The following is a 144,179-nucleotide window of genomic DNA, read 5'->3' as shown; positions in this document are numbered from 1 at the left end:
AGATAGGAACTTGCTCTGAGATGCCTTTTGATATGTATCGCTTGGTGTTGAGGTATCCAAAAAGCTGTAAAGTGAAGTTGTGGGTGAAAAGGATGGGTACTTCAATTTGGAAAATAGGTTTAGAAGTGACATTAAGAAAGGAAGTTGCTCTGAAATGCCTTTTGAAAGGTATTGCTTGGTGTTGGAGCATTCAAAAAGCTGTAAAGTAAAGTTGTGGTTGAAAAGGATTGGTACTTCAAGTTGGAAAATGGGCTTAGAAAGGACATTAAGAAAGGAACTTGCTCTGAAATTACTTTTGAAAGGTATTTCTTGGTGTTGAGGTATCCAAAAAGCTGTAAAGTAAAGTTGTGGGTGAAAAGGAAGGATGATTCAAGTTGGAAATGGGTTTAAAAGGGACATTAAGAAAAGATGTTGCTCTGAAATGCCTTTTGAAAAGCTTTGCTCGGTGATGAGGTATCCGAAAAAGCTGTAAAGTAAATTTGTGGATGGAAAGGATGGATGCTTCAACTTGTAAAATAGGTTTAGGAGGGACATTAAGAAAGGAACTTGCTCTGAAATGCCTTTTGAAAACTATTTCTTGGTGTTGAGTTATCCAAAAAGCTATAAAGTAAAGTTGTGAGGGAAAAGGATGGGTACTTCAAGTTCGAAAATGGGTTTAGAAGTGACATTAAGAAAAGAAGTTGCTCTGAAATGCCTTTTGTAAGGTATTGCTTGGTGATGATATATCAAAACATCTTTATACTAAACAAAGCTCTCCACTCTAAAGATGATAAAACCATAGAAATAGGTTGCTTGTAATGAAAGCATGAGATGAAGTCTCAGAAGAAATTGGTGTTGTAAGAAAGATTAATCAGATGGTTTGACTTAATTTAAAAAAAAATATAGACTAGTTTATTAGTTTTGTACAGTATAGCCCAGGTTCTGCACAAAAAAGACCTTTATTGGACATAGCAGCTAAATATATAGACTTGCATGGGACAGGCTACTCTGATAGTCACACCTTTGAGTAGGCTAGTCAATTTTGAGTCACACCTTTGAGTAGGCGAGTAGACTAGTTTATTAGTTTTGTACAGTATAGCCTAGGTTCTGCACAAAAAGGTCTTTATTGAACATAGCAGCTAAATATATAGACTTGCATGGGAAAGTTTAGTCTGGCAGTCACACTTTTGAGTAGGCTAGGCAATTTGTTTCTGGGCATCACCTCTCCTTTTTGTCTTTATTATAATATTCTAGCTCATGTTTAGGTCAGGTTCTACAAACTTTAATTTTGAAATGAATAGCCTAGCTCCAAAGCCCTCTTTCCAAATATCAATTCCCCCTTGTTTTCATTATAATGTTTACGTTTAGTTACCTCATTCAAAGTTTCCTATTAAATAATATCAACTTGATTGATTAAAGTAGCCTACTGCTTTGAAGTAGGTCAGCCCCCCTCCTTGTTATCTTTATTAGATTATTCCAGCTCATGTTTAGGTCAGGTTCTATAAACTTTAATTTTGAAACGAATTGCCTAGCTCCAAAGCCCTCTTCCCAAACATCAATTCTCCCCTTGTTTTCATTATAATGTTTATGTTTAGTTACCTCATTCAAAGTTTCCTAATAAATAACATTAACTTGATTGGTTTAAGCAGTCTACTGCTTTGAAGTAGATCAACCCCCTCCTTGTTGTCTTTAGTATAATATTTAGCTCATGTTTAGGTCATGTTCTACAAACTTTAATTTGAAATGAATAGCCTAGCTCCAAAGCCCTCTTTCCAAACATCAATTCCCCCTTATTTTCAGTATACTGTTTATGTTTAGTTATCCCATTCAAACTTTCCTAATAAACAATATCAACTTGATTGGTTTAAGCAGCCTATTGTTTTTAAGTAGTTCAGCCCCCCTCCTTTTTTTCTTTATTATATTATTATATATGATAATTAGGTCATTTTCTACAGGATTTAATTTTGAAATGAACATCCTAGATCCAAAGCCCTCAGTAAAAAGATGCATTCCCCATTATTTTCAGTATAATGTTCAAATTTCTGTATAATCTTGTTCAAAGTTTCTTTGTAAATAATATCAACTTCATTGGTTTAAGCAGCGTGCTGCTTTGAAATAGAGCAGCCCCCCTCCGTTTTTTCTTTAGTATAATATTTTAGCTCCTGTATAGGTCAGGTTCTACAAACTTTAATTTTGAAATGAATAGCCTAGCTCCACATCCCTCTGTCCAAATCTCAATTCCCCCTCGTTTTCATTATAATGTTTATGTTTAGTTATCTCATTCAAAGTTTCATAATAAATAATATCAACTTGATTGGTTTAAGCAGCCTACTGCTTTGAAGTTTAGTTATCTCATTCAAAGTTTCCTAATAAATAATATAAACTTGATTGGTTTAAGCTGCCTACTGCTTTGAAGTAGATCAGCCCCCCCCCCTCCGTGTTGTCTTTAGTATAATATTTTAGCTCATGTTTAGGTCATGTTCTACAAACTTTAATATTGAAATGAATAGCCTAGCTCCAAAGCCCTCTTTCCAAACCTCAATTCCCCCTTATTTTCAGTATAATGTTCAAAGTTCATAATTGCCATCATTCTAAATGTATCCTGACCCTACTTTCAGATTTCGATAAGAAAATAGCTTGTTCTTAAAAGATATAATAAAGCCCTAAAAAAGTATGTAAAATGGGGGGGGGCTCAGGGGCCTTTGGGATGCCGGTGGCCCTTTGGGAGCCCTGGGGGACCTTTGAGGATCGGGGGCTTCCTTCGGGGTTGGGGTGGGGTATGAGGGCCCTTTGGGGTTGGGGTTGGGGGATTGGAGCCCTTTGGGGTTGGGGTAGGGGGATCGTTGCCCTTTGGGGTTGGGGTAGGGACCTCACGACACTGTTCAAATGGAACTTGTGTATTATAACGACCACAGAGTTTCACCCTCAAATTCTCTTCTAAAATCATCTTTTAAAATGTCTCTAACTGTTTCGCCGAAATAATTCCCTAAAATGTCTAAAACATTTTCGCCCAAATAACCCCTAAACGTAATTTCAGCGTGTTCCTTTTGTTTTTCGCATCTCTGCGCTGTCACATTTCAAATTACTAAGAAACCTGATTCCCGTGTTAATCTATTCATCTTTAAGATGTTTCTTGGAGAATTGTTTCCATGGCGAAGTTTTATTAATATCTTTTTTGAGTTCGACCAGTAGAATTGTTTCCGGGGCGAAGACATTAATGACTTGGATCTATTCCTGGAGAATTGTTTCTTTGTCTTTTCATTCTCACTGACAAAAACCATAAAACAGACATAAATTGCTGTTGACATTCATTAATGTGAGAAAATTCCTGTTTTTTCATTCTCACTGACAAATACCATAAAACAGACATAAATTGCTGTTGACATCCATTAAAGTGAGAAAAATACTGTTTTTTCATTCTCACTGACAAAAACCATAAAACAGACATAAATTACTGTTGACATCCGAGAAAAACATCAAATAAATTGACCAACACACATAACCGTCCAAGAAACAACCATAAATGTGAGAAAATTCCTGTTTTTTCAAGTGAAAAAAATTCAGTTTGTTCATTCTCAGTGAGAAAACCATAGACCACGTGGTAATCGTGGGAGTAGCACCCCCCTTTCTACTGACAGAGTTTTTGGTTTGTTTATATTTAATCGAACAAAAAATATTTTAATCGTTGTCTTCAGTTCCTACACGAAACAACAGTTATTTTGCATAATATGAATTTTTCCGTTTGTAATTTGATTCGTAACTCCCAACGCAAAGAAAGTCAGAAATAAAAGAAGAGTTCACACAGTTCAACCACAAAAAATGTTAGCCTAAAGGTGTTTTGATGGGTCTCACAAGTCCAGGCACGTACAAAGAAGTTTTAGGGGAAGGGGTCAAACAATAAAAAAAAATAAAACTCATTTTCAAAATGAACTACAAAGTAGATATTTTTTTTCTCAAGAATATATGAATATAAGTGAACACGAAAGGCACAAAAAGCATTGGGTTTTGCGTAACATAAACACCAAATTTATCTAGGTTTTAAATTCATAAACGGAAAAAGTCGATGAGTTGAGGAAAACAAATAAAAAAGATCAAATTATGCAAAAACGAATCAATTTTTTGCCCCGAATTTTCACTTATATTTAATATTTTCAAATTTTTTATTTTCCAATTTAAAAAAAATATAATGTCTCATCCAAGATTACAACCTAAGTTAACACAGCCTCAAGATGTGCTCGTGCCATTGTGCTATACTGATAAAAGTGGGAAGTAACTGAACATTCGAAAGTGGTTAAAAAATAGTTCACAAATTAAAAAAAAATTGTGTGACAAAGAAATAAAAGGAAGATGGAACAAAAAGATCAGTGAGTTAAAAGTAAACTGTAAACCTACCCTACACAGATACAAGACTGTAATCTTCTTCGTAAAAATGGGCATTACTCTAGTTGTCGTTTTCTAAAGCCAAATATTTAGTGACTGTCCTTTTCTGAAGAAAACATTCCAAGCACATAAGCAGTACCATTAAACTATTTATTTTATACTATTTCCAAATATCATGGCCTCTTTTCTGAAAATACACCCACCCCGCCCCCTGTTGATCCAGGATATGGCCCTAGGAATATATTAAAAAAAATCGACCAATAAAATTTTTACTTTACAATATGAAAGAACACGAAAGAATGTAACAAGAAGGAATGTCATCAGAAGATTCGCCACAACGATGAAATGTGTTTATACAGTTATATATGGGACCGCAGATGGGGAGGGAGATATAATGTCAGAAAAGTGACCATGATATTTGGAAATAGTTTAGCATAAAATAGAAAATTCCGGCTCAACTAACCAATCACCCTCCTCAATGCTTAGATATAACCAAAAAATGGCTCATTTTTACAGTTTTATATATTTTGTCAAAACCAGCTGTTCATAATCCCAAAGAAAGAGCAACTTTTGTATATAACCTGATATTATATGAAACCAATCAGAAGGGGGAGGGTGAGGTTATGGCGGAAAGAAATAATACCGGTACAATCAGTACTAAACGATTATATAGTATACGCGCGAGACAAATGCTAAAGGAAACTATTAAGATGCGTCTCAGTCAGAAAGAACCTGGGACATAAAGCGTGATTTGTCATCACTTTCAAAACACTTGGAGTATTGTAGTTTGGGGTTTTGGGGGGGGGGAAAGTACCTAGATTAGGTTATTTATTTAATTTAAACTATGCTTTAACCCCCCCCCCCCCTAATGTGCAAATATATAGCCCAAATTTGGTTTAAAATTTTTATATTTTCACCATATTTTGTTTTATTTCATTAGCATTAACTAATGAAACTAGCTCCTCCATATAGTTTTAGTATGACTGTTAACGGAACAAGATTCAAAGTCAACTGATAAAATTGAAAGTTGGTGAGGTGACTAACTGACTATTGTCACTTGTCACTAAACAAATGATAATCGTATGCTCATGAGAGAGAATGTCAGCTTAACTTACTATACGAGTAAGCGAAGTGGGTATTTTCTCATCCTAATAACTAAGTGATTGCTTGATAAGATTAAATGACCGTGATTAAATGACCGTGACCGTAACGTAAAACATACCGTTTTATTTAAAACGTACCAAAAATGAAACGAAAGTAACCTTGATGGCAACCCTGGATTCCAGTCTAAACAAGGTGCAACACGCATCATTCCATAGATTTTCATTTAAACAAGGTGCAATGTGCATATCTTTCTGCTAAAAAGTTTGCAGTGTAAGGAGTCGGAAAGGTATGGAATTGTCAAGGGCCCAATTTTTCCTTTGCAATATATAGATTAAAACTTTTGCATGATTCTTAATTAACAAGGTGTAACATGCTTTTCTACCAAAATATGCTTGTGAAGAACATGCATCTACAGAGTTTTGGCCTTTGGCCCTATGGCCTCCCCCGCGGGTGTTACCAATCCTGTGGCCACTTTTCAATGCTGTTGATTATTGTGAGTGAAAATACTGTCTGAAAATTCTAACCTGATGCCTGGGGTCTTGGGGGAGATGACAAGAGGTAAATGAGGACGTATGGAGGGGGAGCTTGCTATCCTCTGATCACTTTTGAACCTCAAGAAGGGAACTTAAATTTTCAATTTTTTAATATATCAACTCTTTCCACAGTCTTTAAAGCCATCTGCTTTTAATGAGGTGGCCGAAAAAACAAAAACAAAAATAAACTCTAGAAAAACAAATAATACAAAGGAGACACAAATCACTATACTAAGCCACGCATTATAGTGACTCTGATGTAGGCTTATATGATAGTCGATGAATTTGAAACTGATTAAAAATTTGTTCCCTTTGCTTTTAAATTATGTCTCTTTAAAGATTGTAGTTAACGTTTAGTCCCGTTTACATCCATATTATTTCAATGCAATATAAATTTATTGCAATTTTACTATTTTCCGTATGCCATTTCATACAGAAATTATGGCCGCATCAGTAGCTTAAATTGAAAAGAGGAGGGCTATACATCCCATCCTACAAGTAGTAAGGCTATATGCACTTTCAACCCTAAACGCAAACCTACGCCTGTAGCACGGAGATGTGTGTAAATTTTCAAGTAATTGGGTAACCAGGGTCATTTAGTGCCGGTCCTATTAAGGAAAAGTTTTTCTTATGTAGATTTCTAGTTCATGATATACAGGTTTTTTTTTTTAGGTTAAATAAGTGGTCATTCATATGTAGGTTGTTTAGTAGGTTTTTTTTTTTTTAAACTTGGATATTCGTTTCATGGGTTTCATTAATAGAACGACTAATGTTTTTGAAAAGGGTAATTACTTCTTTAGTTTACGAGATTTGCGAATTTTTTGCGGAAAGGTATTTGCGTAAAGGTATTACGATGGTTAAGAATGCCTCACGGGTGAAACTCCCTTTTTTCGAAAATCGGGCTCCCTGTTTTCAAAATCCCTTTTTCTTCTGAGCCTTGGAGCATTTGGTGGCTAGATATTAAACTTAATGAAATTTATATAATTGCAATTTGCATAAAAACCCAATTCCTGTCAATTGTTATCAAAATTCCATTTTTGAGTTTCGCTTACTATTGAGTCGTATCCCCCAATGCCACCTATGAAAAGATTATTTTAAAATAAACACTTCAAATTGAAAAAAGAAACCATAAGCAAATAATCTTAACAAAGTTTAATCTCTTCCAAAAGAAACTTAAAAAGTAAACAAAGTCAACCCATTTCTCACTGGCAAATTCCTACGATATTTTGGTATTTTTGCGCTAAAGCATTTGCATGCATCCGCTACTTATAAGATCTCCCATCGCTTTTTAATCCGATTTGAATTCAAAGTGGGTCCCTTGCAAAGTGTTCTTTGAATAGCAAGACTTCTATCTAAGATAAGAGATTGAAAAAGGAAAAAAGGATTTATGATAATTCCCAAATCTCTTCCCAGAGGTATCAAGAAATAGTATTTGGGCGAACCTGTTTTTGGTCATTTCATTGAAACACTTAGATGTTTTCCAGAAAGAATTTGAGGCTGTTCTATTTGCCCAGTGTTGTGAAGTCCAAGACCCCCCCCCAACTCGAACGGATATCGATCCTCCTACATCACAGGAAGCGCCCGGGTCCCAAGGGTCCTCCCCGGGAGAGGGGTGGGGAGGAGGGGAGGGGAGGGGAGGAGGGTTCTAAAAAAAGGACCATCCAACATTTTAATTGCACTTTAATTGTTGATATGGATGGAGAAAAAAGTTCTTTTCTCTTACAAGCATTTATTTAGCCCAGGTCAACTTCAAACAAATCCGTTGGCAAAAGACACAGGCAAATACGGATTATTGAGAAGGTAGCACCATCAACCGCCGACATATGGGATTCGTGTCCGTTAACTGAAGCCGAGGAGCAGGTGTTCATACAGCATACCGCGTCAGTTGAACGATGGTCAAATTTCATTGAGAATTATAATGAAGAGGCTCAAACAATCGAATTGGACCCATATTTTACATTTTATTTTAAAAAATTTTCGGAATAAAACCATTAGTTTTTTTTTTATCAGGATGCGTGTTTATTTGTTTTTTTTTTAAGGGGTGACTGTATCGACCCAGAGGTCCTAGAATATTGAGAGAGGTCTCATTCAAATAGAAATCAAAGGTTCTAGTGTCCTTTTTAAGTGTACTAAGTATTTGGATGGTAACTAAGCCCCCTCCTAGGATAATTTTTTCCCAAGGTAACTAGATTAAAAGTTTGAAATTAACATCTTTATTAAAGAAAATCTAATAGCTATTTCTTTCAGGATGATTTAATCCCTCACAATCCTGGGAGGTGGACTGTAAGTTATGAGCTTTGTCCATTGTTTGCATATAGCTTTGGTTTTTTGGAATTATACAGACGTGTTCATTTTATTTTTTTGGTCGAGGGTGGAGTGGGGGGAGGGAGTTACGTGGTAGGCTCTCTCCAAGGAGGAATTTTTCAGTGGGGAAGAGAAATTGTCTATTTAGGTGGTGTCAGATTTCCCAGCACTATTTAAAAAACGATAAGAAACTAAATTTTAAACTAAAATTTAAACTAGAAACTAGTTTAAATAAATAAAACTTTCAGTTGAAAGTTTTTCAACTGAAAGTAAGGAGCATCTTTAAAACTTAAAAAGAACAGAAATTATTTCGTATATGAGGGGGTTCGCCCCTCCGTCAATACCTCACTCTTTAGGCTAAAGTTTGTTTATTGCTGTCAAAAGAGCTATTTATTCTAATTAAGCGAGTTTTTTGATTCAGGGGTCATTTTTAAAGAATTGGAACAAAATTTGAACTTAGCGTGAAAGGCGGGGTGTTGAGGAGGAGGGACCCCCCCTAATCTACTTAATAATTTTGGTTCATTTTAAGTTTTAGTGTTTCTCCTTACTTTCAGTTGAAAAAAATTTGTTTAAATCATGCAATGAAATACCCTGTGATATCTTTATACCCCGTGATATTGTTATGCTAAGCATTCCAAAACACGAACATGCTTTAGCGACCAAAGCGATTTTTTTTTTTAATGTTTATTTACATTGTGATCTAGAAATTAAAGGCTATTAAATGTTTCACAAGTTCAAAACGGTTTATATACGACTCGAATTTCACTTTAAGCAATTGTAACAATAGTAGATTTTCAACAGGTGATAAATCTTCCATCAACTCATGAGTAGAAAATACACTTTTAGATCCAGCATAACAGGGAACACACTTTCATATTCAGCATGTAGGAGAACCATAAATGGTCACCCACTAAAGAGGTAAGTTAACCGTAAATGGTTATTGGTTAGTGAACTGTAATCTGTTTGAGTATGATAAAAGCTTTTGGAGTACTACATTACGTTATATAAACAGACTGGGATTATATGATAGAGTGATTACACCACTTAATAATACTGGTCGGGAACTGAGAGATGTCCAGGAGGAAGTCAGTGGAATATGCAGCTTTTTAAGAGTTGAAGCACTCTACGTAAAGGGCAATGTACCTACAGATAAAGTTTTAATTCAAAAGTTTGACCCCTAGGATTCCACTTTTCAATCTAGAAGAGTTTAAGTGTCCTAAATTTGAGGGGGTTATCACCGTCCTGAAGACGAGGTTAGGTTCTTCGCACAGTGGATACCTAAGAACATACCTGATCGTGATAAATCCATAAGACATGTTAAAAACTATTTTATATCATGGGACCATCGTTTGTGGATGTTTAAGAGTGAACTCTAAGTACTATTTTTATGTAAACATTTGTTGTTGTTTTTTTTTTCTTTCTCAAAAAAAAAAAACTTTTTTAAAAATTCGAAATTTTTCAAATTTATTTATATTTTTACTTTTTTAAATAAATTAAAATTTAAAAATATTATTAAAGTTATAACAATTTCGCTCTGTGAGTGGTCAGAGACACGATGTGAGTTCCCCACCGGTATTCTATGACCGGTTATTGACACTACCTAATCTATTGCATTTATTAAATCAGTATTTTTTACGCAGTGGAATGATGAACACATACGTCATATCTTTAAAAAAAAGTGAAGATGGAGCATTTTGATAAAGTGTGTTTACATAACAAGGTTATTGTAGCATTGGATGTTGACAAAGAGAAGTATTTAAACTTTGAAACAAGTACAGGTTTTATCACTATTGTAAATGTATGCATGCATTGTCATGACAGTAAGGAATTAAATTTCTTTTTAATACCGAAAAAATTACACTCTTATGTTTATGTTTATGCGAGATTGAGATCTCCAGAGATGATTGGACTCAGACAGAATGCCAACATAAAAATAATCATTGATGATAGAGGACAACTCCTTGGTAGTGTTGCAGCTAACACATTACCTACTGATACATACAATCGTCACCTTTCGGGTATTAGCATTCAACGGAAGATCAATAAAAGAAAGGCCTACTCTTCTACTATTATCGTAAACCATATCTTGTCTACGTGCCGAAACTGTTACCTGTGTAAAAATAATGTGATAATAGACAGTGAAATTGCGAGAAAAATAAAAAGGGCATTGTCAGGAAATATCACGATGGAATATAAAGATGAATTGATGAAAAACAAAGCACCAGCAAACGTTACTGCCATTGATCAAACAGTCATTGATCCAAATAATACCAGAGACGAAAAGCATATTGAACCTGTTGATGAGACACCAGTAAAAATTGTGTATGACTCAAAATGGAATAACGATTATTCTACTGATTACGAACTAAGAGAAGACAATAGCTAAAATATCAAGAGAGAACACGGTGAAGTATTTTATGGAACAGATTCAAAATGTCCAAAGTTAATCATTGATATTAATAATGTATCATAATATAATTATTGTATTAATATTCTACATAGCATTATTTCATTAAAAATATATTATGCATTACATTGTTATGTGTTCATTATTTTTAGAGTAAGCTAGCATGTCAAACGTTTAGAATGTCTAATAAAACGTCGGAGATGTAAGAAAAGGAATTTGCATACATCTATTGTCAGACACATGGGAACAAATTCTTTCTTGAATTCGCCTCCTGGATAAATAAAAAAAAAGACATTTCATTCAAGAAATTATGAAGAAACTCTAAGTAAGAAACAAACTCTTTCTTGAAGTTACCTCAGGGATACACAATGCAGAAATTTCATTCAAGAAATTATCAAAAATTGTAAGTAAGTAGCAAATTCTTTCAAAAATATGTTAATACGTTTAAGCAATAAATATCTATAAGCTTAACCAGTCTTTATTCTTTAGGATAGTTTTATTCATTTCATTAAATTATGAAGAAATTGTAAGTAAGTAACAATAGCTTTCTTGGATTCTCTTCCTGGACAAAATACAGATATTTAATTCAAGAGATCATAATAAAATCGCAAGTAAGTAATAAAGTCTTTATTGTTTTCACCAATTGGATACACAATACTGAAATTTCAGTCTAGAAATTATGAAGGAATTGTAAATATGTAACACACACTCCTGTTACCTCATGGATACACAATGCAGAAATTTCATTTAAGAAATTATCCAAAACTTTAAGTAAGGAGCAAATTCTTTCTTGAATTCGACTCCTAGGTCAGTAAACAAGACAATTCATTAAAGGAATTATGAAAAATTGTAAGTAAGTAGCATATTCTTTCTTGAATTCACCTGCTGGATAAACAAAATGACATTTCATTCAAGAAATTATGACAAAACTCCAAGTAAATAACAAACTCTTTATTGTTTTCATGACTTAGATACACGATGTAGAAATTTAATTCAAGAAATTATGAAAAAATTCTCAGTAAGTAAAAATTTCTTTCTTGAAGTCAACTCTTGGATACACAATACGAAAATTTCATTTAAGAAATTATGAAAAAAACAAAACAATTTCTTTCTTGAAATCAACTCTTGGATACACAATACGGAAATTTCATTCAATAAATTATGTAAATATTTGTAAGTGTAAGTAACAAACTCTTTTTTTTTTTAACTCTTGTATATACAGTACAGATACTTCATTCAAGAAATTATGAAAAAACCGCAAGTAAGTAACTTTTTTTTTCTCTTTATCAAAAATAATTTTCACTTAACTACACGACGTAGAAATTTAATTCAGGAAATTAGGAAAAAATTCTCAGTAAGTAACAATTTCTTTCTTGAAGTCAACTCATGGATACACAATACGGAAATTTCATTCAAGAGTTTCATGACTTAGATAAACGATGTAGAAATTTGATTCAAGAAATTATGAAAAAATTCTCAGTAAGTAACTATTTCTTTCTTCAAGTCATCTCTTGGATACACAATATGGAAATTTCATTCAAGAAATTATGAAAATATTTGTAAGTAAGTAACAAACTCTTTATTGATTTCACCTCTTGGATATACAGTACAGATTTTTCATTCAAGAAATTATGAAAAAATCGCAAGTAAGTAACTTTTTTTTTCTTTATCACAAACAATTTTCACTTAGCTACATGATGTAGAAATTTAATTCAAGAAATTGTTTAAAAATTCTCAGTAAGTAACAATCTCTTTCTTGAAGTCAATTCTTGGATACGCAATACGGAAATTTCATTCAAGAAATTATGAAAAAATTGCAACTAAGTAGAAAATTACTTCTTGAATTTACCTGCTGGATAAACAAAAAAGACTTTTCGTTCAAGAAATTATGACAAAATTCTAAGTAAGTAACAAACTCTTTATTGTTTTCACGAGTTAGATATACGACGTAGAAATTAAATTCAAGAAATTATGAAAAAATTCTCAGTCTAAGTAGCAAATTCTTTCTTGAATTCACCTGTTGGATAAACAAAAAACATTTTTCACTTAGCTAAATGATGTAGAAATTTAATTCAAGAAATTATTGAAAAATTCTCAGTAAGTAACAATTTCTTTCTTGAAGTCAATTCTTGGATAAGCAATACGGAAATTTCATTCAAGAAATTATGAAAAAATTGTAACTAAGTAGCAAATTCTTTCTTGAATTCACCTGTTGGATAAACAAAAAAGACAATTCTTTCAATAAATTAGGGAAAAATTCTAAGTATGTAACAAACTCTTTATTGTTTGCACTAGTTAGATATACGACGTAAAAATTTAATGCAAGAAATTATGGAAAAAATTCTCTGTCTATGTAGCAAATCCTTTCCTGAATTCGCCTGTTGGATAAACAAAAAAATATTTAGTTCAAGAAATTATGAAAAAATTCTAAGTAAGTAACAAACTTTATTGTTTTCATTAGTTAGTTATGCGACTTATAAATTAAATTCAAGAAATTATGAAAAAATCACAAGTAAGTAGCTTTTTTTTCTCTTTATCACACACACCTTTACTTTATCTAAGCGACGTATAAATTGAGTTCAAGAAATTATGAAAAAATTCTAAGTAAGTAACAATTTATTTATTGAAGTAAACTCTTGGATACACACAATACGGAAAGTTCAGTCAATAAATTATAAAAAATATTTGTAAGTAAGTAACAAGCTATTTATTGATTTCACCTCTTGAATATACAGTACATATACTTCATTCAAGAAACGTGATTAAACATATTTTGTATCTACATGCTAGTTGTATACCTTTCCTTGGCACCTTTCCAAACGAGAAAGGGTTCCCCACTGCTTCCTACACATTGCGAAAAAGTGAACAGTATGAAAACCCCACGATTTCAACCTGACTGGTTTTTTTAGTGGTCGATCAGGCGAGATATGTAAAGTCGACATCGCTTTATTTAATTTTTTTTAAGGTTCATTTTGACGAGGGTACGTGCGCGCACGTAACCTCGTCTAAATGAACCTTAAAAAAAATTACTTACTTGCGATTTTTTCATAATTTCTTGAATGAAAAATCTGTACTGTATATCCAAGAGGTGAAATCAATAGAGTTTGTTACTTACTTACAAATATTTTCATAATTTCTTGAATGAAATTTCCATATTGTTTATCCAAGAGATGACTTCAAGAAAGAAATTTTTACTTACTTAGAATTTTTTCATAATTTCTTGAATCAAATTTCTACATCGTGTATCTAAGTAATTAAATTCTTGAATAAAATTTCCGTATTGTGTATCCATGAGTTGACTTCAAGAAAGAAATTGTTACTTACTGAGAATTTTTTCCTAATTTCTTGAATTAAATTTCTACATCGTGTAGCTAAGTGAAAATTGTTTTTGATAAACAGAAAAAAAAGTTACTTACTTGCGGTTTTTTCATAATTTCTTGAATAAACTATCTGTACTGTATATCCAAGAGGTTAAAACAAAAAGAGTTTGTTATTTACTTAAAAATATTTTCATTATTTCTTGAATGAAATTTCCGTATTGTGTATCCAAGATTTGACTTCAAGAAAGATATTATTTTTTTTTTAATAATTTATTAAATTAAATTTCAGTATTGTGTATCCAAGAGTTGACTTCAAGAAATAAATTGTTACTTACTGGGAATTTTTTCATAATTTCTTGAATTAAATTTCTATATCGTGTATCTAAGTCATGAAAACAATAAAGAGTTTGTTACTTACTTGGAATTTTGACATAATTTCTCGAACGAAATGTCTTTTTGTTTATCCTGAAGGTTAATCAAATAAAGAATTTTATAAATTCTTAAAATTTTTTAATTTTTTACTTTACTAAATGTATTTTTTTTTTACACAGGATGATAATTAAATAAAGACTTTGATAATTACTTAAAATTTTTGATAATTTATTATATTAAATTTATTCATTGTGTATTAATGAGGTAACATGATTGTGTTACCTATTTACAATTCCTTCATAATTTCTTGAATTAAATTTCAGTATTGTGTATCAAATAGGTTAAAACAATAACGACATTATTACTTACCTGAGATTTTATTATGATTTCTTGAATTAAATATCTGTATTGTGTCCAGGAAGCGAATTCAAGAAAGCTATTGCTACTTACTTACAATTTCTTCATAATTTAATGAAATGCATAAAACTATTCTAAAGAATAAAGACGGGTTAAGCTTAAAGATATTTATTGCTTAAACGTATTAACATATTTTTGAAAGAATTTGCTACTTACTTACAATTTTTGATAATTTCTTAAATGAAATTTCTGCATTGTGTATCCCTGAGGTAACTTCAAGAAAGAGTTTGTTGCTTACTTAGAGTTTCGTCATGATTTCTTGAATGAAATGTCTTTTTTTGTCTATCCAGGAGGCGAATTCAAGAAAGAATGTTTTCACATGTGTCTGACAATTGATGTATGCAAATTACTTTTCTTACATCTCCGACGTTTTATTAGACATTCTAAACGTTTTATATGCTAGCTGACTATAATAATAATGAACACATAACAATTTAATGCATAATATATTTTTAATGAAATAATGCTATGTAGAATATTAATACAAAAAATATATTACGATACATTATTAATATCAATGATTAACTTTGGACATTTTGAATCTGTTCCATAAAATACTTCACCGTGTTCTCTCTTGATATTATAGCTATTGTCTTTTCTTAGTTCGTAATCAGTAGAATAATCATTATTCCATTTTGAGTCATACACAATTTTTACTGGTGTCTCATCAACAGGCTCAATATGCTTTTCGTCCTTGGTATTATTTGGATCAATGACTGTTTGATCAATGGCAGTAACGTTTGCTGGTGGTTTGATTTTCATCGATTGATCTTTATATTCCATCGTGATATTTTCTGACAATGCCCTTTTTATTTTTCGGGCAATTTCACTGTCTATTATCACATTATTTTTACACAGGTAACAGTTTCGGCACGTAGACAAGATATGGTTTACGATATTAGTAGAAGAGTAGGCCTTTCTTTTATTGATCTTCCGTTGAATGCTAATACCCGAAAGGTGACGATTGGATATATCAGTAGGTAATGTGTTACCTGCAACAGTAACAAGGAGTTGTCCTCTATCATCAATGATTATTTTTATGTTGGCATTCTCTTTGAGTGCAATCATCTCTGGAGATCTCAATCTCGCATAACCACCAACATAAGAGTTGAATTTTTTCGGTATTCCAAAGAAATTTAATTCCTTACCGTCATGACAATGCATGCATACATTTCCAATAGTGCTACCACCTGTACTTGTTTCAAAGTTTAAATACTTCTTTTTGTCGACATCCAATGCTACAATAACCTTGTTATGTAAACACACCTTATTAAAATGTTCCATCTTCACTTTTTTTTTAAGATATGACTTATGTGTTCATCATTCCACTGAGTAAAAAATACTGATTTAATAAATGCAATAGATTAGGTAGTGTCAATAACCGACCATAGAATACCGGTGGGGAAGTCACATCGTGTCTCTGACCAATCACAGAGCGCAATTGTTAGAACTGTAAGCATATTTTGACATTTTAAGTTATGTACAAAAAGAAAAAAATAAATAAAGTTTAAAAATTTCTAATTTTTAAAAAATATTTATTTTTTTGAGAAATAAAAAAAAAACATCAACAAATTTTTAAATAAAAATAGTAATGAGAGTTCACTCTTAAACATCCACAAACGATGGTCCCATGATATAGAATAGTGTTTAACATGTCTTATGGATTTATCACGATCAGGTATGTTCTTAGGTATCCACTGTGCGAAGAACCTAACCTCGTCTTCAGGACGGTGATAACCCCCCTCAAATTTAGGACACTTAAACTCTTATAGATTGAAAAGTGGAATCCTAGGGTCAAACTTTTGAATTAAAACTTTATCTGTAGGTACATTGCCCTTTACGTAGAGTGCTTCAACTCCGAAAAAGCTGCAAATTCCACTGACTTCCTCCTGGACATCTCTCAGTTCCTGACCAGTATTATTAAGTGGTGTAATCACTCTATCATAGAAACCCAGTCTGTTTATATAACGTAATGTAGTACTCCACAAGCTTTTATCATACTCAAACAGATTACAGTTCACTAACCCATAACCATTTACGGTTAACTTACCTCTTTAGTGGGTGACCATTTAGGGTTCTCCTACATGCTGAATATGAAAGTGTGTTCCCTGTTATGCTGGATCTAAAAGTGTATTTTCTACTCATGATTTGATGGAAGATTTATCATCTGTTGAAAATCTGCTATTGTTACAATTGCTTAAAGTGAAATTCGAGTCGTCTATTAACCGTTTTGAACTTGTGAAACATTTAATAACCTTTAATTTCTAAATCACAATGTACAGAAACATTAAAAAAAAAAATCTCTTTGGTCGCTGAAGCATTTTTGTGTTTTGTAATGCTTAGCATAACGATATCACGGGGTATAACGATATCACAGGGTATTTCATTGCGTGATTTAAACAAATTTTTTTCAACTGAAAGTAAGGAGAAACACTAAAACTTAAAATGAACCAAAATTATTACGTATATGAGGGGGGTTCCCTCCTCCTCAACACCTCGCCTTTCACGCTAAGTTCAAATTTTGTTCCAATTCTTTAAAAATGACCCCTGAATCAAAAAGGTCGCTTAATTAGAATAAATAGCTCTTTTGAAAGCAATAAACAAACTTTAGCCTAAAGAGTGAGGTATTGACGAAGGGGCGAACCCCCTCATATACGAAATAATTTCTGTTCTTTTTAAGTTTTAAAGATGCTCCTTACTTTCAGTTGAAAAACTTTCAACTGAAAGTTTTATTTAATTAAACTAGTTTCTAGTTTAAATTTTTGTTTTAAATTTAGTTTCTTATAGTTTTTAAATAGTGGTGGTAAATCTGACACCACCTCAATCTAAACTTTATCTACCACCATTAACAAATCCACCAGGTAGAGATCATCCCCCTTACAGCCCTCTCCCACCCCCTCCCTCGCCCCAAACAAAAAAAAGAAAAAGTCGGTATAATTACAAAAAAACAAAGCTATATGCAAACAATGGACAAAGCTCATAACTTGCAGTCCTCCACCCAGGAATGTGAGGGATTAAATCATCCTCAAAGAAATAGTTATTAGATTTTTTTGAATAAATATGGCAATTTCAAACTTTTAATCCGGTGACTTTGGGAAAAAATGATCCTAGGAGGGGGTTTAGTTGCCGTCCAAATCCTTAGGTCACTTAAAAAGGATACTATAACTTTTAATTTATATTTGAATGAGACCTCTATCAATATTCTAGGAGCTCTTGGTGGATGCAATCTCCCCTGAAAAAAAACAAATAAACACGCATCCTTATAAAAAAAAAAACTAATGGTTTTATCAAAAAAATTTTTTAAAATAAAAATTCAAAATTTTGATCACATACGTTTTTTTTTCCCTATTCATTATTACTATCAATTAAATTTTAACATCGTTCAAGTGACGCGGTATGCTCTATGAACACTTGCTCCTCACCATCAGTTAACGGACACGAACTCCATATGTCGGGGGCTGATGGTGCTACCTTCTCAATAATCCGTATTTGCCTGTGTCTTTTGCCAACGGATTTGTTTGAAGTTGACCTGGGCTAAATAAATGTTGGTATGAGAGAAGAACTTTTCTTTCCACCCATATTAACAATTACAGTGCAATTGAAATGTTGGATGGTCCTTTTTTTAGAACCCTTCTCCCCTCCCCTCCCCCTCCCCTCCTCCCCTCCCCTCTCCTGGGGAGAAACCTTGAGCACCGGGCGCGTCCTTCGAGGGAGGAGGCTCGAAACCCTGTCCGAGTTGGGGGGGTATCGGACTTCACAACACTGTTCAAATAGAACAGCCTCAAATTCTTTCTCGAAAACACCTAAGTGTTTCAATGAAATGACCAAAAACGGGTTCGCCCAAATAATGTTTCTTGACATAGCTGTGAAGACATATTTGGAAATTATCAAAAATCCTTTTTTCCTTTTTAAATTGCTTATCGAAGATAGACATCTGGTTATTTAAAGTCCACTTTGCAAGAGACCCACTTTGAATTCAAATCGGATTAAAAAGCGATGGGAGATCTGATAAGTAGCGGATGCATGCAAATGCCTTAGCGCAAAAATACCAAAATATCGTAGGAATTTGCCAGTGAGAAATGGGTTGACTTTGTTTACTTTTTAAGTTTCTTTTGGAAGAGATTAAACTTTGTTAAGATTATTTGCTCATGGTTTCTTTTTTCAATTTGAAGTGTTTCTTTTAAAAGAATCTTTTCATAGGTGGCGTTGGGGGATACGACTCAATAGTAAGCGAAACTTCAAAAATGGAATTTTGATAACAACTGACAGGAATTGGGTTTTTATGCAGATTGCAATTATATAAATTTCATTACGTTTAATATCTAGCCGCCAAATGCTCCAAGCCTCAGAAGAAAAAGGGGTTTTGAAAACAGGGAGCCCGATTTTCGAAAAAGGGGAGTTTCACCCGTGAGGCATTCTTAACCATCGTAATACCTTTACGCAAATACCTTTCCGCAAAAAATTCGCAAATCTCTTAAAATAAATAAGTAATTACCATTTTCAAAAACATTACTCGTTCTATTAATTAAACCCATTAAACGAATCTCCAAGTTTAAAAAAAAAAAACTACTAATCAACTTACAGATGAATGACCACGGGTCTAACATAAAAAAAAAACCTTGTATATAATTACCTATAAATATAAGTCATAAAAAATTGTCCTTAATAGGACCGGTATTAAATGACCCTGGTAACCCAATTACTTGAAAACCTACACACATATCTATGCCTCAGGCGTAGGTTTGCGTGTAGGGTTGAAAGTGCATATGGCCTTACTACTCCTACATTCTTGAAAAGTACTTTTTGAGACATTTTCATTGAAAAATGTTTTCTTTTAGCATTATCATTGACAAAACTGTAACACAACGACAAATTAGCCCCTCTCAGTTTTAGAAATATATTTGCCTCCCTAAATTTTCGTGGATTGATGGCACTGGGCTATACCAAACTACGGAAAGGATTTTCTGACCTTGAATTGAAAGTTTTAATTCCCCTTTCAACACGAACACCAACCAGAGGAGTAGGGAAGTCCTAATAAATATGAACCCACACCACTGCTGCCATCTACAATTGAGTCTAACGCCGTACGTACATAATTTATTCAAGGATTATTGATCGAGTCTAATGGGGTCAATGCTTCCTTTTTCAAGGTCGATTTATTTGTTGTTTCTAGGTGTAATGACTCCGGGGCGAAGTTTGCACATGCGCATTAACGGGACAATGTATTGATCGACTCGAGGGGAACTGGATTTCTGAGAAATTGATTACATAATTGACTAGGACAAGAGGGGAAGTAGATTACTGAGAAATTGATTACATAATCGACTAGGACAAGAGGGGAAGTAGATTTCTGGGAAATTGATTAAATAATCGGCGGGGAATTATTGATCCAAGAAAGGGGAATTAAGAAACATTATGGCTTCTTTGATCTTTAGGTCTGAGGGATAAACGGTCTTTAGTGACAGAGATAAATTGATATTCTATTTTTAAATACGGCTTCTCTGATCTTTAGTGACAGAGATAAATTAATATTCTATTGAAGCCTTAATAGAGTAACCAAGAACACCATAGACATGAAGAGATTAACGCGGGAATTTTTTCCTGGGAATTTCAAATGTGACAGCGCAGGGATGCCAAAACAAAAGGAACACGCAGAAATTACGTTTAGAGATTATTTGGGCGAAACCGTTTGAGACATTTTAGAAGATGATTTAGGTGAAACAGTTTGAGACATTTTAGAAGATGATTTGGGCCAAACAGTATATCCAATGGGGTATTCCCGGGAACTAAAGTTTATTGCGTTGAAACTCATAACAGGGATTTAAAGCAGGCGCGTAAAGGGGTGCCTACACATTTTGTAAAGAACAATTTCAAAAAGAGTGTGTACTGAGAGTGTGTAGAGAGTAGCCTAGTGCCGAGAGCACAAGTGGTTGCAATTCGCCCTCTACAGTATAAAAATTATACTGTTAGAGTGGAAAAGAATGCAATGTCATGTATATCCGACAAAGTCTTTTCTGCTCGAGAATGGTGTAAATGTACTCCCCCACGGCCACTACCGTATTTCAGACCGCGTTGAATGCATGGACTATCGCAATCAACTTGGTCTGGATAAATTAACTTAACCCAAACCTAACCTTACCCAAACCTAACCTTTCATTAATTAAATGCTCCAACATAATCCAACCTCACCTGATAAATTAAATGCTCTAACCTGCAGTGACTGCGACTGTTGCATACAGTTTTTCCATAGTGACCCCGGGGGATGGGGGGTCCCGCCCGCGGCCGGTCTTTGGCCCGCGGTTCCCGAGGTGGGGGGGGGGTCTCTCCCGTAGCTGGCCTTCGGCCCGTGGCTCCCGGAAGGTGGGGGTGTCCCGCCCGCGGCCGGCCTTTGGCCCGTGGCTTCCCAGAGGGTGGAGGGTATAAATTCATAGTGTTCAACTGTGCTATTGTTCGAGTTCGTGTTTTTTTATGTGTTGTACAAATAGTGTGCTATTCTACAAAAATGTGTGTGTGTGTACAAAGAGTGATGCTGGACAAATAGTGTTCTTGCTGGACAAAAAGTTTTTTTTTATGAGAATAAGTGTTATTGTTGTACAAATAGTGTGTATTGTTCTTGTTGAACAAAAAGGTGTTTTTATGATTATAAATATTGTTCTTGTTGAACAAAAAAAATTGTTGTTAATAAATGTTGTTCTTCTTATTCTTAAACAGAAAAGTGTTTTTGATAATAAATGTTATTGTACAAATAGTGTTGTTCTTGTTGAACAAGTGTTTTTATGTTAATAAATGTTGTTCTTGTTGAACAAATAGAGTTTTTATGTCGAATAAATGAATGAAATATTGTTTTTGTTGTTCTTGTACTAGATAGATCTATGGGAAAATTATTATTTATTCATTGGACATGTATGGTTTACAGTTAGTTGTAGTCCGACTGTTGCCAACAGCACTATGTATCAATTTAAAACACCACTCAAATCGTTTCTGTGTGGTCCATCAATGTCGGGGAAAACGAAAAATTTAGCTAAAATAATTCAAAATTGTAATGAAATGTTTTTGGAAAAAGCAAAGAAAATTTATTATTGCTATAGTATTTGGCAAGAGTCCTACGATCAAATAAAATCCATTTCCACATCCACACCAATACAATTCATACAGGGACTATGTTTTCAATAGCGTTGAAACCAACTCTTGGCTGATTATTGATGATTTGCCTGAATCCATGTAACAGTTGTCACAGGAAATACTACAGATGTTTACCGTTCGCTCTCATCATGAAAACTTTTCCGTAATTCTAGTTCTACGCAATCTATTTCATCAGAGCAAATGTTTGAGAACCCTTACTTTGAGTTGCACCATCTATATTATCTACCGAGTTGTTCGTGATTCTTGCTCGCTAATAACTCCCAATAAGCAAATATATCCCGGCGCTCCCAAATTTCTGCTGTCAGCGTACACTCAGGCAACAAATAAGCCCTACGGCTACATTTTGTAAGATCTTAATCAGAGCACACCCGAGGATCTACGTGTAGTCACAGATATTTTGGACAAAGAAATTACTGTATACCTTCCGGTGAACAGTAGAAAAAGCTATTAGTTGTCATCATGACACTGAAGAAACTACACGAACAACGGCATTTATTTTCCGTTTTAGGTACTTCAAAACCTCCATTCAGGAAGGCCATACTAAAACATGGTTTTGACAATGATTTCATTAATCTAGTATCTAAAATTTGTTTAAATTTAATTGAGGTTAATGTGCACTTGCCAGAAGGTATTAGACAACAGACAAAGCAACATCGTTCCACTGTACGTGCCTTGGCTTGCAAAAACAAGGGAAAGATTTTTAAAAGAAAATGTCTCCTTCAAGCGGTCGATAGCTTTTTTACACTTTTACTGCCAATAATTGCAGGACTTGTAAACAGTTTTCTTTAAGGAAGGGCTAAACCCTATAAATTGACGCCATTTGAACTTGTCCTCTCGCCAGTGGAACACTTTGAAGATAATCTAAGCAAATCCATTAATGATGAGAATATTACCGATAATAAAAAGCTAGTTTTACATCAAGAAGCATTGCGACGTGTGGAAAAAAATAGACCTTATCGTGAGCGATCCGCCGCCGTCACCATCACAGATCCCTCTAAACAGGAAACATCTCAAGATTCCGCAGTGCAATCAAAGGAGAAGGAATTGAATTCCATAGTGTCAACAATTGGACACCTATTACCAGTGACCTATCGAGAACAGAGTAAAAGAGTATTAGCATATCTCATGTTGGAAAGTGTTGATCAAGTTCAAGTTGACAGCGTAGGGAAACGAATTATAATTCAGGGAAAAAGTTATAATCTACTTGATTTAATTTATGATATGTCGCCGAATCGTAAAGGATTTTTATCATTTGACAATAATCTATACTCCATTCTAAATGCATCAAGCTTCCCCAAAAGTCTTATTTGTAATAAGCAAATTCTAAAGAAACTAAGAAACTATAGTCCTCAAATAACATCAACACCACCATTTAAAAAAGAAGAAGTTTAAATATTAGAAAATAATAGCAGCAACAGAAGTGATTTTATAACACCAATGGCTGCTAGACAAAAGCAAAGACGTATCTATTCATCCTCCGGTTTGCAAAAGGGGAATGGACATTGCACTACGTGTTTGCGTTCAAAATGGTTGAAGTTCTGAAGCATGTCTATGAATATATTGGTGAAGCGGGAAGTCTAAGTTCCCCCACAACGCCTTCTAAAGTTGCCTCTGGCATAGATGGCAGCACATTAAAAAAAGCAAAGGAGTATCTAGAAAATGAACCGAGTTACACACTGCATTAGAATCGCAGGCTTCGTGGCAAACAATATCGACAAACTAAAGCCTTTTTCCCTCTGCATATAATGCAAACTGATCTTTTAACTTTAGACACGATTCAACGGCGTCACAATGCACCCTACAAATATATTCTAGTGGCAATCAGTGTCTTTATTCGCTATGCCTATGCCATTCCATTGCAATAAAAGACAGGTGTTGAAGTTGCTCGTACTTTAGAAAGTATTCTTGAACAGGATTCATATAGAAAAATTCAATCAGATCGCGGTAGTGAATTTGTTAATCCTCATATGCAAAAGGTTCTATTGAAATATAATACAACACTCTATCATAGTCACAGCCTGATAAAGGCTGCATTGGCTGAACGATTGATAAGAACGATTCGACTATTAATTTCAAGATATTGTACACTGAAAAATACTGCTGCTTTTATTCACGATTGAGATAAAATCATGGAAATATATAACCATCGACCACATCGATCATTGTCCAACTCAAGCCCTCGGGAAGTTCATTGCAGTGAAAAATTCATTTGCTGCTTTTCTAAAGCAATATTTCAATGGCAATGAGAAAAAATAAGAAATTCAATATTGGTGATACTGTTCGAATTAAAAGAACCAACAATATTTTTGAAAAGGGGAATTATTTATGGAGCACTGAACTTTTTAAAGTGTCCAAAATCCTGGACACTGAACCCATGACATATCGGCTGTGAGACACCCAAGATGATGAGATTCTCGGTGGTTCTTATGAATATGAATTGCAAAAAGTTAGAAGCACTAGTGAAATTAATCAAAGTGAAAATATATAAAAGAGTCATACTCGTATAGATCAGAAACCGCTGCTTCCTCACTGGCTAGGATACAACTCAAATTTTGATTCTTGGGTTATTGTTGAAGATATTAACAATGCCCAATGATTTCTATGTGACTTTCATGTCCATTGTTTCTGATCCTCTCTACAATGACTTGAATAGAACAAGTAATTTTTGGACGAAACTCTATCCCACCATCAAATTCGACGGCCCATATGAAGTGTATTCTCAAAAATACATATGATACCCTGAGAAAAGATCGTAAATATGAAATAAAAATTAGACCCTATGACTGGCCACCACCCTCAGGTGATCAAGAACAAATTCAAAAGATCAATTGGATGAATTATCCATATATTGAATTACCCTATGAAGAACTCACCTGCATGAATGATTTATGTCGTTCTATTAATAAAAGAATTTCCGCACGTAAACAAGGAGCTTTTAATTTCAACTATTCAAAGGAGAAGGGCAAGATCTACATTAGCTCACCCATTTCTGATGAAAAGGTTATTCTCAATGATAATCTAAAAGATGTTCTTGGATTTAAGCTCAATATAATCACTGGTAGAAGTGCTGGAAACACTAATTTCATTGTTGAAGACTACCTGCCTGCCTTCTCCACGGACACTTGTATATTTCTCTACGCTTCATTTGTGGAAACATCCCGGGTTGGCATTACCAATGCTCCCCTCCTACGAGTTCTTGAACGAAAAGCCGATCAAGAATATGTTAATCATTACAATCTAAAGCATCTTCAGTTTATTCCCGTAAACACTTTCTATTTGGAACTCTGCCAATTAACACTAAGAACTGACTTAGGTGATCCGCTAGCAATATCAAAAGGCTTGGCTGTGATTACATGCGACACATCGTTCAACAACAAGATGTCTAATAGAAAAGTGGTATTCATTTGTCCTGATATTGACTGCTATGTTAATACTCTTGGCCCAAAACAACAGGGTAATGGAATGGACTATTACAAAGGTCGCTCGTCAATGTCTGGCTATGGTCTTGGCAGTTGGTTTGCTAAGCTGTTTCGCTCTGCACTACCCCTTGCCAGAAAATATATTGTACCGGCTGCAACAGATTTTGCATCCTCTACACTATACGATTGGGGCTCTGGCAAGGATTTAAAAAAAAGTGCTACGGAAAATCTTAGGTCCAGTGCTCGAACCATTGGCGAGAGAATAAAACAAAATAGAAAAGTTTTAAAAAGGTCGAGAAACAATGCATCACTCATCATTTTCTACTCAGGTCACAAACGAAAGACATCACCTCTGTCAAAGAAAAGAAGGAAAAAGCCGACACGGATTGTAAACAGTAGAAGAAGCCCCAGGAAGAGAATTTTTAGGTCGAAACTAGATTTATTTTCCTAAGATGTCATACCTACCGCAGAAGGTTTCCCAACCTTCAATCACCTCCTCATTGAATCTATTCAATGCGGAAAATGTTTATTTGAGTGTGAAACATGGATATTATGAACAATTTTATCCACAACAACCCCTCTCCTATAATATCGACTTTCACACTCACATCAACATTTTCTGCATTGAATAGATTCAATGAGGAGGGGATTAAAGGTTGGGAATCCTTATGCGGTAGGTATGACATCTTAGTAAAAGAAATATAGTTTCGATCTAACAATTCTCTTCCTGGGGCTTCTTCTTCTGTTTACAGTGCGTGTTGGCTTTTTCCTTCTTTTCTTTGACAGGGGTGATGTCTTTCGTTTCTGACCTGAGTAGAGACTGATGAGTGATGCACTGTTTCTTGACCTTTTTAAAACTTTTCTATTTTGTTTTATTCTCTCGCCAAGGGCTTGCGCTCTGGACCTCAGATTTTCCGACACACTTTTTTTTAAATCCTTGCCAGAGCCCAAATCGTATAGTATAGAGGATGCAAAATTTGTTGCAGCCGGTACAATATATTTTCTGGCAAGGGGTAGTGCAGAGCGAAACAGCTTAGCAAACCAACTGCCAAGACCGTAGCCAGACATTGACGTGCGACCTTTGTAATAGTCCATTCCATTGCCCTGTTGTCTTGGGCCAAAAGTATTAACATAGCAATCAGTATCAGGACAAATGAATACCACTTTCTATTAGACATCTTGTTGTTGAACGATGGATGTAAAATGGCATGTAACCACAGCCAAGCCTTTTGATATTGCTAGAGGATCACCTAATTCAGTTCTTAGTGTTAACTGACACAGTTCCAAATAGGAAGTGTTTACGGGAATAAACTGAAGATGCTTTATATTGTAGTGGTGAATATGTTCTTGATTGATTTTTCGTTCAAGAACTCGTAGGAGGGGAACATTGCTGTTGCCAACCTGAGATGTTTCCACAAATGAAGCGTAGAGAAATATACATGTGTCCGTGGAGAAGGCAGGTGGGTATTCAGCGAAAATGAAATTAGTGTTTCCGGCAGTTTTATCATTGATTATATTGAGGTTAAAGCCAAGAACATCCTTTAGAATATCATTGAGAATAACCTTTTAATCATTAATAGGGGAATTAATGTAGATTTTACCCTCCTCTTTTGAATAGTTGAAATGAAAAGCTCCTTATTTACGTGCGGGAATTCTTTTATTAATAGAACGACCTAAATCATTCATGCAGGTGAGTTCTTCATAGGGTAATTCAATATATGGATAATTCATCCAATTGATCTTTTGAATTTGTTCTTGATCACCACCTGAGGGTGGTGGCCAATCATAGGGTCTAATTTTTATATCATATTTGCGATCTTTTCTCAGGGTATCATATGTATTTTTGAGAATACAGTCGACAAGAGCCACTTCATATGCGCCGTCGAATTTGATGGTGGGAGAGAGTTTCGTCCAAAAATCACTTGTTCTATTCAAGTCATTGTAGAGAGGATCAAAAACATTGGACATGAAAGTCAAATAGAAATCATTGGGCATTGTTAGTATCTTCAGCACTGACCCAAGAATCAAAATCAGAGTTGTATTCTAGCCAGCGAACAAGCAACTGCCTCTTGCCCCTACGAGTACAACTCTTTAATATCTTTTCAATTTGATAAATTTCACTAGTGTTTCTAACTTTTTGCAGTTCATATTCATAAAAATCGCCAAGAATCTCATCATCTTTGGTGTCTCGTAGTCGATAGGTCGTGGGTTCGGTGTCTAGGATTTTGGACACTTTAAAAAGTTCGTTGCTCCATAAATAATTCCACTTTTCAAAAATATTGGTGGTTCTATTAATTCGAACAGTATCACCAACATTGAATTTCTTCTTTTTTTTTCTCATTGCCATTGAAATATTGCTTTAGAAAAGCAGCAAATGAATTTTTCACTGCAATGAACGTCCCGAGGGCTTGAGTTGGACAATGATCGATGAGGTCGTTGATTGTTTATTTGCATGATTTCATCGAAATTATGAATAAAAGCCTCAGTATTTTTCAGCGTACAATATCTTGAAATAACTAGACGAATCGTGCTTATCCATCGTTCAGCCAATGCAGCCTTTATCAGGCTGTGACTATGATAGAGTGTTGTATTATATTTTAATAGAATCTTTTGCACAGAAGGATTAACAAATTTGCTACCGCGATCTGATTGAATTTTTCTATACGAATCCTGTTCAAGAATACTTTATAAGGCATGAGCAACTTCAACACCTCTCTTTGATTGCAATGGAATGGCATAGGCATAGCGACTAATGACACTGATTGCCACTAGAATATATTTGTAGGGTGCATTGTGACGCCGTTGAATCGTGTCTAAAGTTAAAAGATCAGTTTGCATTATATGCAGAGGGAAAAAGACTTTAGTTTGTCGATATTGTTGCCACGAAGCCTGCGATTCTGATGCAGTGTGTAACTCGGTTCATTTTCTAGATACTCCTTAGCTTTTTTTAATGTGCTGCCATCTATGCCAGAGACAACTTTAGAAAGCATTGTGGCGAGCTTAGGCTTCCCGCTTCACCAATATTTTAATAGACATGCTTCAGAACTTCAACCATTTTGAACGCAAACACGTAGTGTGATGTCCACTCCCCTTTTGCACACTGGAGGATGATTCAATCCGTCTTTGCTTTTGACTAGCTGCCACAGGTGTTATAAAATCATTGCTGCTGCTGCTAGTATTTTCCAATATTGAATCTTCTTATTTTTTAAATGGTGGTGTTGGTGTTGTTGGAGGACAATATTCCCTTAGTTTCTTTAGAATTTGCTTATTGCCAATAAGACTTTTGGGGAAGTTTGAAGCGTTTAGAAAGGTGTATAGATTATTGTCAAATGATGTAAAGTCCTTTACGAGTCGTCACCATATCACAAATTAAATAAACTAGATTATAACTTTTTCCCTGAACTATAATTCGTATCTCTGTATTATCAACCTGAACTTGATCATCACTTTCCAACAAGGGATATGCTAATACTCTTTGACTCTGTTCGCGATAGGTCATTGGTAATAGGTTTCCTATTGATGTCACTATAGAATTGAATTTCTTCTCCTTTGATTGCACTGCAGAATCTTAAGATGTTTCCTGTTTAGAGGGATCTGTGGTGGTGACGGCGGTGGATCGCTCACGATATTGTCTATGTTTGTCCACACGTCGCAATGCATTTTGAAGTAAAACTAGCTTTTTGTTATCGGCAATATTCTCATCATTAATGAAATTGCTTATATTGTCTTCAAAATGTTCCAGGGGCGAGAGGACAAGTTCAAATGGCGTAAATTTATAGGGCTTAGCCATTCTCTAAGAAAAACTGTTTACAAGTCCCGTAAATATCGGCAGTAAAAGTGTAAAAAAGCTACCGCCCGCTTGAAGGAGACGTTTTCTTTTAAAAATTTTTCTCTTTTTTTTTGCAAGCCAAGGCGCGTACAGTGGAACGATGTTGCTTTGTCTGTTGTCTAACACCTTCTGGCAAGTGCACATTGCCCTCAGTTAAATTTAAACAAAGTTCAGATATTAGATTAATGAAATCATTGTCAACACCATGTTTGAGTATGGCCTTCCTGAGTGGAGGTTTTGAAGGTCCTAAAACGGAAAATAAATGCCGTTGTTCGTGTAGTTTCTTCAGTGTCATAATGGCAACTAATAGCTTTTTCGACTGTTCACCGGAAGATATACAGTAATTTCTTTGTCGAAAATATCTGTGACTACACGCATATCCTCGGGTGTGCTCTGATTAAGATCTAGAAAAATATAGCCATAGGGCTTATTTGTCACCTGATTGTACGCTGAGAGCAGAAATTTGAGAGCGCCGGGATATATTTGAGAGTTATTAGCGAGCTAGAATTACTAACAACTCGGTAGATAATATAGATGGTGCAATTCAAAGCAAGGGTTCTCATCATTTGCTCTGATGAAACAGATTGTGTAGAACTAGGTTTATGGAAATGTTTTCATGATGAGAACAAACAGTGAACAGCTGTACCGTATCCTGTGAGAACTGTTAAATGGATTCAGCCAAATCATCAATAATCAACCACGAGTTTGGTTCAATACTATTGAAAACATCAATTCCCCGTATGAATTGTATTGGTATAGATGTGGCAATAGCTTTTATTTGATCGTAGGACTCTTGCCAAATATTATAGCAATAATAAATTTTCTTTGTATTTTCCCAAAAAAATTATTACGATTTTGGATTATTTTAGTTAGAAGTTTCGTCTTCCCGGACATTGATGGGCCACACAGAAATGACCTAAGTGGTATTTTAAATTGACACATAGTGCTGCTTCTGATAACAGTTGGACTACAACTAACTGTAAACCATACATGTCCAATGAATAAATAATAATTTTCCCATGGGTCTATCTAGTACAAGAACAACAAAAACAATATTTCTTTCATTTATTCGACATAAAAACACTTGTTCAACAAGAACAACATTTATTGAACAATAACACTTTTTCAACAAGAACAACACTATTTGTACATAAACATTTATTAGCATAAAAACACTTTTCTTCTCAAGAAGAATAAGAACAAAATTTATTAACAACAAAATTTTTTTTCACTTTTCTGTTCGAGAATAAGACTATTTATTATCAAAAACACCTTTCTGTTAAACAACAACAACACACATTATTTGCTCAACAATAACACTTATGCTCATAGCACACTATTTGTACAACACATAAAAAAACACGAACTCGAACAATAGCACAGTTGAACACTATGAATTTATACCCTCCACCCTCCGGGGAGCCACGGGCCGAAAGCCGTCTCTGGGCGGGACCCCCCAACCCCCTGGAGCCGTGGGCCGAAGGCCGGCCGTGGGGGAGGGGCCCCCCCCCATCTCGGGAAACTCGGGCCGAAGGCTGGCCACGGGCGGGACCCCCTACCCCCCGGGGTCGCTATGGAAAAACTGAATACAATATTCGCCGTCACTGCAGGTTAGAGCATTTAATTTATCAGGTGAGTTTGGGTTAGGTTGGAGCATTTAATTTATGAAAGGTTTGGGTGAGGTTAGGTTTGGGTGAGGTTAATTTATCCAGACCAAGTTGATTGCGATAGTCCATGCATTCAACCCGGTCTGAAATGCGGTAGTGACCGTGGGGGAGTACATTTACACCATTCTTGAGCCCAAAGACTTTGTCGGATATACATGACATTGCATTCTTTTCCTCTCTTATAGGATAATTAATAGACTGTAGAGAATGAACTGCTAGAACTTGGGCTCTTGGTACAAAACTACTCTTAATACTTTCTCTGTACGTATTCATGTTAACATTGTTGTTTAGACAGTGTTAAGGCACGATTTTACGTGCTTGATTAACATCCCCGTGGTGAGTTTCAACATACTATACTTTAGGACCCTGGAACACCCCATAAGATCTACTGTTTCGCCCAAATCATCTTCTAAAACGTCTCAAACTGTTTTTCCTAAATCATCTTCCAAAATGTCTCAAACGGTTTCGCCCAAATAATCTCTAAACGTAATGTCTGCGTGTTCATTTTGTTTTGGCATCCCTGCGCTGTCACATTTGAAATTCCCAGGAAAAAATCACCGCGTTAATCTCTTCATCTCTATGGTGTTCTTGGTTACTCTATTAAGGCTTCGATAGAATATTAATTTATCTCTGTCACTAAAGATCAAAGAAGCCATATTTAAAAATATAATATCAATTTATCTCTGTCACTAAAGACCATTTATCCCTCAGACCTAAAGATCAAAGAAGCCATAATGTTTCTTAATTCCCCTTTCATGGATAGATAATTCCCCGCCGATTGTGTAATCAATTTCTCAGAAATCTACTTCCCCTCTTGTCCTAGTCGATTATGTAATCAATTTCTTAGAAATCTACTTCCCCCCTTGTCCTAGTCGATTATGTAATCAATTTCTCAGAAATCTACTTCCCCTCGAGTCGATCAATACATTGTTCCCGTTAATGCGCATGTTCAAACTTCGTCCCGGAGTCATTACACCTAGAAATAACAAAGGAATCGACCTTGAAAAAGGGGGCATTGACCCCATTAGACTCAACCAATAATCCTTGAATAAATTATGTGTACGGCGTTAGACTCAATTGTAGATGGCAGCAGTGGTGTGGGTTCATATTTATTAGGGCTTCCCTACTCAGAGGTTGCCTTAACACCGCTTAAGCGCTCAACATGCCCCTGGACGGCCCACATGAAATCTGATCAAAACCCAAGATATTCATTTTGATAAAAATGATCAAAAAGGAAAAAATGCACCCTTAGAATCAATATCATTCATGCTACCCCAGGGGCAAGGGCCCTAAATTATGGATATAGTCCATTTAAAACAAAGGATTGATACAAAACCTTAATTGAAAGCACACATCGTTATGAACATGATTAAATAAAAAAACAAGTTTTTTTCAATTGAAAGTAAGGAGTAACATTAAAAGTTAAAACGAACAGAAATTATTGCGCATATGAAGGGGTTCGCCCCCTAGTCAATATCTCGCTCTTTACGTTAAGGTTTGAATTTTGCTCGAATCACAAATCCCTGAATCACAAAGGCCGTCAAATTAGAATATATAGCTTATTTTAAAGTACTAAACAAAACTTTAGCATAAAGAGCGAACCACTATAGTTGTTCATTCATTGACGCATTATAGAACTGTTTTTTTCCGTTAGTTTCTTTCAGCTTAGCGCGAGACCACACAAAGAGAAGTGTCAGAATAGATAGAAAATATATAATTTGGGATATATATTTGCACATTAGAGGGGATGGGTAAAGTATTTGGACAGTGTGAAGTTAGAAAACAATTCTTACTACATAATATGCAGAATAATTCTACCTAGCACATTAGGCTTGCAGACCCGCTATACTTTACCCCCCCCTCCCTAATGTGCAAGCATATAACCCAATTTTGTTTCTAAAGTATTATATTTTAATCTTACTTTGGTATATTTTATTAGGATTGAGCGTCAGAGAAACATATTATAAGAGCATTAGGTAGGGCGTATATCATAAAAGTACCGTTTTAAGTAAAGAAAAGAAGATTTATGTAAAAGAGATTTATGTAAAACATGCACTCAAGAAAAAAAAAATGTTTTTTGGGGATTAAGCTTTTAATCCCATATCTTAGACATTAAGAGTGAAATATATTTTCTAGTGAAGGGCGAAGAAAAGTAGTCGACGTGCTAAGTTCTTAACCATAGTTCAGGGTCAAGGTTAAGTTTTGGTAGTGGTACTACAAAAAGGGTTTTTTCGATTCGCGTAGGTCAACAAGGGCGGTAGCCTTAAACCGCTTAAATGAGATTGACAACCCAAGATCTCACATTAATATCGCTTACAATTTTAGGCCAATCAAAATCTTTTATTATAACCTGATCTTATCTTAAATAAACAGTATAAAGTTGTATTACCTTTGTTATTTTCTGAACAGTCGAAACTAAAGCTTTAAAGTGAGACACAGGGAAAAAATTGTCAAATATGGTAAGGAATCAAATCTTATTTTTATTTTCAGTTTCTGTTATAATTTTATATATATTAAAAACGTTGCATTTTAATATGAACCCAGTAATAAAAGGATACAAGTTCTAAAGATTAGAATTAGAATAAAGTCTTGGGGAAACAGTTTGGTTGTGGAAATATTTTGTTCAATTTCTCTTTCCACATTGGATTTCGAATGGAAGTTTCAAGTTAAACGGTAAAAAATTCTCTCATTCATTTTCTGGATGTGTCCCCAACCTAATTTTTTTTTGGTAAATTGGCGTTCTTGACTAAAAAACTCACAGGCTTAAGATTCAGGCTCTTTGGGAAGCCAAGATTCTTTTTTACCCTTTCTTTTTTTGTGAATTGTTTTTCCACTGGCCCAAGGAATTGCTTGTATAAGTTTCGGGCTAACTGGGAAAATTTCTTTAGGCTGTCTTTGGGAGGGCCTTTAACCTTAATCTAATTCTTTTCTGTGTATTATAGTCCCGTTTTCCCAAGAGCTTATGCATGTAGTTTCTAGCCATTTTGAAAAGAAATAATGTTGGCTTTGAACATTAGCTTCCATTTGGCCCAGGGAGTTGCAGTTGTAAGTTTCAAAACAATTCAAAGCAAAAAAGTATTTTGGCCTTTTTTCTTGCCCCTTAACGACCACCGTCCTCCATAAAAATGTGCGACCCCCTTGGCCCTGGGAATGATCCTTGGAAGTTCCGAGCCAACTAGATTGCTAAAATCAAGCATACACGCCTGTTTTCTACTAAAAACAAATTGTGGATAATGTGCAATATGCATAATTTGTGGTCTGGTCGCTATTGAATGTTTCCATTATTCTAAGAAAAACAGCCATCCAAAATTTTTATATGGTGGCATGGGGGGCTATGATAGTGCCTGGGGCGAAAAAGGCAAGGAAAAAGATGGGGGCGTAACTTTCTATGGGGCGGGGGGGGGGGGTAAACGACTCTGATATGCCTTTCTCCCCAATGGAGGTCCTTTCCAGTACCCTTAGTGACGCAAATTTCAGAATGTATCTTGCGATTAATTTTTTTTAAATCGCTATTTCCCTAAACAGAAAACACTTTAAATAAACATAACTCTACAAAAAAAGGCCTCAGGAGGGACTAGGCCAAAAAACCCCTGAGGACAATGGTGTCAACTGGGTGTTAGGACGGGGGGTATTTTTCCCCTTGATTTTTTTGTCCCCCTTAAATTGTAAAAACGCCTGGCTTTTTTCACTAAAAATGCTGTTTTTAGTACTTTCATTTAAAAAATAGAAAATAACGAATTCCCCCCCCCCCTCAAGAAATTTTTTTTTTTATAAAATTCATTCCCCCCTCCCTCTTCAGGAATAAACACCACTGCCTGGGTACTCGCATAGCCTTTATCTCTCAATGATTTTACGACCATGCCGCCCAAAACTATTAGTGTTTAATTCTTGTCTGGCGGTCAGCTGTTTACAGCTCGCCTATCCAATCTCAAAACAGTGTATCTGGATTTTTCAAAATTTTACAAGAGATCCTCAATAACCTTGTTTTAAGGCCGGACTTACCGTGCTTGGAAAAAAGTATAAATGAATAAAACTTCCCCATCAGTTTTTCACGTCGATTCGGGTTGAGCTATTTGTTTTGCAAAAGCTTGACCAGATTTTTGAGAAAATAGACTTTTTCTGCATATAGATTGTTTCTAAAATACGCTTTAGCAAGTTTCATCAATATACACTGTTTCACACCAAGATAAACATAATACAAAAGTTTAATAACACCAAAAAACTGGGATATTATCCACTTAAAGATGGTCTAAACTGAAGTATTTCTAGCCTAAACGGCTTAAAAAAACTGCTTTGAAAACTGCATCTAAAAACTGCATCAAGGGTTAAGATTGACGGTGGTGATGGCACAAGTGATAGTTTTAACGGCCATTTGGGCCTGTGATTGGTCCTTCAGACAGGCGTGCACCAATTGGGGGGGGGGGGCTAAACGGGTTTGTAGCCCCCCCCCCACTCAAGAGAAAATTACATTCTGTTTTTAAACCTTATTTAATCTGCTCGGTTTTATCGTTCATTCCTTAGTCTCAACTCAAAACTTGCATTCAAAGAGCTAGAATAACTTAAACTAGTGCCTTAAAACACCACTTTCTCTAAGGAATTTTTAAAGTTTTTCGTTGGTTGGCCCAGGAACCCCCAGTCAGGAACCCCCCCCCCCCCCAATAAGTATTTTCTTAGTGTGCCACTGCATTCAGATACATTGTTTTGGGTTAGTGGTTAACTGCTAATAAATATTGTTTTAGATATATTTAGTAAGCTAGTGTTTTTAGGCATCATATAAATGTGACAAGCCAAGCTACTTTCTGTTGAAAGATATGGACAAATCTTCAAAGCAACCAGAGTCGCCAGCAGATGATGTTTTCCCATTTTCTTTGGACGAAAACGTCCAGGCTCCAGAAATCTCCTTTGATTTGGGGCCGCTCATAGAAAAAGTCCAGCAAGAACTTAAAAAGAAGTTTCCTCATGACTTGGCCAGCACAGAGAAGAAAAACTGCAAGCGGGGTTTTGAGGAACAGAATGAAAATCAAGTGAGCAAAGAAGAGAAAAAGCGCAAGTTGGGATCGGAACAAGTTATGCCTTTCGACAATCTTGTTTTCGGTAACTATTATTTTAGTCTATTTATATATATATATTATATATATTATATATATATATATATATATATATATATATATATATATATATATATATATATATATATATATATATATATATATATATATATATATATATATATATATATATATATATATATATATATATATATATATATATATATATATATATATATATATATATATATATATATATATATATATATATATATATATATATATATGTGTATATATATATGTATATGTATATATATATATATATATATATATATATATATATATATATATATATATATATATATATATATATATATATATATGTGTGTAGGGAGGGGGCAAGCGGGGCAGCTGCCCCCCCCCCCCTAGACCTTCAAATTTACAATAGATATGGCTGAAAAGGCAGATGGTTGGAAAAGCAGTTGATAAAAGGCCCTGCATCACACTATCGACTGCCCCCCCCCCCCTAGACAATATGCTGCCTACGCCCATGTATATATATATATATATATATATATATATATATATATATATATATATATATATATATATATATATATATATATATATATATATATATATATATATATATATATATATATATATTTCAATATAATATTATATATTATTTCAATTTGAATTTTCCTGAAGGTATCTGAAACAACAGTGAAAATATTTACATGGTAATTGCTACTGTTTTATTTGATGACTAAATCGAATAATGGTAGTTTATGTTTTAATGTTATTCTTTGCTAAATTTGAAAAGAAAACCTGTTTAAAATATCATATATTTTGGTTTTTACTATCATATTTAGAGTAATATAACTATTAAGGAGTTTCGCCTTCGGCGAAAATTTTACCGAATGCCAAAAACGTCGGAAGTGCGGCGCGCCCCTCCACCCCCCCACCCCCCTCAGGACGCCCCAGCCTAGCCCGTCCCCAGCATCCGTATTGGACGCTTATTCCGAATTTATTCCTTTAAATAAAAGGAAACCAGGCAGTGACAATCCCGAGTCAAGTTTTATTTGCGCGAGGAAGGGTATTGGATTGGGATGATATTTGAAATTGCGGAAAGGGTTCATATTTCGTTTTAAAGATCCATCTATTTCTTAATTAAATAGATAATTTTATACTTTAAAAAGGCTTGTTTGCAATAGAAATCTAAAATCCTTATTAATTTGAAAATCCTTTCTAAAGAGATTTTCCAAAACAAAGTGTGATAAGCTATATTGAAACGCGAGAACAAGCAGGATTAAAGTCATATACTAAGTCAAACTTAAAAAGGAGCAGAAACTACTATCATTAAACAAATGAAAATTAAAACAACAAACAATTAGATTAATCGTCTAATCAAACTTAAAACACACCAAAACTTACGACAAATACTGCCCCATAAGCCTTCTAAAGTTTAGAGTCCAAAGGCTAAAGTGTCAATTGTGCTTTATTGAATACAATCTGTGTTTCCAATAGTGCGTTAATTATTTGTCACAAAATAAAAACCAACGGCAACGAAAGAAAATCACAATGCTAATAAAGATTTTATAATTTATTTGTTTCAGTCACTGTGAACTGAAATAAGAAAAATTTTTGTGAATTGAAACATGATATTTATCATTCAAAATCATAAATTCTCAAATTCCAGGAATTCTTTCCTTTTTAACATACCATTATATTTTAAAAACGATTAGAAAACAATAAGGCTTGAGGTACTCACAGTGCTCTAAATAAGATATTGAAATAAAGTGGTTGCGAAGCTAGAGGTGAATTACTGAAGATTAAAGAATGTGATTTTTGAAAAAGGGGAAGTACCTAGTGATTTTATTAAAAATATAATGCAACTCCTTTATAAGAAAGGGGATATGAGTACGTGCGGTAACTATAACGGCATTAGCATGGTTTCGAAAGGAAGAAAATTACTCAGGCCCTAGTATGATGATACTTAGGCTTGCTGTGCGTGTGAATTAGAATCAAGTTGCCATCAAGCCATTGGCCGATTGGAGACAAAGCCAAGACAGATAGTCTGAGTGAGAGGCAGGGAAGATCAGCACGGTTTTCTGAAGAGGAGAGGATGCGTCAACGAAATTTACACTCTTAGATTAATAATTAAGAAGTGCGAAGATTAATAATTAATAATTAAGAGTCATAGAACCCTTTTAGTTCTCATTTTTATAGATTATGAAAAGCCGTTTAATTTAGCCGATAGAAGAGGTTTAGTAAAGGTCCAAAAAATGCGGTTCTATCCCATTTTCCAGGGCTTTAATGAGATAAACTTTGAGATGGCTAGGACACGTTTTGCTGATGAAGCATGACAAGATTACACGGAATCATCCTTTTCAGCCATCTATTTAGGGTCAAACAAAAAGCAGGTCGTCCCTGAATGGGGTGGGAAGAGTTCATAAAGGAGGATAGAAGGGAAACTGCTTCTCCTTCGGATTGGATAAAGAGAGTAGCATTGAACAGATTGGGATTGAGGAGGAGCGTCACAGCTGTCTTGGACTTGGGTGGCTTGGTGCTGCAATGCCTTGTTAGTAGTTGCAGTAGTCTTATATTTTCAACAATGAATCTAGTTACATTACCTTGAAGTACAGCAAAATTCTATGAATGCTTTTCTTTTTAAAGACATCCCGTTCAAATATATCAGTTAGTGAATCATAGTTATCACTTGCATGGCAATAATTATCAAGCAGTGAAAACTGAGCTTGCTTAAATTTTTAGAAATATATAATAGAGAAGGATTTGATCCTTCATGGTCGGTGAAAGACTATAAAAAAAACTCACGGAATTTTCTGCTCATAAGATAACATCCTATTTATTTATTTCTTTTTTTTTGGAGGGGGGGCGGTATTTTTGTGTCTTTAGATAGTTGTTGGTTTTTTAGAATTCTAAAGATATTGTAAAATATCACGAGTCAGTTTATTTGAGCTAGTTTTGTAGATATATCTCGCTTACTCTACAAAACAACAACTTTGTTCGTTTTGAATTTGAAATTAAATAAAAAAATTATTTTTCAACTGGAAGTAAAGAGCAACATTAAAACTGAAAACAAACAGAAATTATTCCATATATGAGGGACTGCTCCTTCCTCAACCCTCGCACTTTACGCTAAAGTTTTTACCGTTTTATTACATTTCTCTAAGAAGGACTGCTCAAACACAAGGTCGGCTGAATTTGAGTTAAAAATATTTTTAAAGAACTCTACAATTTTAGTGTAAAGAGCGAGGACTCGTGAAGGGGCAGCCCATTTCACATATGGAATAATTTTTGTTCATTATAGTCTTTTATGTTGCCTGGTATATTACCGTGATTGTGAATCCACCGTCATTGATGATGTGATTCCAAGCACATTGTCGCTCTTTCATAGTTAGGCCTTTTTGTTCGTGTGCTTTTTTGTTCTTTTTCCTGCTTCCCCAACAGTGACTTTCTTCATATTTTTCTCTTATCTCATAATTTTTCTTAGAATTCATTGGCTTTATGTCGTATTTAAGATTTGGATTGTTTCAACTTGAACGATTTAAATAAGCATTTATCTTACTTTTATTATCATCTGGAAATATGTATTTTTTCTGACTAGAAAACGCTAATCTGTTATACTTTTATTCATTCAGCCTATTTTAAAAATTTCTTTCCCAAATCAAAGATTATCTTTATCTCTAATTATTTACCAATGGATATACACCACAATTCAGATATACCAACAAATAATTTTCGATTAGAGTGATTAGTTTTTAAACTGAGTGATTATCAGATTACCTTGCCAGTTTTGTTATAAAATTATTAATAAAGAAAGTTTACTATTCATGGTTGCAGTAGCAGCTGCAACCTTAACAGAACGAACCACGGCTCATAGTAAAACCTAAAAAAACACATTTTAATAAAACTGACTAGTGAGAAAAAATTGTCATTTGTAGCTGATTCAGGAATTGTAACTATTATTTAAATTAGTCTTATTAGTAAATATCATTTCGAAACGAATTTATATGAATTTATAAAAAGCGTCAAACCCTAAAAAAGGGCGTCAGATCGAAACAAAAAGTACACCAAATGTAATCGCCATGGACGTGTCGCTTGGCTTGAACAACAAGGACAATTACTTTTTTGCAAGGGTAGCACTGAGTGTCATCTTATTTCTTTTTTTCCTCCACTGCTAGCCGGGTACTGAAAAACCACAGAGAACAATTTAAGGGCTCATTTGAAATGAAGTTTCTACATCTAATGCCTTTCGTAATTAACTAACCATAATATTGGAATAAAATACGAGTTTTTGCAAAAACTGCATCTTCTTATGCAAGATGTAGTTATATTGGGTATGATGTAATATTTGAGTGATTTCGCACTAAAATCTAAGATGTACATAATATTCATTTGTTGCTTCTATTCTAGATCTCTCTGCATATGAAGACATGAATGATTTAAAACCACAGAAGAAGTCAGAGGAAAACAAATTAAGAAAACATCACTCGGGATTCTACCGTCAAATATCGTCTGCCAGAGAAAACCAAGTTCACTAACTGCACCATTCGGAGCTCGTTGATTGTGCAATTCGAAAGTATATTTGTGTTTTTACTTTCTGTAAATATGAACTGTCATAGTTATGTTTTTAGCGGTTTAGTTTAACCATTCAATGTGGAGCTTTCTGCTTATGAGTAAATCCAGAAACTTGAGTCCTCTTTTATTTTGTAAGAAGACGCAAATGTAAAAGTTTTCTACTCAGTGTTTAAGCCAAGAACGTAATTGTTTTTCAATTGTAACTTTCGCAGGGTAAAACTAATTAATTAAGGGCCAGCATTAGTCTTTGGAAGCACAATCGTTATTTTAATGGTATTCTGGCTAAAATTTTTAATGTTGGTACCCTGGTAATTATCAATAGTAGGAACTTCCCCCACGTTGTCAAACCACTTTAAAACACTTTCCTATAAAAGAGTATACTGAAAAACCTCGTGGTAAAAACTCTTGATGCGAGCTAGGCTCATTAATATGTATTACTCTTATCACATCGATTCTAGAAGTGATAATATTGAAACTGAACTCATGATGACAGTCCATCATAGTGTTGCAGTGACTGTTGCCCTATAGATTACTTTACAAAGAACGCTAACGACTACGTCTTCAAGGTGAAAATTCGCATGTTCTATTCGGCCTTTACTATTGATTCTAAGGGGAGGGGTAATATAGCCCCTTCCATTGTGACAATCATTATCTGTGTACCATAAATATTACATATACCTGCCTACCGGTACAGAGATGAAAAAGCAGTAAATATGGAGTAGTCTACATTTCTGACCTACGAATAAAGTGGAGATAGCGCTCGATGCTTTTTTATGCCCTTTCTGAATGTAATAATCGCTCTTGGCGCAAATTCAATTTTAACCTAAGCTTTCCAACTTTACAAAAATATATAGCCCATATTATATATTTTCCGTGTATCTTTTGATTCTCGATTTTGTCATCGTCGATTCAATTTACAGGTAAACCAGTTTTAACAAGAGTGATGCAAACGGAAGTATATTAGCCGTATCTAAAATAAGAGAAAAAAGAATAACCTTTGTGGATCCGTAAAGGGTATAAAAATGAATTTGCACCAAAAGTAATTATTATATTCGGAAAGAGCAAAGAAAAAGACATCAAGTGGAATGTTCACTTTATTCGTAGGTCGGAAATGTGGACTGCTCAATATTTACCGGAAAAGGTGGGGCAGGGCGTAATGAGCCTGCCCATGAAACTTTTTGGGAGTGTAGGGTGATAACTGCCACGAAGAGTTTCGCTTTTAGTGATTTTAAATGGTAATGTTTCTCTTTTCCTAATTATATACATCGTTTAAATATATTTAAACATATGTACAAACTGTGTTTAAACACGATAATACCTTTTGTTGAGGTCGCCATAGCTTCAGCCGCATAAAGCTCAAGAATTAAGCAGAAATTCCATCCATGCGAACAGCAATACCCTTTTCTTCTACTGAAAGGAAATTCTGTAGAAAAAATGTTTTTTGCAATTTTTCCTACCCAAAATCCTGTAGAAAACTGTTATTGAGGAGTTCTTCAACAAAACTACTATTTATCAACATTTTGATAAAAATTTCAATTCAAATCAAACGTTGTCATTCTCAAGCAGAAATGTGGAAAAAGTGGGACGCTACTAGGCAATTTAAAATTTTGGATGTCTCCAATTTATCAGCAAGAAACCGGGAATTTATAAGGCAGATAACCCGCATCATATTGAAGTAGAAAAACAAGTTTTTTCTGCTGAAAGTAAGAAGCAACAATAAAAATTGAAACAAACCGAAATTATTCCGTTTGTGAGGATACTGCTTCTTTTGAACACCTCTCTCTTTACGGTAGAGTTTGACTTTTTGTACCAACTCTTTAAGAGGGACTGTTAAAACCAACAGTAAAAACCCAGAAACCAACAGTGTCCTATTCATAGATTTTATTACAGCTTTTGATTCGGTTCTAAGGGATGGAATCTGGAAGGCCATGACAGAGGATGGAGTACCAGGCAAGATAGTCAGACTTATCCAAGCATACTATCAGAGTACGTGAGCCCAAATTCAGATCGGTGGAGAACTCTCCTCGATGTTCCAAATTGATTTTGGTGTCTGACAGGGATGTATATTGTCTTCCGTCTTATTTAATTTTGTGGTCGACTGGATTATCACCACAGCAATGACGACTTTTGCAGGCGTTGAAGTAAGTCCCAATTTTGTTATCACTGATCTGGACTACGCCGACGATATTTGCTTGTTAGCTGAATCTCGTCCAGAAACCCAATCTCTGCTATCGAAGGTGGATGAAGAATCCTCTTTGATCGGCCTGAAAATAAGCTCCCTGAAGACAAAAGTCATGGCGTCCGGTATATCATCTCACGAACCCCCAATTTTACTAGATCAGTCGCCCATAGACGAGATACATGAATTTAAGTACCTAGGCCCTCTGGTAGACCCAATAGGAGGATGCACATCAGAAATACAGTCAAGAATTGCTTCAGCAACTGGAGTCTTCACCCAGCTAAATCTCTCTCTATGGAATCAGAAAAATGTTCGTCTGAAGACAAGAATTTACCAGGCCCTTGTTCAGTCTGTCTTACTATATGGCTGTGAGACATGGACTATGAAAGTATCTGACATTCAAGCCCTCGACGTATTTGACCATTCATGCTTAAGGAGAATCATTGGCCCTAAACTCCGTGATCGTGTAAGCAATATCGAATTCCACAAAATCTGCTATCAGCGTTCTGATTTGGCCACCATAATTAAACAAAGAAGACTCCGGCGGTTCGGCCATACACTTCACCGCCCACACCACCTCTTTGGTAATAAAGCCCTTAGATGTATACCTCTTTCGGGATGGAAAAAGCCACATGGGGGACAAAAGAAAACGTGACTCGCCTGTATCAAGGCTGACCTAGACCCAATCGGTGGCTTCAAGAAGTATGGACGAAGATGGGAAAAGTCTTGGCTCGATTTGATTGAGCCCCTCGCAAACGACCGAGACTATTGGCTTACTACAATGACGAAGGTACTGGACGCCAGGGAGAGCGGAGATGCTTGAGTCCTGCTACAAGTACAAGTAAGTAAAGTTAAAACAAAACGAGCCGTCCATTTGGAATACGAAGCTTTTCTAAAAAATTAAAATACTTTAGTGTAACGAGCAAGGGGCTGAAGAGAGGGCAGCCCCCACTACATATGGAGCGATTTCTGTTCGTTTTAACTTTTAATGTTGCTGATTAATTTCAGTGGATAAAAGTTTTTAAATTTAATTTTGTATTGAGTCAGGAGTTAAATAGGATTGCGCTTTGTCCCCTTATACGTGGATCGTTTTGATGGACTCTCTCCTAAGGAACGCAATAAAGGCCATGGGAAAGCCTGGAATCAAATGGGAAAGTAAAACTCTCCTAGACTTGGATTATGCTTTTGATAAGTTCCCAGATGATAATGATTGCAAAATAAATGATTTTCTTGAACTTTTGACAATTCATGGTGTAAGAGTAGGTTTTGAAATTAAGGTTAAGGAGACTAGGTCGCTTGTACTGGGAATAAGTTAGGACAAAGAGGTGATGTTGGATAGCGATAAGACCGATTAAGTAGATAGTTTCACTTATCTGAGTACAGGGGCGTCATTTGGGGTGAGAGCAAGAGGGGGCAGTTTCCCTCCATCAATGCGGAGAAAAAAAAATTATTATATGTCCCATGCTCCCTGACTGTCTGGATGTGGACCCCTCTCTCCCCCCAGTAAATATGCTGGAGATTTGCCCCTGCCTAAGTAGTAGTATTAGTACAGAGGGTGGATGCAGTGAAGATGTTAAAAGAGGAATAGCCCAGGCCCAGTGGGTTTTTTTCACAATTGAAGTTGATAATTAGCATTCCGGTTTTCTTTTTACAGATAACGATTTTTTAATGACACTGAAGTCTTTGAGTTTACTTGCAATTTTCTTAGACTCAATATTCACTGTTCCTTGATTACTGTTCTAAGAAGATTTATAAGAATATCTTCTATTTCTTTTTTGTTCAGTCCTATTTGGAAAAAAAAACTTGATCACAAAACAAGATCAGTCAAGCCTAAAACCATGGCACTTTTATTAAGTAGAAAATTAAAAGCTAAGCAGAACTGCGCTACATCAGAGCCCTTGGCTCGTTTTTATTTGAAGTTTTGTGGAGACGTAGGAAGGAATGTAATAGTAATCCAGAAGTAGAAACGAAAAATCTAAAAAAAAAAAAAACGCCATACAGTGTCAATAGAAACGCGGCTTTAGAAGCAAAAAAAAGCATGTTAATGGCACATTCACTTTATATAATTTCAAAACAGTTTATAGCATGCTCGTTAGTCACAGCTAGATTAGATATAATTTAAGTTTAACCTAGGTATTTTTTCTAACAGGGAAATTTGTTGAGAAAATTGGGCGAAACTTTCCAACATCAATGGGATAAATTGCAGTGTAAGCTGGGTATTTTCTCTAACTAGGAAATTTGTTGAGAAAGTTAGGCCTAGATGAAACATTCAAGAATCAATTTAGGGCAATAACTTTCCTTGAACTTATAAGGATTGCATGCTAAAGGAATGCCATTTTCGTTATTGAATCTACAGTCAAATAAGGGTATGGGGATGTATTTTCAACCTTATAGGACCTATCTCTACCCCTTCTCTATTTAGGCTAAGGCCTATAGGCTAGGCTAAAGTTACAGTAAGATATCCAGTAGTTGGCCAGCTAATACACTCTTTAACAGTTAACTCATTATAAAATCTTTGGTAAAATTCTACTTTAGCTACTTTTGGCTATCTTGGAAAGGGGTTAGGTTAGGAAAATGAAACTTTCAAGGATGGGTCCAAAGGCTAAAATATGGGCAAATTTGTTGTTGTTGTTGGTATTATTGACTTATGAATAAAGTAAACATACCACTTGATGCCCTTTTTTATGCTCTTTCCAAATATAGGCTAATAATCATTTTGGTTGGTAAATGAATTTTACCCCCACCCCTATATATAACAATTCAGGTTATTGGACATTAGGGGGTGGGGGAGTGGGAGGAAAGTTTAAACTTACCTCTCATGTACATCAGAAATAAAATTTACCCCCACCCCTCTAATGTGCAAATATATACCCTGAATTGGTATATATAGGGGCAGGGGTATCCTTTGGGGGTGGCAAGGGGGGAAGTTGCCCCCCCAATAATGTGGAGGAAAATATTATACATCCCATGCCCTTTGACTATCCAGATATAGACCCCTCTTGCCCCCCCCCCCAATAAAATTGCTGGAGATTTGCCCCTGTATAGGGGTAGGGGTAAAATTCATTTTCCACAAAAATGATTATTATATTTGCAAGAGGATGAAAAAAGGCATCAAGTGGTATGTTTACTCTATTTGTAAGTCAATAATTTGAATAATGAAAAATTTACCAAAGTGTGTCCTGGGAAGGTGTTTTGAAGTACATACCTACCCTCTTTCTCCCTATAGAGGGTCCTGAAATTTGACTACATGACAGGTTGACCTAGCCTATTGAAATTTTGACAAAACAACATTTTACCTTAATTTCAGTTATCAGTTTCTTTTTCTCTGGCTTTAGTTCTGAAAATGCAATTCCTGATATTTGAGTTGATTTTTAGGCCATATCAATGTTTTTTTTTTCAAAATTTAGGAAATGTATTTGTATATCTTTAAAATCTTACAAATTGAGATTGAGCAAAGTTGTGAAGCTTAAAACAATTTTGTTGTACTTCATTTAAGCAGAAGATCTATTTTGCAAGGTTTCACATTTACAACACACAGATTTGTGAAGGTCATCAAAGGTCAGGTCCCTCTAGAGAGAGAAGAAGTGGAAGTGGGTACTTCAAAATACCTTCCCAGGACATACTTTGACCTGTAGACCCATCCCTGAAAGTTTCATTTTCCTAACCTAAAACTTTTCCAAGATAGACAAAAGTGGCTAAGTAGAATTTTACCAAAATCTCTATCATACCACCTAGGAGGTGGATTGCTTCACTATTGGATGTGTCAAAATCTTCTTAACAAGTATGTGCTTAGCTTGAATATTTTAGCTATATACAACACTCACATTTTCAAATATACTGATAGTCAACAGTGGAGCCTAATCTTGGCCACAAATTTAAAGCTTGAGCCTAATCTTAGAAAATGCTGTCTAATCTTTGACACAGGTTCTTAAAGTTAGAACATCATGTCCTAATCACATATACAGACAGTTTTGGATAGATTTAATTTAATACAATTGTTGTGAAACAGGATAATTGGGTTTAAGTAGGCTATTATGTAGAGGTAACTTTTGTTTAAATTCAAATGTTATAAAGCCATATTTTTTCCAAGAAAGTAGCCAGCCAATCTCAACTGATCTAGTTACAACCATCCACAAATGTCTAGTTTTATACAAACACTGTCCAAGATTAGGAACCTGCTGTCTATGTATAGGATAGATACTTTTGAATCAGAATCCCTGGCCAAGATTAAGCACTGGCCAAGTACTGAGGGTCTTACCCTAATGGTGCAGCAAGATTGCTCTTTTAACTAAATTTACAGCTGTAGATGAGAAGCATTTTACTATCTTGTTAAGTAGTTGTAAATATGGTAAATATGGAGTTCAGATTACAGAACTAGCCCAGAAATAGACATACCTTTAGAGCTAGAATTGCATCTTAAAAACAAATACAACATTCATGTGAGTCAAAAATGAACTTAACCTCCATGCCCCTAATGCATAGATATATACCATGAGTTGTATGTATAACCTAGCCTATATATTTGCACGTAAGAAGGGTAGGGGTAGATTTTATTTTTAATGCAAATGGATGTTATATTTGGCAGGGGCAGATTCAGAGCAAAATCTTGGGAGGGAAGTCCAATGTGACCCAGGGTGCTAATAAGCAAAACCTTGGGGGAGGGGAGGCCAATGTAACAAGGATGCCTATAATTGACCAAATTGACAAATTTATTTAAAAAAAGAGTGAAACAGAAAAAAAAGGAATGAGGGTGCCAGGAAAAATCTTGGGGGGCTGGGGGTCCCCCTTGATCTGCTATTCATATTGGATTCAGGATGCAATTCTGACTCTAAAGGTATGTCTATTTTTTTTTTTTTAGTTAGCTCAGTAGTTTAAATTCTCCCATATTTACCAAGTAGTTTAGTGAGGCTTGGTGAATAAAACTTTCTGAGGAGGAGAAGGTCATTTAAAATGTTGATAAAAGCCTGTTATATGGACTCATCTGAGGAAATATTAGCCTGTAGTAACAAAAGAGCAGTACTACTTAATTTCACAGTCAACTCTATATTCAAATATAATAGTTGTCAGGCTACCATGAGAATAGCCTCATCCACCCTAATAGGGTGAGATATAACCCTAAATATTATATTTTACCATTTTTTTTCATTGCTTCAATAAATGAATTTGATTTTTTTTTAGTGAGCATTTGTTTTCTTAATCTAGTCTAAAGCATTACATCATGATGAAATGATGAAAAAATAAATAAATGTATTATTTAATGATAAAATCATAGATGAAACTAGAAGAAAACATGAAACTCTGACTAACAGGGTATTAGTCCTAATGCTTTCATGGTGCCTAATTGGTGAATTTACATTTTTTTCACATAATTGATCTAGGAATAAAAGTTAATACATCACTTAATGTCTTTTTCATGCTCTTTTAAACACAACAATCACTTTCAGTGTAAATTCTTTTTTGAGCCCTTAAAAGGGCTTAAGACAATACATAGTAACCACAAGTTTAAAAATACATTTCTAATGAAAACTGTCCGATGAGAAAAAATTGCCATTTGTTAGTGATTCAGGAATAGCAATTATTATTTCAGTTATTCTTAATAGTGAAATGTCATTTTAAAACAAGTTTGCAGGAATTTCTAAAAGAGCCCAGAACCCCTTGAAAACAGCAAAACAAGAAGTACATAATTATTGAAAATTCTAAACAAAAAATTTACACCCTCCACCCTGAACAGCAAGGGAAATCATATTTTTACAGGGGTAGTACTGATGTGTCCTCATTTTTTTTTGTTCTGCTTTTTTTTGTTGCTAGTAGGTCGCTGAAACATCATAGCAAGATGTTTAAGGGTTCATCTAAAAGCTAATTTTTATATCTAATTAGATTTTAACTAATCAATATTTAACTTTACACCATAGTATAAAAATAATAGACAAGGTAATAAGTTACCTTTTGGGGCCTCATTAATGAATCAGAATCTGATCAGGCTTCAAAAAATGGGCGAGTAATGGAGCATTGACTCCATTATCCACTGAAATAACCCAAACTGTAAATAGTTTGTTTTCTAGTAGTATTAGCATTGATGATGACATTAGTGATACTTTTTATTGTTGCTCAAGCTGTAGCTCAACAAACACAAGTTATAAAAGTTTACCAAATGCAATACACAATAACAATCCAGTCACTGGAAAGGAAGTGTTGAAATTGTTTTACAAGAACGTTAGTACAGTGACAAACAAGCTTCCAGAACTGAAATTGGTAGCCCCCACTGAAGATTATGATATATTGTGCATTTGTGAACTGACCCCCAAGAACTCAAGCAATCCACTGACAGAAAACCATATCAGGAAACCTGGATATTACCTGTTCTCAAATTTGTCTACTAATTCCAGGAGAGGCACCGCCATCTACACAAAGGAAGGATTACAGGTTAGAGATTTATCTTTCAATCATGATTATTCCCCTTGGCTTGAGAGTGTTTTTGTCAGTATTATTAATGACGGAAAACCATTACTGATAGGTTGTATATATAGAAGCCCGAGGTATCCAGATGCCCATGCATCTTACCAAGCTCTAATTCAGTTGGCTGAACAAGCATCCAATAATGATAATCAGGACTTAATTCTTCTTGGAGAGCTGAATCTGCCAGATGCCAAATGGGTTGAGGGATTGTCTTATGAACAAAGCTCCAATGTTAATAACCCATTTGCTGAATATTTGGGTAGCAATAGCTTATATCAGGTAATAGACCAACTGACCCGGTATGAAAATAACCAAACACCATCCCTTCTAGATTTGACAATCACTAACAATCCAGGATTGCTAGTGAACACTGAGTTCCTCCCCCCCCCCGATTGGTGCCAGCAACCACGTCTGTATATGCCATGACTTGCTGCTTAGTCAATGGTAAAATAATTGCACTAAACGAACTTGCACTGGCTACAGTAAAACCAGGGGGATAATACAGACAGTAAAATGGAACCTAGTGATTGTCAAGGAAGATATTAAGCCTGCTTGGCGAAATTTTATGAATAATTTGCTACAATCTGAGAGGACATGTAAGTCATTTTCATTTGTGAAGGCACCAAAAACACTGCCACACTTGAGCCGGCCTATTAAAAGATCTATGAACCATAAGAAGAAAGCTTTCTCAAAATATAAGAAATACAAATGCACACATCATTGGGATCACTTTGCTGGAGCAAGGAATAAACTGAGGCAACTGACTAGACATTTCATAGATGACTATGAAGATAACTTGGCATTAGATAGATAGATAGATATTTATTTCAAAAAATGACTATCACAAGCCCTGAAGGGCCGAATTCGCATTTTGGGGTCATATAATAAAAGAAAACATAGAAATAGCACAACAACTAAAAAACTGGCTAAACAATGCCAAAAAACAACAATATCAGAAAGACAAAGTCATTCATTAGTCTAAAAAACAAAAAGTGTCAAATGTTAGAAAGTTAAAAAGGCACAAACTAAAACAAAACCAAAAAAAATTGAGACAAAAATAGTGTTAAAAAAGGTTTAAAAGAGACTATAAAAAGGGGAGGGAACAGAAAGCATGGGTATCACCAGTACAAAAAAAAAAAAAAAAACTAGTGGTTTATTTGATCAGTAATGAAGGGGACAAAGGTTTATTACTACCCGGAGGTTAAGCAACGGACAGGGGATAAGATAGGAACGGGTCCAGAAACAGTACATGGCATCCAGTGTCTGGATGGGGAGTGTCTTTTGGGGAAAATGTTTTCCATGCAAGGGTTTATTATTGCATTTTTTTTTGCAAAACGGAGACACAGCATTCCTCTCCTGTGCTCAAGAGTTTCCAGGTTGGCCTTTTTTAGGAGTGAATATGCTACCATAGCTTCTTTAAAAATTATTCTTAGGGCTCTTTTTTGAATAGATTCAATTTTATTTGATTCATTACGGGAGATGCCAGGATGACAAACTGGACAAGCATATTCAAGATGCGGGTGGACAAAGGAAGTATAGATCCTTAAAGAATGGGATGAGGGGACGTTAAATTTATTCAAGAACTTAAGGAGAGACATGGACGCATTAGCTCTACGGAAAATATCTTTCACGTGGATATCCCACTTTAAATTAGAGGAAATTGTAACCCCAAGTAATTTAAAGGAAGACACAGAAATATCTGGGGGGATAGGGTCAAGGAAGGCGGAAGTAGATTTCAAGAAATTTATCGTCATTATAATTGATTTAGTGGAATTTACTTTCATATTTAGGTTCTTGGCTTCATCCAAAATGTGAGTTAGAATTTCAAGGGGGTCACTTTTAATATTCCTGTGACTTACTTCAAGGATCGACAAGTCATCCACGTATTTCCACCTTTTGGGGAAGTCCTTACCAATATCGTTAATCATGACTAGAAATAAAAGTGGTCCCAATAAGGTTCCTTGAGGAATTTCACAATATATAGGGAGGGGGTTAGAGAAAATATTTTTGTATTTAACAACTTGAGATCTATTTGAAAGAAACGATATAACAATATTTACTAATAGAGGATCAAGTTTAAAGTTAACCAGTAGTGAACGAATTAGGGTGGTGTGGTCAACCAGGTCAAAAGCTTTTTCGAAATCAACTAAGACAAGGTTCAGCCAGACATTTGGTTTATCAAGGTTACTTACGATGGTATGCATTAAGTGCACAAGGTAATGGGTTGTGGAAGTTTTCTTTAAGTTACCAAACTGCCGGGTGTCAATGCGCAGACAAATTTTATCCTTAAGCTAGTCACAGAGGAAACCTTCATAAAGTTTGGAAAAAACAGAAGTTAGTGTAATGGGGCGAATGTTGGCGAAAGTCAGACTGGTGCATTTTTTAGGGATAGGTGTTATAAAACCTTGTTTCCAGCAACTTGGGAATTTACCAAATTTTGTGATGTGGTTGAAAATCTTTGATAAAGGCTCAGCAATTGTGTCTGAAAAGGCTTTAGTTAAGTCAACTGGGATGTCCAAGGGACAAGTACTTGATTTTCTAAGCTTTAGAATTTTATTTATAACATCAGAGGGAGAAATAAGGGGGAAGGAGGTATTGGGAGGAATAGTTGGACTTGAGCCAGTGAAAGGGGGGAGACTTTGCACGATGGAAGCAAGGTACTAGTTCAAATCGTTGGCAGTCTTATTAGGGGGTTCAGGGAGATGAAAATCAATTTTGGAAGGACATTTCCCGCATATTTCTTTAATTTTTCTGTACCATTGCTTGGGCTTGTTAGAATAAAGATCTTTGACTTTATTATTATAATAATTAGAACCTGCTTTTCTTAATTTTCTTAGGAACTTCCTTAGACTATTAGCCTCAGTAATACAACCTGCTTTGAAAAAAGTGATTTTTTTTCTTATAAGTTTTTTAAAAGACTCAGTAACATAAGGCTTATCTGTAGAACACATTTAACATCTAAGACAACCAAAAGAGGTTCTGGAGATACATATCTGCTAAAGATAAGAGTAGACAAACTATGCCATTCCTGCTCAACCCTGAAGGGAAAAAGCTGGAAGATCCAGAGGACATTGAAAATTTGCATCCAATTTCTCAGTGGACCCCACTGACAAGCCACTGTCCCCTGCCCCAGGATGGTTGAGCACCCTATGCCAAAAATTTACATCACAGTGGATGAGATTAAGAAAAGGCTGAGTAAACTAGACCTCAAAAAGCTAAAGGTCCAGATAGTATACATCCCAGGCTCCTTAAAGAACTTGCAGATATATTAGCAGAGCTGCTCTGTTTTCTATTCAAGCTGTCTCTTCAGACTAGTAGCCTACCTGCATTTGGCAGACAGCCATAATTACTCCAATATTCAAGAAAGGATCTAGAACCCAGCCTGAGAACTATTGACCTATTAGCCTAACCTCAGTTGTGGCCAAACTTATTGAAGGGATAGTCAATGATGCAATTATAGTGCATATGACCAAGAATGGCTTTCTTTTTGGTGGTCAGCAAGGCTTCAGGAAAAGCATGTCTACCAAAACAAATCTTATACTAGCTGAAGAATCTGTAACTGATATGCTGGAACAGGGTATCCCAGTCAACTTATTTCTACTGGATCAAGCTAAATGTCTCACTGCTACCTGATTATCAAGCTGTTGGTATATCAGATAGATAATGATGTTGCCCAGTGGATTCAAAGCTTCTTATCCAGCAGAACCCAGATTGTTGCTGTATATGATGAAAGAGGTGACCTCATCTATTCCAAACCAGTTCACGTTAAGAGTGGTGTCCCCCAAGGGACCAAACTAGGCCCAACACTGTTTAACCTTTACATAAATGATGCCCCTGAGGTGGTCAAGAATGGCGTAGAATTGTATGCAGATAATTCCAAACTATTTGGTCCAGCAGCCTCTATAGAAAATTTCTCTTCTCTGCAAGAATATCTCAACAACCTCTGTCTGTGGGCAACAGACTGGATGCTTAAGTTCAACTCACACAAATGCAAAGTCCTTCATCTTGGTCTAAACAATCCCTGCCATAGTTATCACATGATTGACTCTGCAGGTCACAATACGCCCATTCAGAGTGCCGAGGAAGAGTGTGATCTTGGGGTATTCATTGACGATAAGCTTAAATTCCATAGTTACTGTCAGAATCAAGCAGCTAAGGCAAACAAGGTCCTTGGTTTGATCAAGCGTTCAGTAACAAGTCGCCAACCAAGAGTTATCAAGAAGCTTTACACAGCCATTATTCGTCCCCATCTTGAGTTTGGTATGTCGGTTGCCAACCCCCGCTTTAAGTGTGACATGGAGATTCTTGAGAAGGTCCAGCGTAGAGCAACCAAGCTCCCTTTTGCGAAAGAACAAATCTCCTACGAGCAACAGCTAGAAAAGCCTGACCTGCCTATCCTAACGTACCATAGAGAGTGAGGAGATGTCATCCTTGCATTTAAGATGATGACCAGTGACACCATCAAGCCCATTTTTGATCATAATGAATATACCAGAATACAAGGAATTCCCATAAAACAGCGTCAGAAATTTAGCAGAAAGCACGAGAAGTTCAACTTCTTCACCAATCGCGTTGTCCCATTGTGGATTTCACTTAGCAAATCTACAGTGTTGGCCAGATCAGTTGATAGCTTCAAGGCTGGCGTTGACCGTGATTGGAGTGGCAAGTCATTGAAGACGCAGTGGGACAAACCAGCATCATGGCGTAGGATCTATTAGATGCCACCCGCCCCCTTTAACCCCAAAGTATGCCCAGCCACCAATACATATAGTGAACCCAACAACAAAACCAAACTGTCCTGTAAATATGAAAATTCTGTTAATTGTCCTGTTGTTATGAATTGTGCTATGAACTGTTGTCCTGTATATATGTAAATAGTGATAATCCCACGGTGACATGAAGATTATCAAGTCAACGTTACCTGGCAGCATCTACAGGTTCTTCAGCCTTAGTCACTAGAAGATGCGATTTAAGGTAATTTAAGGTAATTAAGATCTCAAAAGAGAATTTGCCTCTGGACAATTATTATGTTTGGAAAGAGCATAATAAGGGCATCAAATGATCTATACATTTTCTTCCCAGCTACATTATATAAAAAAGTATAAATTTACTGCCTAATCTTTAACAAATATATTGATTAAGACATAGCTTTCATAAACATAGACAATAGGTTCCTAATCCTGGATATGATGTAGAAATTTGTAAATAGTTGGGATTGGGCTAGTTAGGATTCGCTGACTACGATATAAGAAAACTTTGTTTCTTAACATTTAAACCCATACAAAAGTTATTATATCCTAGGCTATTTAAATATAGTTCTTAATCCTGTCTAAAGCCTCACATTATCATAAAGTAATGAGAAAATCGAATTTTTTTTGTATTTAAATGATAAAATCATGGATGAAAATAGAAGGAAATTACTGGGCTTGTTAGGATTGGTTGACTACAATATAGGAAAACTTTGTTTCTTAACATTTAAACTTTAACAAAAATTAACATTATATCCTAGCTTATTTAAATAAAAGTATTCTTCTCTGCAACACTTGCCTTGGATTGAATATGTCTATGGTAGAGTCTATCTATGATTTAGATACTCTGTTCTAACTTTAAGATCCCATGTCCAATATTGAGAGGCATTTTCCAAGTTTAGGCTCAAACTGAAAATGTTTGTGCAATTAGGCTCTACTGTTGACTATCAATACTTTTAAAATTGTCAGTATTGCACACGGTTAAAATACTCAAGCTAGTCACATGGCCTACTTATTAAAAAAACTTAGACAAATACAATGGTAGAACAATCCACTTTGTAGGGGGTATAATAGAGATTTGAAAGTGATTTAATTGCTACATTAGAGCTTAATTGGGTAAATACTAGGTATGTTACCATAGAAAGTTTCTGTATATTACAGAGCATGTATTTTGTTGTTGCAATGTTTTGTTGCCATTTTGTATATACCCTGTAAATACATGGCCTTATAATAAGGTGGGCAATTATCATGCTATTAACCATTATATTTGGAAATAGTGTTGATTGGGGAATTGTGTGGTACTGCTATTATAACTATTAATAGCAACTCCCTAAAGGCCTACACAGCTGCACACACTCATCTTCCACCCAATCAAACAGTTTGTGGTAACGAACTTTAAGTAAGGAGCGACCCAGCTCAATGGTAACCGAAACTCTAGAAAACGGGTTTTTGATACCAATAGATACATAAAAAAATCACATTTTAATGCTGATTTCAAATCTATAACTTTCATCAAGTTTAGTGCTACCATCAAAAGTTACGAGCCTGAGAAAATTTGCCCGATTTTCAAAAAAAGGGGGAAAACCCCCTAAAAGCTATAGAACCTTAATGAAAATCACACCATTAGATTCAGAGTATCAGAGAACCCTACTGTATAGGTTTCAAGCTCCTATCTGCAAAAATGTGGAATTTTGTATTTTTGTCAGAAGAAAGATCACAGATGCGTGTTTATTTTTTTTTATTTTTTTTTTTTTCACAGGGGTGATCATATTGACCCAGTGGTTCTAGAATATCGTGGGAGGGCTCATTGGAACGGAAATTAAAAGTTCTAGTGCTCTTTTTAAGTGACCAAAAAAATGGAGGGCAACTAGGCCCCCTCCCACGCTTATTTTTTGCCCAAAGTCACCCGATCAAAATTTTGAGATAGCCATTTTGTTCAGCATGGTCGAAAATATGATGAATATGTCTTTTAGGATGACTTAATCCCCCGAAGTCCCCAGGGGGAGGGCTAAAAGTTATGAACTTTACCCAATGTTAACATATAGTATTGGTTATTGGGAAGTATACAGAAGTTTTCATTAGTTTTTTTTTCTGGTAGTGGGGGGGGGGGGTCGGGGATTATGTTGGAGGATCTGTCCATGAAGGAAGTTTTCTTGGGGGAAGCGAAATTGCCATGAAGGGGGCGCCGGACTTGCCAGCATTATTTATTGGTTATTGGGAAGTATACAGACATTTTCAGGAAGGATTTTTTTTCTGGAGAGGGGGGGGGGGGCTAGAGGAGGGGGTTACTCTGGAGAATCTTTCCGTGGAGGATGTTTTTTTGGGGTAAGGGACATTTCTATGAAGAGGGCACCGGATTTCCAAGCATTATTTAAAAAACGATCAGAAATTAAATAAAAAAAAAAGTTTTTTCAACTGAAAGTAAGAAGGAACATTAGAACTTAAAACGAACAGAAATTATAACGTATGTGAGGGGGTTCTCCCCCAAGTCAATACCTCGCTCTTTACGCTACAGTTTTTTTTAGTGCTTTCAAAAGAGCTATCTTTTATAATTAACCGGTATTTTTTTTTCAGGTGTTTTTTATTAAATTTTTTTTTTTAATTTGACCTTAAAGAGCGTGGCAGTGTCAAAGGGGAGAACCTAATTACATACGCAATAGCATATGCACAATAAAAAAAACAATAAAAAAAACAAGCGATTCCGCTGTATAGCACTTAAAACTTTTCAAAGCGAAATTTTTATTTCAATAAATGTATCAAAAGAATTTGTTTATAATTCTGATTCTAGATATATAAATTTTATTAAGTTTCGTACTACTCATCAAAAGCTACGAGCCTGATAAAATTTACCCGATTTTTGAAAGAGGGGAGAAAACCCCCCTACGAGTGAAAGAATTTTAATGAAAATCACACCGTCAGATTCAGCTTATCAGAAAACCCTATTACATAGGTTTCAAGCTCATATCTGCAAAAATCTGCAACTTTGTATTTTTTGCCAGAAGAAACATATACGAGTATAGAAGTTAGTTACGTATTTTAATTTGTAAATACGTCATAACCAAATTTAGAGATATCCATTTAGCAAAAGAAAAGTAAAATTTTAATGCAAATTTTGTTTACTTATTCAATGACGGTGAACCAAAATAAAAGCTGCATTAACTAAAAAACGATCAGAAATTAAATAAAAAAAAAACAAGTTTTTTAAATTGACAGTAAGGAGCAATATTAAAAATTAAAACTAACAGAAATTATTCCGTTTATGAACGGGGCTGTCCCCTCATCAACGCCTCGCTCTTTACGATAAATTTTTACTCTGTATAACAAATTTGTTTTTTAAAACAATAAAAAAATTTAGCGTAAAGAGCGAGGCGTTGAGGAGGGGACAGCCCCTTTCATATACGGATTAATTACTGTTCGTTTTAAGTTTTAATTTCGCTCCTTACTTTCAGTTTAAAAAACTGGGTTTTTTATTTAATCTACTCAAAGCTTCGCTCTACCTCCTTCCATAAGATTCCAATTTTATGTTAATCATTCCTTATGACCTCTCCGCCTCCCATTCAGGGACAACCTACTTTTCATTTGGCCCCATATCGATGGGCTGAAATTATAATCTTTGGCAATCTTTTTCATCTATAAAACATTACTTAGCCATCTTAACCTTTCTGTCTTTGTAGCCCTAGTAAGTAAGATGAAGCTTATTGTTTGATATACAGCAAGTCAAATGGGTACCCATGACTATCCTTAGACAGTTCCTATATAAAACATTTAACAAATCCTCCTTATACTATCAAAGCACAAATTTTTACGACCAAACGTGACTTTTCTCATTACCATAGCTTTCAATATCTTGGTTTGCAGACTTATCTTCCTATTCTTCCAGACTTTTTTTAACTGTGAAAAAACACCCTGAGCCTTGGCTATTCTATTTTTAACATCTTCACTGCTCCCACCATCTTTACTAATAATACTACCAAGGTAAGTGAAACTGCCCACCTGATCAATCTTTTCATTACCCAACGTCACCTTTTCATCTTCACTTATTCCTAGCCTTAGTGACTTGGTCTTCCTAACATTAATTTTCAAACCAATACTAGCACCCTGAACTCGCAAAACCTCTAAAACTTCATTCATTTTGCTCACACTTTCATCTAGGATGCTTAAATCATCAGCATAATCCAAGTCCAGAAGACTTTTTCCTCCCCATTTGATTCCGTGGTCTCCCATTGCCTTTCCTGTGCTCCTTAAAACAAAGTCCATCAAAATAATCCATATAAAGGGGGATAGAACACAATCCTGCTTAACTCCTGATTTAATACAAAACCAGCTGCTAACCTCATTTCCTACCTTAACCGCAGCAGTGTTATTCTCGTACATAGCACTAATCACTTTAATGTATTTGTCTGGTATACCATACAAGGATAAAACCTTTACTAAAGCTCCTCTATCAACAGAATCGAACGCTTGCTCATAATCTATAAAACTGAGGACCAAAGGTGTTTAAAAACTTAGGCAATTCTCAATTATTAACCTAAGAGTGAAAATTTGGTCAACACATCCTCTACCTTTTCTAAAACCGCACTGCTCTTCTCTTAAAACTTTGTCTACGGCATCTCTCAGTCTAAAAAGTATCATATTACTAAGCAATTTGCTACCTACAGAGACCAGACTAATGCCTCGATAATTACCACACTCACTTTTATCACCTTTCTTATAAAGTGGCTTAATTAAGGTTTTCCTAAAATCATTAGGTACTTCCCCTTTTTCAAAAATCATATTCATAATCTCCAATAACTTATTTCTAACCTCAGAGCCACCATATTTAAGAAACTCATTTACTACCCTATCAGCACCTGGAGCCTTATTATTCTTTAATCCTTTTAGTACTGTTTCTAATTCCTCCTCACAAAACAAATCTTCCTTCACATCCAAGGTATCACAAACTTTTTCATTTTCCTCTATATTTTTTCCTGCAACTCTATCTCGGTTAAGCAAATTCTCAAAATGTTCTGCCCATCTTGCTTTAGCTTTTGTCTTATCGCTAATTGCCACCCCATTCCTATCTTTAACTGGGACAAGTCCGGATTGACTACTACCTCTCAATTTGTTAACGTGCCAGTACAATATTTTACTATTATGCCGTCTAGCTGCATCTTCTAAATCCTCGGCAATTTTATCCATGGCCTCCACTTCACACCTCCTTAGTTCATATTTCAATGCTTTCTCCACTTTCTTTACATTTCTTTTGTTTTCATGTGATCTATCACTCAGATAATTCTTGTACAAGTCCTTTCTCCTTTCTATTAAACATAAAGCTTTGTCACGAATAGTCTTAGCTGCAGGTCGCGCTTTCGTCCCTACGACACCGTCCGCAACTTCACAAATTATTTTTCCAAAATTATTCCAACCATCGTCCACATTATCAAATTTTAAACTCTTAAGTTTAGTTTTCAACTGTTCCTGGAAAGTTTCTCTCAAATTCTCATCCTGGAGTCTACTAACATCATAACTTCCCGGGAGGTAATTACCCTTCCGATATTTCAGCTTTAAATTAACCCTTGACACTACTAGATGGTGATCTTGACTTTTAACATAAATAACAGCACTCCTATATACCCTAGTATCTTGTATTGATCCTGCCAGTCTTCGATTTACTATAACATAATCAATAAGGTTTGTTGTCTTACCATCACGTGAATACCATGTTAGCTTATGAGCCATTTTATGACCAAACACCGTATTGGTTATAACTAGATTGTTATACCTACAAAATTGCAAAAGTCTGTATCCATTACTGTTTTCTTTTCCTACACCAAATTTACCTAAGCTGGGATACCATCTATCCTTATTTCTACCAACCTGGGCGTTAAAATCTCCCAGCAATAACATCATATTTCTACGTGGGACCTTGTCTATTTGCTCCTGTAACTGTAAGTAGAATTCATCTGAGTCACTAGTATCTCCATCAGTCGGTTCTACAGGGGCGTATACTACTATAACTGATACCTTGAACTTACTAGTCATAAAATGAGCAATTAGTATTCTATTATTAATACCTTCCTAGCCTGAACAAGACTTAGCAGCTTCCTTATTCATCATGAGCCCTACTCCCTGTCTATGTAACCCACCCTTCCTGCCTGAGTAAACAAATTCTATATCACCTATTTTCATGCTTCCTACCCCTGGGATATGAGTTTCTGAAACTCCTAATAGATCTAGTTCGAATCGTCTGAATTCGTCAGTCAAAATGTCGATACGATAGTCATTTTTTAATGTCGTAACATTCCAAGTTCCAATTTTCATGTTCTTTAAATCATTGAAATTTTTTTCGCCTCAGGAAAAGCAAGGATCCCGGATACCAGTGCAGGACGGGGATCACATATCTTCTCAAGTCTACACCGAAGTGCTTAAGCCGGCTTAGAACCGGACAGCAAGAAGTCCCTGGGACCTCCATGAATGGAGGCTTTGTGCAATCCTGGGCCCATTTTGGTCACAACATGGTTTTCAGCGCTTGGCGATGCTCTTCTATCAACAAGAGTCGAAATCCTGCACAGACAATCTCAAGCCTATTATCTCCGACTCATTATATATTCATGCCTACAAATATTATGCTACTACGTGGAGGCAACCCGTAATAGATAAATTAGCTAGGAAGAGGTTTTTCAGCCCAAAGACGCCCATCAAAACATACCAAGCCCAGAAGAATTGTCCATTAGTCAGAATCCCGTACGAATGCTGTGTCGTTTACTAGGCTATAATTTCCTCGAGGGGCGCCACTCCTCAAGTATAATAGGCTATACGAAAAATGTGGTTCAATACCGCTTTCTAGGTCTATAATGAAAGAAAGGTTGAGGTGGTTAGGGCATGTTGTTCGGATGAAGGATGACAGATTGCCGAAGATTGTTCTTTTCGGCCAGCCATCTGGGGCTAAACGGAAGGCAGGTCGTCCTCGTCTGGGGTGAGAGGACGTCATAAATACCGATTTCAAGGAAATGGGAACTTCATGGGCGGGTGTAAAAAGGGAGGCTTTGAATAGATTGGGATGGAGGAGGAGTGTGCATAGCCGTGTTGGCCTCAGGCGGCTTGGCGCTGAGGTGAGTTGTTAGTAGTAGTAGTAGTTTAGCTTTCAATATTCTAATCTTGGATTGCAAACCTATCCTCCAATTCTTCCGAACTTTTTTTAATTGTGGGAAAACAACCTGGGTCTAGGGTGTTCCACTTTTTACATCTTCACTGCAACCACCATCTTTACTAATAATACTACTCAGACAAATCTGTGCCTGAGCCAGCGTTACAAAGTTGGCATCATCTATTTTGATATTCACTGAATGACTTGTACCTTTTATGTCAACTTGGAATAGCATACCAAATATTTTTTTTTATGAAAGTTTTAAATATAATACTTTAATAGTATATGATATTAGACTAACGAACTGTTAGGTTTTATTAAATTAATTAGAAATTTAGATGTTCCTTAACATTCTTGAACAAAAGCAAGCTGTTTTATTTTTTTAAACAAGTGTCATCAAACCACCTTGCACTTCTGATTTTGCTGCTTGAATTCATTATCTTGAAATTACCTTAAATTGCACTTGACTCAGCTCATTAGGCACATCCCCAACTGTGCACCATTGTTATCCGCACTAATCTCTGTCAGCACCTGAATTAAAGGTTTCAGTACTAGGGGACATGACTGTATTCATGTCTATAGGCCAACCACATGGTTGGAGAAAAAATTGTTTTACAGCCTAGTAACAGCCCGTCTTTTGTGAAGCTTCAGGGAGTGCCCCCTTGTTCTTGAAAAACTGTCTCTCTAGAATTGGTTTGGGATGCAATTATGGTTGCAGATCAATATATGTTTCATTAATACATCCCCACGCTTACGTTGGTTTGGGAAAGACGGTATTTTGAGTCTTTGGAGTCTGGTGAAAGATTGCGAAAGATGAAAGTTTTGGAAACCCCTTATGCATTTTGTTGTTCACTGCTGATCAGGTTCCAGAATTGATTGGTCAAGCTTGTTAACTGGAGGTAGCCATGGACATCACAAATTCCAATTTAGGTCAGACCAGGCCCCTTAGGGGCTTAGTAATCACTGCTGGGGATCTACTACAGAACATTCTCTTTGTTACCAAAATTTTGGTTGGTTGTTGCCATAACAGACTGCGTGTGTAAGTTGAATTTGAGCTTATCATCAACCAAGACTCTTAGATCTTTTTTTGCAGTGGCTGTTTGGAACCATCATGGGAGCTCATAAAATATTGGGTCTGATGGTTCTTTGCTCCGAAGTGTATTATGTTTCATTTCTGGATATTAAATTCTAGTTGCCAGGTTTTTGCTCAAATTGAGAGTACATCAAGATCTGCTTGGAGGTCTTTGGTACTTTGGGGATCATAAATTGGACCAATTATTTTGGAATTATCTGCATATAAGCCAATCTTATTCTTTATGATTGGAGATGCATCATTTATATAAATATGAAGTAATGTTGGGTCCTAAACCGTGCCTTGGGGCACCCTGCTTTTTTACATCCACCAGTTCAAAGAGGAAAATCGATCCACCATTCTTAAAGTACCAAGGACACCAAAATGAAAACACATTTAGCCCTCTTAATCTATTTTTGGTCTATTCATACCTGAAAATCCGGGTTTCCTACGAGTTTTTGTTTAGCTGCTATTAGCATTTTTATTTTGAGTAAATTCACAAAACAGTTTTGTCAACAATAACACAACGATAAACTTTGGAGCTTAATAATATCAGCGGAGACTATTTCCTACGAATCCGACACTTAATTTCATTTGTGAAAATTAGAATTTGCAATTTCTGTTGATTGTTATACATATATATTAGTAAAACTACACTTAGTGAAAAAATGTGACATCAAGTTCAGAAAGTGACCATTCTGATGTGTCAGACAATATTAGTGCTAGATGGTATGCAAGATACCATTTCAGGATACTTGTTCCAGCTAGACCCCGACACCATGCCGGCGGATCGACAACACGCCACCGACGAGAGGCTTGGCGCCACCGAAGTGTCGTAATGCCAACGGCGCGCTGCAGGCACGCCGCCGCCGAAAGAGGCGGCGGCGTTCGGTCGATTTCAAATTAATTTTGCGGCAATTCTTTATTGCGTCAACCGCAAATTCGGAGCTTTTCCTTCTTGTATGATTTAGTATTTCGATTTTCCTGATTATAAACCAAGCAGGGCTTGTACTATCCCCGAATTTTCGGGTATTTCCCCGAAAATCTATGCGTCACCCCAAAAAAAAATTTGGTTCCCCGAATCCGCAAAAACCACGCAATCACGGTGCCACCCCTGGCGATATATCACCAGTGACTTTCCCTGCCAAATATTACTTGGCATACCATAATTCTTCACTACTCTCTTGTTCATTAATTTTCGTCTCTTTTGTTACTTTGCATAAAAAGAGACAGATGCAATTGCCAATATTGCAATATACACAGTTCTTCATATGTTTTCACAGTTCTAAAAAATATGATTCAAAAATAAATTGTAAATTATTGAATATAGGAGGGGGGATAGGGGCTATCATTTTTAAATGATAATGCCTCATTTTTTTATTGAAAGCGGGGATGCCAAAAGGTTAACTATTTTTTTCATTTAAAATGGAGACAGAATAAAATTATATCAAAGTAACGAGGAAACCAGTGAAATATTTTGATGGACCCAAGGCCCTCCATTAGGACTTGTTCATTGCCTTGGGTGTTTTACAACTTCTCATGGGCTCCTGGCCTAAATCGGTTTCTGTGTGTGCTCCCTGTTAATTGTCTTCTTTGGATCTTATTGAATGCCACGGCAAATCTATTACTCAGTTTTCCAATAATTTGAGGTATATCTGAGTAATTTTGACATTTTTGTTGTTGTCTTTGTACCCCATTACTCATACCCTCAATTTTTTTCAAGGAACACAAAGTTTTTTAACGTTATTTTACATGTTTGTTTGAACCATATAGTGACCTAGTTAATTATTAAGTAACTTATTTTTCTAATGAAAGCTGAGACAGAATCCTAAGAATGCGGTATCCAGAGGGGGGGGGGGAGGGAAGTATTAAATGTAAATGATAATATCACTAAATTTTTTTTATTGAAAGCAGGGAGCCCCAATTTTTTTTCTAATTTAAAGCAGAAACGGTATTTTATCAAGGTGGTATCCAGAGAGGGGGGGCGTAGTGGGCTACAATATTTAAATCATAATGCCTCGATTTTTTTTTAAAGAAGGGGTGCCAATAAGTTAAATATTTTTGTTATTTAAAGCCCAGACGGTATCCTATCACGATAGTATAGAAGAGGGGGGGGGGGCATAGGGAGCTATTATATTTAAGTGATAGTACCTTAATAGTACCTGTTTTTAATACAAGATATCTTTTTAAGAATCCAAAAGAGCAAAAAAAAAAAAAACAATCAATATCAAAGTCACCCATTTCAACTGTTTTAAATGTGATAGGCAAAGGGCATTATAAAAAAAATTAATCGTCTAAGTTAAAATCTATATTAAAATTTTTATGATTAGCATAATTTAATATTAAGATGGTCTGGCCTAAAAAATAAGACACACTTATAGTCAGACCTCCATTTCAAATCCATATATAGATAAATTTTTCAAGAATCTCCCCCCCGCCCTCCCTCCATAATGGTGAAAAATATACCCTGAATTATAAAGCAACACCATATTTTTGGTATATAGCCTAGACTGCAGTTTTCAACAAAATTTAGTGTTTCAGCACAATTCAAAATAATGAGTATTTTTCATGCTCTTTTATAATTAAATAATCACTTTACAGGGACAATTAATTTTGAGCCATGAAGGGGCTAGAAGACTCAGAACAGCCCATAGAAACCTAGTAACCCTATGCTCAAAAATTTGCTTCTTTAAATAACTGGCTAAGGAGAAAAATAGGTCATATGTAGCTGACTAATGATTGAAGCTGACTTAGGCTATATATTTCCATATTAGGGAGGGGGGGGGGAGTTAAGCATAGGCTAGTGGTATCAACTTCAAAGTCTAATAACCATAATAATTTATTTATTATGAAGTAACTAAGCAAGAGTCTTTTATTCAGGCTCATCACTAAACAAAATATAACCCAGTTGTGCTGATGATCTGTATCTGGTAATTATGTCAGTGATTCCAATCCTCAAAATGTAAATGGGGCAAAAATAACCAGTTAGCCATGATAATATAAAAAGTAGCAAAATAGAAATAAGAAGGTATTTTTCAAAGTCTAACTGAGGCAACTGCTCCCCCCTCACATAATTGGCACCACAAAATTATGTGTCCTAATGCTGAATTAGAATAAACAGTGTACAATGGCAAGTACAAACAATACAATAATATATTGTATATGATTCATAATATAATAATATATATTACATAATAACAATGACAGATAATGATCTAATAGTATTGATTTATTTAATCAACATTTGTCATTCAGAGAAACCATGACTCTCTAATTTTGTTCTTAATATAATTCCCGTTTTGTTTCACAAAATTTTTTTTGGTACAGTTCTAATATATGGGCAACATCCAAGAATGCAACTTGAGAAAAGCCAAGAACATATAATATTACCCAGTAATTTCCTATCTTATGCTCTATAAACAAGGGGTTTCTCACTCCAGGAACTATATTCAAGCTTTAGTTTTGTGGGGTTTAGTAGGAAAAAAGGTACCTAGGTTAGTTTAGGTTATGTATTTATTATATGTTATGCTTTACCCCCACCCTCCTAATGTGCAAATATACATCCAAAATTTTTTTAGAAAGTGTCATATTTTTATTCTATTTTGTATTATTTCATAAGAAATAACCAATCTTAGCTTCATTTATGTTTACGAGATATCATGACAATGATTTTTTTTCCTGCAGTGTTACACCAGGGCATCCATTCCAGAAGTTTAAACACATGATTGTTGTAAGTCCTATCCGATATGTATATGTTCTATGTGTATATATATATGTATATGTGTATATATATGTTCTGAAAATTCAATCAATTATTATTATTGTTGCTGGTCTGCCTGTGAGTATTTGATGTTCATATGTTAGTCCTAAAACTCAGCTGCCCTTGCCTGAGACTATAGGCAGGCAGACCTTATGTCACTTGTGCACCTGCAAATTCAGGCCACTTGTTGGGTCAACTAATTTTGAATGAATTTTGTGTTAGTGTAACTGTCTGAGCTTATAAACTGGGTTGCCTGTCTAAGACTTTAGGCAGGTAGACCCTATGCCACTTGTTTGCACACAAGGCCAGGCAACTTTTCAGTCAACCAATTTTCAATTAACTCTGTTTTAGTGTAACTGTCTTGGCTTACAGATTGGGTTTTATGACTGAGGACTGCAAGTCCATGTGACTTAGTGGTCATGTTAATCCTAGAACTTGGTCAAATTGCCTTAGACTCTAGGCGGACATGCCTACTTGGAAAGTCTACTTGAATTACAATAGAGATGACTAAGATTTTTGGGCTGACTCACAACAGACAATGTCTACGGAACTTGCTGATGAAGAAGCATCCTAAGCCTAATTTTCCTGGCCACATAAATTCTCAAGGTTGACTAAGTTTTAGGATTGATATGTGACCACCAAGTTGCCTGAACTGCAATTGGAACTATGAAAAGCCATCTGTATGACTTTGTTGTTTTCTCTATGTATCAGTGGGGTAATGTAATTTCTTTTGTATGACATTTTAGTGGATCATATATTAAATAAGAAAACCAAAAAGCATTCAGTAAATGACAATATTTGTTGCTTAGAGTATAAAGAACCAATGACTTTAATAGGCCTAGTCAAACAGTGCTCACCCAAGTAGGCTAATTTGTATTTCTAATATAAAAAAAGAATAAAATGTATATGCTAATATTATATAGTAACTATGAGGTAGATTTATATCAAAATATTCAAGCAAATCACACAGCCTACTAGGTGTCTTACCTTAGCCTACATAAGGTAGGCTATCAGTGGAAGTCATTAGGTCTGCAAAACTACCAATAGGGTAGCCTATATATTGATACTTTCTTTTAGAATCATTAATGTTTACCTTTACACTGCTTCATGGTTAAAAGATCCTGGAATGCCAAAAATCCTAGTAACATCAAGATAGGCCTAGTCTAGCCAAGCTCTTTTCAAGAAGTATTCCTTAAAAAGTATTTTTCAAAGAAAAGAGCTTTGCTGAACTAGGTTCTGATTTCGGTTTTACCAAAACATACAAGAAAACAACACTTTCTAAGGCTATACGCTGATGTTTTATTTTTTTTTGGTCATTTTCTGCTGTTTAACAGCACACGTTCTTTATTTTTGAAATTGGCCACGAACTTGCGTATTGGAATAAATTATGTAAACAGGCGATCTGTCTCCTTAAAAAATGAATTATCGGTTTTTCACACTAATTAAAGACGTATATGGATGTGTAAGTTTGCAATTGACCAATTTAATGAAGTAGTTTTCATTTTAGGTGTCCTTGGTACTTTAAATATTTTTACAATTGCTTCCTTTTTGTAAGAAATTGCATTGTCCAATTTATAATTTAATTGTGGAGGCCTATTACATGGAGTTTACAATTTAGTCTTCTGTGGCATACTTTGTCAAAAGCTTGTGACATGCTCATAAGCATCAATGAGGTTTGTGCCAATTGACTGACTAGGACATAAACCGTGTTGGCTAGGCAATAGTAGCTTGTTCACACTTAGATGTTCTACAATGGCTGAGTTTACATGCCTTTAAGCAGTTTCCCCACTCCGGAAGTGAGACTAATTGCTTGGTAGTTGCTCGCTTTGTTGCTGCTACTTCCTTTATGAGCAGGTGTAATGTAAGCATCTTTCCAATCTTGTGGGATAGATTTTGTACGAGGCATGGTTTTTAAGTAAGTACCGTTTTGGAATTAAAAAGACGTGCAAAGATATTGCAATAATTTTAATTTTACATGAAAGCCTGTACCTTAATCTACTTTTGTACATAATTTCTGTAAATATTGAGGTACTTGTCATAACGTGACACCAGTTTTTGAATACCCTCCTCATAAAATTCTGCCGCCTGACTTGTTAACCACTGTATCACAACTGTTTTGACTTCGTTATCGTCTTGAAGACGCTGACAACCCAGGTGTTTCTTCAAGTGCAGGAACAAATTCTAGTCGCTGGGAGCCAGATCAGGGCTGTATAGAGGATGATCTAGAGTTTCCCATTTAAAAAATTTGATGAGATCTTTGGTCTGATTAGCCACATGTGGACGGGCATTGTCATGCAGCAAATTGATACCCTTGCTCAACTTGCCATGTCTTTTGTTCTGGATTGTATGGCGCAGATTGTTCAATGTCTCACAATAAGCATTGATTGTCTCATTACGAGGCAGAAACTACACTAGCAATACTCCTTTTTTGTCCCAAAAAACTGTGCACATGATTTTCCGGGCAGAAAATGTTTGCTTAAACTTCACTTTTTTGGGTGATGATGAATGTCGCTATTCCATGGATTGGTGTTTTGATTCTGGTGTGACGTAGGCCACCCATGTTTCGTCACCAGTAACAATTTGGTCTAAAAAATCTTCACCTTCATTGTGGTACCGCTCAAGGAAAGTCAATGCACTGCCTAAACGTTGGGTTTTGTGCAAATCCGTCAACATTTTTGGAACCCAACGTGAATACAATTTCCGGTAATTCAAGTTCTCAGTCACAATGCGATACAAAACACTACGAGAATATTGAGGAAACCAGTTGCACATTGATGAAATTGTAAAGCATCTGTTTTCTCTCACCTTTTCTTCGACTTTATGCAACAAATCTTCATTAAAGACTGAAGGACGCCCACTCCATTCTTCATCATGCACATTTTTGCGGCCATCTTTAAATGCTCTCACCTATTTTCTTACCATTCCATCACTCATAATGTTTTGTCCGTAAACTTCACAGATCTCACGATGAATACTAATCGGTTTTACGCCTTTAGCACTAAGAAATCGTATAACAGCCCTTACTTCACAATCGGCAGGACTCACGATTGTCGGAGGCATCTTAAACACTCAGTAAACAGCGTATACAATGAAGAATCAGACCGTAATGGTGTCAATGCGTAGACAAGAGATGTAGGTAACCAGTGCGCATGCGCAGACGCTGACCATAGCGCTGTGGGGGCGGACTCGCAAAACGGTACTTACTTAAAAAACATGCCTCGTAGTTAGGGATTTTTGGAGTAGTTGGGTGAGAGGATGAGATAATACTGTATATGCCTCCTTTAAAAGCTGGGAGGGTACTCAGTCTGCTCCTGTTGGTTTATTAGGTTTAGTCTTCTTTAGTCGAGTCTCTACATCTACTCTGGTAATATTAATGTGTGGGATACTTTTTAGAATTCCATACTCTGGGGGCTGTGAAAGTGTAGTATTATCTGCAACTATGAATACTGAGAGGAACTGCTTATTTAGGGCATTAGCTATCTCCCTTGGGTTGCAGGTTTTTGAGCCATTTTGTAAAAGTTGAGTGACTGAATGCCTTCTTGGGATTGGTTTTTGTTGCAGTTGCCATTGATTTGTTGTACTTTTGGGTGATATTTCTGGTGAGACATCTCAGCTTGTTATGCACCTGCTTATATTTCATGTAATAGTCAGCCTGGTTTTGATTCTATGTGTACAGCTTCCAGTATTTCTTTTTTCTGTTTCTTGCCTTTTTATTTTCTTTTGTAATATACACGAGGGTTTTTAATTTCCTTTTCCATTTTCTAGAAGAGTTATTTTAGATAACTTTCAATAATATCCTTTTCATAGTTGACTGTGACTCTTCCACATCTGTATTCTCAATGAAAGACCAATCACATTGAGTCAGTTCCTGACAAATTACTGTAATCAGTGTACACATATTTTGTAAATTCTAGTCTTTGGGGATACAATTTAAAACTGTAACTTATCACAATGTGGTCACTATCTCCAAATAGTGGTAGGGGGTCAATGCTTATTATAGACCCCTGGTCTTTTTTTAGAAGAAGATCAAGCTGCAAGGGGTTCTGACCCTTTCTATATTTTGTCGGGAAGTTAACTGCCTGGTACAAAGAATGACTAAACACGCACTCCAGGAATGGTTTTATTAAACTATTTCCAGAAAAACCAAATCCATCAACCCATTGAATATTTGGGAGATTAAGTCACCAACAATAATCTTACATCCATGTAGCTTCATTTTAATATTAATTGAAGTACTAATAGCAAGTAGGGAGGATTCAAGGCTAGGGAAAGCGGGACTTCTATACATGCAACCAATGTAGAAAGGCTCACAAGGTAGGTGGATAAATTCAGAAGTTGTCACCAACTTCTCTAGATAAGTTGGTGACAAGGATATAATTGGATATCTGTATTTGGGTATCCACAAGAGTAATATTGGTCTCTTTAGGTTTTATCTCGCAGAAAGCGTAAACGTCTGCCGTTTCCGTCGAGACGGCATATTGTATCTCATGGAGCTTTAATGTTAAAAAATCTATATTACTGAAGACAAGTTTCAATCCTTTACCATCTAATGCGTGCAACTTTTATATTCAGATTGTGTGCATCATTATCCACTATGCTGCTATGATTTGAATCAACACTCATGAAAACAGTCTGCTTGGAATGGTTACAGCTTACTGATCTTGCACTGTAAAGTGATTCACTTGATCCATCAATGGTATGGTACTTATTTCAACATCAGAAGACATAAGGCTATTTACACTATTTACATTTCTTTGAGAATTACCTAGTTTGTATCCATCACAGCTAGCACTGCAAGGGTGGACACTTTTTTGGAACGACTATGTTGCTTCAAATGGCTAAGTTTTCTTCACCATTACCTCATCGCGCATTAAGTTCTTCATACAGCTTTATCTTCCTTATATGGTCAGCTTTTGAAACGTCATTTTTAAACTGGCTTTGGCTGGTTCCTTTTCTCTCGTATGACTTTTGCAGGATCACTTTCTTAATTTTTAGTTCATCAACCGCAAAAACAATGGGGCTCACCCTACGCGATTCGTTTTCATTTCCAGAGTTACTAGGACTGGCGAGGCGGCGAACATTTTTTAATGTTACCCGTTTCAGCCCTTATTCATTAGATAGAAGTCATGAATGAATTTCTCATCATTTAGTTGTGGCAATACTCCATATGCTAGGATTTTCAGTTTATGTCTTTGTCTGTTTTTATCTTCTGCAATCAATTTTTTTTACGCGGCTCTCGAATTGCTGATTCATTTCATCTTTAAGAGATTCCACTTGAGATTTGGTTAGCTGTTGTTATAGATCAGGATTGCCTGCAGCCCCAGTAGTTTGTTCAAGCAAAATAATACGAGTCTCCACATTCCTGAACTTGGAATCAATGTCTTTCTTGAACTCTTCTTTGAATTCACTAAGTGACTGTTTAACTGCATTCTTGATTTTAACATCTGAATCCTGTACAGCAGTTATTGCAGGTTCAAGGGGTTCAAGCAACCTAACTATGGCTTGTATTTCAGCTGCACTAGTTCCACTATGGGCGTTACCTTTACAGATATGACACTTCAATTTGCAGCCTAATCTCCTTGTCATTTTAGTCAGAAGATTATACTTGGTTTTGCTAATTTCAAGGCAGTCAATGCAAAGCCATTGTTTGCAAGTGTCACAGTTCATTGCATTAGATTGTTCATCCAGATTTTCCTCACAAGGAGCGTAAATGTCTTTTTTGGGCTCTTTTAGGGTCTTTTTGGCAGCATTCTGTAACTTTTCAACAAGACAATGCTGTTGAGTAAAATTCAAATTCGATTTCTGGGGTTTCGTTACCAGATAAAGTTTCTTTGCTAGTGGCTCTTTGGAATTTTAAAGATATGATAGGCATCAAGGCTGAGGGGTTATAAATTGATCTTTTATGGAAGCTGCAGATGAAAGTTCAATTATATATAAAATATTGTCTTATGATACTTATACAGATTTTAGAAAACTCAAGGAAGTAAAAAGGCTTTTAGATGTATAGTTACTATAATTTACTGAAACTTGTGTAATCGTTAATGCAATTTTTCTGCCATAATGGTGCAAAGAATGTTTAACTTCTCACAGGGAATGTAGAGAGGGAGGGACGCTGTGAGAAGAAGTATACGGGAGGGGTGATTCCAAATCTCCAGTGATAGGTTTTGGACCATAAATACTACAACGATACCCGTTTTATGCTTCCTACCAGACAAATACATTAAAGTGATTAGTGCTATGTACGAGAATAACACTGCTGCGGTTAAGGTAGGAAATGAGGTTAGCAGCTGGTTTTGTATTAAATCTTATCTCGCAGTTAATCTTATCTCGGAGTTAAGCAGGGTTGTGTTCTATCCCCCTTTATATGGATTATTTTGATGGACTTTGTTTTAAGGAACACAGGAAAGGCAGTGGGAGACCACGGGATCAAATGGGGAGGAAAAAGTCTCCTGGACTTGGATTATGCTGATGATTTAAGCATCCTAGATGAAAGTGTGAGCAAAATGAATGAAGTTTTAGAGGTTTTGCGAGTTCAGGGTGCTAGAATTGGTTTGAAAATTAATGTTAGGAAGACTAAGTCACTAAGGCTAGGAATAAGTGAAGATGAAAATGTGACGTTGGGTAATGAAAAGATTGATCAGGTTGGCAGCTTCACTTACCTTGGTAGTATTATTAGTAAAGATGGTGGGAGCAGTGAAGATGTTAAAAGTAGAATAGCCAAGGCTCAGGGTGTTTTTTCACAGTTAAAAAAAAGTCTGGAAGAATAGGAAGATAAGTCTGCAAACAAAGATTAGAATATTAGAAGCTACAGTGATGACAGTGGTCAAATATTTCTCTGAAGCATGGACGCTCCGAAAAGCTGATGAAGATTTGCTAGATGTTTTCCAGAGAAATTGCTTAAGGATTGTTCTGGGTACCCGGCTGACTGACCGTATTTCAAAGTATAGGCTATACGAAAAATGTGGTTCAATACCGCTCTCTAGGGCTATAATGAAAGAAAGGTTGAGGTGGCTAGGGCACGTTGTGCGGATGAAGGATGACGGATTGCCGAAGATTGTTCTTTTTGACCAACCATCTAGGGCTAAACGGAAAGCAGGTCGCCCCCGTTTGGGTTGGGAGGACGTCATTAAGTAAGATTTAAAGGAAATGGGAACTTCGTGGGCGGGTGTAAAAAGGGAGGCTTTGAATAGATTGGGGTGGAGGAGGAGCGTGCGTAGCTGTGTTGGCCTCAGGTGGCTTGGTGCTGTGGTGAGTTGTTAGTAGCAGTAGTAGTAGTATATGAGACTTGAAGATGGTGCAATTTATAAAATTTCACCTAGATAATGAGCAATAGCTTTTAAATGAGCCATTAAATATATCTACGACGGTTTGGTAGCCTGCTAGGTTTGGTTAGTCCTGCTAATGTTGCAGTATCCTGCTGGTGAGCAGACGATTTATGAAACCTACTAAGGAGGCTGAGAGGGAAAGCATAAGAGAGGGGTGATTGTAACCCTACAGCGAATGGTTTTGGACATAAATATTGCAATGGTATTTGTTTTATACATTCAAGCCTTTCCACTTGAGAAATGGCACCAAAAGTGCCGTTTTCAGTGCTCTTACAGATGGTAAAATTGGTAAGAAGCATGTATATATTATCAATAGCTTTTAAATGAGCCATTAAACATCTCTTTACGATGTTCTGGTGACATGACCAACCACCCCTCCCCCCAGCTTTTCCAATTGAGACATGGTACCAAAAGTGCTATCTTTAGGGCCGTATGGTACTTGCAGATTGTAGAATTTATAGAAAGCATGAAGATATGAGCAATAGCTTTTATATGAGCTATTAAACATCTCTATACGATGTTCTGGTTGCCCGATATCCCCACCCCTGGAGAAGTAGCAGCAGAAGTGCCATTTTTAGTGCTATGTGGCTCTTACTGAAGGTGGAATTTATAAAATGCGCGTACATATGAGCAATAGCTTTTAAATGAGCCATAAAACATCTCTCTATGATTCTCTGGTAACCCGCTAGCTCTGTTGGAAAAATCAGAGACACATCAGTACTACCAATGCAAAAAAGTGATTTTCCTTGTTGTTCAAGGTGAGGGACTGTAATTCTCCTCTACAAGGTTTTTGACCATGCTGATTCCAATGGTGCACTTTTCATTTTGATTACTCCACTTTTAGGGGGTTACAGTTTTTTTTCGGGATCACCTTAAATTTGTTTTTGCAATGAACTTTTACTTATAGAATTAACCGAAATAATAGTTACCATTTCTGAATCGGTGTGAAATACAATTTTTTCTCATTAGGCAGTTTTTTTTTTCAAAACATGAATCTGTTTGTTCAGTAACTTTTATTCCTCTGATAAAAACACATAAAAGCTATTATCCCCGAATAAAATTTAAATGGTATTTTGTTTTCATTTGGGATTATTTTTTTTATAGGGATTATTTTTCTAAACGTGCTTTTTCGTTTTCATTTACCGAGGGGGCTGGCGGGATACTGAAGAGATGTAACTGTAAACCCTAGGTTAAGCTTTTTCAACCATGAGGATTTTAATGGTACCCTTGTTAGGTTTTTCAACCATGTTGATTGCCCCCCCCCCTATTGAATCCCACTCATATTTGAACGGTTTGTTGTCCCGCTCTGCATCTAATATCAATTTGAATGATGTTGGAGTTGAGCAATTACCGTTTCTTCATTATCTCTATTACAATTGTAATCCACTTTTTAATTAAAAAATTTATTGTCTTTCCTGGTATTAGCAATGAATTCAAAAGCTCTCTTGGATGTCATCTTGTTTGCTGGGTTGTAGTCGTTGTATCAAAAACATTATTATTTTGCTCACTAAGAAATTTGTAAATCAACACTATGTCTCCACGGTGGCATGGGAATGCTTGAGTTGGTATTTTCAATTTTTCATTATTTGAAGATTTTATTGTGTGATACGCTTTGGAGACCAGTTAGACACTTGGTTGTGTTCTTCTGAACTCCTTCAGGCAATGTTGTATCACATTTGTATGAGGGGATGGCAAGGGAGACGCCAAAGTTCAAAATAGGTCTCACGCTTGCCTCATAGAGTCTTCAAGAATTGTTCTACAAAATTTTGGAGATTTTTTTTTTAAGAGCTGGTTGCCAATATGTTGGAGTTAAGTAATCAAAATCTTGAAGAAACCTGCTTTGCCATTTATGGAGATGTAAAACATCGATTCCGAACTGGGGCCAAACCGTACAATAATAAGGTAAGATACCAATTCCTTCGATAATTTGAACTTGTAGATCTAGATTTAATAGCTAATGTCTCATTATTGTATCGCTATTAATTCCCCCTCCATTAGGGTTTATCATATAGATTAGATGGCTGTAGAAAGTTGGGGAGGGGTTCATTTCTATCAAAAGTTTAATCTTATTCCCTTTGTATAAAGAATATTACCAGGATTTTATGAAAATAATTGTAAGGCTAATAAAAGCTCGTTGAGGAAATACGGAAATTGATGTCTCGTCACAAAATACATATAGGCCGTCAGATTATTGTGATAATTTTTTTAAAGGATCGATTGCGAGAGAACGGAGCGTATCACACCTTAAAAAGAAAAGCTAAATCATGTGCGTCCTCTTCATCAGTGGGGGTTGGTGCGACATGCCGTAGGAGAGTTGAAGAGACGAAAATGGCGAGGTGAACGAGTCTAAAGGAGGATACACAGGCGACCAAAGATGATACCAAATATATATACCAAAGATGAGTCACTTTGTGTGTCAGTGAAGATTGAAAACAAATTTATAGTGCGCGTGTTCCTGCGAGAAGTTCGATAAATTCTAGTTCAACTGGGAAAATCCAATGCGAGAGTTCAATTCCCATTTCATGACGATTTATTTATTTCTTCTGTAAAAATAATGAGAACTAAAAGAGAGACGAAAGGTGCAAGATGAAATTACTGTTTAAGAATTCAGTTCTCATTTAGTGACTAATTATTTACTCCCTCAGCGAAAGTAAAGAAAACTAAGAGACATAAAAGAGATGAAAAAGAAGACTACAGTAGAGAAATTCTGTATATGAAAAAGTACACTAGAGTACAATTATAATTTGATGACGATTTGTTTTGTGGGAAAGAGAAATTAAAAAAGTGGGAGTGAAAAAAGAAATACAAAACGAAATGCAATTACCAGATTCACGTGATGGCGGGCAGTAATATTTTGGGAGAATTACAAAGCTACGGGAGAACGAAAGAGTCTGTGGGGAAGGAGCAGGTATTTGTTCCATATGAGAAAACCAGAGATGATGAAAAGGTAGAATTGAGTGGATTGCAACCATGGGCGACCATAGACTGAATTTTAGGGGGGCTTACCTGGTCTAATCAGCACTTCCAGTGCTGTAGTATTGAAATTTCAAGACCAAATATCATAGGCAGGGCAATTGCAGTGCCTAAGTAAAGAGGGATGTGGTCACAATATATTGTTTTTTTTAGACCAAGGCACTTCTTATAGAAAAAAATGTCATAGGAACTTCAAAAGAGCTCATGGAGAGGAACCAGCTCCCCCTCCCCCTTGTCAATCACTTCCCCAAACACATCTAATCAAAATTTTGAGATAGCCATTTTGTTCAGTTTAGTTTTAAGGTCCTGGAATTATGACTTTGAGAATGACAACCCCCCCCCACAACCCTCAGGGCAAGGGTTGTAAGTTATACCCTGTGGGGATATAAGGGTTTTTAAAGAAAGGGTGGTCATATAGACCTCACAGGGGGCTCATTTGATTGGTAATCAGAAGTTCTACTGGCCTTTTTAACAGTCAAAAGTGATTGGAGGTCATGCAGCCCCTCCCCATACACCAATAATTTCCCCAAACACATTCAATCATAATTATTGAGATATCCATTTTGTTCAGTGTAGTTGAAAGGTCCAGAAATTATGTCTTTGAGGATACCCCCCCCCCCCCATATAACCCTCAGGTCAAGGATTGTAAGTTATGCCCGGGGTCATATAAGGTTTTTATAGAAATGGTGGTCATATAAACTTCAAAGATGGCTCATTGGATTGGTAATCTGAAGTTATAGTACTCTTTTTAAGAGTCAATGTGAGCAGAAAGGAAATAGCCCCCCCCCCCCACACAGGTTGTATTTTCCAGAAACGCACCTGATAGAAATTTTAAGATGGCCATTTGTTGTTGTAAAAACTTTGAAAAGGACTCAGTCGGTTGGTAATTGAAAGGGCTAGTACCTTCTTTAATAGTCAAAAGTGACTGGAGGGCAACCCCTCCCCCCCACGCCCATCATTTAAATAATTTCTGAGACCACACTGGCTAATCATGATAAAACAAAACAATAGTAAAAAAAAGGAGAAAAACAAGGATTATACAAGCCAGTGAAAAATATGGACTAAAATGCAAATATTTCGGTCAAGACCCCCGCTTTACCGTCCTCAGTGCAAGATAATAACATTAAAATTACTAATAAAAATCCAAGGATACTATAAAAAATTTCAAACCTTAAAACAAAGCACAACTAAAATTTGAAGACCCTCTCCATGTAACGGTGAAAGGGTAACTGAATGAAAAAATACAGTACTGAACGGGAATTCAATTTTTTAATTTATACAGAGCATTTTTAAAAGCTAAACGCTTTCCAGGTAAAACATCATCACAGATTAGGTTAGGTTGCAAAATGTGATTTTTTTTAATATTCAAATAAAAACGATCAGAACTAATTAGTTCCTTATAAATGGGGCTTAAATAGGTTTCTCCCGTGTCTCTATTGAGAGCAACCTTTCCGTGACTGTACTTTTTTATCTCAACTGCCTCCCTGAAAACTTGGATGAGACCGTTAACAGGGGCAATAATGAAGGTGTTATTGAATAAAACGAAATGGTGCGGGTTGTCATACACATGCTGAGCCAAGACGGAATCAAAAGTCTCTGGCCTTTGGCATAGCTCCATAGCTTTGTCGATTGAGGACCTGTGTCCTCAATCGACAATTTTGAAAAAAGACACAATTTTGGCCAGTTTTGGTGCCATTTCGATGTATACATCATGTGAAATAAAAAAATGTGAATTTGCTCTTCAAAAGAAACTAGAAGATAATATTGACCGGATGGATTACAAAACATTAGATGTTGAAACCATTATGCGACTTGTTCGCCTTTGCAATAGATATTCCTTATATTTTCGGTACAACAATCAATTTTTCACCCAAACAAATGGAGGCCATTTGTTTGGGTGAAAAATTGATTGTTGTACCGAAAATATAAGGAATATCTAATTTTAAATTAATACAAATATATGACACCGTCATTCAGCTAGGGGGGGCGGGTGTCCCCCCTGGTTCTGGATTCTAAAAAAATTACCCATAATGTATATATATATATATATATATATATATATATATATATATATATATATATATATATATATATATATATATATATATATATATATATACATATGTATATATGTATATATATCAAACAGTTCGTCGTAACGAACTCTAAGTAAGTAGCAACCCGGCTTAATTGTAACCGAATCTCTTAAAAAACGTTAAGTAGCGACCCGGCTTAATTGTAACCGAATCTCTTAAAAAACGGAATTTTGATACCATTAGATGTATTAAAAGAATTAGCTTATTGTGCTGATTTCAAATAAATAAGTTTTGTCTTACCCATCAAAGGCTACGAGCCTGGGAAAATTTGCCTTATTTTCGAAAATAGGGGGAAACATCCATTAAAATTCATAGAATCTTAATGAAAATCACACCATCAGATTGAGCGTGTCAGAGGAACCTACTATAGAGGTTTCAAGCTCCTATCTTCAAAAATGTGGAATTTGTATTTTTTTGCCAAAAGAAAGATCACGGATACTTGTTTATTTTTATTTTTTTAATTCTTTTTTTTTCCAGGGGTGATCGTATCGACCCAGTGGTCCTAGAATACCGGGAGAGGGCTCATTTGAACGGAAATTAAAAGTTCTAGTGCCATTTTTAATTGACCAAAAAGAGTGGAGGGTAAATAGGCCCCCTCCCACGCCCCTTTTTTCTCAAAATCATCTGATCAAAGTTTTGAGGTAACCATCTTGTTCTGCATATTCGAAAGGCCAAACAACTATGCTTTTAGAGATATCATGACCCCCCACAGCCCTTGTGGATAGGTCTTTAAGTTAGAAAATTTGCCCATTGTTAATGTATAGTATGTGTTATTGATAAGTATGCATGCATTTTGCGGGTGGGGGGTGGGCGAATTTTCTGCTGGTGGGATTTTTCACAGGGATAATTTCCCTTAGGGAGGGAAGTTCTTAGGGGGTTAATTTTTCAGGGGAAATTTTACACTGGGGGAATCTGCCAGAATTATTTTACGAAATTCTTCTTTTGCCTGGTTATCTCTTTGCCGACTCAATTTTACGCGTAGAGATGTCAAGGGTAATTTTCCGGGGGAAATTTTCACCAGGATTGAATTGTTTAGAGAATATATCGGCGGGGGGAGGATTTTCCGGTGGAGGTGAAGCCAGATTTCCTGGCATTATTTAAAAACGGTCAGAAATTAAATATATAAAAAATAAGTTTTTTCAACTGAAGGTAAGGAGCAACATAAAAACTTAAAACGAACGGAAATAATTACATATATGAGAGGGGGTTACTCCTCCTCAACACCTCGCTCTTTACGCTAAAGTTTGAGTTCTGTCCCAATTCTTTAAGAACGACTCCTGAAACACTATGTTCTTTTAATTAGAACAAAATGAAGCTTTTTTTTTTAAAGTAATAAAAAACTTTAGCGTAAAGAAGGTGTTGAGGAGGAGCAACCCCCTCATATACGAATAATTTCTGTTCGTTTTAAGTTTTAATGTTGCCTATTACTTTCAGTTGAATTTTTTATTTATTTATTTAATATATATATATATATATATATATATATATATATATATATATATATATATATATATATATATATATATATATATATATATATATATATATATATATATATATATATATATATATATATATATATATATATATATATATATATATATATATATATATATATATATATATATATATATATATATATATATATATATATATATATATATATATATATATATATATATATATATATATATATATATATATATATATATATATATATATATATATATATATATATATAAATAAATATAACTATTAATTCTTTCTTTGGAGGATCCGTTATTTGAGATTGATTGCCAGTATATTGAAGCCAGAGTTAGTGATGTTTTTTCATGGATAAAAGGAGAAAACGACAATTTACCCGATGATTGTGAACTGAAGCGTCTGGATCCTGAAAAACATTTTGCCTACCTGGATTATAAGCATGTTCCTCAACTAGAATTGCCATCCAGAGACTTTGAAAAGGTATACAGGTCTAAATTACTTCATGGGTGCTGTCAGAATTTTGCTAATTAGTGGTTCAAATGGTTTGAAGGAGATGAAGATGATGTTCAAACATAAAACAAGATATTGTATAGTTTTTATAGGTATTATTATATAGTACAGTTATTATTATAGTTATTGTAGATATTATATAACCCAAAATTAAACATTTGGAAATCATTCTCATATTCCGTGTTAGTTACTTAACGCCCTGGCTATGTAGTTAATCGGAAACACAGGGATAATTGAAATATACTTGGAGGATGGCCGGATTTCAAGATCATTTGGGACGGGTAAGTGGTCAGAAGCACTGATTGAACTATCAACACGAGAGTAAGGGGAAGTTACAATTGTTTTTAGTTTTAGTATGAAGTTAAGATTTGATTTTGAGCCTCTATTATGTGTATACATAGAATCCTTATCGTTCAAGATGGCTTCTAGATCGGTGGAAGCTTTCAGTAAATTTTTGACCTGGGTTGTATAACAAACAGGCTACGGTTTGTATCACCTAGAACAACAGAGGTAGGACCCTGCTATGATGAAAATGCAAGAGACCTTGCAAGTTTACTACACGCAGTACTATATCTCCACTCCTATCTTGTGTCATAATAGTCATTAGGAAGGTAAACTGGGTAAACAGTTACATCTAGTATTTTCACGAAGACAAAAAGTTCTGATGTAGTTAGGAGTGTAGGTAACAGCTTGGGGCGTCCAAGCATCGCAAAACCCAGAGGGAGTTCCTTTACCACAAGTTTTATCCACTACTCAAAAGACTATTATCCATTCACTTTGAATGAGCAGATCAAGGCCATTATCAGAGAGAAAATGTTCTTGTAGGCCTATTACATCGCGACAATGCATAAGCTGCCTTGACATACACCATTTATTCAGCACAGAGCAATTTATTTTCCAAGTAGCCATTATTAATGAGCTGGGATGCCAAATGGACACTTTTAGTGGCTTTTGGACACTTTTTCACTCCGAGGGACACTGGGACACTATTGGGTCAAAAAAGGCAGCGTTTTGAAAAAAAGGACACTTTTTGGCCTATTTTCCAAATCAAAAACCAAATGTTTTTGTTTTCTTTATTTTTTTATAAATACGACTGCTTTTAATTTGTACTTTACTTTTAAGCTTTGGTAACGTCTTGGGGATTTTTGTTAGATTTTTTTGCGCCCTACGCGAACACTATTTATCAACCGAATAGGAATACGACCTAAAGTCTTAACCAATGTGGTAGGCTAGAACTATCGAATCCATCTTTTTCTTCTATCTTACGGTTGACGTTTGTCATCAAGTTGGTCAACTTCAAGGACCCACCTACTGCTGGTGGCAAAGTCACCAAGGCCGCTGAGAAGGCTGGAAAGAAGAAGTGAATGGCCTTTCCCTGATGGCAGGTTCCGCGTAAATCCTTGTGGCATGTAGCCGTGTGCATTTGGCTGTTATTACACTGCTGTCATAGAAAGAAAGGAGTTTCGCAGAAAAGCTGTGTTGCGGCTCAATTTTATTTATATCTGCTAGCTAATCATTCTGTTTTATATTCTATACTTTCAGCTGCGATTTTTTGTCAAACGCTGGTCGCCAGTTTCTATCGAGTATAACTCAAGCGAATTTATTTCAATCGGCCCTTGTCTTCTCACTTTTTTAGTTCTCGAAAACGTCATTTTGCTCAGAGCTACTTCTAAATGTTCAGAAAACGGCAATATAGAGGAGTTGTTAAACGATTTTAACCACTTGACCAACCAGTTGGCTGGGTGGTTAAAGTGATCGACGTCTTTATTTAACTTTAAAACCATGTAGGTCAAAATCGACATTTCGTTGCTACAGCCCTTCGGACCTTGTCGCACCCAAAGATCCTTAATATCCACCGAAGATCAAAGACTCGCATCTTTTTCTCATAACTTATGAAAATGTCGAAGTGAAAATGAATCTCTATGTTTGATTCTTTCCTTTTCGGCTAAGATACGTAGCGGTATCGATAATCGATTTGACATTTCGCTCTTTTGACATTCTCATGACGATTTTTTTCTGTCATCTCTTCAAATTGAACAAGCACCAAACTTAATTTATAGGTAATGTTAATGTCAAAGCTGGAAATACCTGCAGAACTCATGCAGGTAACAGACCGCTAGGTAGCAGAACTAAGAAGGACGAATTTCGCAGGTTTTTCGGCACTTTTTTCACAGGTTTTGAAAATTAATAGTGGCAACCCTGTATTTTGGATAATTTTCTAAAGGGACACTAAAAGTGTCCTTTTTTGGCTGATTTGGACACTTTTTTCCCTAAAAGTTTTGGCAACCCTGTTAATGAGCATATCGTGGCTTCTTGATACTTATATGGATAGCAAGGACGGTCAGTTCTTCCACATAGAGCACGTTCTCTCGAAATAATCCGAAATAATGTGAGAGATTATTTCGTGTGCTCTTTAGTGGCCCACTGCCGTTCGAGGCTTTTGCAGGTTTCTCACATCTATGGGGTTTGTGATCATAAGCCTGGCAATTTTAGCACTGAAGGGGGGGGGGACTTGTATTCAGAATCAGGCAGATGCTCTTAGCCAATAACAGGGAGAAAATCAATTACCCATTGCGGTCGTACCTTGGTTTCAGATTTTATACAAAAAGATTTGGTCGTATGGATTTGAAAAACTTTGATATATCTGCCAATGAGGCTACGAATATCTTTACTAGTTGTTCCAGCACAGCGTAGTATACCAAAAAATACAAGGTTTTTAGTTTTGCGTTAGCGGCTCGGCGTGTCTTCATTGTAGCATCAGCTAGAGCATTAATGGCACCTTTATCGAACATAATAACCTGACACTCATCTTTACTGGGCCTAAGAGCAACAATGCTTGCATCACTATCAACAATAAGGGAGTCCACAGAGTCTTTACGGGAACTTGGATCGTCCAAAATCTTAAAGGGATTTTTAACGCCGTAGAATATAATATCTTTATGAAGATACTGTCTCGGGAGAGAGGACCATCATGAGATGGACTCACTTCATCTTATACTAACGAATAAGAAAAAGTTAGACCTCTTTTAGCTGTCGAGATTTTGAATTCTTTTCCTTGTTATATCTGCATCCAAAAAACTATTCCTATCATTGCTACTGTTTTTCCTTTTTAAATGCTTCATTAAATCCAAGTTCTTAATTTGGCTCTAGCCAGTTAGAATTAGCAAATTTTTCTATTAGGAGTTTACTTTATTTAAAGGTTACCTTTAAAGCTATTTATGGAATGATTGAACTCTATTTCTGTCGATTTTGTGATAGTTTGTATATTTTAATTTGGCCAGTTAGAATTAGAAAATTTTTCTTAGGAGTTTACTTTATTTAAAGGTTACCTTTAAAGCTATTTATGGAATGATTGAACTCTATTTCTGTCGATTTTGTGTGAGTTCGTATATTTTAATTTAATTTAATGCTTTAATGCGAAGTGTAAGGTAGTAAACCAATTGTTTTGCTCTGTTTTTACAGGAATTTGTGAAATCGTACAATAAGAGAAATATCCGTGTCTCTTCCTAGCCATTCACCAAAATTGAAATCTTGAAATATCATAAAAAAAACATTGTTGTGTAATATTCAGCATAATTCTGACCACTTCCGAAATATTTCATATTTAAAATTATTTTATATATATCTTAGGTTATTTTCTCAGGAGCACTGACCAGTGCATCTTTGTGGTGTAGTTTTTGTTTTATATTAAGTTATGTGGAAGACCCGCACCTCCTTGAAAATAGTTCCCCCTCCTGGAAAACCCTCTGGTCTCACCTTCCAAGGCTTGGACACATGCACTTTATGCGGTTTGTCGTATTACTGACATGAATTAGAAAAGATATGTGCTTTATTACCTTAGTGTACTTTGTTATTGGTTTGTTATTTTGCTTATTTTAAGTATCCTAGAGGAAAATGCGCTTTTTGTTGATGTCATAACAGTTTGATGGCACTCATCAACCTTTTTTAAAGCTGAAGAGAGGAGAGGGGGAGCCTGAGGAAAGTTTTCAGCAGGGGTGACGGATTTAAAAGAGACACCTATGTTGTGCTAATAGCTTCTTTAGACTTGACAGAGTAATGATTTTGAAATTTTAGCAATTTTAATGGATGAATTTCCTCTTGGCAGAACACCTAGGCCTAAACAAAACTGTAAACGATTTCGGCTACCGTTCTATAGCTCTTTCGGTTTGTTTGCAGTTTGTTCCAAAATTAGGACTATGTACGAGTTTCTTTTCAAAACAAAAAATGTACTAAATTTATGTTGTAAGCCTTTGTACTTGGGTATGAAGATAAGTTAAAATAACCATCAAATACGCCCCCCCCCCTAATTCTAGAAAAAAAGAAGAAGAAGAAAACTAAAGTTGAACCAGGGGCTTTTGAACTAATTTCTCCTTGTTTTTTTTTTCAATATTTAGTCAATTAAATCTTTATTTATAATTTAGTATTTAAGCTGGGATTTTGTTGGATTGAATGAGAGAGGAGCAAATGAGTCTACGCTGTGGTTGGGCACTAAAGGTGCGCACACACCGCTGCATTCTGATTCATATGGCTATAACGTTGTACACCAGATACATGGCAGGTAAATACAATCCTTTTCTTTTTTTTTCTTTTTTGTTTACCAATAGCGATTAAATATTTTACCACTTTAATCTATAGGCCTGTTTGAAATTCAGACCTAACAGTGGTACTTATAAGTATGATCATTGTCCCTATAAGATAAGATTAATTATTTTAAGGACCAAACTGGGCAATCAGGAATAGGAAAAAACCTAATTTAATTTTTCTTTGGAAGTTAACTATAATCTACGTAGTTCTTATAATTCCATTAGAAAGAGTTTAGGCTAAAGCTAAGTTTAAGAACGTTGAAACAGCTCTTTACGACGAAAATAGCTGTAATTTGTGTGAACAATCTTAAGAAAATAAAGTTAATTTAGCATCAATAAAGTCTAGCTGGTTGTTCTCTTACAAACTTTTTTTTTTCAAATTTTTAAGGCGTTGTTATTTTGTGGAATTCCATCTCCGCTCCAGCAAGTATAACCTTGTGAACTGTGTTTATTTGTATGATAATTCTAGTGGTAATTAGGAGGTTCTGTATAAGTTTTCACTGAAGACGTTTTGTTAGTTATCGAACCTTCAGGAGACGATCGTTGTTCGCATAACCAAGCCTTTGCCTTAGTTATTTTGTCTCGTTCTAATTTTTGGTTCATGCTGTGAGTCAATCCGAAAAGGATTTAACATTCTACTCTATTTCAAGGAATTCTTTATTTCTTCTTCTATTAGTGAATATATGGTCTGTAAAATGCTGAAACGTTCACAGTATTGAACAAATGTTGTATAAATTCATAGCATTTCTCGGACTTCAATTCGTTTTTGGTCTGAAAGTTTGAAATTGAAACTGGTCAAATATTCTATTTTCTCTTAATCTTGGCTGATTAAAAAAAAATGTTAATACATCCAAATTTGGCAAATTAAATAATATCAGAAAAAATATGTACGATTAGTAAACAAAAATATACATGTGTAAATAATCTTTAAGGCGCTTGTTAAGGAATGATCTAAGAAGAATGGGAATTGTAAATAGATAGTTAGATTTATTTAACAGTTGAGTCAACGATAAATCTAAACAACAAAAGGCAAATGCGTTATCATGTTCCCCAGTGAAAGCTTGTGTCTGGGAACGCAGGAAAAAAGAAAAAGAAAAAAAAAATTACTAAAAAGAAAAAAAGGAAGGCCGAGGAAAAAACCAAGCCCGGCTAAGTGCCATGCGCCAGAAACGTTACCAACATCACATTTCCAACGTAGCCCAGAACAGTAAAAAAAGGAAAAAAACACACAGGTAAAAACATTTATTAAAAATAGTAAATAAAAACCGGAAAAATGAACAAAAAAGAAAAATAGGGTTACCCAAAAACTAGAAAAGAAATAAAAATTTGAAGCTATCAAATGAGGGGCACTTTTTAGCTGACTCAGGCAGAGTATTCCTTGAAGGTCAATGTTACCACTCGAATAGCCAATCTTTACTGATACAGGGAATAGAGTCCGAATGTAGCCAGAAAGAAGGTGATGAGTAGAATCGACAGAGACAATTGACGGACTAGCTCTGAGAGCCGCAGGAACAGCATCATGTAGTTGAAGAAAAACGAAATATACTCACGAAAGAGTATAAAGAGGAGTCCAATCAACTAACGCTTTATTAACAAAATAATTTGTTTCAATGATCAGGTTCTTCGCTTTGTTATATATCTAAGAGGGTGGTATCAGAAAAGAAGAAACGGTTCCCATAAAGGTAAGAAAAGGAAGAAAAATACCCAAATAGTAGGGTAACAAGAGAAGTAAGAGTGAATTAAGCAATGAGACAGAATTTTTAGAATCGATCCGCGAAAATGTGCTTAACCTTCCTAAGAATCGGAAGATTCCTTGATTTCTTCACTTTAATCAAACTAATAAGATGCATTAAAGAGCTGTTCTCATTAAGAAGACTATATAGGAACTGGGCAAACCGATCACTAGGTCGACTGAGATAACCCGCTGAAAAATGAATCTCAGGCAATGGACAAGTCAAAGGAATTCACGAGAGAATGAAAATGCTTGACTTAGCAATATCTATGGTAGGGAATTAACGTCGCCGGATAATTACCCTTTCAAAGAAAACACTTTGACAAGGATCCTAGGCTACGTTCTGGCGGCAATACCAATGGCGCTGTCTTCAGTAAAAGCAGCAGGAATGTCCTCATCTATTGATGGAGATAGCCATTATAGATATTATGGTATTGGTAGCTTATAGGTGCCTTATATAGTTCATTTAAATGGAATTCTTACCCGAGGTTTCGAAGATTTTTCTAAAGATCGACGGGAAATACCCTATATTTATTGATGCATTCGGTAATAAAACTGGAAATCATAGATGGAAGCGCATATCTTTGGATGTCTTGGAGGTGACCTTAGATAAAGCTTTTGGTAGAATGGTACACATCAGAAGTGTTATCCCCCATGAAGTTGGAACCTTCGACTAGTTTGTAGTAATTTAAGATGTCTTATATATTTTTTCCCATCCTTTTGCAGTGAGTAGTGGCCATCCAAGTTGGGGGACTCTCAAACGACACAGGAAAAACACCATTTTCTGAGTATGAGGCGCATGATTTGAGGAGCTTCTAGAAAACACAAATGTCATTTTAAATGAGGCTGTGCATTAGGCAGGGGCGTATCCAGGTATTTTGCTTGGGGGGGGGGGTACAAAAAAACTAAAAAACCGCATGAAAATTTGTTTTTGCATATTTTGTCATATTTTTGCATTTTGTCATATTTTTGCGGGTCGGAAAAAAATCCCGGGGGGGGTCAAACCCGGTAATACCAACTCTCCCCCCACCCCCCTTGATAGGTCTTGACAGTACGCTAGTTTACCTTGTTCAGTAATCTAAAAATCATATTATCGGTATTATGAAGCTCGAAATTTAAAAGTTGCGAACTAATATATCACCTGAACTTATCAAAAATACATCCAATAAGGCTTCAGGATATTTTCCTTACCAACGCTATTACGTTTTCACTTTGAATTCTCATCTTTCTTACGATGTTTAATTATGTATCTATTTCAATAGTTTCACTGTAATCTTCTAAAATTTGTGCAAGGATACAACTGACAGTGTTTCTTACTGTTTCGTTTGTAAGCCTACCGGTAAATTTTGTAGGTAATTTTACATAAACGTAAAAAAAAACCCAACTGTGAATCGTTAAGGAAAAAAGAAAAAAAATCGGAGACAATCGTAAAAACGTTAAGATTTTATGAACAGAGCTCAAAGCATTGACCGCGTACGTCTCCCTTTGCTTGGATTTAAAAACTGCTATGCAATCAATGCAAACAAACATACAATAGATACCAATATAAATGAATAAATAAATCTTAAAACGAGTGAAACTTAAATTGAATATGTAAATCAAGGTTGAAACGAACAAAAATCACTATAAACAAGAGTTTGGGTATCGCCTCCTTCTCTCACTGTAAAAGTCCTACCGCGTCATTGGTGCTTCACTGAAAACAAATTGTATTACAAATATATTCTTTTGATAACAAAAAATCAGGTGTCGACACAACCCTCCAGGGCCCGGGGGTAGGCGTTGTAAGTTATGCCCTGAGGACATATATAGTTCTTATGAAAGGGATGCTCGTTTAAGCTTCAGAGAGGGCTCATTTGATTGAAAGTTCGAGTTCATTTTTTAAGAGTCAAAAGAGATCTGAGTACAACTAGCCCCACCCCCCTTCACGCCTTTTTTTCCCAAACCCATTTGAAGAAAATTTTGAGATAGCCATTTTATTAAAAATAGCTCAAAGGTCAAATAAAAAAAACTCCGGTGTCGATACAACCCCCCAGGGGCTGTGGGCAGGTGTTCTAAGTTATGCCCTGGGGGCATATATGGTTCTTATGAAAAGGATGCTTTTATAAATTTTATAGAGGGCTCATTTGGTTGGAAATTGAAAGTTCTAGTTCACTTTTTAAGATTCAAGAGATCAGGGGACAACTAGTACCCCACATGCCCTTTTTCCCCCATACCCATCCGCTACAAATTTTCTACAAAAGTATCTACAATACCCATCCGCTACATTGTCGACACAACCCCCCAGGGCCAAGGGGGTAGGCGTTGTAAGGGTTATCCTGGGGGCGTATAGGCTCTTATGAAAAGGATGCTCGTATAAACTTCAGAGAGGGCTCATTTGATTGGAAATTAAAAGTTCTATTTCACTTTTTAAGAGTCAAAAAAGATCCGATGGCAATTAGCCCCCCCCCCCAAAAAAAAACCTTTTTTCCCCAAACCTATCCGATAAAAATTTTGAGACAGGCATTTTGATAAAAACAGCTCAATGGTCAGACAAAGAAAACTCCAGTTTCGACGCCCCCCCCCCCCAGGTCCCCAGAGCAGCCGTTGTAAGTTATGCTCTGGAGGCACATATGGTCCTTATGGAAGAGATGCTCGTTTAAACTTCGGAGAGGGCTCATTTTGACTTGAAATTGAAAGTTCTAATTCGCTGTTTAAGAGTCAAAAGACATTGGAGGACAACTACCTCCCCCCCCCTCGACGCCCTATTTTCCTCAAACCCATCGGATAAGAAATTTGAGAGACCCATTTTTTAAATAATGGTTCAAAGATCATATAACGAAAACTTCGGGGTGGACCCAATCCTTCAGCGCCCAGGGTAGGCGTTGTAATTTATCCCCGGGGGCATATACAGTTCTTATGGAAGGGATGCTCGTATAATCTTCAGAGAGGGCTCATTTGATTGGACATTGGAACTTCTAGTTCAGTTTTTAAGAGTCAAAAGAGATGGGAGGGCAACCAGCCTCCCCGCGCCCTTTTTTTCCCAAGTGCATCCGATAAAATTTTTGAGGTGACTGTTTTGTTAAAAATAGTTTCAACTATTTTTAAAAAAATGACTATCTAAAAATTTTTATTGGATGTAATTTGGGAAAAAGGGGCGGGGGGGGGACTAGTTGCTCTTCAATTTCTTTTGACTCTCAAAAACGGAACTAGAACTTTCAATTTCCAATCAAATGCGCCCTCTGAATTTTTACGAGCATCCCTACCATAAGAACCATATATGCCCCCAGAGCAGAACTCACAACGCCTTTCCTCGGGCCCTGGGGGGTTATGTCGACCCCGGAGATTTCTTTATATGATCTTTGAACTTTTGTTAAAAAAATAGCTATCTCAAATTTCTTATCGGATGGGTTTGAGGAACAAAGGGCGTGGGGGGTCTAGTTGCCCTCCGATATCTTTTGACTCTTAAAAAATGAACTAAAACCTTCTATTTCCAATCAAATGCTCTTTGAAGTTTATACGACCGTCCCTTCCATAAGAACCATATATGTCCCCAGGACATAACTTAAAACGCCTGCCCCCGAGCCCTGGGGGGGGGGTTGTCGACACATGAGTTTTTGTTATATGATCTTTGAACTATTTTTAACAAAATGGTTATCTCAAAATTTTTATCGGATATATTTGGGAAGAAAGGGCGAGTGGGGGGGGGTACCCTCCGATCTCTTTTTACTCTTAAAAAGTGAACTAGAACTTTCAGTTTTCAATCAAACCAGCCCTCTCTGTAGTTTATACGAGCGTTCCTTCCATAAGAACCATATATGCCCCCAGAGCATAACTCACAACGCCTTTCCCCGGGCCCTGAGGGATTATGTCGACCCTGGAGATTTCTTTCTTTGATCTCTGAAATTTTGTTAAAAAATGACTATCTCAAATTTCTTATCGGATGTGTTTGAGGAAAAAAGGGTGTGGAGGGGGGGGGGGCTGGTTGCCGTGCGATCTCTTTTGACTCTTAAAAAGCGAATTAGAACTTTCAATTTCCAATCAAATGAGCCCTCTTTGAAGTTTATACGATTATCCCTTCCATAAAAACCATATCTGTCCCCAGGTCATGACTTACAACGCCTGCCCCCTAACCCTAGGGGGTCGTGTCGACACAGGAGTTTTTTTTATAGGATCTTTGAACCATTTTTAACAGAATGGTTATCTCAAAATTTATATTGGATGCATTTGGGAAAAAAGGCGTGGGGAGGGGGTGGTTACCCTCCGATCTCTTTTGACTCTTAAAAAGTTAACTAGAAATCTCAATTTTCAATCAAATGAGCCCTCTCTGAAGTTTATACAAGCATCCCTTCCATAAGAGCCATATATTCCCCCAGGGTATAACTTACAATGACTGCCCCAGGGCTCTGGGTGGTTGTGTCGACACTGGAGTTTTTGTTATGTGATCATTGAACTATATTTTACAAAATGGCTATTGTTTTATCGATAAATTTTTATCGGATGCATTTTGGTAAAAAGGCTTGGGGGAGGGGGCTATTTGCCCTCCGATCACTTTTGACTCTTAAAAAGGACACAAGAACTCTTGATTTCCAATCGAATGAGCCCCCTCGGAAGTTTATGCGACGACCCCTTCCATATGAAGTGCCTGTTAAAAAAACAAAACAAAAAAAACATTACCGTATGGCCTTTGCTAGGCAACGCTATAGCCAGGGTTGCCACCAGCCCAAGAAAAAATCCATGGCAAGGGTAAGGAAAACAAAATTCATGTTTGTCCATGTTTGTCACTGTTGCCAAAGATACGAAAGAATTTGCCGCTCGCGGCGCTTCGGGTCGCTCGTAGGTACGGCTTTTCGATGACATTGATCTCCGTTCTCATAGATGCAACGTGGAAGTGCACGTTTTACATTTTTTTCTCATGTGATAGTTCGTCGAATGCGCTGGAATATCTCGACGTATTTCGCAAACCAGCAAAATGTAGAATATTTCGTCATTAGGGAGAAACCGTGAGTAAATGCAAAAACCGTGAGATCGCATCTGTGTAAACCGAGAGTACAGCTAGGTTCTGACCAGAAGTACATAACCGTAACAGAAGTAAGAAACGGCCATAAGCGCAATGCTGGTCTCAAATCAGGCTAGACCCTCGCGTCTTTTTTCTTCGGGCTGATTTCTTCTTACGAAAAGATAGGCGATTCGGTCGGAAGAAAACGTTTGCATGAAAAAACGTGATCTATGCTGATTAGATGCGCTCGACTTTCCTACTTTTGTTACGGTTATTTACTTTTCGTTCTGACAGAGCGGGATTCCGATTCGCGCCCTGACTCGACTGTTTTGCAAAATAAAGATAAATGGCATTCTGTCGCTAGGTGACGGGAATCGAAAACTGTTGAGATTTCCTTCTCTGCTGATAGAACTACTGTGGTGTGCAAGAATGAAAAGCTGACTGACCTTGTGCCTTGAACAGAACTTAACTGATTCACGACATTTGGAAAATACCAAAAAAAAAACTATATATGCATTTTACATTCTATAACCACTATTCAAATTCCAATCAGGTATGTTCATTCATGAACTTCAAATAATATTTTCAAATAAGGATAACGAACTTCAAATAACGACAAAAAACATTTAAGGTTCACCGCGAACACATAAGGAAGGATTGTAGCGACCCTAGGGGGTCGTGTCGACACAGGAGTTTTTTTTATAGGATCTTTGAACCATTTTTAACAGAATGGTTATCTCAAAATTTATATTGGATGCATTTGGGAAAAAAGGCGTGGGAAGGGGGTGGCTACCCTCCGATCTCTTTTGACTCTTAAAAAGTGAACTAGAACACTCAATTTTCAATCAAATGAGCCCTCTTTGAAGCTTGCACGAGCATCCGTTCCATTAGAACCATATATGCCCCCAGGGCATAATTTATAATGCCTGCCCGTGCGCTCTGAGGCGCTGAGTATACACTGGAGTTTTCGTGAGGTGATTATTGAACTATTTTTAACAAAATAGCTATTGTTTTATCGATAAATTTTTATCGGATGCATTTTGGTAAAAAGGCGTGGGGGAGGGGGCTATTTGCCCTCCGATCACTTTTGACTCTTAAAAAGGACACAAGAACTCTTGATTTCCAATCGAATGAGCCCCCTCGGAAGTTTATGCGACGACCCCTTCCATATGAAGTGCCTGTTAAAAAAACAAAACAAAAAAAACATTACCGTATGGCCTTTGCTAGGCAACGCTATAGCCAGGGTTGCCACCAGCCCAAGAAAAAAATCCATGGCAAGGGTAAGGAAAACAAAATTCATGTTTGTCCATGTTTGTCACTGTTGCCAAAGATACGAAAGAATTTGCCGCTCGCGGCGCTTCGGGTCGCTCGTAGGTACGGCTTTTCGATGACATTGATCTCCGTTCTCATAGATGCAACGTGGAAGTGCACGTTTTACATTTTTTTCTCATGTGATAGTTCGTCGAATGCGCTGGAATATCTCGACGTATTTCGCAAACCAGCAAAATGTATAATATTTCGTCATTAGGGAGAAACCGTGAGTAAATGCAAAAACCGTGAGATCGCATCTGTGTGAACTGAGAGTATAGCTAGGTTCTGACCAGAAGTACATAACCATAACAGAAGTAAGAAACGGCCATGAGCGCAATGCTGGTCTCAAACCAGGCTAGACCCTCGCGTCTGTTTTCTTCCGGCTGATTCCTTCATACGAAAAGATAGGCGATTCGCCGGAAGAAAACGTTTGCATGAAAAAACGTGGGGGTCTATGCTGATTGGATGCACTTAACTTTCTTACTTTTGTTGAGGTTATTTACTTTTGGCTCTCATAGTGTGGGTTCTAATTCGCGCCCTAAATCGAATATCTTGCAAGATAAAGATAAATGGCATTCTGTTGCTAGTTGATGGGAATCGAAAACTGTTGTGATTTCCCTCTCTGCTGATAGAAGTACCGTGGTGTGCAAGAATGAAAAGCTGACTGACCTTGTGCCTTGAACAGAACTTAACTGATTCACGACATTTGGAAAATACCAAAAAAAAAACTATATATGCATTTTACATTCTATAACCACTATTCAAATTCCAATCAGGTATGTTCATTCATGAACTTCAAATAATATTTTCAAATAAGGATAACGAACTTCAAATAACGACAAAAAACATTTAAGGTTCACCGCGAACACATAAGGAAAGATTGTTTCTGTTCGCGACCATACTTCCCTTCTCTCCCTTTTTCACTTCCAGTGTCGAGCACGCCTAATGAGTGAATCGGGGATATACCACTCGTGTGGAACCGGGACATATTGATTTACTCTCATGAGTGCCCACACCGTGTCTGGACCCATCTTGTTTCTTAGAGGTGTTTTGTTCAACTTAAGCAGCGAAAGTTGTCTTTCCGCTACTGCTGATGAATGTGGCAGCTTGCCAAGCTCACATCAAAATGCCCCTGGTTCTTTTTTGACCAAATCGCCCAGAGAATCGCGGATAATTCTGAGCTTCCGCCAGTTTCTGTCGAGTTGATGAATATCAAAACTCACGGTAGTGGAAAACCGTGAGTAAATTCCTATCAAGCTATTGATACGGTCATTTAACGCCACCTTTGGGTCAACGCACTCCAGCTGAACTAAAAGCTCGTCACTGGAATCGACCCTTCTAATGATTTCCTCACACAGTCTTTGGTAAAACATGACACTTATTTTTAACGAAAATCAACTTGCGACTAAAATCTGCATCTCCACTCATTCCTTCACAGATCGCCAGAAACTTGGGCCCAAAGTAAACGTTTTCGTAAGGTCTTAGATTGTTCGGGGACCGCATATTTATTTGAAGGGGTCTGTTCTATCTACAACTTCCTGTTTAATGAAGTTCTGCATTATTTCCTTCAATGTTTCCCGGACTTTCTTCACGATTTGGTGAACCCTGACACTTTCACTTTGAAATTCAAGGTTTTAACTCGTTCACGACAAGCAATATGTACCCCAGAAAGAGGTAAAAAAGACGAATCTTGACATTACCGATTCCCTCATGAATGCTCACGGCGGTGGGAGTATTATCAGCGAGCATACTCTGAAAATAAATTTTCAGAGCATCCCACTGCTAAAGCAACCTCTTCACAACTTGCTCCATTGCTAGCCAGCGCGTCTTCGACGGGTAAAATATTGCGTGTTTGACAACTTCTATAAACTTCTGACACTCGGCAAATTCACTTTTCCTTTTGGGGCTCTCCTGTATAGCCATTTCCAACTTACCTTGGTGGGGGCAAAAGCAGGGGCAGATTTTTTGTTTTTGGGCATGGATAAAACGTCAAAACAAATCACATTCCAGAAGTTCTGAATTTCCCGGACTTCTTCAGCACGTCAGCTGGTCCAGCTGAGCTGGAGCGCCATCTATGGCCACGGATGTAAGAGTAGTGAGACAGCTGGTCCGCTAACCCATTTTGGTTTGCCGTAGATATTTGATTTTCTGAGCGAGGCCAATTCCATACGATGTGAAAAAAAAATCCATGTTTTCTTGAAAGATCCATGGTAATCGATGGCACTTCCAAAGTTCATGGCAGGGGTTGAAATATCAATATTTTCATAGATAAATCCATGGCGATGGCAACCCTGGCTCTAGCGTTGTCTCTGATTACATCTTGGTTGAAATAGCATATATAAAAATTGTCGAATCTCAGTTATTGGGACGCTCCGGCCATCCCAATAACTAAAAATCTAGGATTATCACTTGAGCATCGACCAAACACAAGCATTGAATAAATTGAAAATTTGATTTTTTAGGTGTTGTTATGTTATATGCAAAAAAATTTTTCCCATTTATGTTTATGACAATTTTAGTTGTCAAGTTGCCTCCCTTAATCCCCAAAGCCTTTTTTTGAAAGCCATGGAATATCGGTCTCATAAAGTGTGCTATTGAACTAATTTCTTTATTATTCAGTGACAATACCTTTACTTTTCCTAATCTATATTAGAAGAATAGAATGAATTCAATCTGTCTAAGCTCTTCCATCATGCCTTTTTCTGTAGTGATCACAGTTTCATGCTGTTGTACAAAAAACATGGTGTTGTTCTAATAAAATTCGCTAATATTAGGCTGCAAGCCTGAACTTATTTATTGTTTTTTTATGCTCAAAACATCAGGGTTACAATTTAGTAGTACCAGGTAATATTGTCTCATTTTCAGCGAATGTAAGCTGTTGACATACTTTTTTGAACTCGGTTGGTAAAGTCAGACTTTGTCTTCTGCAAATTTTTGATTCGAGTTTGGAAATTTTATTACGACCATTTTTTGAAAATTTTCCAAATAGTATAAGTCCCCGAATTTCTTATCAGGTAGCTTACTCAAATCTAGATTAACCAGTTATTTTTTAACAAAAAAGATCATTATTATAAGAAGAAAAATGACTGAACCAGTTTAGCGCTCCCGGATTCTGGATTTCGAACGTCAGGCTCCTAGCTTTAATCAGTATGCCTGACAGTCTTTGATTGTAACATTGTCAACTCCACTTTTTATTTATTTTCTTTAAGGAAAAAATGGGTTCTAATCCCTTGGGAGTCATACAAGCACTTGAAACCCACACGAATACCATACGAAGAATCATCTATATATTCTGAGATCAACTTTTTTGTGAAGGATATGTCTCAAGAAGAAGAAGGTATCACGCATTGTATAACTCATAATTTCAGTGTATTCAGTTTTCGTTGTATCTTTTGACAAAGGTAACACCCTCGAATTAAAAAGAAACTAAACTGAAAAGTAAAACACAGGGTGATTGCTTGCAAATTGAAATTGTTTATTCTAATAAAATGGTGGGTACTTGTCTGTTATAGCGCCTGTGTATATAGAAGTTAAGTAGAAAGTAAAACATGTTTCTCTGACGCTCATTCCTAATGTAATATCACAAAATATGATGAAAATATAATACTTTATTAAAAAATTTGGGATATATATTTGCACATTAGGGGGTGGGGTAAAGTAGAGCGGGTCTGCATGCAAAATATATTAGGTACAATTATTCTGCATATTATAAAGTAACAACTGTTTTCTAACTTCACTCCATCCAAATACTTTACCCCCCCCCCTAATGTGCAAATATATAGCTCAAATTATATATTTCCCATCTATTCTGTCAATTGTCTTTGTTTGTCTCTCGCTAAGCTGAAAGAAACTAACCACGAAACCGGTTCTACTTAGCTTCTACATAGGCGCTATAACAGACAAGTACCAATGGAGTCTTCTTCAGTTTTATTACGTATTTCCTTTATTATAGATTTTCAGGCACATGCACAGTTTTTTCCGTCATGATTATCCTACAGGTGGGAAAAAGGATGAAGATCTATGTTAGCGTTTTCTTATTGTCCATTAAATCCCGATTATTTCAAATATCATTTTCCCAGAAATATTATTGTACACTGTTTTGTGGCGTGTATACAGTATCCTGAAGAGTCGAAATATTAGTTTCAGTATTGTATTTAATGCTGTTAGTTCATTCGTTTAACCTGTATTCTGTATCAGTTTTTGAATTACCTTGGAGTTTTCAGCGTTGTTCGAATATTTTCAATTGTTTTACATTCATTGTTTAAGTGCTAGGTTAATCTTTGCAAACAAAGGTGAAAATTGGGTGCTGAATCAGATTAAAGACCTGTTTTTATGCTTGCATAGGTTGGCATCGATATCTCGGTCTTGAGGGACTTGGCACTCTTCGTAGTTCCACAGGGAAAATGAACTGTAATTCGTCAGAAGGGATGATACCAAGCTAGTGATGAGATCATTACTTGGAAAGAGATTAGAAATTAAAATGAATAATCCGACTAAGCTTGAAACGAACAGAAATGACTGCAAATAGAAATATGGCTACTGTCTCACAAAGCTTCAAAAGCTCAAAGTGTCAAAATTGAAAATATCTTCTAATTCGAGCAGTCTGTTTTTTTTTGTTACAATAACAACAATAACACACAAAAAAAATGATACCACAAGGCTAATCAAGGTTTACAAATAAGAGTGGTGTTGCCTCCCTTCCCTCCTAAATCCTCTGTACGACTTGAGTGTCATCTGCGTTTTATAGAAAACAATACGTAATTTTAACAATGTGGTTTTATTAATCAAAGCATCGACATAAAATGAAATAGAATAACCATAATAATCAAGATGACCGAAAAGAACTAATGAAAGTAGACTGCTTCTTTAATATATAATGGCATCCATTTCTGAGAATCTCACTTATTTTTTATTTTTCGAAGTTACAGTTATTAGAAAGAAATTTATTAAAGTGCAAACGACGGTGTGACCTTTAGAAGGTTTAGGAGGCGGAAGACTTACTCTTAACTGTTTTGTTTTAAATTTGCCTTGATTATTCATTTTAATTTCTGTTTTTTTTAGGTTTCTTTTATTCATCCATATCTTTGTTTGAGGTGATTATTTGTTTTAATTTCTGTTCGTTTTGCGTTTCATTTCCATTAATAGTAATTTCTGTTCTGTTTGAGTTCAAAACAAAGTCCGAATATGACTTTATTTCCGGTCATCTTAGTTTTAATATGGCTCTTTGCTTGTCTTTAAAAAAATTCTTTTTCTGAAAAAGTTAAAAAGAATTGTTTTACTCGTTTTTTCAATTAACATGTCCTTATGATTGATTAATATTAGAAATATTTGTTTGTGCTTTGTTTCAATACTTTAACGTTAATACATTGTTTCAATAAATTATAATGACCATTGGGGCTTAAAGTGCAGAAATGTTTAAGTGGATCAGGGATATAACATCTTTTGCAACCTCTCCCATCACAAAATTAGAAGTCCACCTGCTCCTCCCATCTTCTTTTTCTTACGCAACCTGACAGTTTCAGCTCCAACCCTTAAGCTGTATTTGATAAATTGAAAATAGGATGAAATTTGGAAATAGGATCTTTGATTTAATTTGACATTTTCCTCTCAAGCCATAGTTCAACGTTCAGTCCTCCTCCCTCCCCCGTCAATTTTCTGAAAGCTTTGACTTGGTTCCCCGATCTGCCCTCAAGATGTTGCAGGTACAATTTTGTAATAATTTGGCAATATTTAAAGTCTTACGATTGACCTCGACAACAAACTGGGCATGGATTGTAAGTCGCATAAGAGCTTATAGTGCAAAAATTGCTTTTTTGAGTCGAAGACAAAACTATTTAGCCCCATCTCCCCCCGAACTTTAAATTTGAAGTCTCCTTGCAATACTCTCCTCCTGACTTTCCACGACAGTTCCTGAAAGTTTGAACTTAATTTCCAAATCCTTTATTGCAGGTGTGCTATTTTGATGTCCTGAAACTTTCAATTCAGTCCCCCGAGCTTAACCTGGGATATTAGAGATGCACCGTTTCTACAACCATTATGCACACAGCTTCTCTCTATTTAGTTAGAAACCCCCTTAACATTGCTTGAAATTTTGACTTTAACATCCTTATCTGTTTCTGAGATATAGCAGATGCGGCATTGTGATAACCTGGATGCACATAGTGTCTTTGATTTAGTTCAACATTCCTTGAAAGTTTCGAAATACCCTAATCGTCCCTGAGATATTGTAGATACGCTGTTTTGACACCTGTATGCGCATATTGTCTTTTGATTAGGTTCATTATCCCCTCTACATTTCCTGAAAATTTACTGAAAATTTGAAAATGTCATCCCCGAAGGCATATTTATTGAATCTTTTGGCAATTTTGAACAAAATGCCTGTCCCAAAATTTTATCCGGTGTCTTTGGATGTTACGGGGGGTCTTGGTAGCAAAAAAGGACAAAGGAGGGCTGGCTACGGTCAAATCACGTTAACTCTTAAAAAGGGCACTAGAATGTTCAATTTCAATCGAATGAGCCTCCTCTGATGTTTCAACGACCACCCCTTTTATATGAAGCGGTCATGTGAAAAAAACCTAATAAAGTAAACATTGAAGACTTATGGTTCTTTGCTACAGGCAACGCTTGAGCTTTTCCTCTAATCTTATCATTTTTATGATTGGGTTGCTTATTACACAGTTTGCAAAATTTTTTTTTTTAATATTTAATGGATTAACTTTATTTGCACAAGCCTTTTTTATTGAACCACTTTAAATAAACGTCGCATTTTATCCTTATTGGAACACTATAGCACCAGAAACACCAGTCTACTATTTTTGTTTCAGGGAGGAGGATGAGCTCGTAAATAGATGAAATATAGGGAGGAAATCTGAATATTTTGTGTGGGTTCAGGTTTAAAAGAGCTGACTATGTAGTAACCCACCATATTAAAATCAGTACAATAACATCGATAAATATACTCACTAAGAATCTTTATTTTAAGGTATTATAATCCGGAGTGTTTCAAGAATAGCTTTTTGCCGTATTTTTAGAGAATTTGAACCATGTTTTTATATTTTGTGTTTTCTTAGTGTGAATTTGTGGTTCAAAGGCTATTCAAAATGATTAATTTGATCTATTTACTGGAATCCAAATTCCGGTAGTTGTCTATAACTATACCATTATTGAGAGGTGTGGGCCATTATCTAACAAGATTGGTAAATGTTGATACCACACTTTAATATATGCTAAGCACTTGCCCCCAACCTAAATGGGTTAGGGGATAACCAAAAGCGGGATATAGGAATACAACTGAATTTTAATTTCCGGATTGTAACACAAAAACTCAACTTGGATAGACTATTAAGCTGACAAGAACCTGAACTCCAAAATGAAAGCAAAGTTAGGTCACCCCTTTTTGTAGACCTGGAGGTGCTGACCAATGAGAAAAAGTATTTATCAATTACCATCTAAAACTCAACTTGGCAGTATACATAAAGTAAAATAAATAAAAAAAGATTGAGTCAGCTAAAATGGCGACTCATACAGATATGTCAATGCTACAATCCAATCGGTTTTGTTGGTCAAATTTAAGTATGAAAAATTAAAATATATAAAGTGTGCATGGAAGCAGTTTATATATATGTGAAAAAAAGGAGATTTATCTGGTATAAGATGGATGACATACCATGTTATCCAACAACCTTGTTTCCTCCTAGTTTGTTATTTCTTGTCGCTCTGAGGTAAACTTAATGAATTCTATCTTGTTTCAAAATTTCATTCCAAGCAGTGTTCAACCAAGTTTTTCTTCAAGTCTGTCGAGATTCTTTTTTTTTCTGCTGTTTTTTTTTTGTATTGCAATATAGTTGTTGTCACTTGGAATAGACAGATTTTCTCTTCTTTCTCAGTTATTTCCTCTTTTTTAAGGTTCTAAACTCCAATTATTGTTCTCTGTCTCTCTTCCCCTCTTCAATTCCCCTATCCCTGTTCCTTTCTCTCGAGTTTTTTTTTCACTTGGCGGGACGGAAGGCTACTGATTTTTTGCCTGCAATCGCTTCTAGAAATATTTATAACGTTCTAAAATGGCATTAAGAGTGTTAGAATTAAAAGTTATTTTGGGTTTAGATCAAAACAAGGGAAAAATCCAAAACGTGAGAATATTTTTCTAATAAAGAAATATTTTTTTTCTGCTGATGTAGAAATCAGAAAAAAAACATTGAATGAGTAAAAGCCTAGGCTCTTAAAATAAAAATAGAAAATGATAAAACTTAAAACAACTAAAAATAAAACTTGACTAGAAGGGGGCTATCCCACCCCTCAGCCTCACTAAGTGTACGAGGCTGACACTCTGGTGAACATTCCTCGTCCATCCCATTCTTCTCAAAGCTATTGCTTAATCCATATCCCAAGAAATTTTCAATGATCTCAAAGCCTTTTGTAAAGGGTATTGATAATACTCGCAACCTTGGTTGTTGCCACCGGTCTGGAACTCGTCTTGTGAGCTTTGTAAATTAGCTAGTTCTCTGTCGATTTTAAAAGCTTAGGGTGTAAGATCAGCAAAGACTCAATTTCTTCATTAAATGAATCCTCAAATTCTCATTTTCAGTCACGTCGAAGCGGAACTAGACGTATAGTGATTAAAGTCATTTAGTTTTCGCTATTTTATTCTGCTCCGTCCATTTTCCTTTGTCTATTAAACTTTTCCTTGATCTTAACCAGCTCACATACACTCTGAAATATCTACTATAGGGCCGTAGTAGATTTTCCTCACTTTTTTCAACCATGTGGAAAGTCTTCTCAAAGTTTTATTGGTTAATGAAAACCAATTGCAGCCGTTTTATTAGAGCCATTTTTTACGACCGTTGCTCAATATACACCGTTATTCTTCATACTACAAGGTTCGCCCCATTGAACCATGAAGATTTAGCACAAATATTACTCCAAGCAGCAAATTGAAACTTTTTTTGTCGCAGGAAAACTAGTATGTAATCTTGATTGACCACTTTTTGTGAAAGTGTGAGCGTTTTCCCATTACATTCAGTTTCTGCGTAAAAGCTGCAAAAATTTTAGGGTTTCGAAACTCTGGTCAACATTATTTTTTTTAAATTAAATCAAATACGACCCTTATTATTTTGGTTTGTAATCTTTGTATACAGGGTCAATTCGTGATAGGAGAAGACGGAGGGGGGATTTTCTTTTGAGCCATATTAATAACAGTGTTTACGTATTTCTCTGAAGCGTGGACGTTTCGAAAGGTGGAGGGAGACACGATCGATGTTTTCCAGGGGAATTATCTGAGGCTAGTTTTATTTAGACGATAAGGAAATTCGAGGGAGTGGGGGTCATATTGCAGATTCAGGAAACTTATGTGAACGCATTTTATTTTCCAAGTTTTTGTTTTTAATTTTACCATAATTATGTTTGGTCTACAGCCCTTCTCCTCACGATTAGTCTAGATTATAGGAACTAGACTAAAGACCATCGATCGTGTGTAATCCGATAGATGTTAGTCTAAAGTATTTAAGCCCCTACTCCTTCCAAAATTTGAACATTTGATGAAGATGTATTGTAAAAATATGAATAAATTGAAAAGTAAATCTCGTCGGCAATTTTTGAAATAAGCATTTACCAATTTGCGTATTAAGACTCATGTTTTTAAAGTTGTTAGTAGTCGTCCTTTTATTTCCAAGCTTTTCATTTGCCCAATATTGACTGAATTTTAGTTTCCATCTCAAAACACTTTCCTTGTTTATCATTTCGAATTTTTATGACAATTATTCCTTTTGTTATGAACTAAATATTAAATTTTTCTTGAAGGCTCTTATCTCTTGGGTGCTAGAGAAGTTGTCCTATCGCAAGGGGATACTTTGTTTGTTCCACCCAAATGGTGGCATTACGTCGAATGCCTTGAAAATTCTCTGAGTGTTAACACATGGGTACCTATTGTAAGTACTACTGTTTTGTTATTTAACAATTTGGAATTATGTAATAATAAATATTATACTTATTTACAATTGCAATCATAGAGAAAAGGTATGAATCATGGTCGAAAGAACCTTCGCAAAAATTTCGGGTTTAGAGGGGATTTATTTTTTCGTTTGAGACTCCTTGTTCTGGATTAAATTCTCTGATTCTTCCCTTAAGGCATGTGTTCCCTCTGAAATAAGCTATTTTGCAACATGGTTACAGCTGTATCTTACACCAAAAGTTTAAGATACTTATATCATTGGTTCATTAGTTTCCATCTATTCACTGTGCCTTCATTATGATACTTCTCAATTTTTGTTACAGAAGGATCTAAACTCGTGTTAAAAACAGGAAAATTATCATTTTTTTTTGCGATTTCCATCATATTTCAACGCATTTTTAATCTAAATTACCCTATACACCAAATTAAAAAAAAATTTATTCGGCCTATGGATGGAGCTGGCTCTCAGATATGGAGTGATACCAAAATTTGTGTCTTTGATTTATATATTAAAGCCATAAGAGAGCCGAGAAAAAACATATCAAAACTTACAAAGCGAACATAAACCTTAAAATGTTTTAAGGTTTATGAACGAAAAGGTCATGTGATCTCTTTTCATATGGAGGAAAGGGTAGCCTTTGGAGGCATTTCGTATATTAATTTAATCATTTTGCTCTATCACAGAAACATTTTCGAAAGGGTCAATCTTATAGATAAATCAAAGAACAACCTAATGGTGACAGTGAATGATTAATCAAGTATTCAAGATGGTGGAACCCTTACATTATACATCTTGTAATCCATATATGGTATATAAATTAAGCAAAATGAGAAACAGAATCATAGAGAATCAGCACATGCATAGTAGCAACACTCTTACTTTAGCGCTTATTTGATATGTTGAAGTACACGAAAAAGTTTTAACCAAAATTAATCAAAAAAATTGTTTTCAACAAAAAAAAGTTTTTGAAAAAAAAGTAAAGAACTCCATTAAGCCAAAAATGAACAAAAATAGAAATAAATAATCTACCAAGCATACAACTACCATAAACTAACCTCAATAAATATATGAGACCCAAAAAAAACAGAAACTAAAATAAGTCAAATACTATACGATCATAAAATTGAGTAGGAATCTAAGACCTTAACTTTATAAAAGCCAGAATGTCATTTTTACTTTACTGAAAAAATTCTTTTAAATGTTTTCACTTATAACTTTAAGAAAACAAAAATGAATTAAAATTTTAAGGAATAAATATCAGCATATATTTATATATTTATATATGTCAGTTTAATATCAGCATATATTAAACTGACAATGCGCATTTTTTTTCAATAAATTCGTTTTAATTTTTTTCAGTAAAGTACAAATTATATTTGTACTCCTCTGAAGTTAAACAACCATTCCTTCCATAAAAACCTTTAATACCCCCTGGGCATAACTTACAACCCTTGCCCCTAATCTCAGGGGTTTGTTTAAACCTTAAAAGCCTTGTTATATGATATTTAGACTATCTTGAGTATAAGGGTAGCTGCCCTCTGATCGCTTTGACTCTTAAAAAGAGCACTAGAGCTTCTGATTTCCAATCCAATTAGCCCCCTTTGAAGTTATATGACCTCACTTTCTATAATAACCCATCATGTCCCCCTAGGGCACAACTTACAACCCTTACCTTGAGGGCTGGGGGGATTTTTTATCCTCAAAGACATAATTTCCAGACTTTTCTGATAGGCGCAACACGTTGCAATTTTCAACTACGTTGAACAAAATACCTATCTTAACATTTTGATTAGGTGCGTGGGGAAATTGAGTGCGTGAGAGAGGGCCTAGGTGCTCTCCAATCACTTTCAACAAATAAAAAGGGCACTAGCCCTTTGAATTTTCAATCAAATAGCAGCAGGATCACAGCTGATGATTTTTGGCGCTTCATTCTCGGTGTGTACAGACAGCTCCTCCTTACACTTATTCTGTCATGAGTGGGTTAGTATGTATTTCTCAGTTACTGAAAAATAGTGAGAAATTGTATTATTCGATATTGCGAAAGCAAAAAGAAACTTGGTGAGCCGGCCAAGTGGTGTACAACTGTCCCATCTCATAGGTATGACTCAATTTATATAAAAATTATGACTTAATCTCTTATTTATATACAGTGGACTTAACTGATTGGCCTACGTAGGATTTCTAAAAAGGGGGACGGGGGGTTGATTAAATTTTTGAAAACATGGAAATTGCTTAAAAGCTCATTCAAGTTGATAGTGAAGTTTTCGATGAAACTATATATATATTTATATATAAATATATATATATATATATATATATATATATATATATATATATATATATATATATATATATATATATATATATATATATATATATATATATATATATATATATATATATATATATATATATATATATATATATATATATATATATATATATATATATATATATATATATATATATATATATATACATATATATATATATGTACATATACATATGTACATATATATACATATATATATATATATATATATATATATATATATATATATATATATATATATATATATATATATATATATATATATATATATATATATATATATATATATATATATATATATATATATATATATATTTATATATTTATATATAAATATATATATAGTTTCATCGAAAACTCAACACGACAGAACAGTTTCTGTTCTGTTGTTGGCAAGTAAAATTCGCAAGGATTTATTTTTGTTGGTTTCTTTTTATTTTATTTTTTTTGTATAGTACTGAGGACGACTTGGCGGAAGTCCTTGTCCAAATATTTACTTATTTTTTCTTCATCATGGTTTCGCCACTGGCTGACAAAATCCTCGTTTTTTCACCTTTTTTTTATTTATTTTTCATTTTGTTATTTTCTTTCCTCTCCGAGTTTCATTTGGGGGGTTCGTTGCCCTCAAATTTATTTTAACTATTAAAAAAGGCACTAACTCTTTGAGTTTCCAATCGAATGAGCCCCTTTTGACTTTTTTATGACAAAAATTTCAATAAAAACCTTATTTAACCCTAGGTTATAACTTCCATCCTTTACCCTGAGTGCTGTGGGGGGGGGGAGTTTCCTGCTCAAAGATATAATTTCCGGACCTTTCAGTTGCTTTGAACAAAATGACTATCTCAAAATTTTGACTGGACGTATTTGGGGAAATGGTGGGCGTGTAAGAGGTGTTTGTTGCCCTCCAATCACTTTTGACTATTAAAAGGGCACTAGCCATTTCAATTTCCAATCGAATGAGCCCTTTTTAAAGTTCTACGACAACGCTTTCTATAAAAACCTTATACCCTCCCAGGGCTAAACTTACAACCCTTTCCCTGTGGGCTTTTTTTTTGGGGGGGGGGCGGGGTTGTCATCCTCAAAGACCTAGTTTCCAGAACTTTCAACTATGTGAACAAAATGGCTCTATCAAAATTTTGATTGGATGTGTTGGGGGAAAAGGTGGGCGTGAGAGGAGGGTTAGTTGCCTTCCAATCTCTTCCGACTATTAAAAAGGGCACTACTAGCCCTTTGAATTTCCAATCGAATGAGCCTTTTTTGAAGTTTCTACGACAACGCTTTCTATAAAAATCTTATTTGCCCCCTCCCAGGGAATAACTTACAACCCTTGCCCTGAGGGCTGTGGGGGACTGTCCTCCTAAAAAAAATAATTTATATCTTGAAATCAACTACGCTGAACAAAATGGCTGTCTCAAAATTTTGATTGGATGTGTATGGGGAAATGGTGGGCGTGGAAGGGGTTTTAGTTGCCTTCTAATCACTTTCGACTATTAAAAAGGGCACTAGCCATTCCAATCGAATGAGCCCTTTTCGAAGTTTCTACGACAACTCCTTCGATAGGAAGTGCCCTGGTATGGCAAAAAAAAAAATACATTCTGCCAACATCGTTCTTTACTTAGGCAGCGCGATTGCGCTGAATTTGATTAATTACTGGTTACTCGTTCAGAATAAACTTATGAGACTATTAGCCTCATATTTCAATTTATTCTGAAAAAAAAGACCTAGTAGCTATTATTTAGCTGGTACCATTTCAGCCATGTCATGCGCAAATAAAACAGACAAATTATCAGAATCAAAAGATTTTGATAAGTCAGATAATATGATTTTAAAGAAAAATAGACCCTAGACTACAGACTTTAGCAATTCGAATAGTATCTATCATTGCTGGGAGAAACAGGAGACCAATATTATTATTGAATATTTTTTAAAATTAGTTTATTATTACATTTTCATCGAGATTGACTAGTTTACTCTCAAGGCCAGCTGTGTGAATGCAGAAAATTTACCTTGGTTTTGTTTCGGATCTTTAAACGCAGAAAAAAGACAATTTCTGCTGAGATTCAGCAAACCGTGACTCGAGCTAGTGTGGGATACCGCTTGCCGCCAGCGTGGTTGGAACTTCAGCTGCTTGTCAACAAGTACCGCCAATTCTCTTTCCTCATCGATAGTTTGATGTTGAATATCCGACTGCCAATCCTGGTCACACATGATATACTCGTGGTGATTGTCATTATTATCTAAATGGATGGCATTGCATTCAATGATATTGAACTCAAATAGTCATTTTATTGGTCCATTTCAGGATTCTCTGGAGGTTTGATTGCAGATTTTGTTTGTGAGCTGGTCCGAAAAGCTTGGAGTCCTCATTATAGAATGTGATGTTATTAGAGACTTCTTTTGTCATACCATTTTACAAATAAGGAGGAGGTTGGGGCCTGGGGCCGTACTCTGGGGTGCATAACCTGGTTTGGGGAATACTTATTCACCATAATTGGTGAAGAGTCGGAGCTGCTGCTGTCGATATATCAGAAAATTGCTCACACATTCTACTACATCTGTATGGATGCCAACTGTTTACGATTTGGCCTTAAGGTGTATGTGAGGCTCCTTGTCAAGCAAACTCAGGTCAACAGGTACTCCCTTGTCCAGAAAGTTGGTGATAATATTGCGAGTTTCGAGCAGGATGGCCTCCACTGACTTTTTTGGATTGTAGCCATGCTAGTCTGGTGACATTTCACTGTTAGACAGAAGATTTGCTACGATTCTAGTGTTCATAATATGTTCCACGGTCTTGGTATATCTAAAGTTAAGTTGATTGGCCAATATTTCTTAGCTTTTGTCTTATTACCTTTCTTGAATATGGATATAATATAGGAGTTCTTATATACTTGAGGTATAGTCCTTAAGTCGAGGGACCCATGAAATATCCTATTTAGCTACGTTGAGTTTTCCTTTGATAGTTCCCTCAAGGGCATTGAATGAATAATCTCTCGTCCTTCTGACTTGTGTCAAGTCGCCTTCAGTTGCCTCTTGATGGACTCGAGAGAAACCAAGAAAGGGGAAATAGGGTTTGATACCTCATAAGCTAGATTCCTAGGGATGGTACCGTCAGTCTTATTGGGAAACATGACACAAATTGTTGATTGACCGGTTCAGCAATTTCTTGTAAGGCGGTAACTTATGTGCCATCAGATTTCTTCAGATTTCTTTTTTTTATAGAAGCTCTATTGTGATCTTTGCTTGAAAAGTGGTTCCAGGGCTTTCTGGGGTTTCTCTTGCTATCATCCGCAAGCTTGAACTCAAAAATTTGAATAAAGTTGTTTGTAAGGATCCTGTAGTTTGTTTTGAGCCTTCGTGAACTCCTTCGTTGTGATCATTTTTCCCCTTTTTATGGTACTTGTCCCAGTGCTAGATTGTTTCGTCTCAGCATATCTGAGAGTAATGTGCATTAATGTTTTTGGCTTCGGCATAATGTTTGATAGATGTGTGCTCTTTCTGAAGTGGTGTAATCTCTTCTTGAAAATTGACCCATTAGTCAGGGACCCAACCAACGAAATTCTAATATCACAGACTTTAACGAGGTAAGGAAGATTTGAGGAATCTATCAGGGGCAGAATTGGTTGCTGAAAAGGAATATAGGCGGGCGCACCGAAAATTTTGTGTGCCAAAGGAGATATTACCTAATTTGCATAGTCGATGACGTCATCAGCTCTATTTTCTGTTTTTCGACCTAAATGAGAGGTTTAAACTTAGAATGTTAAACAGAACAAAATACCGAGAGAGAAAAGAAAAAAATAGTGAGCACAATCAGATCTAGCTTCCTGACTGCACATTATTAAAACATACCTAAGTGGTGACACCAGAAACCAACTTTCCTGTACTTGCATTAGACTTATGTTCGAAGGGGGAGGAACAGAGCAATTGGGGCTGCACAGGAAGGTGACAAAACCTTTGCAACTCCATTCCGTTAGTGGCATCAAAACAAAAGCCACTTGGAATAAATTAAAGCGCACAGATATTGAATCCTAGCCTCGACAGAAGTACGTCCAAAATAAAAAAAAATGGCTGCAGAAATAGAACTTTTAATGAAAAAAAAGAGAAAGAAAACGAATCTAAAGAAAATGACCGCAAGTTACGCATGTGTTATACATCTTCGTACGAATTATCACACTTTCCGGCACAAACACACAAAACATCACAAAATCGACAAAGGCATTTACAGGTCTTGGTGCATTTTTTGCTACACTCACAAAAGAGTTGTGAATATTCTGACGGAAGCGAGGAAGCGCTCGAAACAACAGGAACAAAATCTTATCCAGAAAATTGCCATCCATATCTTAAAGGGCTTGGCAGACATGGTCTTGCAATCAATGAGGCATTCCAGATTGCAAGCTGATAGTAAGAACGCTTACAATGTTCCACAAACGCCCCCTCTGTAGCAGGCGACGCTTTCAGCACCTTCTTACGAGGGTACAAGTGTACTCGTAAATCACTGAGGGAAAACTGATTAGGATCCATTCCATAAGAGCTAATTATCACCTTTCTTGCAGCATCTTGGAAAGAAAGCATACTGGCTTTCGTGAAGGTTTAATCTCTCAACTTCTGTACTGCACACTGAATCTCCGTGTACAGACCGCTTTTCTTGGCGGACGCTAAGAATCTTCGTTTTCTTTTGGAGAAAAAGTAGCTCGTTGTGTCACACCCCGAAATGCTGTGAATAAACTCTATGGAATTAAACATTTGCTTCTCTGTTCCCTGAAACAAAGGATCAATGGGGACATTTATAATTTAATAGCTTCACGAGGGCTCGAAGCACAACATTCTCCCCAGGAAAATGTTAAGGAGACGAGGGAAAATGTTAAGGAGACGAGAGAACTTGCAAAAATACTTAGTATTGCACAGAGTATAGCTATTTCGCGCTAATGTCGATCAAATGAAGAACTCGTAAATTCTTAATGCTTGTAAGTGCAAATTAAGGCAAGGTAAATGTGAAAAGTAGAGTAGAAATATAATACTCTCCCTCTACTCTTGAAATCCCTCATTAGTGGAATTGTATCTGAAATTGCACTCATGGAGAGATATTCTACCAGACAAAATGCTCAAAAAAACTCCCAGAATAAAAATATACCTAATCTTTGTTTTTTTTCTATTTCTGCAGATACGCCCCTTTTGCAATTGGCGCACGGAATTTTGAATGTGCCACCAGATATTCGTTTTCAGCGCTTGTTTCTGCCCTAGATTCCATATTCAAACCTTCTTCAGCTCGTTGAAGCCTGACAACTATTTTCTAGCGATCTTTCTTAATCGTGGGTCCTTGACTACATTGTCGATCTACATCCCCGGAGAGCAGCAATCCCCAGTTCATACCACTCAGCCATCCTCTTATTGTCTTCTGTAGGTCTTCTTAATATATTCGTTTGTGATATTGTAAAAGTTTAAGTTTACTTCAATTACACGAAGATCACTTTTACCCAGAGAGGTACGATACCTTGTGCTTTATAATTGTTGCTTTTGTCTAAGGAATATCAAATCGAGGAAGTTTTGTCTCAGGAAGAATCAAAGCCTGGCTTGTTTTTAAACCATCTGAAGCAGAACCAAATCATGATAGTAGTTAGAGAAAGCGATGGGAGAGTCTTTCTTCAGCTGGGAGAGTTCAAATGAAAAGCCTTTTCTCCAGTAGAAGGTTGGTAAATTGCAGTTGCCAGCTATCAAGGTATTCCTTTTAAAGTTCGCAGTTGCATTGTAGAGTATACTTGTAACTATTCCGGGGTGGATGGCTACTATATATGTAGCCTACCTGAATTATCACCGTGCTTTCGTGATCGATGGAGTCAAACAATATAGTTACAACATTGTCCAAATCACAAGAATTACAAGTTGGGTACTCTAAGATGCTTTTAAAAGTACCAACATACTACGTCTGTAGCTTAGTGATTGCAAATTCGAGATTTTACAAAATAACCAGGTAAGTAAATATGGGGTTCAACCAACTTATTAATTATAGAGCTAGAGTTGACTTTTAAATCGTCAACAATAATACGTGCACTATTTACGTTCTTAAATTTTTATGTTGAACCTCTGCGTCAGAGTCAGCCAGTAGGTTACCTGTTTTTTTTGTCGGGATTTTCAAGTATGGCAAGATTTTTTCACCTCCTTTGTGTTTTGTTTGACAAGGTGTTTTTACTTTTCACGGTCCTACTTCGAACGATCGTGGCTGAGCTGGATATCCCCTTTCTAGCAGTTGATTTTTACAGGATTGGAAAATTGATTAGATTGAAAATTAAAAGGAGTGTTGTGTACTTTGGGTATGGAAGGCATGTGTGTGCTGGTGCATCATACTGGTAGGGCATGCAATGCCATAGCTCATTGGATTTTATTTTGTGAAATTATTTTTTTCCTTCTTTATGTTTCTTTTGGTTGTCAAAATATGCTTTGTTTAGCTTTTGGGCTTAACACATACACACGCATGACCAAACTGACTGCGCTTAACATTTTGAAGATTTGATTAAGGATGTATCGAGTAGGGTCTAATAGTTATTATATTCTGTATTTGTAAATGCAGTTAAAAATGAGCTCAATTTAAAAGAAATAGTTAGTTTTATTAAAATATATAAGTTTCATATTTCAGGTAAATGATTCAGAAGAAAGAGTGAAAGAAAGTATAGTCAGGACCCTTATAAGCTTTGTCACTCAAAACCTTAGTTTCAGTGATGCAGAGAACCTTATTTTGAACCCCAATGAGGTAAAAATCCTTTCTTCTTTTTTGCAGACTCTGTGCAGACTTTCTACCAAAGTCAATATAAAATAACCAAAGCTCTGGACCCCAAATTTAATATTTTTCTTCTTTATATGCCATACAAGGAAAGACAGTTACAAGGAACTTAGGGTGCAGGGCACATCCTTTTGGCTGTGCTGGAGGAAGCTTCATAGCTTCGTGGCAAATTCATAGATGTTGTATATTTGTATGTTTCCATATATGAAAAGTAGTTGATTTTGTCTAAAAAAAAGATTTGGAAATATCAGAAGCTCTAAACATTCAAACAATAGTGTAAATTAACATTAAAATTCGATGAAGGCAAGCCTTTATTTTCAGCAGCTGGATTAGCGTGAGTCAATTAAAAAAAATGAAATCTGTAATTTAATTAGAAAATCCGGAAGTTGTTCGTTGAAACAATTTTGTTTTCCTTGGACAATAATCTTACAAATATTTACAAGCATTTGTAGGTTTAAATAAAATTGTCCAAGTCTCAGTGGCAAAAAGGGAGCAGACTTGTTTTTTCAATCCAAGTGTCTGCGCGAATTTTGTGTGCGATTACTCGCTTTTTAGGTAAAAGGCCCTTCAATGGTGAACTTAAAAAAAAAATAGAATAGGCTATTTAGTTGGGCGAAGGAAATTCTTTGTTGGCAAATGGTCTACCCTTGAGTTTCTGTAGGGTGGCAAACTTTTTAACCCTGCGCTTTTATGTAGGTAGAAAGATGTCTATTGGTGCATTTAGCACTCTTGAAAAAGGATCGTTAACATCAAACAACATCTCTAATTGCAGCATTGGCCTTGAGTAATATCGTCAAAAATTAAAACGTTTTTGATTTTGTCAAATTAAATCAGTTTCGCCATTTTCCATTTTCAAAAATATATACAATTTATGCTCAATCTATTTCTGCACAAGTCACTTCCTTCTTGGAAGTCCCTCCTGGGGTTGCATCAAGGGAAAAATATATAGTTGGTTTTGTAAACATCTTGAGGTGCTAGAATGTCACCAATAATACAATATCTGAAGAAAACGGTAAATTTTGTTTAGTAAGAAGTATGTCAATATGCTCAGTAGGTGGTGCTATTAGGTTTAAGACCATAGTGGTTATTCTCCACTCTCCTCAAATGTTTTATCATTAACTAGTTTACTGGCTAGATATACATTTACAAATAATAATTTTTAAGCCTCAGTCTGGTTAAGTATTTTACATGCTTTCTAAGATTTTGCCTTTCTAGCTCAGTGTTATCCATGCAAAAGAAAAGTTAAACTCTTCGGTGACTTTTCAATACTTTATAATTTTAAATGACAGTCTGAAGTAATCTGCTCTTCATTGATTTTGAAAAAGGGTTCGACTCCATCGATCGCGATGTTTTATGGAAGATTTGGAAATTTTATGGAGTACCTAATAAACTAGTTCGAATAATAATTCCCTCCACGAAGAGAGTGAATGTTGTGTCCGAACGGAAGATGGGAGATACGATTCTTCAAGATTCTCTCTGGGTTGTATCAAGGATATGTGTTATCCCCGTTCCTATTCGTCATAGTAATGGATTATGTCCTATGGCAAGCATCAGGCTTTGGTGTAAAAGTTAGTGAATTGCAGCTCCACGTTTGCAGGTACGTTTACGTTTGCAGCTACTACTTGATACCATAGTGGGACTATGAAAGTGTGACTGCTGTGACTGGGCTGAGAAACTGGGACTAATAGACAACTTTAGTAAATCGAAGACCATGACCACATCCAACTCACCTTTGATCCTTAAATGCAACGGAAAAACAAGCGAACAAGTCTAGGAGTTCAAATATCTTGGAAGTTGCATCCAATATGATGGCGGAATAGTCAACGAGATAAAAAGGAGGATTCGAAAAGCAACATTGGCATTCAACAAACTGAAACCAGTACGGTAAAGCAAAAAATACTCTTTGTGCCTAAAGCTTCGTCTGTTGAATAGCAACGTCATGTCCATTCTCCTTTATGCAAGTGATTGCTGGAAGATGAATCCATGATGGAAGATGTCCAGCTGTAAAAACGTAGTCTACCATTTGAAAATGTCTGCCTCTGAAGAATTTTTAACATTTCGTGGCAGGACAGGGTCACGAACGTGGTGGTCCGCAGACGAATAGGTCAACCACCAGTCACAGACCTCCTGAAGCAGAGAAGATGGACCTATCTTGGTCATGTCTTCCGAATGTCAGGAGACCGTCTTCCGAATGCTGCCTACGAGTAGCAACACGAAGTGGGCGAAAAGAGGGTGACCGAAACACCCTCCGACGACAGTACGACCGAGACCTTCGGAGTGCTGAGCTGTCGCTACAATCACAGTGGGAGGACGTCATGGCTACTGCTCCGCTCCGAAACGTCTGGCGAATTTGACTTTGACTTTTACTTTATTCAATATAAACACACAACATGCCCTGTGTGCCACACCTGACCCTGGAGGAACTAAGGTCTAAGGTAAGGAAGAAATTGACGACCATCCTGACGCTCTCAACATCTGTGAACCGACGCTGAACCAACCGATGAACTATTCAAGCTATGAACTTCAATGTTTTGCAAAATCAATCTTTGAACCAAGAAATTACAGTAGTCCACAAATCATGAAAATGATTACCGAATAGAGACGGTTAAAACTCTTGCAGCAAAGCGCAGGCTGGGTCGTAGTGCCTTATTTGGAATGATCCCACCCCCCCCCCCTTTTGGAAGGCCTCTGCTTTGAGATAATTTTTTAGCCGAGGATGCTGTGCTGTCTGCTTATAGCAGTGTGATGAGGACTTATGAATGATTGGTCGAATGTTGCATGTATATGACGCCCAGGTTTAAAGAAAAAATAGGTTTCCATCCTAGCGTTTGTGAAATTTTGATGAATTGAAGTCCAGTGCATACCGTGTTTTAATGAAAGCAATCTAACCAATGGCAAATTCTTTTTCTCACCTCTTTTGAGTTGAGGCAGCTTTCTTCAGCGGTCTTTCAAACATATCAAATCGCTTGATAATGCTAGTAACCTACATGTGCTGACCTTGTAATAGTAGAGTTTCAGAAAGCATTCAACAACATGAGCCACTATTTTGCGACCATGAATATGAAAACCATGGATGCCCACAAACGTACTCTAGCTCTTGTTCTGAGTTTCCTGAAAAATCGAACACAGTTCTCGTTCCCACTTTTTGAAGGGGACATTACCTCAGAATGGACAAACATAACGTACGGAGCCCCACAAGGGACTAAACTTGCCGGCTTTATCTTCGTATGCCTTATTAACTTAGCGCTAGAAAATTTGATGAATGGTTCAGGTTTGTAGATGATCTCTTCTTTGTTCTTAAGTATATAGTATCTAACAAAGGAATAAAGTCGCAGTTAAGCGATAACCTTCTAAGGTCATTCTTTTGTGATTGCGAAGAATACAAATTGACTGTCAACCATGCCAAATCGAACATAATCAAGTCTTGCCCTCTAAAATGTGACCTCTCCCATTGCTATTTCCAGTTGTTTTGTCGTAAAAAATCTAGAGAGTTGGGCTTTCGTCTGATGTGCTTTCGAAGTTTACCGAGCATGTTGATAATCTTGTAAAAGCCGAAAACGCATCAATCCAAACACTCACTGCAATGCGCCAATTTAGTTGTGATAACGACAGTGTCGAATCTGCCTATCTTAGCTATGTAAGACCACAACTATATATATATATATACATATACATATATATATATATATATATATATATATATATATATATATATATATATATATATATATATATATATATATATATATATATATATATATATATATATATATATATATATATATATATATATATATATATATATATATATATATATATATATATATATATACGAGATAATATTTTGTGGAAAAAAGCTGCCTGTTTCACCTCAGCACCGCCACGTCTTTCCATAAGATGCTGCAGTGAATGCCTGAACCAGGTCAAAGCTGAAATTAGTCTCCGTAAAATTCAAAACAAATCGTTATCGAAATTCGTTCTTTCCCTATTTTGTGGAAGTGTAGAACAAGTCGTAGTAATTTAACATAAGTATATGTTTTTATTTGTTTTGAAAAGACTGCATAAATTAGCCTTGTGCTAGAGTGTATGTCTAAATAAACCTAAGTTTAAGTCTATCTCAAATCGTCCATTTCTGAAAAAGAGGAGAAAAACACGATCCAATTATACTTATGTGTTGGTGGTAATTCCTTTACCACCATTTAAATTTTACTTTCAATAATAGATAAAACTTGCTTAATATTACAGTATTAAAAAAAAACTTAAAAATTTCTGTTTGTGGCTCCGTTTTACAATGCATGATATGATCCTGAAGCAACATGAAATAAATTACAATAATAAAAATGTTTTGTTTAATTGATATTTTATATTTTCTAATGTGAAACCACAATAGATAAAAAAAATATACTGTAACTCCGGTCAATCTAATTCGAAGATATGGGTGACTAAAAGCACGGCTTGCAATTCAGGCTTGAATTGAGCGGAGTATGAATTTCCTATGTATATGGGCCAAGTTTGTTTCAAAACTTAGAGCATTTACGACTTTAAACCATGCGAGAAGCCTCAGTGTTACCTCTTCTCTGAAAAACATTATGATGAGCAGTATCACTCTCTTAAAATACAGCCCAAACAAGTTGGAATAGTGGCCGTTAAAACGACTACATATAAAATTGCGAGTGCTACAGTGTAACAGTCGTCCAAGCCTGCTGTAGGCATGCTATTCTCTATATTCCTTTCTCTATATATTGATCTCACTGATTCGAGATCCCTATTTCACAACGTACTTTAATAGTATCATTCTGGAACATATACCTGGGCTGAAATATACAGTGGAAATCATCAAGTCTTACTGACTAACAGTACGAAATATTTTGTCGCTTTAGAGGAGAAAATAATAACTTAAGACATTTGAAGTGAAAGTACGTTTTAATTCCTAGATAATCCCATGACTTCATAACAATATTTAACTAAGATCTTCACATGATAGCCAAACGACAAGGTTTAATCAACAATAATTCAAAATTGCTTAGTGGACGCACTTAGTAATTCCGTTCATGGAGATTCTATCTGATATCCAAGGATAACAGTTAGAAAACTGCAGTAATATAATAAAAGTTGATTGACCCACATTTAGGTTAAAACGGTTTGTTTTACGCACTAATATGTCGCAGATAATTTTGAAGACCACACTGCCTTTCCATGACGATAAATAAAAGTTAAAATAGGGATTAGTACTTTTAATAGACAGTGATAATTGCTAAAAAATACTTTATATTTCGGTCACATGTGCAGTGACAATGTTTCTGCTGATGAATGTCACAGCATATGTGACCGAAATATCCAGTATTTTTTAATGAAATATTACCGTCTATTAAAAGAAATGATCCCTTTTTGAATTTTTGTTTATCTTCCGTATTGTTGAACTGTTTGTGGAGATGAGTAGCCGTTCCACTTGGACAATGCTCGATAACGTTATATTGTAGTTAAAGGAAAATATATTGACCTTGATCAAATGAAGTGCAGCATCATTCACATCTTATAAAATTAAAACTTATAAAACTTACAACTTATAAAAATTGCTGGAATTACAGTTGGTATATCATCGATAAAATTAAAACGAGGGAAAGAGCTATTACCGATCCCAGGTGGATAACCAAATTAACAATATTGTTATCTGAAGAAAAAATTTACTTGTACGTATAATTCTATTCTGTAAATAACTCCGAATTAAAAACAAAGAATACTTGTTAAACTATAAAATTCACCTTTCGTTAATATTATCCGGTGGCTTAGAATCTAGGCCCAAGACTAGGTCTAGAGTATTGAATGGTTTGATCAGATCCAAAAATAAACTAGCCATCCTAGTAATTTGTCAAGAGCTTATTGATCACCAAAGTTGTGTCTGGCATCGCTATGAATGAATAAAGTTTTACTGCCCATAAAGACGCACGAGGGTATTATAATAGAGTAAATAAGAAAAATACAAAAAATACCAACACATATACAAGTACACAAATAAAAGATAAACTAGCACTTGATTGCCTGGGAAAATATCCGAGACTGATCCAGCCTTTCAAAACATCTTGTAGTAAGGCATCGCTATGAATGAATAAAGTTTTACTGCCCATAAAGACGCACGAGGGTATTATAATAGAGTAAATAAGAAAAATACAAAAAATACCAACACATATACAAGTACACAAATAAAAGATAAACTAGCACTTGATTGCCTGGGAAAATATCCGAGACTGATCCAGCCTTTCAAAACATCTTGTAGCTAAGTAAGGGGTTCAACCGAATCATAAGTGGCGATCACCCAACTTTTTATAGACCATAGGGGAATTTCTAAGAGAAATTTCACATATCTAAAACACATGGTTCTTTTACTTTTTTTTGTTAGTGCACGTAAAAATGTCACAGACTGAAGAAAGAGCAAGGACATCCGGGCAAGCGAATCTATGTGGTTCTGCCCCTCCTTTAACTAATTTAATTTGCTCATACATTTTATGGTCATGCACTATAGTGTTTGTATATTTTCTAAGAAACTTGATGGATCTTTAGATCATTTTTATCACAAAACACTACAGAGTTTTAACTTACAGAGTTTTAAATTACTGGAAACTTACAGAGTTTTAGACGTATGATAATCGTGGAGGAAAACGTCTGAAATATAAGAGAAAACTGTTTTCTATAACAAGAGGATTAAAATAGATAACTACTGGCTGAGGTAGTTTTCATTTCAAAATAATCCTCTATGTGTTTCAAATACATTGAAACACCAGTTGATTCTCCCATAAAATACTCGGCAGGAATATTATCATTAATGGCTAATAAACAGGAAGAAGTATTTGTACCAACAGCAGCGAAATGTCAGGGCATTACACACTTCCTCTTATCAGAGGCAACGCTGTAGCGTTGCTTATAGTAAAGGCCATACGGCTCCAATGTTTTATTATTATTTATTTTTTTTCCCAGAGGCACTTCATATGGAAGGGGTCGTCGTAGAAGCTTCAAAGGGGGCTCATTCGATTGGAAATCGAGAGTTCTAGTGCCCTTTTTAATAGTCGAAAATGATTGGAGGGCAACTAGCCCCCCCCACGCCCATCATTCCCCCAAGCACATCCAATCAAAATTTTGAAATGGCCATTTTGCTCAGCGTAGTTGATTTTCAGATAGAAAATATATTTTTGAGGAGGACACTCCCCCACAACCCTCAGGGCAAGGGTTTTAAATTATCCCCTGGGGGCATATAAGGTTTTTATAGAAGGTGTTATCGTAGAAACTTCAAAACAGGCTTATTCGATTGGAAATTAAAGAGCTAATGCCCTTTTTAATAGTCGAAAGTGATCGGAGTGTAACTAGCCCCCCTCCCCCCCCCCCCACGCCCATCATTTCCCCAAACACATCTAATCAAAATTTTCAGATAGCCATTTTTTCAGCGTAGTTGATTTCCAGATAGGAAATATATTTTTGAGGTGGACACTCCCCCACAACCCTCAGGGCAAGGGTTTTAAGTTATGCCCTGGAGACATATAAGGTTTTTATAGAAGGTGCTGTCGTAGAAACTTCAAAACAGGCTCATTCGATTGGATATTAAAGGGCTATTGCCCTTTTTAATATTCCAAAATGATTGGATGGCAAATAGCCCCCCCACGTCCATCATTCCCTCAAACACATCCCAACAAAAATGTGAGATAGCTATTTTGTTCAGCGTTGTTGAGTTCCAGATAGAAAATATATTTTTGAGGAGGATACTCCCCCAAAATCCTCAGGGCTAGGGTTTTAAGTTATGCTCAGGGGACATATAAGGTTTTTATAGAAGGCGTTGTCATAGAAAATTAAAAACATGCTCATTAGAATCTAAATTAAAAGGTTATTACCCTTTTTAATTATTGAAAGTGTTTGGTGGGTAAATAGCCCCTTCCCCCCCCCCCCACGCCCATGATTCCCCCAAACACATGCAATCAAAATGTTCAGATAGCCATTTTGTTAAGCGTAGTTGATTTCCGGATAGAAAATATATTTTTGTGGAGGACACTCCTCCGCAACCCCTAGAGCGCTGGTTATAAGACATTCCCGGGGGCCAATTAAGGTTTTTTATAGAAAACTTTGTCGTAAACACTTCAAAAAAGGCTCATTTGATTAGAAATTCAAAGTGAAAGTGCCGTTTTGAATAGACGAAAGTGATTGGAGGGCAACTGGACCCCCCCTCTCCGCCCCTCCTTCCCCCCAACACATACAATCAAAATTTTTAGATAGCCATTTTATTCAGCGTAGTTGATTTCCAGATAGAAAATATGTTTTTGAGGAGGAAACTCCCCCAAAACCCTCTGGGCAAGGGTTTTAAGATATGCCCTGGGGGCATATAAAGTTTTTATAGAAGGCGTTGTCGTAGAAACTTCAAAAAAGATTAATTCGATTGGAAATTCAAAGGGATCGTGCCCTTTTTAATAGTCGAAAGTGATTGGAGGGCAACTAGCCCCCCCCCCCTACGCCCATCATTCCCCTAAAGACATCCAGTCAAAATTTTGAGATAGCCTTTTTTGTTCAGCGTAGTGAATTTCCAGATTGAAAATATATTTTTCAGGAGGACACTCTCCCACAACCCTTAGGGCAAGGGTTTTAAGTTATACCCTGGGGGCATATAAGGTTTTTATAAAAGGCGTTGTCGTAGAAACTTCAAAACAGGCTCATTCCATTGGAAATTAAAGGGCTAGTGCCCTTTTTAATAGTCGAAAGTGATTGGAGGGCAACTAGCCCCCACCCCTACGCCCATCATTCCCCCAAACACATCCAATCAAAATTTTGAGATAACCATTTTATTCAGCGTAGTTGGTTTTCAGATAGAAAATATGTTTTTGAGGAGGACAATCCCCCACAACCCTCAGGGCAAGGGTTTTAAGTTATGCCCTGGGGGCATATAAGGTTTTTATAGACGGCGGTGTCATAGAAACTTCAAAAAAGGCTCATTCGATTCGAAATTCCGAGGGCCCTTTGTAATAGTCGAAAGTGATTTGAGGGCAACTATTCCCCCTGTCACGCCCACCTTTTTCCCAAACACATCCAATCAAAATTTTAAGACAGCCATTTTATCAAACGTAGTTTTAAGTTCTGGAAATTAGGTCTTTGAGGATTACAACTCCCCCAAAGCCCTCAGGGCAAAGGTTGGAATTTAAGGATTCTCCGTTTCCTTCGTATTATTTCTTATGGAAGGATGCTCGTATAAACTTTAGAGAGGGCTCGTTTGATTGGAAATTGAAAGTTCTTGTTCACTTTTTAAGAGCCAAAATAGATTGAAGGGCAACTAGCCCCTCTCCCTCCTCCACGTCCTAAATGCATCAGATAAAAATTTTGAGATAGACATTTTGTTAAAATAGTTCAAAGCTCTGATAATAAAAACTCCGGTGTCGACACAGCCCACCAGGGCCCAGGGGTAGACGTTGTAAGTTATGCCCTGGGGCATAACTTATTAAGGGGTGTTTATAACTTATGGGAAGGGGTTTTGAATGGGAAGAACACATAGGAAATCTATTACAATTATCCAATTATAAGGTTAAAATACATACTCTGTGATAGATGCAAAATTGCTTTGGCACACAAATTCCTATTAAGGTCAATTCCAAACAGCCGTGATCCCTTTGTGTCAGCAAGTGAAATGGTCTAAACCCCCTTATTGGAGCTATTTTTTCAATCCATTCATTGTTGTCAATCGCTGTCCACAAGTTATGCAAGCTGTCTATTGTTCATATATAAAGTTTTCATCAAAGAGGGAATCGTATAGACTTTGAAAAAAGCCTCATTCGATTTAAACTGAAAGTTCTAGATCCGTTTTTAAAGTCAAGAATAACCGGACCCAACGCAACCCCCCCCATGCCAAAAAAAAACTTGAGATTTGTTGCAATCAAAAACGAACAAAAGATAATTAAAAAAACTTTCAGAAAAATAAGTTTTTAGAAGAAAATTAAACACTATTTCAAATTTGTGCTCAGCAGATACAAAAACCTGTCAAAATTCAAACTCAAAACGACCAGAAATTACTATTAAAGAATAAATCAAACCCAAAACGAACAGAAATTAAATAAACAATCATAGCAAAAAACATACAGCAAGTAATAATATAAAGGAATAAATAGATCTTAAAGCGAGTAATGCTTCGATTGAATATGAAAATCAAGCTTAAGACGAAAACAAATATTAAAGTATAAATGAAACTTAAAACGATCAGAAATTAAATAAACAATCAATGCGAACAAAAATACAATATATATTAATCGTCTCACTGCAGAAGCCTAAAACCTACTGCGTCATTGGCGCTTTACTGAAAACAATTCTTTGAAATATTTTCACTTTTGTAACTTTAAGAAATCAGAAATTAATTAAGATTTTAGGGAATAAATATCAGCATATGTATATTAAATTGATAATGCACATTTTTTTTCAGTAAACTCATTTGAATTTTTTTTCAGTAAAGTACAAATTATATTCTGGCTTTTAGAAAGCATAGTGGTTTTGAACCCTACTCATATTAATTTATGCTCGTTACTCTAATATCTATTTTAATTTTTGTTCGTTTTGGGTTTCATTTATTTATTGATACTGATTTGGGGTAGTTTTATGCTTGGTAGATTATATGATAGTCCGGACATAGAGATAGTCCATGATAGTGAAAATGTGAACCATACCACGACGGAATAGGGCTGCTACGAGAATTAGCCTACCCTTCACCCCCTAAATTGACCATGCGGATTCAAAATACCAATGGCACTTGCTTGCGAGTGGTGGAACACTCCGAAACTTGACATTTTATTATATTTTGGTGTTTCATGCAATAAAATACATATTCCACAAAGTTTGATGTGCAGTTTTATGCTAAAATAAAAATACCTAGAAGCTATAGAATTATTTCATAACAAACTTACAAGATTATTTAAAAAAATGGAAAAGTTAAAAAAAAAATGGCATAATGGTATGAATCTTGAACAGTCTTGGAAAGTATAAACAAAATAAAATAGAATATTAGATATATAATTATATTAATTGTTGAAAGATCCATCAGATCAAGTTTTTTTTCACTGTAATTTTTATTTTCATTTTAATGCTGTAAGAACTGGAAAATAATAAATATGTAATATACGAGTAATTCGTTTTCAGTGAAGCACCGATGACGCAGAAGGCTTTAGGTTTTTACAGTTAAAGAAGGGGGCAGTATCCAAATTTTGCTTGTAGTGAAACTATATTTGTCTTGACCAATCTTGAAAAGAACTAATAAATTAAACTGAATATTTGATGCATAATGATATTAATTGCTAAAAGCTCATCAGTTCAAAATTTTACTGTAATTTTTATATTTTTTTTCAATATTAAGTACAAAAGAAAACATTTGTAATATAATTCGTTTTCAGTAAAGTGCCAATGTTAAGTTTAAAATGGCCTTTACTTTTCTTTGAAAAACTTATTTTTCGGAAAGTTTTATTTAATTAATTTAGTTCATGTCCAACATTTTTGCGCTTAAACGTTATCAGGTAAAACGCTCTGCACTCTTTTAGTAATCTTCTAGGCTTCTTCTCAGTTGTCAGTAGTTTCCGAAAGTCTATTTTCAGTTTCTTTTCTTGCAGTCCCTGAATGGCAATCCTTATTTATTGAATTTTTTTTTAAGTTGATTGTTCTTATCACTATAGCGTAACATGCGAAAACCATTGCGTCTGAGGTTCCCTTTTCTTTGGAATTACACAAGTCATCCAATGGGTCCAATTAGTCAGGACAAAGAAAGAAATCAACGAAGAAAAATATATACTATATAATTAATCAGTCTATGGGGAATTTTCAGGTCTTTTTATCTCCTTCTCTATTCTGATTCTTTTATCTAATACCCACAAAAAGGACTTTTATCCCTGTAGAGTTGAGGGTTTTATCTGGTGCATAATTTTTTTTTCTGTATAATTTGGTAGTGAATTAATTGTTGGCAATTTTCACAAGTTTTTTGTTCTGAATGTTCTTGTCTTATATCGGACTATTCACAAGGTAAGGATAATGTTAAAAAAAAGTAAAGAATACGGCATTGGGCTTTACAGTCCCTACCGGTGGTACTTATCTCCGTTTTTGGCTTTTCAGTCAGGAAGTATAACTAGGGTTTGGGGGCCAGCCATCCTCTGTTTTCACACACCCTTCCTGTGTACCTTCCCCAGATTCCTCCAAGCTCCCTTTAGAGCTGGATCGAGTCTGAATAAGCTCACAGAGTCACGCCACTAACCCAGTTCCAAAAAAAATAACCAGCCACGTCAGAACTTGAATCCCTGCCCTCACGGACAAAGGATTTCAAGTGTAGAAGGATGATGTTGCAACATAATGTTTTTTATAGAAATAAATTTATCATGGGTAATTTCTTAAGCATAAACCCATTTGCTATACCTAAAATGCCTCTACGTGACACCCCACAATGTCTTGATACTCAGTCTGAAGAACGTTCCTAATCCGATAAACCAAATTTTAAAGCCGTTGAAACTCGTTTAACATAAGGTGTATTTATTTGTGCAAATTTATTATTTCAAGTTTGAAATGCATTTGGGCGTTGTCGTAAAAATAGGGTAGTAATTCCTGCAACTACACCCAGCTTATCAGCCTTGTTTGAAATGCTATTTAAAATATTTTGGCACTCTTACCTATTAAGAGATTGTGCAATTGTTTTGATACCTATTAAGTTTTCAAGATTTCAAAATACATATTTGGCAAGACTAGGTTTATTCTGCTACTGTGATTTAATCATTGCCCTTTCATTGAGAGAAAACCTGTTGATTTATGCTTTTTTTTTTAAAGTTTCTTATATAAAGTTTATAACAATCTTACAATTAAATGTCCCAAACGTTTTAGTGACCATATTGAAGTAGAACAAAAATACAAACGGTCCACTCGATGCATAATTCATAAAAAAAACAATATTTTTTTTCGAATTTTAAAATAATTATTTTTAATTAATTAGTTAAATAATTTATAAAATTAATTAATAAAATTGTAACTTCAAAATAATTCAAATGAAAAATAAAAATCAAAGACAAGTAAGAGAGTTTAAATTAAGGATCGGTAGTCAGAACACGGTCGTCTTCAGGGACGAGGGGTATATAGAGTTCAGGGACTGCTACTCTAGCAGTCTCTATCCATAGTAGAATCCTTATGAAGAGTGATGAATAGCCTTATGGTACCAACTAGGCTCGATTAGAATGCTCTTTCGTGAGATGTACCATTTGAAAGGTTTCGAGGGATTAACAACTTCGGTTTTAAATTAGCCTATACATTGAAAGAAAGAATTTGGGTTAAAAGTCTGAGGCAATATAGAGACTTAAAAGTAACATTTGGCTATTAGACCATGGTTATCTTCGGCCATCAGGGGATTGACACAAAATGATAGTTCAACTGACTACAAAGTTAATATAATATTTTTAAACCCTTTTGTCGAATTCCTCCGTGATTTCTATGGAATGTAATCGATAGCAAAGAAACAAAACCAATCAAGGGGTTAGATACTTATGTCAATTTTTCTACATTTTATGTGCTACCCATGTATTTAGGGGTGCATAAAATATACAGATTTAAAGCTAAACTGGCTGCAAAGTCAATATCTTGTTTCCAATACATTTAAGGGTACTCTACTTGTATACATTTAAGGTCCAACAGGATGCAAAGTAATATCTTGTTTCCAATACATTTAAGGGTACACTACTTACATACATTTAATGCTCAGCTGGCTGCAAAGTCAATATCTTGTTTCCAAATTAAGGGTACTCTACTTCTGTACATTTAAGGTCCAACAGGATGCAAAGTCAATATCTTGTTTCCAATACGGTTAAGGTTATACTACTTATATCCATTTAAAGCTCAGCTGGCTGCAAAGTCAATATCTTGTTTCCAATACATTTAAGGGTACTCTAATTGTATATATTTAAGGTCCAACAGGATGCAAAGTCAATATCTTGTTTCCAATACATTTAAGGGTACCCTACTCACATACATTTAATGCTCAGCTAGCTGCAAAGTCAATATCTTGTTTCCAAATTAAGGGTACTCTACTTCTGTACATTTAAGGTCCAACAGAATGCAAAGTCAATATCTTGTTTCCAATACATTTAAGGGTACACTAGTTATATCCATTTAAAGCTCAGCTGGCTGCAAAGTCAATATCTAGTTTCCAATACATTTAAGGGTACTCTAATTGTATACATTTAAGGTCCAACAGGATGCAAAGTCAATATCTTGTTTCAAATACATTTAAGGGTACACTACTTATATACACTTAAAGCTCAGGTGGCTGCAAAGTCAATATCTTGTTTCCAATACATTTAAGGGTATACTACTTATATACATTTAAAGCTCAGCTGGCTGCAAAGTCAATATCTTGTTTCCAATACATTTAAGGGTACTCTACTTGTATACATTTAAGGTCCAACAGGATGCAAAGTCAATACCTTGTTTCCAGTACATTTAAGGGTACACTACTTATATACATTTAAAGCTCAGGTGGCTGCAAAGTCAATATCTTGTTTCCAATACATTTAAGGGTATACTACTTATATACATTTAAAGCTCAGCTGGCTGCAAAGTCAATATCTTGTTTCCAATACATTTAAGGGTACTCTACTTGTATACATTTAAGGTCCAACAGGATGCAAAGTCAATATCTTGTTTTCAATACATTTAAGGGTGCACTACTTACATACATTTAAAGCTCAGCTGGCTGCAAAGTCAATATCTTGTTTCCAACGCATTTAAGGGTACTCTACTTGTATACATTTAAGGTCCAACAGGATACAAAGTCAATATCTTGTTTCCTATACATTTAAGGGTACACTACGTATATACAACTAAAGCTCAGCCGGCTGCAAAGTCATTATCTTGTTTCCAATGCATTTAAGGGTACTCTACTTGTATACATTTAAGGTCCAACAGGATGCAAAGTTAATATCTTGTTTCCAATATATTTAAGGGTACACTACTTATATACATTTAAAGCTCAGCTGGCTGCAAAGTCAATATCTTGTTTCTAATACATTTAAGGGTACTCTACTTGTATACATTTAAGGTCCAACAGGATGCAAAGTCAATATCTTGTTTTCAATATATTTAAGGGTGCACTACTTGCATACATTTAAAGCTCAGCTGGCTGCAAAGTCAATATCTTGTTTCCAACGCATTTAAGGGTACTCTACTTGTATACATTTAAGGTCCAACAGGATGCAAAGTCAATATCTTGTTTCCTATACATTTAAGGGTACACTACGTATATACAACTAAAGCTCAGCCGGCTGCAAAGTCATTATCTTGTTTCCAATGCATTTAAGGGTACTCTACTTGTATACATTTAAGGTCCAACAGGATGCAAAGTTAATATCTTGTTTCCAATATATTTAAGGGTACACTACTTATATACATTTAAAGCTCAGCTGACTGCAAAATCAATATCTTGTTTCTAATACATTTAAGGGTACTCTACTTGTATACATTTAAGGTCCAACTGGCTGCAAAGTCAATATATTGTTTCCAATACATTTAAGGGTACACTACGTATATACATTTAAAGCTCAGCTGCCTGCAAAGTTAATATCTTGTTTCCAAAACATTTAAGGGTACACCACTTATTTTTTTTTTTTTATAAATAAATAAGGGTTTATTCATCAATTAAATATAACAAAATCCAGAAGCTATGCTTGTAAAGGAGATCACTACCCCAACTAGGCCTAAAAAAAAAGTAAAAAAAAAAAAATAATGAAAAAAAACCTAACAACTAAAAATAACTAAAACGCGACTATACCACCCCTACTCAATAATATCTCTTCAATTCTCAATATTCAACATATTTATCCTTGTCCTTCTCAATCCATCAACCAAACACAAAAATAAAAACAAAAAAAAAACATTAGCAAACTAAAGGCAAAAGAGACCGGAGAACTGACTCACTCACTCCCATATACCCTATAACAATGTTCTTTTAACAGACTTCTAAATTCAGAAACATCCATCACCTTCTTTATCCCTTCTGGCAGACTATTCCAAGCACGAGGGCTAACATGGCGGATACAAAACATTGACCTAGTTGTCACAGGCTTAGGTAGTCTGAATTCATTCGAAAGTCTTAAACTATAAGAATGAAAACTAGAAACATGCAGAAAAAAATCTTGAAAGCAAATTGGTAGCATTTTATTCTGATGTTTCAACATAAAAAGAGCATTATAAAACTTAATCAATCCAAAAAGTGGAACAACATATAGTTCAGCGTACCTTGCTCTAACCGAGGAACGCTTATCATCTCCAGTAAGTACTCTTACAGATTTATTCTGCAATACTCTAATCTACGATAGATGACCCACTAACGTTGAAGACCAAACCAATATACAATAAATCAAATACGGATGAATAAGGGAGAAATAAAGCATTCTGAGAACCGGTATAGGGAAAGTACGCTTTAGCATCCTTATAATTCCCAAATTTCGGGAAACTCTAGCTGAAATTTGATTAATATGGTCTTTGAAACTCAAGCACTCATCAACTATCACTCCAAGAAACTTCACTGCTCTGACACGTTCTATAGCATTCCCATCAAGTTCTAGTTTCTCTATCCAGGGATAGTAATTTACACTTCTCCTGTAAATCACAAATTGACTTTTCTTATGGTTTAATTTAAGTTTATTAACTCTCATCCATTTCTCTATTTGTTCCATTCCCTTTTTCAGAACTAGTAGAAGTTCTCTTTCTGTCCTCGCAGCAACTGTAAAATGTGTATCGTCAGCAAAACTAGGAATTATAATTCTGTTACCGTGATCCCCTTTATCCGAAATATTTATATCTTCAATGCACCGGTAAATATCATTTATATAAATCAAAAATAAAAGAGGTCCCAAAACTGACCCTTGAGTAACGCCAGCCTTGACTCTCTGCGGGCTAGAGGTCTCACTTTCGATTTGAACAATCTGCATACGTTCACTTAGGAATGATCTAACAGGTTCCAAAAATTTTCCACGGATACCACAATTATCTAATTTCTTTACTAAAATTTCATAATCCCCACAATCAAATGCTTTCATTATGTCAAGGAAAACGGATGCCACTTTAAGACCACGATCTAAATGATCATTCACAAATGTCGTCAAGAAGATCACTGCTTGCTCAGTTGACATTCCTTTCCTAAATCCAAACTGACTAGATCGAAAAAAAGACCTAGATTCCAGGAAATTAACCATTCTTACATTTATTAGTCTCTCTATTATTCTAGAAATAACAGGAAGAAGCGAAATAGGCCTATAATTATCTAAATTCCCACTATCACCCCCTTTAAAAAGCGGTTTCACTTTCGCAATCTTCAGACAATCGGGGAAAATACCTGACTTAAAACACTCATTTATTAGCCTTACCAACTGACTAGAAACTACAGGATAAATGACACGGAAAACTTTCACAGTCATGAGATCCGATCCTGCTGCACTGTTTTTCATATTTTTAACCACTTCACACAACTCACTTAATTTAACCGGCTTTAAATAAGCAGATACTTCGCTCTTATCAGGCAGGAATTGTGTAAAATCGCCATCCTCAGCCAAGACTGGAATACTGGATCCTACATTAAGGCCCACATTAGATAAATGCTCACAAACTGAATTGCAACTCACACTGTCCGGAAGCTCCGAGAAAGACCGACTAGGGTTCGTTACAGACTTTACAAGTTTCCAAGTCCTGCCTGGATTTCCCTCAGCTTGTTTAAACTTAAAAGCAAAATAATCCGTTTTAGCTTTCCGAAGGAGACAATTTAGCATGTTATTATATGCTTTATAATCATCCCTAGTAGTTGTCCCTTTATTTTGGATCAATTCCTTATATAAATGGTTTCGCCTTCTCATACTTAAGAGTAGACTCTTAGTAATCCATGGTTTCTTTGCTGATTCATATTTGTAAACTCTTTTAGGTTTAACAAATTTCTGAAGTAAACCTGTTAATGTCCCGTACCATTTTTCAAATTTCCGATTGATATTCCTCTTGTAAAAAATTGAATTCATTCTTATCAACTTCTAATTTAAAACGGGCAACAACCTCAGAATCAATAATAGGCCTAATGACATTACAACGATGTCCCTTATTCAACTGTAAGACTTGCGGTACTGTCATCATTACTCCAAAATGATCTGAAACACTATTAACCACAACAGCAGATGACTTATATTCAGTATTTACAAATATTTTATCCAATATTGACGCAGAATTCTCAGTAATTCTTGTACAGATATTTATAGTAGGCTTCAGCCCGTAGCTAAGCATCATATCCAGAAACTCCTTAACTCTCTGACTAGAATGTAGACTTTTCAAATCAATATTAAAGTCACCACACACAAAATACGGCTGTCTTGTTCCACTCAACAGGTCCAGTTGCTCTTCTAACAGACTCAGAAATTCAACGAGGCTACTAGACGGAGGTCGATAAATAATAGCAAGAACACATTTAAAATTTTGCTTAGATACTTTCACAACCATCGACTCAAACACCATTTCCTTATGTTTAGTAAGGGAAGGCATCGGCAAAACATTAAAATCACTCTTGATATATGCCGCTAAACCTCCATGTTGGTGCAGTTCCCTGTTTTTTAAAACCAGTTGGTAATTAGGAACATCTATTAGGGATGACGTATGAGACTTCAATCATGTCTCAGTCAGGGCCAAAACCTGTAAACCTTGAGTCTGCAGAACTTCCTCCAGGTACTGAAAAGAAGTACTAGTACCTTGGCAATTTAAGTGAGAAACCGAAAAATAACTCGGGTAATAATCATTATTCAAGTCCTGAAGGAACTTATAACGGGCATTCAAATATTCCTCACCAATACCATTACTATCAAATTCACGATGGAGTACCCCACCCCCAATATCTCCAATCCTGAGTGAATCATTCTCCAGCCCCTTCAACCTATTCCACTCTAAATTAACCATTATCAAAAATCATTTTGTGACGGATATGAGAAGGAAAAGGTTCAGTTCAAGTTCAAGTTCAAGTTCAAGTTCCATTTATTTCCATAAATAACAATAACAAAAACAATATCCCAAAGGGCTCAATGGCCCGTTATTTGGGAAACGACACAGAATAAATGACTAATATTAAAACTTGGCATAAACAATACTAAACAGTGTTTAACTTATAAATCTATAAGTAAAAGAAGTCAACTCACCGACATTCCACACGAAACAGCGACCCTCCTATCACCCGACAATAAATAAATAAATCAAAAATGAAAAATTCTCTACATCATCGAGGATCCAACGCCAACAAAAAAACTATACAACAACTATAAACTATTTAATATTTAGCTTTAATAAGAAACTTTTCATCTGTCTTTTAAAGGAGCCAAGTGTTTGTGACTGACGAATCTCAGCAGGAACCAAGTTCCAAGCACGTCCCACAGTCACGACCAGACCAAAGTCTGAACGAACCGAGGGAGTAGCCGGAATCATAACATCCTCCCTGTTTCGAACTGCGTAAAAATTTACTTCCCCTACTGGCTTAAGTAGTCCAGAAAAACAAAATGGGAGATCTCCGTGGAAGAATTGATATGCCAACGAAGCTAGAGATATAACATAAATATCTCTAATCTTAAGGAGATTAACAGGAGAGTGAGTAGTCGACTGGAGAACTGTTACCGCTTTCTCATGAAGAATATGAACAGGAGCAAGTACAGAAGAAAATGTAGACATCCACACAGACGAACAGTAACATATATAAGGGAAAATGAGAGAGAAATATAAAAGACGGAGTATAGGAAAAGGAAATAAACGCTTTAATTTACGGATGATTCCAAGTCCACGGGAAATTTTCACTCTTATTACTTGAACGTGCAACTTAAACGATAAATTTTCATCCAAAAGAACTCCCAGGAATCGCACATATCGATCTGGGGGGCGACTTATGGAGCCTCTTGGTGTAGGAAGCTCAGTAATTGTGGGGCAGCTCACACCTGTACGGGAAAAAATAAGAAGGTACGATTTTTTTACATTTAAAGCTAGTTGATTTATGTCAAACCAATTCAGTATCTTTTCAGTCATTGCTTGAAGCTTTAGAATAAGGGATGACTCATCCGGAGCTGCAGCACCTAGAGTAGTGTCATCTGCAAATGATACCAGTTCTTCTCGACTATCAGATGTGGACGCCGACATAGTCTGAGAGTAACATTTGTGACAAAATCCACAGCAGACATTGGGAATTGGGGTGTTTAGAAGTCGGTAGAGGTCGTTCACATATATCAGGAATAGGGTTGGCCCAAGAATAGAACCTTGGGGTACTCCGTATTCAATTGGAATTTCCTTGTCTGTATCTTCCATGGCAATAGATCTGTCAGTAAGGTATGAAGAGAGCCAAGACAATGCTTCCCCACGCACACCATGATGAGAAAGTTTACCAATGAGAATCTTGTGTGTAAGGCTGTCAAAAGCTTTCTTTACATCGAGAAAAATGGCTGCAGGAATAAGATTAGAGTCTAAAGATTGTCGTATAAACTGAAGAAGTTTATTACAAGCATGTTCTGTAGAGTACTTTGCGCGAAACCCAAACTGATGCTTATGGAAAAAAGATTTAGCTTCAAGAAACCTTACCAGACGTTTGAGCATTGGCCTTTCAAATATCTTGGAGAACACTGACAAAAGAGAGATCGGCCTATAATTCCCAGGATCCTCACGGTCACCTCCTTTAAAGAGAGCTATCACAAGCGACAATTTAAGACGTTGAGGAAATACTCCTAGTTGAAATGACCTATTAATCAAATGGCAAAGTGGGGTGATAATCGATGGAAGGATATGTTTAATTACTTTAGCAGAAATTTTGTCAAAACCTGTTGAAGAATTCTTTAAGGACAAAACAATATTTGTAATTTCCTGCACTGTAACGTCCTCAAGAGCCATTGATTTCAAGCACGGGGGCCTAGGAACTGCTTCCAAGTCTGAGACACCGAGCAGTGAGAAACACTATTAGCAGTTGATTTCCCTATCTCCGCGAAGAATTTGTTCATATGATGTCTTACTTGGCCTTTTTCTGTGATAAGTTGATCGTCTACCATAAGAGACTTAGGGAGACCTTCTAGTTTTTTCGATGGCCGACTAAATTCCTTAATCACGTCCCAAGTCTTCTTTATATTTTTACCACAATCATCAAATCTCTTAGTATAATACACTGTTTTTGTTCTCCGAATAATTGATTTCAGCATATTACGGTACAACTTAAATGCTTCTAATTTAGCATCACTTGGTCTGTTTTTGTACTCTTTCCAAAGGTTCTGCTTTCTATTTATTGACTTGAGGACTCCCGGTGTTAGCCAGGGAGCTATGGGTGTTGATCTTTTTGATCGTGGATTCCTTAAAGGAGCTTTTAGACAATAAGCCGCGGATTTTTCCTTAACATTGTCATAAAACTAGCCAAATATATCGTTATAATTGCCCAAATTAATATTTTCTGGTAATGAAAAGTCCCATGAAGATGTACTCAGATCTTCTTTCAGTTTCTCCAGCTCCACTGGTGAGCAACATAATCTCGGTGTATCTTGGGGGACTAATCTTTGTGGATTTTGGAGGTTTGGAAACAAGGCTGCAACTGGTAAATGGTCGGAACTATCAAAAAGTAGTAAGTCATTCTTAATAAAGAGTAGTGATGAAAAAATATTGTCAATTAATTTTGCTGACTGGTTATATATCCTTGCTGGTACGTTTACTCAAGGAGCTAATCCTTACGAAATAAGGAAAGACTAATGATTCGAAGCCTGTCTAGATAACGGATCCACAAGGTCAAGGTTAAAGTCACCCATTAATACAACTTCGGATTTTTCAGAAAAAACTTTTCCAAGAACATCTTCTAATGTTTCCATAAATTGGGTTATGGACCCACTTGGAGAACGATATACTTCGCCTATTATTATCCTTTCCTTAGCGTTGATTGGGACTTCTATAAAAAGTGACTCAAATACCTTTTCATTATTTGTACATAAATCCTGTCTTAGTACAGCATGAAAATTATTTCGGATGTAAAATCCGAGTCCACCTTTTTGGGCCGTCTTGCGGTTAAGAAATATCGACATATAACCGGGAATATCCAAAAGCACCTGATTTTTCTCGCTCCAAAATGTTTCACAGAGACCGATAATTGCAGGGCACGAATTCCTACATAATAATTGAATATCATCAAACGAGCAATTTAGGCCCTGAACGTTTAGATGCACAACCGGGAGTGCATCAACCCACCGAGCTCCGGAGTCCCAAACTCTCAGCTCCTCCACAAACACACTATCAATAATATTCTCAAAATTTTCATAAAAATTCATATTGGGGGCTTTACCAACCGGATTATTTATAATTTCATTAAAATTAACTCTCCCACATTCATAATCATTTAATTTCCCTAGTGTTATGTTAGCGTTAATCCCCAATAGAGAATTAGTGTCAACCATAATTACGCACCCATGCAGGTGACAGAGAGCCATGCTGTAGTCGCGTGAACACCAGTGACGTCAACCTCTTAATCCGAATTAAAAAGGCTATGACATGAACTTGATTATTTTGCTCTGAAACAAAAAAAAATAACCAGTAAAATAGCACAGGAAGGTGTAAATACTGAGGGTAGAGAAACACAAATAAAAGGGAAAAATACAAAAAGACAAATAACATTAATGAACAGCACATTTTTTGAAGATATAATATATTGAGCGGAAGCGAGCACTCACTAATAATCATGCGTCAGAATCGAAATCAGAATTGACCGAGGGGAAAACTAGGGTAAGTGGGTCGTAGCATGCGTCATCAACCTTGATCCAGTTAGAACTAGAAGTCTTTTTAGATTCTAGCCACAACCTAGTCCCCTTTTGAACCACTTTGGTATGAGACACTTTATCGGAGGCAACTTAACAATTTCTTAAATTATAAGCCATACTCAAAAGTTCTTTCCGACGTTTGGCCAGCTCGAATGGATGGTCAATACTGACACTTTCCCCCGTATTTCTTAGATTACCAACACAAGCCATAATATTATCCTTATGTCGAAGATTTAGAACAGATAGAAGAATAGGGTCCGATGCCGGATGCGAGTTTTGTTTCCTGGGACTTTTAGTCTTGTTTCTAAGTCTATAGATGGCCGTGAACTTAATATCCCTGTAGTTCCGTACCGACATTTCTGATAAAAAATCATTAACGGTTTCTTCAATGTTTTCATTTTCCTTGTTAGAAATTCCATGGATAAGAAGATTCTTGCGTTTAACATACAATTCAGTTCTTAAAACCTGGTTTTTAACTGTCACAAGAGCAGATTTCAAGCCAGTGTTCTCTTGTTTCAACGCTGCATTCTCCGTACGAAGATTTTCTACCAGTTGTTTTAAGTTGTCCATACGTTCATCAAAATACTTTTTCGTGAGAGACATCGCTAATTATATTGTATCGGTAATTAATATATCGATAAATATATAGTACGCTCGCTTATTTCCTAAACTCATCAAAATGACATTTTAAAGAAACTTATGAGCATGGGCCCCTTTCTTCTAAAATCCAAATATACGGGGCCCCAGAATCAACAGTGCAATAATTGAAATAAAACTGGATATCACAGTTGAGAACTATCACGAAGTAAAAATTATGTCTTGCCTTAACGAGCGCTAGTTCAGTACTGATAACTTACACTTATCATTTTCATCATTCGTTGAGTTGGTAACATCGCTTCCACACTTCGATCCTAAACAAAAAAAGAAACATAAATATCTTCATAAAATCCGAAAAACACTACTACTGTTTCCAGGCCTAGTATCACTGAAGGCCAAGACCAATCCATAAGAACTCCAAACACAACCCGGTACGCTCCGCACCGCGCAATACATTATACACCATTAATACTTGTTTCTCATTTTATTTTTTTTACTTTATTCCATCCACAACATCTTTTTTTTTTTTTAAAGAAGAAAAAAAACACGAGACAACATTACTTCATACCAATATGCTATCACAAAAAAAAAAAAAAAAGAAGAAAAAAAACGCAACAAAATAATAACTCAAAACCATATTAAACTAAAATAATTAATATAAATATAAATATGACAACCCGCCTAGCATTGCATAGGCCCACCTCGAGGATTTATCGGCACTGACAATTCAGGAATCACGTCATTCACGGAGAAAGAAACACGCAGGCCATTTGGCCGATCAAAACAAAGGAGAGGTGGAACCGATTTTGTTACCCATGCTTGAATACCACAATCAGCAAGCTTTGATCTTTTTTCAATCAGCCGTTTTCTAATATCTCTCACTGCCGTCTGAGCATCATCACTAAGATAAATATCTTTTTGACCGCAAACAGTCTTTCCTTTAAGTTTTTTACTCTGTTTCAGAATCGTTATTTTTTATTATTTATACCGAACAGTAACTTTAAAATATCTAAGCTCTTTTTTTTATTCTTTAACAGCAAATTCTGGGGTCTCGTTTACACCTAGTCCTTCTTCACAAACAGTTTTGAAAATCGCTTTAGCTTCCTCTTTATCATCGCAAGGTACATTCCAAACCACTATATTTTTCTCATTCATTCTATACTCGCAATGCATTAACCGATTTTTCAACTGATTATTTTCTTCACGGAGAAACACTGACTCAGATGTAACAACACTAATCTGTGATTTTACATTTATTATTTCATTCTCAGTAGCCGCCACATGGGTCTGGATCGTCGAAAATTGCTACGATTGGCCAGATAGAGCTTCCTCAAGCGATTTGACCCGGGTTTCCAGAGATTTGAACCGGTCCGTGATACCGTCAAGCTTTTTTCCATTGTCTTTCACTATAGTTAGAATTTCAGAAAAGCTCCGAGCCAGCGTCAAAATTGACAAAGTTTCTCCATCCTTAGGTGAAGATGACGAATAATCATTTTGATCCTCTTCGAATGAGACTTCTTTACGGTTTCTTTTATTTCGCCCCATGAATAAGCAGCAATTAAAAAATGAACAAATAGTCTTACCTCAGCCGGCAACGATTGTTTATCCACGATGTTGCTAGCGTGCAGTGCTTTTAGCCGTTTGGCACGGCAAACACCTTTTCCAACGTCGGTAGTCAAAGGCTCTGTTATAATGACTAAAATCCAATCCTCTTTTGCTCCATGCAATTCTTCAGTTCAAAGCAATAATCACACACCAAAAAATTTTCTTTCATCAATTCAAAACATTAATCTCACAAGCTATTTCACTCTTCAGCCAAAACTACCGCAGGCACGGAGCGCCTAAGGTGTTACTCGTTCGGGGAATGAATCATGACTGAAATGGAAATTTCAGTCATGATCGTCATAATCAATATGAAATGGAAATTTCCTGCTGGCTTGTACGTTTCTCAGGGCAGTATTGTGTTGCTCCCATTTCCCTTGAGAAGATCAAGTTAGCTGTCAGAAAGGTACTTTCCAAAGCAAAGAATGGGATGGACAGCGACGGTCTTTCAATAAAACACCTCAAGCACTTACCTGAATGCTTCTATTCCCATCTTCAGCTTATCTTCCAGATGTACATCACCAGGGGTTTTGTTCCAAACTCTTTCCTAAAATGGGTCATCTCATCTGTCGCCAAAAAAGGAAAAGATCCAAACAAACGCAAATCTTACAGACCCATAACCGTCTCGTGCATCTTGAGCAAAGTGTTTGAAAATCTGATCAGCTTGGATTCCAGAAAGGTGTCGGGTGCCCAGAGGCTCACCGCCTTCTGGCTAACGTACATATGGACTCGGAAATAAAAAAAAGTCACCTCTGTATATGTGCACCATTGATGTATCGAAAGCGTTCGATAGCGTCAATCACATGCAAACAGTGAATGCTCTACTGCACAATGGAGTAAGTTCGAGCATAGTGAGTACTCTGAAGTTTTAGTACGACAATTCAACTGTGTTGGCTAAGTGGAAAGGTACAGTTTCAGATCCTATAAAAATCGAAAGAGGTGTGAGGCAAGGCAGCGTTCTTAGTCCTCTTATTTTCAAACATGCCATCTCCAAGATTCTAGACCGTACCTCGCCCTCTCTCCTATTGCATGGTACTGACCTATCTTACTTGGCAAACGCTGATGACGTCCTTCTGCTCAGTAGATCCAAAGCAGTTTTACAAGAGAACCTGAATCGACTCCTAAGTGACTTTCAATCTATTGGGCTTTCTATCAACATTGATAAGTGTGAATTTTTGTCCTTTAATGCACCACAAAGTGATTCTATCACTCTCGGAAATCATGTTGTCCCTACGGTATTGGAGCTGAGATGTCTTGGTATTATGATTGCAGAAACAGTCATTAAAACTAGACAAGCAATTGTTAAGCAAACAACTAAAGCCATTAAATGTGCTTATGCGTCTGTAGTGCCGAATTGCGGAAGTTACTCCAGGAAATCTCTTGCCCCGATTTATTGTTCAGCGTGCTTACCACACATAACCTACCTCTCCGGTGCATTCCCCATGCTGTCACTGAAAGACACTGAAAACGTCAAAAAGTGCTACTAATAATTCGGAAGATTTTTACTGTACATACCCAAGCGTTATAGGAATTCCCTCCTTGGAAAATATGGTCTTAAAGAACCATCCAAACAATGGTCTAGCATTCGAAATAGTTCAGTGCTAAAAGTTAAATTAGATAGACGGCGTATCTCACCTGCATTTATTTGAGTGTCGTGAATCTTTGAGTATTGTATCTTTATCTTTTTGAAGCTGGTTTCTTTTTCTTTTTTATTTTTGTAGTGCTCCACTGTAATCTATTTTTGTACATGGTGGGTGAATAAATGTTATTATTATTATACATTTAAGGTCCAACAGGATGCAAAGTCAGTATAATATTTTTAAATTTTCTCCTCGGATTACTGACTAAAGTGCTGCTCTTGCAGCGCTATTGTTGGCAAAGTCGACAAAAGATTGCTGCAAAACTTCACGTTGCCTAGGCAACGTCAATCTAGTTGTGTCTGATCTTGGAAACCTATGTCTTGAAAATTAGTTTTTCCAAACTTTCTATACGCCACTTCAGCACTGAATATACTTGTTATTTTTACCTGGTTTTTTAAAACTACCTTGCAAGATGTATTTGGGATTTGTAATCAATTAATAATAATTAACCAAACCATCCAAAATAATTAGTCATTTGATGGAGAATGCCAAATCTGCCAAAATCTACGACCAATTTTATTTCTGTCTTTTTTAAAAAGATATTTTAAGGCCGAGGCATGAGTCACTTAGCGTCTCGAGTTTCCGCTGTTTTTTTTCTATTTACCACGAAAATTTTTACCAGTTTGTGAAATGTTATATCTTAGGTCTTGTAAATTAAAAGAAAGAAAAATTATCATTAACTATTTTTAATTTTAGTTAGATATCCTCACTGAATCTGATGGAGAGCAGTTTAACCTACTGAAAGCAGCATTGATCTCTACTCTAGAAACTAGTTGTTATAAAACACAACTCCCAACTGTATTATTAAAGAAAGGGAAACCAGTGCCACTAGTCTCTTACAGAAATAAGGGAATTATGGATAGTGTTGCAAACTTGGAAAATAAAAGCGATCGCCAGTTGAAATCACAACCTCTGTGTAAAGTAGCTAAGCTTGATATCGTGAATGAGTCAAGTGTGGATTTAATGAAAATGGTTCCATTAATAGTTTCTAAGAATGAATGGACATCAAGTACTTTGGGTCACAGCAGTGGTACATATACAGAAGCAAGTGGTTCCTTACCAGTTGACGTTGGTAGTACAAAGAGTGCCAATAATTTGAAGTTGCCAGTGTTGTTTACGAAAGCCGTAACACATCCAGATGTCGTGGAGTTGATATCTAAAAAACTTTTTGAGCTTGTGGAAGCTTCTGAGTTACGTTGAGCAGTTGATAGTGTATTCTCTATATCGTCTAACGTGTTGTATATAGTCCCAGACTGTTCCTCACCTCCGCGTTTCCCAAGTACTTAACATGAAAATCGCGCAGGGATTTTGTATAGTACCGAACTAGTTTTTATAGGAATTGTTTAAGAAATTATTTTCAATACATTTATGAAAAAGAGCTATATTGCTTTGATTTTTTAAAATTAGGTTCTATTCCAAAGTTTGAAAATTCCTTAGTTGCTCATCCCATAGTTAGCGGCAGCGATAGACTAACGCCTCATGGTAATTTCAATGTAGGTCTGTTAAAATAGAAGAGAGGGTATATAATACGAATGCTATGTCTGATGTATTGTTTTCGTAAATTCCTTGGTCCATTGTCTCTAAACTTGTTAACTAAAATACTTTTCAAACTGGCGCAACGTTGGGTTGAAAACTTGAAAGAAAATCACAGGAAATTATGAACACACTTGTGAGCGGGTCTTAAACCTGCTTAAAGGTTTTTCGTGGCTTATCTTTGCTTCAATTCTGCTTTTCATATCTTGCGTAGCCTCCAATAACATAATGGGTGTTCCCCTTGTGCTTAATGAGTTTTCAAACTAGTAAATAGTGGCACTGTTTTGAAATCTGCACGTCTCCCTTTTTTTTAATTGTTTAGATATCATTGTGGCCTGTCGTCATGGTTGCAGCAATAGCTAAAATATGGTTAACAGTGAGCCACAGCCCATAGTAATTGGAAATTAAAAAAGCGCACTTTCAAATAAATTTTCAAATGTAACAGTCACCATTTGACAATAATTCAGAAAAGGTAGTTATCATTCATGTCAAACTTAAAAGTAAAAAGTAATGACGAAAACAATTTTATGGTTTTTTTTTAGGAAATCTTTAAAACCCTCAAAAATGGTAGTGGATTGCCATAGGAAGAATAGCATTGGAACCGCTACGGTAAAAAACTTTTAACTGGACTTCCTCAGCACTTAATTTTAACAAAAAACAAAATCACAATTTAGCTTTGGGACTCTGATGTACTGCTCAAGAAAATTTTATCAGCGAAGAACTCATAAATGGGAAGACCCTGGGTACAGATCGCATTCCAGTGGCAGTGATCAAGTCCAGGGTGCGATAAATCTTGGAGATTTATCGATGGAGAACAAAACCATACTGAACTTTTAATTATCGGCAATGCAAAAGAATTGGGCAACTACAGCAGCAATCTTCTCTAGATCTCAGTGAAACTCTTTACGACTATTATGCTTGGAAGACTCCAAACTGCCTTTGATCCCCTCTTCCGTAAAGAGCAGGATGAATTTCGGCAAAAACCACTCTCTGTGGATCTTATCTTTACTCTTCGTGCGGTGTTGGAGGAATATAGTGAATGGAGACAACTCTTGTACATTCGCTACATGGACTTCCAGAAGCTTTTGATTCAGTAGATCGTCAAACCCCGAGGAGATTATTGTGATTCTACGGCTTCCTGAGAAGCTAATACATCTAATAGTTACCATATGTGAAGAGACAGAATGCTGTGCTAAAATAACTTATTGCAAAAGCCACCCCCTCAAAGTGATGAGTGGCGTAAAGGAAGGCTGTGTCCTTCATCTCTCATCTTTTTCCTAGTTGCAGACCACAATTTGTAGACAGATTAATGGACAAGGGACCCGAATTGCAGGAAAGCTGCTTCAGAACGTTGACTTGGCCAATCATGTTGGTTTTATAGAGGCTGACAAGCAGAAGCTTCGGGAAGTCCTGAGTAAACTCGTCAAGAAAGCTAAATCATTCGGATCACACGTCAGTGCCCTAAAGGCTAAACCTATGTCAGTTAGCTGTTCACCCATAAGAAAAACAACCTTAAGAAAAACTATACAGTAGTTCAGAGACTTTTACCGTCTCGAAATTCCTATTGTATTCGTAGAAGCTGAAACTCAGGCTGTTATAAAGTAGTATTTTGTCAGTCCCAAATTACTCTATGGAATGCCTTTGAGAATATTTGTCTTCGCCTAATCCTAAGGATCAGCTGGAAAGAACATTTCCCGACTTCCAGCTCGAGGAAGTCGGCACCTGCACAGACCAACTAGATATCGCCCCTTATGTGAGGCAATAAAGATGGCAATACTGTGTACATATATCTGCATGCCAGATCCTAGAGTTCCAAAAATGTTCTTCGCTGGCAGCTGGAATATACCCGTTATCGAGGAAGACCAAAGAACTCACTCCGTAGGACGAAAAACCATGATAGAAGAACCCTTTATACGGGTCTCATCCGAGAATGGGAGGACAGCTATACAGCCGCCCATTTGAGGGAAGGTTTAAGGCCACCCACTGAAGCCCTGTGTGCCTCTCGAGGCGCTGGAGAACCTAAGGTCTAAGGTAAGCAGTGATTTCTCCTTTTCCACCAGCATTTTTTCCCTGAAAATAACTTGCTAGTAACTTCTTCTGAAAATAATTCCTTCCGAGTCGCGTTCATGGACATATTTGCTTTAGAATTTATCCAGGGTAAACCAATCGTGATGACGACAAGTAAATGTTTCAGTACTTCCCCGCAAAGACTATCTGACATAATTTTATTGGCTACAAAAATTTATTTACTTTATTACAACTAAGCATAGACCCTCCATAGTCCTTGAAGCGAGGTTTAAAAATTATGAAATATTTCTTTTCCTGTTTTCCCGGCTGTGAATACCGCTCAAAGAGATAAGGGAGAGTAAAAACAAAAACATGAAAGAGAAAGAGAAACAGAGGCGTGGAGGGCCTAGTACGAGCATATTTTAAAGATATTATACCGAGCTGATGTAAAACTCTGTTTGGGAACTACTGTAAGTAAGTACAAGAGTAACAAATATTTATTTTAGTATTGCTTTGTAATGACGTTATAGAAAGGTTTTTATAAAATAGATTTGATAGAAAGAAGGAGTGGAAGAGAAAGAAAGTTTGCTCTTGAAAACTATAAATTTTTGACTACAAATTCTTACTAAAAGCTCTCAATAGTAAAGCTATAAAAGGAGAGTCCGAGGAAAGGCACTATTTTGAGACCGTCCTTCGGGGCTCTATATTACTTGTTGGAGCAGAACCGCTATTCTTAGATTGAATATGTATTTCTTAAGATTGGCCTTTTTTTACTATTGACTAAATGCTCAGCTTCAAATTTATTTCTATTAAATATATATAAAAGCATAATAACTCATTAGCAATTGAACCCAGAAGCAAGGTGTGTCTAGGGGGATAATAAATTGAAAACAATATTTGATAACAATTAGGAAATATTATTTAAATGAAAACGGAGCATTAGGAGGATTAAGAGAGAACCCATCATAACTATTTCGGTCATCTATAAAGAGACGGACTTTGGAGAAAAGGAAAGACTTGTAATTTGGGGTAAAATTCTAACTAAATTGATGAACCCCGGCCAGCAAGGGAAAATATCTACCGGATTTAGTTTTTACTATAGATGTTTACTCACGTTTACTGTTGCAAGCTTTTACTGTTATTACTTATTATTTATTATATTTTTTTTGTATTTATATATATTTTATTTTTACTATATATGTTTACTTACCTTTACTATTGCACGCTCTTAATATTATTACTAATTATTTTAATGTTAATATTATTTGAGTCCCCCAAAATCTGGGACAAGCTACAGCCAAAAAACCTTAGGGCAAATCTTGTGTAGTTTGTAGATAGCTTTTATTGCAGAGTTGCCAGTAGAAAAAAAACTCGACAAATTATTTCCTTGAAAATTACCTATGAGTCGATCCTCTATTGTCGTCGAATAGTCGTAATGGTAGTCATTTAATGTCAAAGAGTTTCACGTTGACCTAATTAGATTTATTCAAGTGGGATTTATTTCTTTCTTTCTGTAATACATTTATTGATAGTGACCCCCTTGTCCGTTGTCCATGCTCAGGGGAGTTTTTAACGACAGGATTTAACTACAGTCAAAAGGTTTTTTACTGAGAATTAACTAAAAAAAACTTTCCGAAAAGAAGTTTTTCAAAAATAAGTAAGGGTCCTATCAAACTTAAAATCAGCAGAAACAATAACATATTAAACTTCAAACTCAAAACGACAAGAAATTATTACACTATTAAAGAATAAATGAAACCCAAAACGAACAGAAATCAAATAAGCAGTGATAGCAAACAGACATACTGTCGCTACTAATATAATTGAATTAACAAATCTTAAACCGAGTTGAACTTAAATTGAATATGCGAATCAAGCTAAAAATGAAAAAAAAATCACTACAAACAAGAGTTTGGGCATTACCTCCTTCCCTAACTGTAAAAGTCTAAAATCTACTGCGTCATTGATGCTTTACTGAACGCGAATTATAATATAAATTTTTTCTTTTGTACTTATTACAACATTGAAAATAATAAAAAAATACAGTAAAATTCAATTTTTAACTGATCATCTTTCATTCTTC

General features: G+C 35.9%; 2 protein-coding genes across 5 annotated transcripts; both read left to right on the top strand.

Annotated features, from left to right (window-relative positions):
• The first annotated feature begins 33,291 nt into the window (after positions 1-33,291).
• LOC148941362 (uncharacterized) lies at positions 33,292-40,643 on the top strand. Its single transcript, XM_089104040.1, has 3 exons — positions 33,292-33,333; positions 35,641-35,968; positions 40,363-40,643. Exons 1-3 carry the CDS (start codon positions 33,331-33,333, stop codon positions 40,488-40,490), a joined length of 459 nt encoding a protein of 152 aa, XP_088960166.1. The 5' UTR covers positions 33,292-33,330; the 3' UTR covers positions 40,491-40,643.
• A 4,133-nt stretch (positions 40,644-44,776) lies between these two features.
• On the top strand, positions 44,777-139,928 carry HSPBAP1 (HSPB1 associated protein 1). Of its 4 annotated transcripts, none has more exons than XM_089103785.1 (8): positions 44,777-44,797; positions 74,980-75,095; positions 80,036-80,227; positions 84,679-84,815; positions 96,068-96,195; positions 102,654-102,781; positions 111,766-111,879; positions 139,253-139,928. In XM_089103785.1, exons 2-8 carry the CDS (start codon positions 74,994-74,996, stop codon positions 139,754-139,756), a joined length of 1,305 nt encoding a protein of 434 aa, XP_088959911.1. In that variant the 5' UTR covers positions 44,777-44,797; positions 74,980-74,993; the 3' UTR covers positions 139,757-139,928. The 4 variants fall into 4 exon arrangements, with proteins under 4 accessions (XP_088959911.1, XP_088959910.1, XP_088959914.1 ...); XM_089103784.1 differs by having other exon boundaries at positions 44,795-44,913; positions 74,982-75,095; XM_089103788.1 differs by lacking the exon at positions 80,036-80,227 and having other exon boundaries at positions 44,795-44,913; positions 74,982-75,095.
• The last annotated feature ends 4,251 nt before the right edge of the window (positions 139,929-144,179 follow it).

The sequence above is a fragment of the Artemia sp. Qi Xiang Cuo genome, chromosome 18, assembly GCF_049724085.1.
Source record: "Artemia sp. Qi Xiang Cuo chromosome 18, ASM4972408v1, whole genome shotgun sequence".
Taxonomy (NCBI): Eukaryota; Metazoa; Arthropoda; class Branchiopoda; order Anostraca; family Artemiidae; genus Artemia; species Artemia sp. Qi Xiang Cuo.
This window is presented reverse-complemented; position numbering and strand designations above follow the sequence as displayed.

Coding starts and splice junctions, on each gene's coding strand:
- LOC148941362 (XM_089104040.1), top strand. Junction 35,969..40,362: donor TTTCGACAATCTTGTTTTCG/GTAACTATTATT, acceptor CTTCTATTCTAG/ATCTCTCTGCATATGAAGAC.
- HSPBAP1 (XM_089103785.1), top strand. CDS start 74,994: ATGTTGGAGTTAAGTAATCAAAATCTTGAAGAAACCTGCTTTGCCATT. Junction 75,096..80,035: donor CCAAACCGTACAATAATAAG/GTAAGATACCAA, acceptor CTTTCTTTGGAG/GATCCGTTATTTGAGATTGA. Junction 96,196..102,653: donor TATGTCTCAAGAAGAAGAAG/GTATCACGCATT, acceptor TTTTTCTTGAAG/GCTCTTATCTCTTGGGTGCT.